Source organism: Epinephelus lanceolatus, chromosome 14, assembly GCF_041903045.1.
Source record: "Epinephelus lanceolatus isolate andai-2023 chromosome 14, ASM4190304v1, whole genome shotgun sequence".
Classification (NCBI taxonomy): Eukaryota; Metazoa; Chordata; class Actinopteri; order Perciformes; family Serranidae; genus Epinephelus; species Epinephelus lanceolatus.
In genome coordinates, this window is record NC_135747.1 from 33885447 (window position 1) to 33993484 (window position 108038).

At 41.5% G+C, this 108038-nt stretch overlaps 3 protein-coding genes and 4 non-coding genes across 8 annotated transcripts; 4 read left to right on the plus strand and 3 right to left on the minus strand.

Moving 5' to 3' along the window:
- Positions 1 to 45046: 45046 nt before the first annotated feature.
- LOC117251661 (uncharacterized) lies at positions 45047 to 52756 on the plus strand. Its single transcript, XM_033618152.2, has 6 exons — positions 45047 to 45327; positions 47961 to 48074; positions 48175 to 48284; positions 50174 to 50354; positions 50759 to 50835; positions 50925 to 52756. Exons 1-6 carry the CDS (start codon positions 45129 to 45131, stop codon positions 52578 to 52580), a joined length of 2337 nt encoding a protein of 778 aa, XP_033474043.2. The 5' UTR covers positions 45047 to 45128; the 3' UTR covers positions 52581 to 52756.
- Positions 52757 to 59051: 6295 nt separating this feature from the next.
- Positions 59052 to 59170, minus strand: LOC117251846 (5S ribosomal RNA). Its single transcript, XR_004501272.2, has one exon. It is a non-coding gene; the product is annotated as a 5S ribosomal RNA (ribosomal RNA).
- A 413-nt stretch (positions 59171 to 59583) lies between these two features.
- On the plus strand, positions 59584 to 59697 carry trnal-caa (transfer RNA leucine (anticodon CAA)). Its single transcript has 2 exons — positions 59584 to 59621; positions 59652 to 59697. It is a non-coding gene; the product is annotated as a tRNA-Leu (tRNA).
- Positions 59698 to 62798: 3101 nt separating this feature from the next.
- Positions 62799 to 62917, plus strand: LOC117251842 (5S ribosomal RNA). Its single transcript, XR_004501269.1, has one exon. It is a non-coding gene; the product is annotated as a 5S ribosomal RNA (ribosomal RNA).
- A 2044-nt stretch (positions 62918 to 64961) lies between these two features.
- Positions 64962 to 65069, minus strand: trnal-caa (transfer RNA leucine (anticodon CAA)). Its single transcript has 2 exons — positions 65032 to 65069; positions 64962 to 65007 (listed from the first exon to the last, which is right to left on the minus strand). It is a non-coding gene; the product is annotated as a tRNA-Leu (tRNA).
- Positions 65070 to 65352: 283 nt separating this feature from the next.
- Positions 65353 to 72615, plus strand: dhrs12 (dehydrogenase/reductase (SDR family) member 12). 2 transcript variants are annotated; one of them, XM_033613972.2, is made up of 10 exons: positions 65353 to 65513; positions 67732 to 67865; positions 69213 to 69295; positions 69601 to 69693; positions 69777 to 69858; positions 69998 to 70059; positions 70221 to 70325; positions 70413 to 70503; positions 71350 to 71487; positions 71859 to 72615. In XM_033613972.2, the coding sequence occupies exons 1-10, from the start codon at positions 65458 to 65460 to the stop codon at positions 71969 to 71971; spliced, it is 957 nt and encodes a 318-aa protein (XP_033469863.1). In that variant the 5' UTR covers positions 65353 to 65457; the 3' UTR covers positions 71972 to 72615. The 2 variants fall into 2 exon arrangements, with proteins under 2 accessions (XP_033469863.1, XP_033469871.1); XM_033613980.2 differs by lacking the exon at positions 67732 to 67865 and having other exon boundaries at positions 65363 to 65513.
- Positions 72616 to 78855: 6240 nt separating this feature from the next.
- Positions 78856 to 102868, minus strand: wdfy2 (WD repeat and FYVE domain containing 2). Its single transcript, XM_033617652.2, has 12 exons — positions 102591 to 102868; positions 99671 to 99738; positions 97433 to 97506; positions 96428 to 96482; positions 92892 to 93042; positions 90263 to 90375; positions 87979 to 88105; positions 86336 to 86441; positions 84521 to 84622; positions 81842 to 81972; positions 81624 to 81732; positions 78856 to 79719 (listed from the first exon to the last, which is right to left on the minus strand). Exons 1-12 carry the CDS (start codon positions 102725 to 102727, stop codon positions 79690 to 79692), a joined length of 1203 nt encoding a protein of 400 aa, XP_033473543.1. The 5' UTR covers positions 102728 to 102868; the 3' UTR covers positions 78856 to 79689.
- Between the last annotated feature and the right edge of the window lie 5170 nt (positions 102869 to 108038).

Genomic DNA, 108038 nt, shown 5'->3' on the forward strand with positions numbered 1-108038 from the left:
TTCTTTTTTGAGCTCCCACAGTTCCATTTTCTGTTTCCCACCAAAAGAGTCAGCATTATGAGAGCAGCTTATCAGGAAGCCTCATATCCAAAAACTGAAAACTCCATTGTCCCACTCATACACAACACCTTCTTACCAGAGCCCCTCAGACTGACATGTTCATAGACACACACATATGCACACACATGCACAAAACTTGTCACTCTCCGTCAAACTAATTTGCCTCTAACATGGAGGATGGACACGCCCTACTCTAATTAGAACAACTCTCTCCCTTTCTCCCTCCGTCTCTCAGTTTTCCTGTCCTGGCTTCATTCTCTCCATCTCCTCAACCCCCCCTCCGTCCCTCCAATCTTTGCTTCCTGCCTTTTGATATTGTAGCCATCTCACTCATGCCACCAATTAGTGACATAATAGACCAGCGGGCTGCTGACTGCTGACTGCTTGGACCTCAATGATCCACTGCTGCTGAAGGCGCGCGGGACAGATGTAAAGGCAAAAGGGAGGTGTTATCAAGTGGCAGGAACACAGGACAAGAAACGGTGTGGTGAAATATTCTTAAAAAATGTCCTTGCTCTGATTTTAACCAACTTTCCTTAAAACATGAAGTCAGGAAAAAAATTGAGGGAAAATTTAGGAGTGAACTTTGTGAAGAGACACATGCTTAATTTAAGGGCAAAGGAAACACTAAATCATACATCAAGGCATCAAAGAAGTTTCACTACTAAGCAGCAAAGCATTTAAAAGTATACTATGCCGGATTTTGCATAATGTATAGACTCATACAATAGTAATCCCTCTTAATTATCTCTTATGAACCACTACAAACCATCTGTCCCACGTCCAATGTAAAGTCCGACCTCACGTTTTCCAGGCGGTTAAAGAAGCAACATGTGTACGCCCCCTAATTTCCAGGGCTGGTACCTGCGGTTATTCCACAGGCTAGTTAATAACATGTCGGGCAGGAAATCCAAAGTTTGGGACCATTTTGAGAAGATGAAGGACGAACCCAAGGTGATATGTAAACTCATCTTCATTGGTCGACTACAAACGTGACGTATCATCTGAAACATGGAAGTAGCTACATGCCCATTAGCCCACAGCGTCATTAACAGGCGGCTCGCTCAGTGTGTGACGTGCACTTGTAGATAAAATATAGGCCTATATTAATGAAGGTTCATTAGTACGGTTTTGTATTTCTCTGTAATGTAGCTCAGTGTTAACAATGTTACTGATACTATTCTTTCTCACACCTTCAAGTCAAACCACCAAAATATATTATTTAATAATTAAATTAATATCATAAACATGCAGGCGACTAGACTGTGGAGTTCCTCAAGGCTCAATTCTGGGACCCGTTTAATTTGTCCTCTATGTGCTCCTTTAGGTCACATTACCTGCTGGTTTAGTTGTGTCTCTTATGATTGTTATGATGATGATATTGTTGTACATATTTGGGACACCCAGTGAGCTCTCTAAACTTATCACTTAATGAAATAGCTCATGAAGTTCTTGTACTTGCCCTTCCCTGGATGCTATTTCAAAGTCAATATTGATAGATTTGATAGAATATAGATTTGTGTTATCTGTCATTAAAAAATATTTAAAATATTGCCAGTGATGAAAAGTTACTACGTACATTTACTTAAATAGTGTACTTAAGTACAAATCTGAGGTAGTTGTACTTTGGTATCTTCTTTTGATGCCTCTTTGTACTTTTACTCTACTATATGTCAGAGGGAAATATTGTACTTCTATGTTGCTACAATCTTTGACAGATTGTGTCACCACTGACTTTAAACATTTTTGAGATTCACAACACACAAGCTAAAACTACCCTACAGAATGTGCAAGTAAGCCGAAAAGATTCGTCAGTGAATCAGTAGAGATTAATTGGAAACTATTTTGATAATCATTTAAGTTGTCGCATGTTTTCATGCTAAAATGCTGTACAATTTTTTGTGTCCAACTTCACTAATTCGAAGATTTGCTTCTTTTTGAATTATTTTAACCAATAATTTTTTTCTCTGCAATGGATACTTTTACTCTTAATACCTTCATCTTCTGCAGTTTGCTTTAACTATTACCTGTGTAACATTTTCAATGCAGGACTTTTATTTTTAACAAGGTATCTTTACATCACGGCATTAGTGCTTTTATTTAAGTAAAGGATCTGAATACTTCCTCCACAAATGACTATTCCTATCACACACCATTTTATCTTTCCAACAGCCACAGGTAATTGTCCTGTCTTTGGTCTCAATAGACTTTTATGATGAACATTATACACAGGTGGCTCGCTCAGTGTGTGACGTGCGCTTGTAGATAAAATACTGGCCTATATTAATGAAGGTTCATTACAGTTTTGTATTTCTCTGTACTGATGAAAAAAGCCGTCCTTTCACGTCAGCAAGACACGCAGCCAGTCGTCATTGTTGCTTAACAGCACCTGGTGGCGTCAGGGGGAAGCACAGCGGGACATTAATGAAAGTTAAGGTGGCGAAAGTCCGACTAGGGCTGGCGGGAGGGGTGGTGGATGAGTCCAACAACCTCCAACTTTCACGCTGGAGGCTGGTGTTCACTTCCTGTTCCAAGTCCATGGCCAAACATCGATATGTGATTAGGTCGGAGTGAGAATGTGTTGCTGGTGCAGCTGATTATGAATGTAAAGGTGCGGACACACCAAACCGACATCAAAGAACTACAGTAGCGGCGACGAAAGCCTGTTGCGTCGTCTACGTCCCCTCACATCGCCCTGTGTCAGTTGCATTTGAACAGAATCCGTTTGGATTCTAACGGAGAGCCGGGGCTAGCTAGGAAGCTAGCGGAGGCTAACTGGCTGTGCTTCCCTCTGGTCATGCTGCGGCTAACGCTCCGCTAGCCGTTCCCAGCTAGCTCCGGTTTGTTATTCAGGTTAAAGTGGGAAGAAGCAGCGGGTCTGTCGGGCAGCTGAGCGAAGATTCACTCGCTACAGGGGCGAGGAAATAAAACCTGAACAGCCAATTAGAGTGATTTCTTTCACCGACTAGCTCCACTGCCGATTCAACATGCTCAATTGGCCGAAAAGCCGCCTACGCCGACGCCAAAGTTCCGATGGTGTGAGACGCACTGGCCCGACTTTGGTCAACCGTCGCCTTGGTGTGTCAGGGCCTTAAGAGTCACTAACACACCGACCTATAATGGAACAAAAAAGTATACCCTCACACACGAAGGTAGAGCCCTCTGTATTATGTTAACGATTTGAGGGTTTGGTCTAGTTTTATGGTTGTGGTCAGAATGGCCTGTATTCAGTTTGGTTCACATGGTCTCTGAGCTGTGTAATGTAGGTTAATACCCAATGCAGAGACACAACACACCTCTGACTGTGTGTCTGGCTGCACGCCTGTCAATCACTGTCTGTTGCCATGGCAGTTGTCATTGCATTTATTAAACTGGTAATCAGAGAAATCTCCTATCTTTTGAAGGAGTTTCCAAAACCTTTTTTTTTTTTTTACTTTTGTTTCTCAAATATTTGATTTTCATACATTATCAGGCCAAATCATTTTGATTTTTAGATTGTCTTTTCATAAAAACCTCACACACCACTGTTTTTATAACCATGAGTATAAATATTTGCCACTAACTAACTGCCAAGAATGTTTGGATGAATATTGTTATTATATTCACACACTCACATAGTCTCCAACAGCAGCTAGTGTGTCATTAAAGGAGGCCATTGTTGCCGATTAATTAATGAGCATTTTTTTTGTTCATGGTTAACTGGGATTAGCATATTCATAAGGGCAGACATCTTTCAGACAGCTTTGAGCGTATCTGGCGGGTCTGTTTTCTCACTGTGTTCTTGTTTGTGCCCATACATAACCCCGTTTGTTGACCGGAGTCCTACCCCATTAACTCCCATGATCCTCCGTGTCACAGACGCAGAGATCGCAACACAAGAGAGAGGGAGAGAAGCAAGACGCATATGGCCACATTTTCACACTTGAGAGAGCACGCCCCCCGGATTACAGACTAAATTGGTCAGGGTTACAAACTGATTACCATGTCGTGTTACATCTTTATTCTCATACATAATAAACAATGAGCGACTATTAAAACATGTTGCACTCACTGCCCCCCGCCTCCATCCAAACCAGACTAATCAAATAGAAAATTAAACTGAATGAAAACTGCAGTGATATACTGTAAATCCTGTAATTTACTCTCAAACAGTAAATGCAGCAACAAGTTAAATATTTTTATTTCCTCTGAAAGGAATGAGTCAGATTCCCTGTGGAAATAACCCCCAGCTCCTTACTGAAACTTGCTTTAAGCTTGTTGAAATTAATGCCCATTTATGATTGTTAAACATTAATAAAGTAGATATTGCATACATACCCATGCAGAGCTGGCTGCCTGGCAACAACTAAAGACATAAAGCATGTTAGCAGCCCTATATTAGCATTATTAATTAATCAAAAAAAAAGGAAGACTGGCTTTTATTTTAGAAGTAAATCTAGTTTTACTTTCAGTGCTGAGAAAAACTTGTGGAAGCTACTTTTCTGTCTGTGATTGATTACGGTGACATATTGTATGCATGCAACCTCCTCCGTTATACGTAGCCTTAACTCAGTATACCATGCATCTCTACGTTTTATTACAAATGCAAAGTCCGTTATTCATCACTGTATTCTTTATGATATGGTGAGTTGGACGTCATTGACCACTCGTCGACAACCTCACTGGTATATTTTTATCTATAAAGCAATATCAGGCAAACTCCCAGCCGACCTCTGCACATTGCTACGTGTCAGCTCTGGTAGTTACCAGCTACGCGCCTACAAGTGGTTGCTTTTAGTGTATGTTGGGTTTTAACAGATCTGGGGAACACTGCTTTCTCCTACTCTGCACCTTCGACATGGAACAAAAAAGATCTTTAACTAGAAACACTTATCCATTGATGAATTTAAGGGCATTATAAAGAATGTGGTGACAGAGTGATGTGCTTGTTTTATTGTGGATTTTTGTATTATATGTGTTTTGATTGGCTGCTCCTTTGGCCAGGTCTCTCTTGTAAAAGACATTTTCACTCTCAGTGGTACTTTCTGGTTAAATAAATGTAAAATCAAATTAATAAAATCAGAACTTTTGTGTACACAGTTGCTTAAGAAGTGATTTGCATTGTGAAACTTTTGCTGTATTTTAGCTCTGCAGTGACGGATTAAAATCTATATGACACGATCCTGCATTTTTTTTTATATTCTGTTATCCTATGGACATTGTTTTGGAGGTTTTTTGTTTGTGCTCCATTCATTCATGTCTAATCTGTTTCCTGTTTTATTTTGTAGATTCGCTCCTCATGTGTCAGGTCAGGTTTTACCTCCTGTTTTTGTGTGTTTTCTGTCACATCTGTCTCGTTAGTCCTTCCCTGTTCCAACAGTCTTCCCTTCACACCTGTTCTGTATTAGTCTTGTTGCTCCACCCTAGTGTTTCCCTCCACACCCTTGTTGTTAGCCAAACCCCATTTCCCTCCTTTTGCCAGTGTCCTCCTACTCCAGCCGTTGTCTCGTTCTTGTGATTAGTTTTCTGTGTATACATACCTGTGTGTTTCCCTTTGTACCTTGTCAGTTCGTCATTGTATTCGTCCCAGTCTTCATGGTGTCTTGTGTTGCGTTTTGGATTTCCTTCCCAAGTTCTTTCTTGTTTTCATCGTGCTTCCTTGATTGGTTGATTTTAGTTCAGTTTGTTTTTGGTTCTTCTTTCATTTGGACTTTTAGATACCTTTCTGTTCTGGATGTTTTTTTATCAGCTGCAATTTTTGGTGAAACTTCGGCTTGCCTGTTACTTTGCATTTGGGTCCTCCCTGAACTGATTTATGACCCTATATCGTCTTTAAATGTTCTGCTTTCAGAGGCTAACAGAGGGCAACCTCATATAGACAGTATACAACATGTGTTGTAATCCCTAATCAATAAAATGTACAAATCAGATTAAATATACGACAATAAAGTGCTCCAGGGATGATGTTTTTCAGTAGGCCGACACACAAGTTAGTGTCGCCCTGGTTCCCTCATCCAAAAGCCTATGACATTTTTCCATTGGATTTTGGATTCTTGCAGAAAAAGAACTCTGTGGCAAACAGATATTTGATACTTACACGTTTTGTTCAGCAAAATAATCTTTCATGATCAGTCGCATGACTTGAAGGTTAAGTGTGTAAGATTTAAGAGGGTTTGGTGGTGTCCAGTGGTGAATTGCAAATTGCAACCAGCTAAAGGTTCTGCCGGTGAGAATTCCTTTGGTGTTCGTCGCTCTGGGGGGTTTCATCCTGGTCTCTTCCTCTCTAAAAAGGACCAGGTGATTAAAACTGCTAAAAACACTGAATAAAGAGTACCATACCGAAAGTGTTTGGTGAAAATGCTATGGAGACAGACAACCATTCACACTCACATTCACACCTATGGACAATTTAGAGTCACCAGTTAACCTGCATGTCTTTGGCCTGTGGGAGGAAGCTGGAGTACCTGGAGGAAACCCACGCTGACACAGGGAGAACATGCAAACTCTGCACAGAAGGGCTCCCCCACCCTGGGTTTGAACTAGGAGTCCTTTTGCCCTGAGGTGACAATGCTAACCACTGCACCACTGTGCCGCCAGATATAGTGACAATTTCAGCAAATATGACAAAAACTTATTTTCATAGTTACCACCTGCAGCTGTAAGTACTAATAGACTTACACACATGTTAGAATGCAACTAACTTTGAGATTTAGTAATGTGTGATATGGAAATCTTTATTTTGAAGCAGCTTTATGGGATTTGTTTTACATTAGTGTGCTGAAGTAGCTATATTCAATTTATCACTTATTAAATCTACTGTAGAAACCAAAAACGGTTTCAGTCTGGTTATTTTAATCTGTAGTTTCACAACAGAATTTGAAGAAAAATCTGTAGATCATGATACATAACCTTATTTTGATAATTACATACATGAAAATCATTGAGGTCGACCTGCAGGGTGAACCTTCAAGTACAGTGAAAGCATGTTGTACTGAATCATCGCAGTAATGACTTGATGATACCTCCAAACAGTCACTTTGGTTCTGTGTACCCATTTAAAATACTGTAAAAATATAGAATATTCCTTTAACACACTCAGCTGTGATATGGAGGAAATTTAAATAATGTGCAGTAAACTTGTGATTTGTTGTGTTTTGGGCTGTTTTTTCTATAATAATTAGAGCATTACTATGTTCCTGTCCAGTTAATGATGCAGAGAACTTGGCTGCTGGCAGCCTGATGGGACGGTAAAAGGCCAAGTTTGAGTGACTTATTTCCTCCTCCGTCCCATCTCCTCCCCCGTCTCTCATCTTATCTGATCACTGAGCCACATGTCTGCCTTATTAGTAACGTCCATCTAACTTTCTCTGACCTGTTATTTCAATCTCTGGCCACACACAGACACACTCACGGCTTATGTCAGGACCCACTCACACACACACACTCATCCATGTGCACGCAAGGACACAGACAGGGAACCACACACACACACACACACACACACACACACTTGCACACACACAGACTGACACACTCCCCTACTCACCAGCAATTTGTTGCCTGTGACATCACATTGTGTGTTAAAGCCGTACTGGCACCGGGCTGCAGCTTCGTTAACTTTCCTCTTTAATGAGCAGTTTAATTGAGCTGTCTAGCAGGCCACCTGTCGGCCCGCAGCCTCATTACCATACTAATGGAGCGGGATTGTTGCTGCTCTGACAGCTCGGGCTGCACGGCCCTAACAGGCGGAGAGGGACAGGAGAGAGGAGAGAGAGAAAGAGGGAGGCCAAGTAGAAAATGGGGACTGGAGGCCACATTAGAAGAGAGAGAACAGGAGAGGAGGAAGAGTAAAAACTGTAAAAAGGAGAATGGACTTTTCACCATTTTACATTGTTTTCTCACGAAGAAGTATGGTCTCTGTATCTTAGGTCTGATAAACCTTATTCCTCTGTGCCACAGGGCTCCATTGCTGTTTAGAAACTACTAAAACTAAAACTGTCATAAACAGTCACTAGACCACCATTTGTGATTGAAAATAGTTCCTAGTAAATGCAATATTTCTTCCTGTTGAAGTGATATACTAAGAATTACATCACCCAGCTTTTCAATTAAATTACTGAGCTTGTATTTATTCATTTATTTAAGTTTAGAGAGGTGTTTTTAAAGATGTATGTCTTCAGTAGAAACCAAAAGACAGTTGGAAAATAATAACAGATGCTGCCTGGTCTCACAGAAATGTGTGAAATGACAATGACCTAAAGTTATGTCCCTGCACCAAGATAACAATGGCAATGGAAATTCAATTAGAATCCTTGTTTTGAGGGGCACCCACTAGTTCACCTAGTAGAGCAGTTGCCCCAACTCCAAAGGCCTTGTCCTTGCCGCAGCGGCCACGGGCTCAGTTCCAACCCATGGCCCTTTGCAGCATGTGGCACCCCCCTTCTCCCCCTTTCACCCTGAATCTGTCCTGTCTAATAAAGGCAAAAACGCAGAAGATAATATCTTCAAAAAAATCATCTTTTTTTTGTAGAGATACACAATATTGTTTTTTTTTGCCGATACGTCCATATATATCAACTTATTTGGCCAATATTGGCCGATACCAATGATGTACTGATATTACTGTGCATCCCTTTTTTGTGGTACACATGAGGACACATGAATCCCCTTGACACCTTCCTTGTAACATCATGTTATTTCTAAATCCAAGCAAATATTAGTCTTGTTTCCTCCATCCTAGTGCTCTCCTATGTTGTTGTAAGCCAGTCCCACTTTCCCTCCTTTTGCCCATGTCCACTGACTCCAGCTGTGTCTCGTTCTCGTGATTAGTCTTCTGTGTATATATATACCTGTGTGTTTCCCTTGGTTCCTTGTCAGTTCATCCCCGTGTTCTTGGCGTCATTCCCTGCTCCATTTCCTGTCTGGTGTTCTGTTTGGATTTTTTACCTGAGTTCGTGTTTCCCTGGTTGGTTTGCAGTTTAGTTTTTGTTCTGTTTTCATTTGGATTTTCAGTTACCTGCTCTATCTGGATGTTTTCATTAAAGTTCGCTTTTTGTTAAAACTTCAACCTGCCTTTGACTCTGCATGTGGGTCCTCCCTGAACTCATACATGACAGCTTTAAATTTCAACAATGCCACGGTTAACATGTGGTCAAGTTTTGGCACAAAAACCATTTGGTTATGGTTTGGAAAAGATCATGCACCACACTTTTGAAGGCACAATCCTGGCAGAAAAAGGAAGTAATCCGCTATAAAAACACCCACAATTTATGGCCAAAAAAAAATAAAAAATTGCTGGAAACACAGCGATAAACACAGTGATGACTCACAAAGAAACAACCATTTCTGAGTGACACATCATCCACCATCCCATTTTTTTCCAACACATATACTATCAATTCAGAGATATTGATATGATATGTGAAACATAGAAATCTAACAAACCTGTGGTCATTCTGAAAGATAATTATTGATTTGATTATCTCAGACTGCTAAAGCCTCATATCAGCATTAGCATAAGATAAACTTTTCCGTTCAGACACAGAACAAGGACCATGGATTTTGTCTTCCAAAACCTCCATTAGAAAGAGATCTTTTAATGACCAGTATGACCAGGGGGAATTATTACAGCAAGCAGAACCTGTCTAGGTGTCCATATGATTAGATGATAAAGACCCGTGAACATATCTTTTAACTATTTAACCAGCAGCCACATGTTGCATGTTTATTAAAACAAAGGCTTTAGAATGATAAGTACCATGCACACCCTGATGTATGTATGTATTTTGTCCAACGACACAGTGACACCATGTTTGGTTTACAGAAAAACAGTAGTAACTGTGTAGCTGAATGAAAGTCAGATCATCCTCCAGAATGTCACACTGAAAAACACCAATCCAGATGTGACCCCATCATCCCCACAGCGATTACACACATGCATATAAGCACACACACTGTACACCAAATGCCTGAGTCAGCATTACCTCATTAATTTACAAATATTACGATGAGAATCCCAATTCTTGTTAATTCAGTTCTCTTAAAACACCTGCTAAATTATCACTCTGCACCAAGAAAACACAAAACCCCCAAACTGAATCTGCACTGAGCTGAAAGAGTGAAACCTAGAGGACTAGCTTCCCTTCTGTGCGGGTTGTGTGTTGCTCAGTGTCTTGATGTGCGCTAATGTGACAGCAGAAAGCTGGCATGAGGTGATCTCAGCACAATGGAGGAAAAGGCACCACACTGGGCCTGCTACTTTGCTCTTTTCCAGGCTCATATAGCAGAGACAACAAGCTGAGTGAAAGTCAGCTCCAACAGAAGCTGTGTCAGGTCTTCAGCAAAATGAAAGACTAATTCAAGTCAAAATGAGTTTTTAATGTGGCCACAGAAGCCCCGCAGGAACTGCTGAGCAACATCCACAGGTTTTCTCAGTCATCTTATAAATACAGCATCAAATTTATATTTGGTTCTAATACAGGAAGACAACCTCATGCTTTTATTGGTGTTGAGTCTACCAACTAGTGTCTGACATCTCGTTTGTTCCTACATCTAATTATCCAGCTTAATTTGTTTTGATTTCGGGATTCCAGGGACTCTATTCCAATCAGCATGACAGCATAGAAAGATGAAGGCGACAGAAGAAGCCGTAGAAAGTGAATGAAAAAGGAGGCTAAATAGGGTGATTACAAGTGAAAGGTGGCCGTGGGGATGATGGACAGACGGAAAAGAAGAGAGGTGGGGGTACGGCCGTGGTAGCAAAGCAATATGCATTCAAGGATCCAGTGAATACGCTCCCCAACTCCACACAGCCACATGCTAATGACGGCCACCATTTAATGTGTCAAATTCACAATTCCCTCCGTTCTTCCCTCTTTCTTTCTCTCTCCTCCGCGGGGCTAATTGCTCCGTCCCCTCCTTTTTGACAGAGAGGCTGTTGGTCTGAATTAAAGCCCATATTGTGGTGTCCGTGCCCAACCTGCGACTCCCAAAGCAGGAGCACATGCACAAGGATCTGCAAACACACGCACACACACACAGCTAAACAATCACTGGACCACCTTCCACATGTCTTTGGCCATGTGCACATTAATGGAGGTAAAGTTGAAAATGATGGTTCTGTCCATGTTTGGCTTGTTCAGATCATTTCCTAAAGGCATACTGGCCACACTGAAGTCCCAAAACTATAAGAAAATGCCTATAGGCTATGTTTGTTTTGTTGCCTCAAATATTCAGTGATCACTTATTTTGTGATTCAGTACAGCCCAACACACAATACAGGTGTTAATCATCAATCAACCTAATCACCAGACAAACTGTTGGCATTGTACATTTCTGCAAATTGCAGACACGTTACATTTGTAGTTTATCATGTAGCAAAAACATTTAACTTAAAGTTTCTTCCTCGCATAACCTGACCATTGCGGAACACTTGCTAGTGATTCAACTGTCCACAAAAGCTTGCTCCCTACCCAGGGCGTCGCTATAAAGTTAGCTTGCTAACTTGCCACTCTCTCGTTTAGCCTGGCTAACGGTTATTTGTTAAGTGGTGCTAACAAATACCAGTTTTGACGTGTGTGTTTAGCTTGCTAACTAGTCGTCCTTCTGCCGTTTAACCTAGCTAATGACTATTCGTTTAGCCATGCTAACAAATTACCATTTCAAAAAAGTTTAGCTCCAGCTAATGACTCGCCTGTTTAGCTTGCTAACTAGTGAAGCGGAATGGCTCCAGTAAAGAAACACTCTCGCTAGCACTCTCCTAGCGGGTCTAGCAAGGCTACCTCAACTCAACGTTTTTCTCTGTCAGAGACGGATACGCACGATGCCTGCCCAATGTGTCTCAGCATGTTGCATGTGAAAGCAATACTTGCTAACCCGGAGTCCTGTATGCACTGTCGCCGGCTCTGGAAACCGACCCTGGAGAGATGCGTAAATTTTCTGTCAAAGGCGCTGGGAAAATCCGCCTCTCGCAGGGACCCCATGCTGTCCAAGGTCACTGAGTCACCAACGGAGTTGGAGTTTGACGGCCTGAGCACTTTATCATGTAGCAAAAGCATTTAACTTAAAGTTTCTTTACTTTTCAACAATGCTGTGGTTAATGTGAGGTTGTGTTTAGGCACAAAAAACACATGGTTATGGTTTGGAAAAGATCATGTTTTGGCTTAAAATACCTGTTTTTTTCTGTTACTATTCCAGCAAGAAATGCAGTACTGTCTCTGTAATACAAAACTACTTTCTGTGGCACCTTCCTCGGTGGAGTAACAGCCACAGGTTGTTAAAAAACACCCACGTTTAGTGTTCAAAAAGCCACAGGCCTACAGCTTGGCAGGGGTCTCACCTAGAACTTAATGTAACATACAGCCAGTGTCACATGTTCTGCTTTTGTGATGCGAAACGTAAGTTCAAGATACTTTGCTGGCAGTGGTTAGTGGTGGAAGAGGTACTCAGATCCTTTACTTACGTAAAAGTGAATACCATTGTCTAAAAATACTCAGTCACAAATAAAAGTCCTGAATTTAAAATATTCCCTAAGTTAAAGAACAGAAGTATTATGAGCAAAATGTACTTAAAAATATCAAAAGTAAAAGTGCTCATTATTTATTTTTATTATTTATTTATTTATTATGCAGAATGGCTCCTGTCACAGTCAGTACGTTTACATGACATCAGAGAAAATGGATTTATTGCGTTAGCCTGACTAAAACTGGACTTTTGAAATACATTTAATCACGTTAGTCCGCCCAGATAGTGCGACTGGGAGTCGATTGACTCCAATCAGACCCAAACTGGCCCAGGTGGTCGGCACATACTCCAGTTTCTGCCTTGGGCTTTGACCCAGAAATCATTAAATGCGTAACAGAAGACAAAACTGCTAACAACATGGTGAAATTTACATCCAGAGTCGTGCATTTTTGGACAGACAAGGAGACACAGTTCATGCTGTGTCAGCTGAAAGAGTTAAATATTTGAAAATACATGGATGGGAGGAGGGCAGCACAGTGGTGTGGTGGTAAGCACTGTCGCCTCACAGCAAGAGGGTTCCAGGTTCGATCCCTGGTAGCCCTTCTGTGCGGAGTTTGCATGTTCTCCCCATGTCAGTTTGGGTTTCCTCCAGGTACTCCAGCTTCCTCCCACAGTCCAAAGACATGCAGGTTAACTGGTGTGAATGTGAGTGTGAATGGTTGTCTGTCTCTATGTGTCAGCCGTGATAGTCTGGCGACCTGTCCAGGGTGTACCCTGCCTCTCACCCAATGTCAGCTGGGATAGGCTCCAGCCCCCCCGCAACCGTCAAGAGGATAAGCAGTTAGAAAATGGATGGGTGGGAGGAAAACACGAAATGGGGACCTGTTCAAAAAAGTGGGAGAAACAGCTGGATGATGCTCAAATATTTGGTCTGTGACGTAACCAGAAAAAGGTTCAAATATCGTAGCAGAGTTGGACATACTTCGGTCAATAAATCGATTACCCTCCTGTCTTTGTATTCTGGGACAAGGACAGTAGTCCAATTAAATGGTAGTTCAATCTAACTGTGCATGTAAACGTACTGACTGTTATATTATCATAGTAAAGTTAAGTGTATAATACATGTACAGTACAGGCCAAAAGTTTGGACACACCTTCTCATTCAATGCATTTTCTTTATTTTCATGACTATTTACATTGTAGATTCTCACTGAAGGCATCAAAACTATGAATGAACACGTGGAGTTATGTACTTAACAAAAAAAGGTGAAATAACTGAAAACATGTTTTATATTCTAGTTTCTTCAAAATAGCCACCCTTTGCTCTGATTACTGCTTTGCACACTCTTGGCATTCTCTCCATGAGCTTCAAGAGGTAGTCACCTGAAATGGTTTTCCAACAGTCTTGAAGGAGTTCCCAGAGGTGTTTAGCACTTGTTGGCCCCTTTGCCTTCACTCTGCGGTCCAGCTCACCCCAAACCATCTCGATTGTGTTCAGGTCCGGTGACTGTGGAGGCCAGGTCATCTGCCGCAGCACTCCATCACTCTCCTTCTTGGTCAAATAGCCCTTACACAGCCTGGAGGTGTGTTTGGGGTCATTGTCCTGTTGAAAAATAAATGATCGTCCAACTAAACGCAAACCGGATGGGATGGCATGTCGCTGCAGGATGCTGTGGTAGCCATGCTGGTTCAGTGTGCCTTCAATTTTGAATAAATCCCCAACAGTGTCACCAGCAAAACACCCCCACACCATCACACCTCCTCCTCCATGCTTCACAGTGGGAACCAGGCATGTGGAATCCATCCGTTCACCTTTTCTGCGTCTCACAAAGACACGGCGGTTGGAACCAAAGATCTCAAATTTGGACTCATCAGACCAAAGCACAGATTTCCACTGGTCTAATGTCCATTCCTTGTGTTTCTTGGCCCAAACAAATCTCTTCTGCTTGTTGCCTCTCCTTAGCAGTGGTTTCCTAGCAGCTATTTGACCATGAAGGCCTGATTCGCGCAGTCTCCTCTTAACAGTTGTTCTAGAGATGGGTCTGCTGCTAGAACTCTGTGTGGCATTCATCTGGTCTCTGATCTGAGCTGCTGTTAACTTGTGATTTCTGAGGCTGGTGACTTGGATGAACTTATCCTCAGATGCAGAGGTGACTCTTGGTCTTCCTTTCCTGGGTCGGTCCTCATGTGTGCCAGTTTCGTTGTAGCACTTGATGGTTTTTGCGACTCCACTTGGGGACACATTTAAAGTTTTTGCAATTTTCCGGACTGACTGACCTTCATTTCTTAAAGTAATGATGGCCACTGGTTTTTCTTTAGTTAGCTGATTGGTTCTTGCCATAATATGAATTTTAACAGTTGTCCAATAGGGCTGTCGGCTGTGTATTAACCTGACTTCTGCACAACACAACTGATGGTCCCAACCCCATTGATAAAGCAAGAAATTCCACTAATTAACCCTGATAAGGCACACCTGTGAAGTGGAAACCATTTCAGGTGACTACCTCTTGAAGCTCATGAAGAGAATGCCAAGAGTGTGCAAAGCAGTAATCAGAGCAAAGGGTGGCTATTTTGAAGAAACTAGAATATAAAACATGTTTTCAGTTATTTCACCTTTTTTTGTTAAATACATAACTCCACATGTGTTCATTCATAGTTTTGATGCCTTCAGTGAGAATCTACAATGTAAATAGTCATGAAAATAAAGAAAACGCATTGAATGAGAAGGTGTGTCCAAACTTTTGGCCTGTACTGTACATATATATTTATATATACACAAAGAAACCATTAAGGTCAAATAAATATAGTGAATCAGGTAAGACAAAAATTATACAGTTGGTCCCACTGTTGCCTTTGTTACGACATAATCTAGATCCAAAATATAAGTTTGTAAGATACAGTGGAAATGTAATGACAGAGCCGAGCACCAAAGGCTCGTGGGGGTTTTAAAATGTGCAGGTTATGGTAAGCACAGGGATAGTCGGATAGTCATATGACACCATAAACACATTGTGATAACATTTGTATTGTGTATTTTTGTATATCTGTCATATGAAATTAGCAAGGAGAGAAGGGATGAGGTCAGGAGCACAGACAAAGGAGCAGTCAGAGAAAGTTAGAGGTGACTGAAAGTGAAATGCGAAGGGAAATGCTGTTTTACTGAAGACTTTTAAAATGTATCTACATAAGTGTGGACGTGGATTTGCCTCCTGTGCTGGGAGTATGCAGATGTCAACAGCACAGACTCAGTTTTATGTGATTATTGTCCTGCTACTTCCCTTTAGTGCTCACACAGTAGGCTCCCTGCGACCAGCACTAGAAGAGCCAGCAGCCCCTTGCTGAGTTTAACAAGATGTTCAGTGTGTGTGTGTGTGTGTGTGTGTGTGTGTGTGTGTGTGTGTGTCAGGGGTGAGGACGATCAGAGAAAGGGTCACGGCTGGGGTACACTCAAGAAGAGGCCAGACTTTCTTGGCTTCACGTTAAGGCAGAACAGTTTGAGCTGTGTTGACCACCTGCCTGCTGATCGGTGGGCAGAACCAAACACACAAAACACAAGAGGCTTGAATGGGCTGCAATTTGTGGGAGGGAGCATTGCTAATGACCCTGTTAAAAATTTGTGGAAATCTGTGCTAACATGTGTGTCTGTGTGTGTGTGTGTTTCCTGTACTTCTATCGTTCTGAGGACCAGTGTGAGAGAACATTTCATAAAGGGAGGAGATTAGTGTGCTCTTTTACTTGTGAAGACTAACTTCAGTTTCAGCCATGAGAGTGAGGACATTCTTGATAAGTCAGAACATTTTCAGAAGGTGAGAACTTTTCTGAAGAGTGAAGACATTGCGAAGAAATGTCACTAAATGAGGACATTTTGAAAAGTTATTTGGTTTATGTGTGCTCTTGTACTAGTCTAGTTTTTGGCCCTGGAGTTAGGACAGTTTTGGAAAGTGAGGACTTACTTAGGGGAAAAAATTCAGCTCTTGTTATTCTAAAATAACAACATAATTATCTTGTTAATTCAGTAAAAAGAGAATTAACTAGATTATTAGGCTATCTCATTATATCATACAATTAAAACTTTCTCAGAATTCTGGGATAAAAACAGGGCAATTATTTTATTTTATTTTATTCCTCAGGTACATCAGTTTTACCTATGAAGACATTTCTGAAAATGATTTGTATGCTGTTGTATCTGTGCAAACTAATCTGATTTTTAGCCCAACAGTTAGGGCAACTTTGGGCAGTTATGACCTTTTTGGAAAATGAGGACATTTTGGTTTTTAATCAGAAATTTTGACAAGTAAGGACATTTTAGAATGCCATTTTGTGAATATGTGCTGTTGGACTTACTAGTCATGAAGGCCAATTTGAGTTTTAGCCCAAAAGTGAGGGCTAGTTTGGAAAGTGATGAGATTGTGGAAAGGTAATTTCATCTGAGAGCACACATATATTCTAAACAAAATACATTTCACAGACTTTCAATAAAGTCCCAAAGAAAATGTGAGGACTGGAAGTTTTAGCCTGAGAGAAAGAGACAGCACAAACATTTTTTGCAATGACTGCATTCTGGAAAATCATTTTCTGAATGTACTTTAGGCTCTTGTCTTTGTGTGCGGTTGTGATTGTGAGGACCAGTTTGTGATGAGGACATATTTTGTAAAGTGAGATCTGAAAATGAGGACATTTTCTGTGAAGTGGAGCTAATTAGGGTAATGAAATCTATGGAAACTGAGGACATTTGAGAAAATAATTTTGTGTGTGTATACTCTTGTCATTGTGAGAACAAACTTGCGTTTTAGCTTGAAAGTGAGGACATTCTGGCGGGTAAGGATGTTTGTAGAAAGTGAGGAGATCTGCAGAAAGTGTTGACATTTCCAGGAAGCGGGGACATGGTAGTGGTCCTCACATTTTCATAGGGCTGTTTAAGGCTTACTTATAAAATTTAGTTAATTCAGTTAGTTAATTGATTAAAGGCCCAGTGTGTAAAATGTGTTGAAAACCGTTGAAAACAGTGACATCAGTGGTCAAATTCTAGATTGCAGGGCTCACTCGCTCACCCCTCCCGTCGGGTAAATGACGGTGGCCTCGTAGGGACAAAAAGCCTTGCGCACGACTTTTTCAGGAGTAGGTCTATCTAGCGACGAGGTGAATGTTTATTTAGAAATCTAAACCATGTTACGATATTGTAATGAATCCCTCACGAGCAGGAGACCAGAGGAGCGTTCGGTAAAAAGGCCCGTTTATTTGAGCACTCCAAAAACTCTGGTAACACTCCACTCCGTCCCAAACTCTGACTCTTCTAGCGTAACAGACACACTTAATAACTTTACACACATACTCGTTTGCCATACTAAGTGGGGACCCCCTCCCCTCTCTGCTCCGCCAATCTCCAGCCCACACATTGACTGACAGCGTAGCCTGTAAACAGAGCTCAGCTGTTTATTTAGCCTAGCAATATCTCCGGACTACAGTAGCTGTAATGGACGACTTTGAACGCGATTTTGAAGAGTTTCTTGTAGCGGACACAGACCCAGAGCCATACCTGTTTGAGCCGGAGCATACAGATGAGGAACTCCATGTGTTTGATGCTGAGCGGGTGAGAAGAGAGGCTGAATGCACAGAATGGGATTCGGTGCTACTGCTGCCGTTGTTGGGGAGATATATCATCAGGAGGAAAAGTGCCGCAGAGAGTGCATCGCGAGAAGTGAAGTTGCATCTTCTTTTCCTCGCAGATGACGGTTCGGGTTCATTCTCTCCTGTTGCGTGGTAAGTGTGGTCCATTCGCAAACTTTATAACTAAAAAAACTTTTCACTACTCTCTATTGACGAACTACTAACACTCTCTGTTGTTTCCTCCTCCTTCTTCCTTCCTCCCGCTGTCTTCGTTGGTTCATTTATACACACGAAACGCGTTCTCTGGCTGGCTGGATTGTCTGCTTGGTCTGCCGTACATACATGGCGGCGCAAGATGGCGACCTCTCTAAAGCAAGGCCCTTGCTATATATATATATATATATATATATATATATATAAGCATAATTATAAGGCTACGAAAACCAAACAAATTTTATTTTATAGCGATCATACACTTGTATAAACATATTAATGGGTAGAATATTCAGATTCAGATTCAGATTGACAATAAACCATGCCAAATATTACACACTGGCCCTTTAAGTAAAAGCTAGGGATAGGGGCTGTACAATGCATCATGCTGGTGAGGTCCATAATACAAGTCGTATGAACATGTTTGCATAGATGTGTATGCATCTACACAGTCAGTAGATGCATTTTATTTGTATTGCACTTAAAAAGAGGCAACAGATAGCATCTTTTCCTAAATATATCATTATGAAAATAATGTGGGTTGCACAGGGTAGTGGCCACAGTAAAATCAGACTATCAGCGTTTATATAGGTTAATTAGTGGCTTTGCAATCTTTGCAATAAGCTTCTGCCACCAAGGGCGAAATTTCGTGGAAAAATTCTGCTTTATGGCAGGAAATGCGTCATGTATTGCAAAACTGGTCGATCAGCCAATCAGGGACTGGAGCTGGTCCTTATGAGGAACTGGGCATGAGATAGTTGAGTCACGAGCACAATGGCAGTTTGGAGACAAGTGAAAAACGGCCTAGCAAAAGAAAACTCCTCTGTCTGAGGAGGCAAAGAAGAGCAAAAAGGAGAGTGATAAAAGAAGAGGAAAAACAAGAGTAAACCTCAGTCAGGATGGAGGGAGCTCCGTGACCAAAGCCGATGTCCAGCTAGCTTTCTTTCTAATGGATCAGTAAGTAACACGGCTAAATGTTAGCTAGACGAGAGAGGACTGTACTGTACTGGCTGCTAGTTAACTCCTAGCTGGCCAGCATCGCAAATCGCCGCAACCAGGGACCGGGTAGCGAGTGTTGGTCGGCTGACATCCTGGTTGCCATTCTACGGCAGCCCTCGGACAGTGATACCCCCCTCCCTTCCTTCTGTTCTCTTCTCACTGAGGCAGCTATTGACGGACATCGCCCAGCTAAGTTACGCCCAGCTAAGTGAACACTGAACTTTGTTTCCCATTCAATTTGAGCTCCAACTGGCCGCATCGTTTCCATACGGTACCATTTATTCTAGGATCGGGACTGTTTACATGTGCATATTGGTATAATTCCACTGTGTCTACTGTTGTTTGTACTGATACTGTTCATATTGGTATAATTATTTGCATTACTATTTGTTTTTTCTTCAGATAAATCTGATAATTGTTGCTCGGTCTCTTTACTCATTTATTTAGTAGAGTGTCCACACACCTTCTCATTCTACATATACATAGAGGTATACCGGTGGCTTTACATTCTACATTTTATTGATTATCTCTGATCCCCACGGTCAAGTTGGTCTTTGCAACAGTGCAAGCAACACCACTGACGCTAGGTGGCGCCAAGCTAAAAAAAAACAATCCTATCTGTTGCCTCTTTAAAGGGAAATTTCGGTTTATTTCAACCCGTCTCCTATCGTCCTAAATTTGCTTCAAGTGACTAGTGACATAGAAATAATAATTAGCATGTTAGCCATTAGCCTAGATACAGCCATAGCGTCAGACCTGTTAAAACGTAATTGAACGGGCATCCTTTCCAGTGCAAAATTAGTCCACTAAACAAGCTTTTTCTCCACAAAGACCGCCTCATATCGTTAGGATAAATGTCAGAGAACATAAAGAAAATGGCATGTAAACGTGTTGTCTTACCTTACCGGTGTGCCGCCATGTTTGTTGTTTACCATTTAGCTAAGGCTGCAACTGGTCCCATTCCTTGCAACAGAGATATTCCTCTTCTGTGGGCACTGGGGCACAGCATTCACAGGTAACATTACACCACCGAGCTCCAGAGCTAAATCCTTCCAGCAGCCATTTCTCCTCTGTCGTCCTCTAACGTTACCTGTTGTGCCTCTCTCTCTCCTCCTCCATTCTTCAGTTTCACGAAGCTCTTCGTCAGTGTATTCTGGGTCAAATAATTAAGGGCGTCCATCGCCTCTCGATGTGGAAAGCCTATATACTAACATTCCACATTTAGGTGGTCCTCAGAGTTGTTGTCTTACCTTACCGTGTGTTTACCGTTTACCTCTGCTTCCCAAAGCGCGGCCGAAATTTCGTGAGAACACGCCGCAGCAGCTGCAAGGCAGAACCGGACAGTAGCCTGAAAAGTTCATTCATTTATTTTATGAAAGATTTATAGAATAATGGCTGACTTTTTGCCAGACTTCGACTTTGTGGAGGAGGAATTTGATTTTGCAGAGTTTTATGGCCGCCCTTATTTATTTGAGCCAGAATACACTGACGAAGAGCTTCGTGAAATTGAAGAACGGAGGAGAGAGAGAGAGAGGCGCAACAGGTAGAGGACGAGGGAGGAGGAATGGCTGCTGCAAGGCTGCGTAGCTCTAGAGATTGGTGGTGTAACGTTACCTGTGAATGCTGTATCCCAGTGCCCACAGAAGAGGAAGGGTCCATGTCATTGGTTCGACAGCCCATTGGTTCGACATCCCATTAGTCCGACTGTCCGCGGTGCTGAATGGCTTGCGGCGGGCGTATGGTGCGCCGCGACCGGCTTGAGGTGGAGCAGGCTAAAGGCTTATGTGTTTGTCACTTTCTTTTTCATTTTAACCCACACCATGATCTTTTCCTAACCCTAACCAAGTGGTTTTGCGCCTAAACCTAACCAGACCTTAACCACAGGGCATCATGATGATTTCAGAACGGACTTCGGAACAATGAGTTTAATATGGTCGGAACAATGGGATGTCGAACCAATGGGCTGTCGAACCAGTGGGCAGTTCCCAAGAGGAATACCTCTGTTGCAAGGAATGGGACCGGTTGCAGCCTTTGCTAAATGGTAAACAACAAACATGGCACCACACCAGTAAGGTAAGACAACACGTTTACATGTCGTTTTCTATATGCTCTCTGACATTTATCCTAACGATATGAGGCGGTCTTTGTGGAGAAAAAGCTTGTTTAGTGGACTAACTTTGCACTTGAAAGGATGCCCGTTCAATTAAGTTTTAACAGGTCTGACGCTACGGCTGTATCTAGGCTAACGGCTAACATGCTAACTATTATTTCTATGTCACTAGTCACTTGAAACAAATTTAGGACGATAGGAGATGGGTTGAAATAAACCGAAATTTCCCTTTAAGTTTCTCAAAAATTGCAATGCAGTATTCTGACCCAACTGGATCCATAAAGGCAAAGACCTCACTGCACAGTCCTGCACTGTTGGTTCAGAGCTTCTTGCTCCAGAGCTCTGGAGCAGATAAACCAGAGCTAATGAGCCTTAATGCTTGTTTCGCTTTCATCCACCACCTGAACCGTGTTTCTGCCACTCTAGCAAATGGTGTTAATGTCATAATGAGGGCTGAATGGTGGGTGGATGTGTGGGGAGGAAATAATTTGGAATGCTGCCACACAGTTTACTGTGCCAACAATGTTTTCGCTTCAAGTAGAAAGGCCAGGGACAAATGGTTGTAGTGTGTGAGTGCAGGCTAAAAATGGCTGCTGAAATTGTGCGAGGAACCAATTACATTCATTCAAACACTGGAGTATTTTATTAACTCAGTAAATTTACTTTAACTTCATTCATATTGAATAATAGATTTTCAAAGAAGACATCTCTAGACCCTGTCTTACGCTACACCCCTCTTACTTTTTTCCATCACATTTGCTTGTTGAAGTTTATCAAGTCAGATTCAGCAAACCTTCTGACGTGTGTAAATGTGTTGTCAATCACTCATTTTAATCTGATGAATGTCACCTCTTCTGTTTATGAGTGGGTATAAGGCAGGTTTTCCTCTCATGTCTTACCTATAAACTCACTAGTTACTGAATTAACTATCAAAGGGCTGTGTCTGAAAAAGAACGTAGGACAACTGAACATCGACAACAATAGTGGCATCTCATTAAATATTTGATTTTGGGGTGAACTGTCTCTTTGAGAACCGGTCTGATTTTATATTTTATTAAACAGACAATTTTTATCTGACAAGGCTCCTTCAGATCTTAAAACTTACACGCAACATGCACAAAAAATTCTGCACTTCACGTTACTTTGGTAATTTACAACTTCTTGTTTGGATTCTACCTTATTACAAAATGTACTTGATGTCTTGTTGTTTTTAATCGCTCCTGAAAATTGAGTTTCCCTTTCAGGGGCAACTGTGACAATAAGAGGAGATAATGCATTTTACACACATTCTTCCCTTATAAACTCAAATTATAAAGTCAAAAAGAAATTGTATTTTATATATATACATATAAATATTTTTCAAATTACTTGTTCCCCGTTCAGACACTGAGTGGCAGCACTTGGGTACCATTTACTGACAAGCTGCCACTGGTGCAGGCAAGTGTGTGGTCCTCATGATGCACGTCTGCTCACCTTCTTGTGTGGGTGTGGGTGCGTGTGAGACCGGCATGTACCTCATATTCCCTGCATGCCTTTCCCTTTCTCCAGCATGCTCTTGACTTGACGCCGTCTCCGGGGGCCTAATCCTCTGATCAGCATGCCAGGGGAGCACGGAGGGGCCTGGCTGAACTGGTGAAGGACAAGGGCCTGACGTGACGCCTGGCTCTAGCCACTTTCTCAGATTGTCTCGGCCACATGTACTGCTGTGGTGTGGCCTCAGCTTATTGTTGACCCTGAGGTGGAGGTATAAGGGGACCGCATCCCCCTCCTTCACCCTCCTAGCTGAGAGCATGAGACAGAAACAATGAGTAAGGGTGACGAAAGCGTACATTGAGAAAAAAATGGCATTATTACATTTTATGCCTGGACAATGGACCAACCCTTCAAAAGACAGAATGTAATTGCAAATGAGGGGTGAAAAAAAATAACTTGAATTCCACTTTCCGTGGTCCGATGTGTCAGGTTCAAGTTACTTACCAGACAAAGACCGGGGTGAATAGAGTGACTCGAGAGACCAGGGGATTGAGGGGAGTTGCTTGGCACACAAACAATTAGCACTCGTCCCTGCATAGCTCGCCGTGGCCCCAAATCCCCACATTTGTCCAGACAAATTGACTGGACCCTGGGTCTTGTTTGTCTAGCTCTGCTGGCCTGCTGGAGAGGGTTTGAGGGCAGCGGGGAATGCCCCCTCCAAAGAGCACAACCCATGGGAACAGAACAAATAATGTGTTCTGGTCAGAAAATGAGACCCTCCAACACTTTTTAAGACACATTGAAAGAATATTATTTCATTCTGTGCTGTGTCAAGCATCTGACCACTGGTCACACTGAGGTTTGGCTGTGCGATAACACCAGAAACTTACTGAGTTACTGTTTCTAAGAGAAGAGACTCTGTTTAACCCTACATCATTTCTTCCCTCCTATGCTGGAATCTTATATGACACCAGGTGGGATGTGTGTGTGTGTAATTTCATTAAACACAAAATAAATTAATTTGAAAAGTATTTTGTAGTATTAGTATTATATATAATTTGTGTATCATCCATCCATTTTCATCAGCTCATCCGGGGCTGGGTCGTAGGAGCAGTAGGCCGAGCAAAGCACCCCAGATGTCCCTCTCCCCAGCGACGCTTTCCAGCTCCTCCTGGAGGACCCCAAGGTGTTCCCAGGCCAGACGAGATATATAATCCCTCCAGCGTGTTCTGGGTCTGCCCCGGGTCCTCCTACCAGTGGGACGTGCTCCGAACACCTCTAACAGGAGGCGCTCAGGACGCATCCTGATCAGATGCCCAAACCACCTCATCTGACCCATTTCAAACGAAGGAGCAGCGGCTCTACTCCGAGCTCCCTCCGGAACTCGTGAACAAGACCCTGAGATAGTTTAACTCCCTCACTTGGGGCTGTAACTCTCTCCTAACCCAGAGGGGGCAATCCATTGGTTTCCAGCAGAGAACCACGGCCTCAGACTTGGAGGTGCTGACTCTCATCCTGACCGCTTAACACACGGCTGCAAACTGCTCCTCCATGCTGGAGGGCACAGTGTGATGAAGCCAATAGAACCACATCACCATCAAAGAGCAGAGATGCAATTATGAGGACCACAAACTGGACCCCTTCCTCCCACCAACTGCGCCTTGAGATCCTGTCCATGAATATCACAAATTTATGTATCAGCAGCTTTTAAATAACCAGATTTTAACTGGCTGTTGGGAGTGATGTCCCCTAAGAGCAGGTTTCACAAAGAGCTTTTAGACTGGTCTGTAGTGTTAGGCCACTCCTAATTTTGCTCTTAGATTAGTCTAATGTAGTAGATCCCAAAGTAGGTTCCATGGCACAGTGGGGTGCCTTGAGGCTGGGCCAAGCATGCTGCAAGATTCATAGTATCATCAGGTTTTAGCTGCTTATGGAACATGGATGTCCATTCACTGTGGTAGTCTATTAAAGCTGTCATCAGTAACTTTAATAAAAAAAAATACCCTTTGTCATATTTGCTGAAACTGTCACCTTATCTGCACAACATGTACATGTTTACAGCATAAAAGGTACCCTGGGTGTGTTGGTTGTTAGTGTTCTGTGGCGCCATATCAAGTTCTGCCTGTTACATGCATTGTCTTCTATCAAAATACACTTCTGTTTTCACAGGAAATTCCCCGTTTACATACTGTTTCTTTCAAAATAAAAGCACTACATCAGTACAACAACGCAAATTGATGTCTTTTTTTCTCTCCAACAACAAATGCACATGGTTGTCTTTAAGCAATAAAAAAAAAGTTAGGTTTATGAAAAAAGAACAGGGTTTGGCTTTATAATCTTACAGGACACAAACACCGCTCTCTCAGGTGAAAGTCTTTTTTTTTTTTTTTGGACCCATCCACCACCCCTCCCACCTGCCCTACTTGGACTTTTGCCACCTTAACTTGTGTTCTTGTCCTGCTGTGTTTCCCCCCTGACGCTGCTGAGCCATGCCGACGTTAAAGGAAGGCTTCAGAGTGATACTAGGTTGATCCAGATCCTGTTACTGTATTGCCTGTCTCTGGCTTCAAATATTTTCAGCATCATATTTCAGTGTACTGTTTAGCTGTAAAATGAGAAAGTTTGAGACCTGGCAGCCATGTTGGAAACAGTCAAGCCAAAACAAAGCACTCCCTATCAGCCAGAGCAAAACTCAGTGAATACAGGTAAAAACCTAGCTGGTAATAACCTAAAAAAAAAAAAAAAAAGAGGGTTTACTAGTTTCCATTCTGAAGGTTCTGTCATGCTGGAGTCTTTTTCTGCTGTTGCCCCTACGTAGGAGAATAGAATAGTAAAGGGACACTTATCTTGCTTTGACCGAGGGATTACACTTGCAAAATGACAGGGGGCAATTAATAAACAAACATTAGTAATTAATAAATATATATTTATAATTAGCCCAGAGCTCTGTCGGGGGGTCTGTGGGATCCTCCACTGGCCCTTGTTTAGATAGACAAGCTCTATTTTGATGCTCTGGTACTTTAATTATATTCAAAGTACCAAAAATCACATGACACTTCAGTGTTTTCACAGTTCCCCAGTTGCTTTATATCCATTAATTAGCCACATGACTTGAGGCAACTGTTGCAATACCACAACAATTCTTTCAAATATTCAATATTAGATATTACCCAATGCAAAGAATGTATTGATGGAATTATTAATTCATAAGGACAAATTAAATTTAACATTTTTGTGTGTAAATATTTGAGAAACTCAGGTACTCCACAATAATCCCAGCATGTGCCTCCAGCTTCTCTTGTTAAACGCCAGGCCTTGAAAAACAGGTGCATTCACTGTCTAATGTCCCTGGATGGCTCCTTTCAAACGTTATCAGTCAGTGCTTATATTAGACTGCCATCTGGTGGGCACTGTGGGGACTGTTTTATTTGTAAAATAGACCTGGTGAGCGCAGTATCCTCTGGCAGGCCTCTAAAGCTTCAAGAGCAACAAAGACACAATCGTCTCGTCCTCATTGTCCACTATGGGACAACAAAGAGATCCCTGCTGGACAGTGTCAGGCTGCCATTTATCTCAAGAAGTGTCTGTAGTTCAGAAATACAGAGGCCATGCCTGGAAACTCCTCATGTCGAATTCACTGAGATACACAGGTGACAGGTGCAGAGATGCTTAAACCTGAAATCCATCCCTATTTGAGGGCCATACAAAATTAACTTGCAACTTTATTAGAAGACTCAGCGGGTTACCAGCAGCATCTACAATATGGCCAAAAGGACGTACAGGTACTATGAGCTCAGGTCAGGTACAGTCCAACAATGTAAACCTCGACTCAATAAGTGATTTATCTCTTGATACTTAAACCAAACGAAGCAGCAGCGCCCTCTGCTGATGAAACATGGGAATAAAAAGCTCACAGCACCAGGTATTCTCGGGAGGTCTCCCATCCAAATACTGACTGGGCCGTCTCCACTATGCTTATAGGAGATCGCTTTGTTTTGTTTTTATATTTTATTATCAAAAATACAACAAAAAAAAAAGTACAATAAATTACAAACCTATCAGAAGATCACAAACAAAGATATAGAAAATACAAAAATGATCAACATATTAGAGGGTCACAAACAAGAATACAGAGAAAACATAAAATAAATATATAATAAGAGAACCCTAGAAAAATTTAAAAAAAAAAAAAATCAAAGTACAGCAAAGATTTTTTTTTTTACAATTAACAAATTGGAAATTGAGAACTAAACCAACACCACTGATGCTGCATAGTCTGGTTTTGTCTACAAATTCTGTCAGACAAAATTCTTTATCCGTGTTAAATAACAGTCTTATAGTACTGAATGGATTTCTAAACAAAGTCTGTACTTTAATTTTTTTACATTCAGAAAAAGCAAAGTTCCTGGATAAGAAAAGTGCATGTCTATGTCTAAGCAGCAATTAAGTTTAAGACAAAACCAACACTGATTACTGTTGAAAGTTTTGCTGCATTAATTGCTCATCAAGTGTTTAACTTTTTAATGAAATAATTGTGCATTAGCTCAAAACAAAAACAAGTGTTCCATGGTTTCATCATTTACAGACAGTGCGGGGTTCTTGAATAAATATTTATTCTAATCTGATACAAGATGACACCAGTAAAAACCCCCCTGTGCCTAATTTTGAAAACAGTTGTGAAGATTGATGGTGGTAATTTTGGAATGTCAGTGTTATGCCTGATTGTGCTTATGTTGTGGCCTGGAAGGAGTTTTTTCCCAGGCCTTCTCAGATGCTGGAGGTTTGAAAACGGTCGATGCAAAGAGCTTGTACCAGGTGACAGTTCTGGTGTCTGAGAATGTAACCGATTTAGTGGGAAGGCAGAGGAGGAAATTCAGGCTCGTCATGCCCAAAGAAGAGATTTTTCTGCAGACAGTAGCATGATTTATAATGGAAGTCTCCCTGAGTTATTCAGGGTGGTATGGCCATAAGTAATCACAGCACACTGTTTCTTTACATGTTGTGACACTGACTGTAGATAAGACCTCCAACTGCTGTGTGATGTCTCTCTCATTTGTCTTCTGAAGTGCCTGGCTGACTCTATTCTATAGTCTGTTTAAACTTATTAGAAAGCCATAGAGTTGCACTGGGTGACACAAGCATGGACCGTCCCACCGCCTGACGTCACTTCCACGTGACAACGCACCTGTGCCGCTTTTAAACTGATTTAAGGGCGCAGGTGTGCCTTGGCTCCAGTTGATCATTCGGCACCTTTGGTGTGGTGAAGTGTGGAGTGGTGAGTTGTGATTGCAGAGAGAGAGAGAGGCATCGGTCCCGTGCGCTACCATGGCGGCTGCACTGATGGCTTGGGTTTGGATCTGTTTGACACTAGCCCAGCTCAACAACGCAGAAAGCCAGCGGTATGCACATGGGCGTTTGGCCGGCCAGGACGCGCAGCAGTTTGAGGCTGCTCCAGAAGACAGGACCGAGCGCAGTTTCCTAGCGCCGGTTTGGCATTTTCTCCAAGGTGAAAACCTGCTACTCACACGTGTTGTCTTTGTCTAACTGGTCCAAAAAAAAGTATTCAAAAAGTTTTAATCAGTGAGCCTATAGCTTACCACAGCTTAAAGGCCCAGGGTGTAGGATTGAGGGGCATTATTGGCACAAGTGGTTTTTAATAATCATGAGTATAAATTACAAACACCTGAAATTAGAATAGTTTTGTTTTTGTTCCCTTACAGTGAGCAGTAGTGGTATGGCAGCTTAATACATTCACTTGACAAATTAAAAAAACCCTGTTTTTCTGAGTAATTTTTTTTCTGTTTTCAGAGTAATTTATTTATTTACTCTGTTTTTTGGTGTCATTTTTTCTGATTTTCTGAGTATTTTTTTTTCATGTTTTTGTGGTAATTTTTTTTTCCTGAACGAGGAGACGAGATACTTCAAAATCTTGCGAGAAGCTCCCACCTGGTACCTGCAAGTGACCCCTGCATCCATGGTGACTCCTGCTCATGGATGTATTTCGCATCCGTGCTCCTGCTCCTAGACAATTTCAACTACGGGATCAATAAGGGTAAGGCACGCTATTAGTTACACACAGGGTATGATAAACTAGCTATGTTTTTGACTGCATCCTTCTAGTGTAGGCCTATCGCAGGTTACAGGTTGTAACAACGTTAGCTGACAACTGAAATCATGCCCATACACGTTTGTCAGCTAATGTTGTTACAACCTGTAACCTGCGATAGGCCTACACTAGAAGGATGCAGTCAAAAACATAGCTAGTTTATCATACCCTGTGTGTAACTAATTACGTGTCTTACCCTTATTGATCCCATAGTTGAAATTGTCTAGGAGCAGGAGCACGGATGCGAAATACATCCATGAGCAGGAGTCACCATGGATGCAGGGGTCACTTGCAGGTACCAGGTGGGAGCTTCTCACAAGATTTTGAAGTATCTCGTCTCCTCGTTCAGGAAAAAAAATTACCACAAAAAACAGGAAAAATGTTACTCAGAAAAACATGGCTTTTTAAAAATTTGTCAAGTGAATGCACTATGCTTCCGTATAATGGGTCCCAGGCCCACAAGAAGTGAACAGGGGTTTGAAGCCAACTGTTGTGGTGGCCAAACAGTGGCAATACAACTGCTGGGTCTATCATGTGATGCTCTGCAGCCCAAATAGACTGTTTCCCATTGACTTACATGGCAACAAAAAGACGTCTGTAAATTAGTGGGTATTTTTTGGAGTGTTGCGACCCCTGTGAAAAGATTTATTTCACTATCAGGATTTAATCCATTCGGTCTGGTAGGTACAACAAGGTGCTGAAAACATTCCTCAGATGTTGGTCCATGTTGCATGATAGCATCACACAGTTGCTGCAGATTTGTCGGCTGCGCATCCATGATGAGAATCTCCTGTTCCGCCACATCCCAAAGGTGCTCTATTGGATTGAGATCTGGTGACTATGGAGGCCACTGGAGTACAGTGAACTCATTGTCATATTCAAGACACCAGTTTGAGATGACTTGAGCTTTGTGACATGGTGCATGGTGTGTTTGTGGTGTTTAAACCATGCTCAGTTGGTACTAAGAAAATCTCCCCCACACCATTACACCACCACCAGCAGCAGCCTGAACCGTTGATACAAGGCAGGATGGATCCATGCTTTCATGTTGTTTACACCAAATTCTGACCCTACCATCTGAATGTGGCAGCAGAAATCCAGACTCATCAGACCAGGCAACGTTTTTCCAATCTTCTATTGTCCAGTTTTGGTGAGCCTGTGTGAACTGTAGCCTCAGTTTCCTGTTGTTAGCTGACAGGAGTGGCACCTGGGGCCTCATTTATCAACCGTGCGTACGCACAGATGTGTGCGTAATGAGTGCGTAAGAACATTCCCACGCAAAGTATGGAATTTATCAACTTGTACTTGTGCTTAGGAACGTGTGTAAATTTAAGCACAGCTCTGACTATGCTTACACACAAAATCTAGTGGTAGAATAGTGAAACTACAAATCTTTGAAAAGTGAGAAATTCAAGATTGAAAATGTGCGTGGGAAAATAATCTCAACATCATTCAACATTTTAAAGTTTATTTATTTAACATTTGCAATGCGCATGCAGCAATCTGTTTCAGTGACTCGTTAATTTGCAGTAACGTATTTGCGATGTTTGTCAGCTGATCCTTTATTTCATTTATGGAATTGGTGGTGTCTTGTTGATTTTGTAGCACTGCACTCCAACTCCCCCAGCTCCTCCACCGCCTCCAGCTCCTGAGGGCAGGCGGGATTGGCTTGAGTTTCTGAGTTATTGAAGAAACATCACATTATTGTCACGTTTATTTTAATTAAAATTCACAAATTGAACTATCTAAATGAATGTTTATGAAACACCTCAGCCCGGCTTTTTATTTTACCTGCAGTGTCTGTATCTCCATCAGGAATAATGCCACATAGTGCTGTGTCTCCGATGATGCTGGCAATACGGGTGTCCATGGGTGACAGCTGAGTTGTTGTTGCTTGTCCTCCTCCAGTTGCAGATATTTCGTGTCTGTGGGCTGTGACGCGTTTTTTGGCTCTGCTTTTAATGTCAAACCATTTCTTTTTTTACTTCTGAGAGTGATCTTTCCTCTGACCCAACGGAATTCACAGCAGTCGTTACTTTCTCCCATGCAGCATTCTTTCTTTGGTTGGTCACACCTGCATTAAGTGTTCCAAATAGTATTTTTTGGTTTGTTTCAACTTCTCCCACAAGTACCTCAATCTCGGTGTCAGTGAAGTTCCTCTTCTTCGCCCTCGTTGCCATGATTTCGGTGAGGGGGAAAAAATCCATTCACGCATTATTAAAGGGATTGTTGCAGCCATATATGGTCAATTGGAGGCGTTTCTGAATGCAAATGACCCTAACCATCCACGAGCATGGTAGTTAAGAACAGGTGGGATTTATCATCACTGATTACTTACTAGTGTGCGTACGACCAGTGTCCGCACGTTTGATAATTACGGATTTTTTTGTACTTACACACATTCTAAGTTTCATTCTTAGGACAGAATTTAGAACCTTTTCTACGCATGGTTGATAAATGAGGCCCCTGGTGTGGTCTGCTGCTTCAAGGTTGGACGTGTTGTTGGTTCAGAGATGGTCTTCTGCAGACCTTGGTTGTAACCAGTGGTTATTTGACTTCCTGTTGCCTTTCTGTCATCTTGAACCAGTCTGACCATTCTCCTCTGACCTCTGGCATCATCAAGGCATTTTGGCTCACTGGATATTTCCTCTTTTTCGGACCATCCTCTGTAAACCCTAGGGATGGTTGTGTGTGAAAATCCCAGTAGATCAGCAGTTTCTGGCACCAACAACCATGCCACGTCAAAGTCACTTAAATCATCTTTCTTCCTCATTTTGATGCTCAGTTTGAATTTCAGCAGGTCATCTTGACCATGTCTACATGCCTAAATGCATTGACTTGCTGCCACATGATTGGCACATTAGCCATTTGTGTTAAGGAGCAGTTGAAGAGGTGTACCTTTTATTTTGTTTAGAAAGTAAATAAATAATTGATTTTTATACACTTGTGGAAAGAGGAGATTCTTATTAATGATGTCAGTATTGTTTTTGTATTCCAAATATTTAGCAAAGTAACTTTTATATGATAACAATGCTTCTTGCAAAATGCATTTTATTTGCATTGAAAATGTTGATGTGTTAAGAGAAAAAAGAAATATTGGTGGAAATAAAAACTGTGCCTGTATCCTGTTTTTAAAGTCTAAGGTGAGATATTTTCAGTGTTTGATTTTGAAGTAATTCAAAGGTATAACAATTAGATTACCAGTCTTTTATAATCCAATGGATTAAGTTACTGCTACTCATTTTTAACAAAAAAAACAACAACAAAAAAATCAGTGTAGTTATTATCCAGTAGCTGACTACATTTCAGAGTAATCAGACCAAACCCTGATCTTATCCAACTCTCGGTAAGAAAGTGAATAAGTGTGTTTCCCAGAAGTCAAACTTTCCCTTATTCTCTGGCATAATTTTCATTTAATCTTATTTTTCTTACTTTATTCCAGGAGGTGAAAAAACTCCAGAGACGACAGATTCCAACCAGCCACTGTATCGCTGCAGTGATGGAACACTTTACCTGCGCTTTTCACTCATCCGATACTCAAATCTGCGTCTGGAAGGTGTTTGATTCTTTCATCTATGTTTTGGCCTTTAATAGAAAAGTGAGTGGCTGCTGTCCTCAGAAGTCTAATGTTCAATCTTTGCCAACAGATGGGGTGCAGTTGATGTCTCTGCCTGACGGGTGTCACATTTCCTTTCATATCTACAAGTGGTGGCTGCTGGTGAAGCTTCCATATACTGGCTGCTACACAGCAACACAGGTAAAATGATCATTCCTTTGTCCAAACTAATGAGACTAATTCTCAGGCTCCTCATTAATGAATTTGTTGCACTGCATCCACTTTTCGTAATGTCTGATGTGATGTGTGTAGCGCTTGCGGCATTATTTTTGTCGTTGAGATAGACTTTTGTATTTATGTCAAACAGTGTACATCCTGGGATACAAGACGAATATCTGAATTTTTTTTTTCTGTTAATTTAGCGAGATCAAATGAAATAGAATCAAATTCAACTACATTTTTCCCAGCACCACAATACCCTGCTTAAATTATGTTTTCAGGTTGTTCATTTCACTGAAGCGGCATCTGTGATAGTTTGCAGGTGTCTTCCCCTTTTAGTTATTCTAAAGGTGACATGATTGTTGATTACCATGACCAGTTTATTTTGACTTGGCCCCACATTCACCATTCTGCTAAGAGTCTCTACAGTAAAAAATGTGTTGTAATCCTCTGCTGAAAATAGTCACAACAAAACCCAGATTTATTGAGTTTAATGTAATGTTTGCCAAACTTAATGAAATTAAAATTTTGTCTTTCCTCAGACAGGAGATGGAAATAACCTCCGTCTGGTGAAACTGCATTACTTCGACCATCTGCTTCAGGAGAACATGACGGGCATGGCTGTCTGCGAGGATCCAGTGATGTCACCACTGGTGACTTGTAGAGCAACACATGTCACTGTGAAGCTGCCTCGTGAAACAAAACTGAAGAAGGTGAAAGGGCTTGGTAAGGACCACATGACTGTGAGCATGCACACTTATTTTAATCCACCTTTAATTTTACTGATTCAATTGATGAATCAGTTTCCAAACAGACTGCCAGACACACAGCCTGGATACGTTGTTGCCTCATTGAAATTATGATGGATAATATAGTAGCAAATAATTGCATCCTTGTACAGCCAGCGGTCATGGACCAACATTTTCCAGTTGGTTTTCATTCAGCACATGAATTAAAGTAAATATCAAACTTGTGAAAGCTCAGAACTATTCAAACCATGCTGACTTCAGTAGACCAGGCAGATGAAATTTTGATTGCAAGAATTCTAAAGTTGATCAGCAGAAGCTTTTAATTGCTTGAATCACAATCACAAACTTCTGTCTGACAGATCTGAGTTTGTTTTTTGGCAGATTTTGAAGGATACCCAGTGAGACAATGGGAGACCCCCAATGCTTTGTTTGTACAGATATCAAAGTTACCGGACAAGGTAAGTCGATGCAAAATATCTTAAAACGTATCATTAAAACACATTGTTAACGTTTATTTCTACACTAAAATATTTAACAATGTTCACAGGATTCTGGCGTTGAACTGGTTTATGTTGACTCTACTGGGAAACTGTGCACGATGTTGGCAGCTTGTTCTCCTACGATGCCAAAAGTTGGAAGGCATCATGTGAGGAGGTCTCTGGAGGAACCAGATCTATTCAACCTGTGGGGCTTCCCTGACATTCCTGATGACATATTTGATCCAGAATCAATACAGACGACAACAACAACACAGACAACGGCCAGTTCACCAGGTGATGAGGTCACAGCAGCAACAGAGGAAACTTTTGAACCAGATCTATTCAACCTGTGGGGCTTCCCTGACATTCCTGATGACATATTTGATCCAGAATCAATACAGATGACAACAACACAGACAACGGCCAGTTCAGCAACTGAGGTCACAGCAGCAACAGAGGAATCTGAATCAGAGTTTGAGCTGTGGGGATTTGAAGAAATTCCTGACGGGCCGTTCAATGGAGTAGATGTCGAGATTCCAGCACCTGTTTCTTCTACAACAACAGCAGCCTCCACTGCTATTCCAACTACAGCCACAAGGATGACTGCAAGCACCGGCTCAACAACCACCACTGAAACTTCCTCCACAACGAGCGCCGGCTCAACAACCACAACCGGAGCCTCAACAACAAGCGCTGGCTCATCAACCACAACTGGAGCCTCCTCGACAACAACTGCTGGCTCAACAACCACAACTGGAGCCTCCTCGACAACAACTGCTGGCTCAACAACCACAACTGGAGCCTCCTCGACAACAACTGCTGGCTTAACAACCACAACTGGAGCCTCCTCGACAACAACTGCTGGCTCAACAACCACAACTGGAGCCTCCTCGACAACAACTGCTGGCTCAACGACCACAACTGGAGCGTCCTCGACAACAACTGCTGGCTCAACGACCACAACTGGAGCGTCCTCTACAACAACTGCTGGCTCAACGACCACAACTGGAGCGTCCTCGACAACAACTGCTGGCTCAACGACCACAACTGGAGCGTCCTCGACAACAACTGCTGGCTCAACGACCACAACTGGAGCCTCCTCTACAACAACTGCTGGCTCAACAACCACCACTGGAGCCTCCTCTACTACAACTGCTGGCTCAACAACCACCACTGGAGTCTCCTCTACAACAACTGCTGGCTCAACAACCACCACTGGAGCCTCCTCTACAACAACTGCTGGCTCAACAACCACCACTGGAGCCTCCTCTACTACAACTGCTGGCTCAACAACCACCACTGGAGCCTCCTCTACAACAACTGCTGGATCAACGACCACAACTGGCTCAACAACCACCACTGGAGCCTCCTCTACTACAACTGCTGGCTCAACAACCACAACTGGAGTCTCCTCTACAACAACTGCTGGATCAACGACCACAACTGGAGCCTCCTCTACTACAACTGCTGGCTCAACAACCACAACTGGAGTCTCCTCTACAACAACTGCTGGCTCAACAACCACCACTGGAGCCTCCTCTACTACAACTGCTGGCTCAACAACCACCACTGGAGCCTCCTCTACAACAACTGCTGGATCAACGACCACAACTGGAGTCTCCTCTACAACAACTGCTGGCTCAACAACCACCACTGGAGCCTCCTCTACTACAACTGCTGGCTCAACAACCACAACTGGAGTCTCCTCTACAACAACTGCTGGATCAACGACCACAACTGGAGTCTCCTCGACAACAACTGCTGGCTCAACGACCACAACTGGAGTCTCCTCGACAACAACTGCTGGCTCAACGACCACAACTGGAGCCTCCTCTACAACAACTGCTGGATCAGCGACCACAACTGGAGCCTCCTCTACAACAACTGCTGGCTCAACGACCATCACTGGAGCCTCCTCTACAACAACTGCTGGCTCAACGACCACAACTGGAGCCTCCTCTACAACAACTGCTGGCTCAGCGACCACAACTGGAGCCTCCTCTACAACAACTGCTGGCTCAACGACCACAACTGGAGCCTCCTCTACAACAACTGCTGGCTCAACGACCACAACTGGAGCCTCCTCTACAACAACTGCTGGCTCAACGACCACAACTGGAGCCTCCTCTACAACAACTGCTGGCTCAACGACCACCACTGGAGCCTCCTCTACAACAACTGCTGGCTCAACAACCACCACTGGAGCCTCCTCTACAACAACTGCTGGCTCAACAACCACCACTGGAGCCTCCTCTACTACAACTACTGGCTCAACAACCACCACTGGAGCCTCCTCTACAAAAACTGCTGGATCAACGACCACAACTGGAGTCTCCTCTACAACAACTGCTGGCTCAACAACCACCACTGGAGCCTCCTCTACTACAACTGCTGGCTCAACAACCACAACTAGAGTCTCCTCTACAACAACTGCTGGATCAACGACCACAACTGGAGCCTCCTCTACTACAACTGCTGGCTCAACAACCACAACTGGAGTCTCCTCTACAACAACTGCTGGCTCAACAACCACCACTGGAGCCTCCTCTACTACAACTGCTGGCTCAACAACCACCACTGGAGCCTCCTCTACAACAACTGCTGGATCAACGACCACAACTGGAGTCTCCTCTACAACAACTGCTGGCTCAACAACCACCACTGGAGCCTCCTCTACTACAACTGCTGGCTCAACAACCACAACTGGAGTCTCCTCTACAACAACTGCTGGATCAACGACCACAACTGGAGTCTCCTCGACAACAACTGCTGGCTCAACGACCACAACTGGAGTCTCCTCGACAACAACTGCTGGCTCAACGACCACAACTGGAGCCTCCTCTACAACAACTGCTGGATCAGCGACCACAACTGGAGCCTCCTCTACAACAACTGCTGGCTCAACGACCATCACTGGAGCCTCCTCTACAACAACTGCTGGCTCAACGACCACAACTGGAGCCTCCTCTACAACAACTGCTGGCTCAGCGACCACAACTGGAGCCTCCTCTACAACAACTGCTGGCTCAACGACCACAACTGGAGCCTCCTCTACAACAACTGCTGGCTCAACGACCACAACTGGAGCCTCCTCTACAACAACTGCTGGCTCAACGACCACAACTGGAGCCTCCTCTACAACAACTGCTGGCTCAACGACCACCACTGGAGCCTCCTCTACAACAACTGCTGGATCAACGACCACAACTGGAGCCTCCTCGACAACAACTGCTGGCTCAACGACCACCACTGGAGCCTCCTCGACAACAACTGCTGGCTCAACGACCACAACTGGAGCCTCCTCTACAACAACTGCTGGCTCAACGACCATCACTGGAGCCTCCTCTACAACAACTGCTGGCTCAACGACCACAACTGGAGCCTCCTCTACAACAACTGCTGGATCAGTGACCACAACTGGAGCCTCCTCGACAACAACTGCTGGCTCAACGACCATCACTGGAGCCTCCTCTACAACAACTGCTGGCTCAACGACCACAACTGGAGCCTCCTCTACAACAACTGCTGGATCAGCGACCACAACTGGAGCCTCCTCTACAACAACTGCTGGCTCAACGACCATCACTGGAGCCTCCTCTACAACAACTGCTGGCTCAACGACCACAACTGGAGCCTCCTCTACAACAACTGCTGGCTCAACGACCACCACTGGAGCCTCTTCGACAACAACTGCTGGCTCAACGACCACCACTGGAGCCTCCTCTACAACAACTGCTGGCTCAACGACCACAACTGGAGCCTCCTCTACAACAACTGCTGGCTCAACGACCACCACTGGAGCCTCCTCTACAACAACTGCTGGATCAGCGACCACAACTGGAGCCTCCTCTACTACAACTGCTGGCTCAACGACCACAACTGGAGCGTCCTCGACAACAACTGCTGGCTCAACGACCACAACTGGAGCCTCCTCTACTACAACTGCTGGCTCAACGACCACAACTGGAGCCTCCTCTACAACAACTGCTGGCTCAACGACCACAACTGGAGCGTCCTCGACAACAACTGCTGGCTCAACGACCACCACTGGAGCGTCCTCTACAACAACTGCTGGCTCAACGACCACAACTGGAGCCTCCTCTACAACAACTGCTGGATCAACGACCACAACTGGAGCCTCCTCGACAACAACTGCTGGATCAACGACCACAACTGGAGCCTCCTCGACGACAACTGCTGGCTCAACGACCACAACTGGAGTCTCCTCTACAACAACTGCTGGCTCAACAACCACAACTGGAGCGTCCTCGACAACAACTGCTGGCTCAACGACCACAACTGGAGCGTCCTCGACAACAACTGCTGGATCAACGACCACAACTGGAGCCTCCTCGACAACAACTGCTGGATCATCGACCACCACTGGAGCCTCCTCTACAACAACTGTTGGATCAACGACTACCACTGGAGCCTCCTCTACAACAACTGCTGGCTCATCGACCACTACAGGAGCCTCCTCTACTACAACTGCTGGCTCATCGACCACTACAGGAGCCTCCTCTACTACAACTGCTGGATCAACGACCACAACTGGAGCCTCCTCTACAACAACTGCTGGCTCAACGACCACCACTGGAGCCTCCTCTACTACAACTGCTGGCTCAACGACCACAACTGGAGCGTTCTCTACAACAACTGCTGGCTCAACGACCACAACTGGAGCCTCCTCTACAACAACTGCTGGCTCAACGACCACCACTGGAGCCTCCTCTACTACAACTGCTGGCTCAACGACCACAACTGGAGCCTCCTCTACAACAACTGCTGGCTCAACGACCACCACTGGAGCCTCCTCTACTACAACTGCTGGCTCAACGACCACAACTGGAGCCTCCTCTACAACAACTGCTGGCTCAACGACCACCACTGGAGCCTCCTCTACTACAACTGCTGGCTCAACGACCACAACTGGAGCGTTCTCTACAACAACTGCTGGCTCAACGACCACCACTGGAGCCTCCTCTACTACAACTGCTGGCTCAACAACCACAACTGGAGCCTCCTCTACTACAACTGCTGGATCAGCGACCACAACTGGAGCCTCCTCTACAACAACTGCTGGATCAACGACCACAACTGGAGCCTCCTCTACTACAACTGCTGGATCAGCGACTACCACTGGAGCCTCCTCTACAACAACTGCTGGCTCAATGACCACCACTGGAGCGTCCTCTACTACAACTGCTGGATCAACGACCACAACTGGAGCGTCCTCTACAACAACTGCTGGCTCAACGACCACAACTGGAGCCTCCTCGACAACAACTGCTGGCTCAACGACCACAACTGGAGTCTCCTCTACAACAACTGCTGGCTCAACGACCACCACTGGAGCCTCCTCGACAACAACTGCTGGATCAACGACCACAACTGGAGCCTCCTCTACAACAACTGCTGGATCAACGACCACAACTGGAGCCTCCTCTACAACAACTGCTGGATCAACGACCACAACTGGAGCCTCCTCTACAACAACTGCTGGATCAACGACCACAACTGGAGCCTCCTCTACAACAACTGCTGGATCAACAACCACAACTGGAGCCTCCTCTACAACAAGCGCAGGCTCCACAACCACCACTGGAGCCTCCTCAACAACAACTGCTGGCTCATCGACCACTACAGGAGTCTCCTCTACAACAACTGCTGGCTCATCGACCACTACAGGAGCCTCCTCTACAACAAGCGCCGGCTCTACAACCACCACTGGAGCCTCCTCGACAACTGCTGGATCATCGACCACTACAGGAGCCTCCTCTACAACGAGCGCCGGCTCAACGACCACCACTGGAGCCTCCTCGACAACAACTGCTGGCTCATCAACCACTACAGGAGCCTCCTCTACAACGAGCGCCGGCTCAACAACCACCACTGGTGCCTCCTCTACAACAACTGCTGGCTCATCGACCACTACAGGAGCCTCCTCTACAACAACTGCTGGATCAACGACCACAACTGGAGCCTCCTCTACAACAACTGCTGGATCAACGACCACAACTGGAGCCTCCTCGACAACAACTGCTGGATCAACGACCACAACTGGAGCCTCCTCGACAACAACTGCTGGATCAACGACCACCACTGGAGCCTCCTCGACAACAACTGCTGGATCAACGATCACCACTGGAGCCTCCTCGACAACAACTGGTGGATCAACGACCACAACTGGAGCCTCCTCGACAACAACTGCTGGATCAACGACCACAACTGGAGCCTCCTCGACAACAACTGCTGGATCAACGACCACCACTGGAGCCTCCTCTACAACAACTGCTGGATCAGCGACCACCACTGGAGCCTCCTCGACAACAACTGCTGGATCAACGACCACAACTGGAGCCTCCTCTACAACAACTGCTGGCTGATTGACCACAACCTGAGTCTCTTCGTCAGCAAGTGCTGGCTCAATCACCACTGGCGCTTCTGCCATTACAAGTGCCGGCTGTAGAACGTTAGACAATGATTTCATAAATGTATAAAAAAATTAAATGATTGAATACATAATTAAAACATGGATTGATAATTTATTTCCTTACATCTTCATTTCAGCTATATAAAACGCACTTCCACAGATTGTCTGTTTAAAAAATACGTAGGCTTAATAAAACCAGTAAGCTGCTTTTGGTAGCCATCATTAAGCTTATGACAGAGTTCTGTTCTGGATTAGCCTGGTTCCAGACTATAGACCCCGCCCACTCAACTGAATAGGCTTGCATCTCTGGTCTGGCATACTTCAGTGAATTTGCGATTTATCTCGTCCAAACGCTGGACGGACCAATGAACACCGGGGGTGGGGGCGGCTCTAGCGATTAGCCAATCAGCGCCACGCTGATGTCTAGCTGTACGCCGGTGGGTAACTGGTGAGGATAGCAACAATGGCGACCGCTACAGATCCTACAGACCACATTGACAATGCTATTGAGGTATTTCGCCACTACTCGCATTAATGGAGGACCAAATTAAGGAAGCTGCTAAACTGGATTTAACGGCGATGCAGCTGGGCGTGCACGATGACGGAGACATTTTAAACGGGCAATGCTTGCTTGTTTTCGGCACCCCCGAGGCATGGATACTAATGACGTCAGATTCTGGGTGAGTTGTTGATCTCTCCTGATTGGTTAGGGAAAAATCAAATTCCCTCCTCCTTGTAAATCGCCTTCAATGGAAGCCATGTCAGACTGAAGGTTCTGGGAGCTTCAGTCTGACACTCAGGCTAGTTCTGGATGGATGCTCATGGCTCTTTCTGCAGTACACCATTTCCAGTGAACAAAAAGCAGCACCATATTCTTTTGGACTAAGGGTTGAATTTCAACTTTTCTTCACACCACCCTGTCATGTTTCCAATTGTTCCATCTTTGTGGTGTTAAACCAGAGTTGAGCTTTGTTTTTGTTTTGTTTTTCTTAATTTTGAAAGGGGCAATTGTGTCAGGAATATTGGTACAAGTGCAACTGAATATTGTGGCAAGTTCTTCTGTGTCTGGACCAGCAGGGGGAGCTTGGGTGAGAGCAGTGGAAATGGCTGACTGGCAGTGAGAGGGGTAATAGCATTTCTTGCCAGGCTGGGCTTAGGAGTGTGGGAGGGAGGTGAGGTGGAAAACAATGATCCAGTGATCAGCTAAACTGACATTCTTTATCTGAGCGGTGGGGACTGAAATTCAAGAAGTTAAAAAAAGATTTAGGATGTGACCATGTACATGAGTAGGCTCCAGGATTAGGATTTAAAAAGTCAATTACTGTGAAACTTCAATTAAAAGCCTAGTTCCAATTTAAAGCCCAGTCCCTTTTACTAGCCCGGTGTGGCTCCACATTTTGACAAATAAACATCTGTCTCAATTACATGCCTGGTCTGATTGCCAAGCGGTTCATATTTTTTCTATGGAGGTTCTTTGGATGTATAAAACTGGGTTTTTGGCTGTCTTAAATTATGTGTCCATTCTTCAATTACCCTGTAAGTTAGTTATATTCCTTTAGTCCATAAGGGTCCTCAGATCAAAACAATCAAAGGGGTTTAACATTTTCCTAGTACTGGGTTGGCCCCCTTTTGCTATCAGAACTGCTTTAATTCTTGGTGTCATAGATTCAACAAGGTGCTGGAAACATTCCTCAGAGATGTTGGTCCATATTGACGTGATAGCATCACACAGTTGCTGCAGATTTGTCGGCGACTGTTGAGGCCATTGGAGTACAGAGAACTCATTGTCATGTTCAAGAAACCAGTTTGAGATGATCTGAGCTTTGTGACATGGTGCGTTATCCTGATGGAAGTAGCCATCAGAAGATGGGTACACTGTGCTCATAAAGGGATGGACACGGTCAGCAACAATACTCAGGTAGGCTGTGGTGTTTAAACCATGCTCAGTTGGTATAAGAAAATCTCCCCCACACCATTACACCACCAGCAGCAGCCTGAACCGTTGATACAAGGCAGGATGGATCCATACTTTCATGTTGTTTACACCAAATTCTGACCCTACCGTCTGAATGTGGCAGCAGAAATCCAGACTCATCAGACCAGGCAACGTTTTTCCAATCTTCTATTGTCCAGTTTTGGTGAGCCTGTGTGAACTGTAGCCTCAGTTTCCTGTTGTTAGCTGACAGGAGTGGCACCTGGTGTGGTCTTCTGCTGCTGTAGCCCATCTGCTTCAAGGTTGGATGTGTTGTAGGTTCAGAGATGGTCTTCTGCAGACCTTGGTTGTAACCAGTGGTTATTTGAGTTACTGTCGCCTTTCTATCATCTTGAACCAGTCTGGCCATTCTCCTCTGACCTCTGGCATCAACAAGGCATTTTGGCTCACTGGATATTTTCTTTTTTTCCGACCATCCTCTGTAAACCCTAGAGACGGCTGTGTGTGAAAATCCCAGTAGATCAGCAGTTTCTGAAATACTCAGACCAGTTTGTCTGGCACCAACATCCATGCCACGTTCAAAGTTACTTAAAGGGATAGTGCACCCAAAAATGAAAATTCAGCCATTATTTACTCACCCATATGGAGGCCCTGGTGAAGTTTCAGAGTCCTCACATCCCTTGCGGAGATCGGCGGGGGGAGCAGCTAGCACACTTAATGGCTGATGGCGCCCCAGACTAACATCCAAGAACACAAAATTGAAACCACAAATTATCTCCAACATGCTCATCTGTAGTGATCCAAGTGTCCTGAAGCCCCGACATAAAAAGTTGTTCTGAAAAACTTCATTTGAACTCTGTTTTTATTCTGGGGCGCCGTCAGCCATTAGGTGTGCTAGCCGCTCCCCCCGCCGATCTCCGCAAGGGATGTGAGGATAATGGCTGAATTTTCATTTTTGGGTGCACTATCCCTTTAAGTTACTTACTCTGATGCTTGGTTTGAACTTCAGCAGGTCGTCTTCACCATGTCTACATGCCTAAATGTGTTGAGTTGCTGCCATGTGATTGGCTGATCAGCTATTTATGTTAACAAGCAGTAGAACAGATGTACCTAATAAAGTGGCCAGTGAGTGTATAGTAGAGATTATCAATCATCAATCAATTTTATGTATAAAGCCCAATATCACAAATCAGAATTTGCCTCAGAGGGCTTTACAGCATACGACATCCCTCTGTCCCTCGCATCGGATAAGAGAAAAAACATTACCAAAAAAAAACCCTATGACACAATGAGACAGAAAGAGAGACAGATGCAGGACAGACGATAATGTTGTTATACAACAACATTATTGAAAGTAATAATATAAGTATAATTCTGGCTACTGTGGTACAATATGTTGGAAGTATATATTAATATTTGATAGTGTACATATGTACATATTTGATAGTGTACATATGTGTGTATAATAACAGTAGAAGTATGACTAATGACTAATGACGGCAGCAGCAGCAGCAGCAGGAGGCATCTGGCAGGACCACGGCAGCAGCACAACCACACACGTCACACTGTCCATATGAGTTAATCTGAGAGACAGCGGAGCACAAAAGCTCCGGAGAAGAAGCCGAGTTAGTGACATGCAGTACAGCCAAGTTAGCAAGATGCAGTAACAGGACATGAGAGAGAGAGAGAGAAGGAGAGAAGGTGCCCGGTGTATTACAGGGGGTCCTCCAGCAGACTAGGCCTAAGTCAGCCTAACTAGGGGCTGGTACAAGGCAAGCCTGAGCCAGCCCTAACTATAAGCTTTATCAAAGAGGGAAGTCTTAAGTCTAGTCTTAAATGTGGAGACGGTGTCTGCCTCCCGGACCGTAACAGGAAGATGATTCCACAGGAGAGGAGCCTGATAGCTGAAGGCTCTGGCTCCTGATCTACTTTTGGAGACTTTAGGGACCACGAGTAACCCTGCGTTCTCAGAGCGCAGTGTTCTGGTGGGATAATAAGGCACTATGAGCTCTCTAAGATATGACGGAGCTTGACCATTTAGAGCTTTATAAGTTAACAGTAGGATTTTAAATTCAATTCTGGATTTTACAGGGAGCCAGTGCAGAGAAGCTAAAACAGGAGAAATATGATCTTGTTTCTTAGTTCCTGTTAGTACACGTGCTGCTGCATTCTGAATTAGCTGCAGAGTTTTTAAAGACTTACTAGAGCTACCTGATAATAGAGACAGTAATCCAGTCTAGAGGTAACAAAAGCGTGGACTGATTTTTCTGCATCTTTTCGGGTCAGGATAGGCCTAATTTTCGCAATATTACGCAGATTAAAAAATTCAGTCCGATTAATAACAAGTTCTTAAGAATTTCAGGTGGTTTTCTTGGGAACGTACCAAAACGTGTCCCAAATTATCCGACTCCTCCCAGACACCAACTATTAAGCCTACATGTTGTGCAAGGTGTCTTTTATTTCTTTCCTTAAAAGGACCGTGCTGACTGTTCCTACATCTAAACGTATCAAGGAGTCATACAGTTACACTGGGTGACACAGCATTCCTTGATTATGAAAAACATGGACTGTCCCCGTCACTTCCACGTGAACACGCACCTGTGTCGATTTTGCATTAATTAAGGCAATTTAACGGCGCAGGTGTGCGGCAGCTTCAAGCTCCCAGTCGGCGTCTCTGGTGTGGTGTGGTGTGGTGTGGTGTGGTGTGGCGTGGCGTGGTAGAAGGTAGTAGATCGGTCCCGGGCGCTACCATGGTGTCTGCGCTGATGGCTTGGGTTTGGATCTTTCTGACACTAGCCCAGCACAACAACGCAGAAAGCCACCGGTGCGCACGCGGGTGCTGGGCCGGCCAGGACGAGGTTTATCACGGCAACCAGCAGCAGTTTGTGGCGGCTCCAGCGGACGGGACCGAGCGCAGTTTCCTGGCACCGGTTTGGCACTTTCTCCAAGGTAAAAACCTGCAGTTAGGCCAAGACTGCAACAAAGACAATACTTTAATTGTATTTTTCAGCACCACATTGCCTACTTCAATTGAAAACTGACAAGTCTGAAGTCATCTAATTATAGTTTGGAAACCTAATTGTTCAAAAATGGGCCATATAGGGTTTTTTAACTGCCATGTCAGTTGCAATTCATAGCCTATTGTCCTAAAACTCTTAACCTCGTCAGTATGGCCTACTACTTTTTAAACTGGCCATTAATGCCCCTTTCTAAAGCTGAATATTTATGTGCCATTTTTAAATTAAGTGTACTCCCATTTGCTTTTTACATCACAAATTAAAATCTAATCTTTTGCATTTAATTCTTAAATTTCAGCATTTATTCTCTGCTGCTGTCCATGTTGCTATTTTTTAATGTTCCCTGAGATTTTTAAAGGACCATTGCACAATGCCAGTGTCACTTCATGTGTTATTCAGGTTTATTTTACTGAACATTTTTGTTTTGGCCTCAACAAAAAGTGCAGGATACTGTGTTTAAAAAAAGTCTCTTAATGTTCTGTTTTTCCTTTTTTAATTGGCCTTTTTTAATTTGGCCTCTAGGTAGATTTAAACTGAACGTACGTACAGTACAGTACAGTACAGTACAGGCCAAAAGTTTGGACACACCTTCTCATTCAATGCGTTATTTTCATGACTATTTACATTGTAGATTCTCACTGAAGGCATCAAAACTATGAATGAACACATGTGGAGTTATGTACTTAACAAAAAAAGGTGAAATAACTGAAAACATGTTTTATATTCTAGTTTCTTCAAAATAGCCACCCTTTGCTCTGATTACTGCTTTGCACACTCTTGGCATTCTCTCGATGAGCTTCAAGAGGTAGTCACCTGAAATGGTTTCCACTTCACAGGTGTGCCTTATCAGGGTTAATTAGTGGAATTTCTTGCTTTATCAATGGGGTTGGGACCATCAGTTGTGTTGTGCAGAAGTCAGGTTAATACACAGCCGACAGCCCTATTGGACAACTGTTAAAATTCATATTATGGCAAGAACCAATCAGCTAACTAAAGAAAAACGAGTGGCCATCATTACTTTAAGAAATGAAGGTCAGTCAGTCCGGAAAATTGCAAAAACTTTAAATGTGTCCCCAAGTGGAGTCGCAAAAACCATCAAGCGCTACAACGAAACTGGCACACATGAGGACCGACCCAGGAAAGGAAGACCAAGAGTCACCTCTGCTTCTGAGGATAAGTTCATCCGAGTCACCAGCCTCAGAAATCGCAAGTTAACAGCAGCTCAGATCAGAAACCAGATGAATGCCACACAGAGTTCTAGCAGCAGACCCATCTCTAGAACAACTGTTAAGAGGAGACTGCGCCAATCAGGCCTTCATGGTCAAATAGCTGCTGGGAAACCACTGCTAAGGAGAGGCAACAAGCAGAAGAGATTTGTTTGGGCCAAGAAACACAAGGAATGGACATTAGACCAGTGGAAATCTGTGCTTTGGTCTGATGAGTCCAAATTTGAGATCTTTGGTTCCAACCGCCGTGTCTTTGTGAGACGCAGAAAAGGTGAACGGATGGATTCCACATGCCTGGTTCCCACTGTGAAGCATGGAGGAGGAGGTGTGATGGTGTGGGGGTGTTTTGCTGGTGACACTGTTGGGGATTTATTCAAAATTGAAGGCACACTGAACCAGCATGGCTACCACAGCATCCTGCAGCGACATGCCATCCCATCCGGTTTGCATTTAGTTGGACGATCATTTATTTTTCAACAGGACAATGACCCCAAACACACCTCCAGGCTGTGTAAGGGCTATTTGACCAAGAAGGAGAGTGATGGAGTGCTGCGGCAGATGACCTGGCCTCCACAGTCACCGGACCTGAACCCAATCCAGATGGTTTGGGGTGAGCTGGACCGCAGAGTGAAGGCAAAGGGGCCAACAAGTGCTAAACACCTCTGGGAACTCCTTCAAGACTGTTGGAAAACCATTTCAGGTGACTACCTCTTGAAGCTCATCGAGAGAATGCCAAGAGTGTGCAAAGCAGTAATCAGAGCAAAGGGTGGCTATTTTGAAGAAACTAGAATATAAAACATGTTTTCAGTTATTTCACCTTTTTTTGTTAAGTACATAACTCCACATGTGTTCATTCATAGTTTTGATGCCTTCAGTGAGAATCTACAATGTAAATAGTCATGAAAATAAAGAAAACGCATTGAATGAGAAGGTGTGTCCAAACTTTTGGCCTGTGTGTATGTGTATCTATCTATATCTATCTATCTCTATCTATCTAAAAACGCACATATATTTTTGTAACATAACATGTCATTTTTTTGATGACTGTGTAAAGCAGATGTGTGGTGCAATGGGCAGCGTGCAGTTTGTTGGCTGATGGCAGTCTGTGCATGTGCTGTAGGTCCAAGACCAATTTTCTTCAGGACAAAAAGTCTATCTTATCTTTTGTCAAAGTAAATGATTTAAAAAGAAACACCAAACATGTAAGAAAAAGAATACAGCACTGACTGTCTACCTGCTGCAAGAAAGCTAATCAGTGCATTTCCAAAAAGGCCAAACTTGTCTTTTGAACCTCTGGCATCATTTCCCATTTAAAATTAATTTTCTTACTTCATTCCAGGAAGTGAAAAAACTCCAGAGACGACAGATTCCAACCAGCTACTGTATCGCTGCAGTGATGGAACACTTTACCTGCGCTTTTCACTCATCCGATACTCAAATCTGCGTCTGGAAAGTGTGTTTGATTCTTACATTTATTCCCATGTTTTTGCCTTTTATAAGAAAAGTCAATGATGGCTGTCCTCAGAAATCTAATGTTTTATCTTTGTCGACAGATGGGGTGCGGTTGATGTCTCTGCCTGACGGCTGTCACAGCGCCGTTCATATTTACAAGTGGTGGCTGCTGGTGAAGCTTCCATATACTGGCTGCTACACAGCAACACAGGTCAAATGACTAACTCTCAGGCTCCATCACTGATGAACTGGTTGCACTGCATCCACTTTAATAATGTCTGTGATTTGTAGCCCTTTTTCTGATAAAGTGAGATCAAATTAGATTGTAGCAAATTTAACCACATTACCCACAGCCTTATCTGAAATTCTCTGCTGAAAATAGTGCTCAATAAAACCAGAATTTATTTTCTTTAATGAAACATTTGCTCAAATTACAGTGCTGGGGTGTTTTTAAGAAATTATCCAGCTTTTTTAAAAGTTGAAACTGCACATTTGTGAATTAAAAAAAAAAAGATTTACAGCCCAAATTCCCCAAAAGTTGGCATGATATGTAAAACGTAAAACAAACAGAATGCAATGATTTGTAAATCTATTTTTTTTTTTTTTTTTTTTTGGACCCATAAGGAATTGAGTACAGTTCAAGGACAAGATTTTATTTTGATGCCTGCAACCTATTTCAGAAACAATGGGACAGGGGCACGTGTAGCACTGTTACATCCATTACCTTTTTAAGATGAGATAAGATACACCTTTATTGATCCCACAATTGAGAAATTCCAGTGTTACAGCAGTCAAGGGGAAAGAGTCAGATTAAAGATTTCAGAATTTTAAAAATGTAAAACAAACTAGGCATGCAAAAAGAGTACAAAAAATACAAGAAACAGCAATAAATACTATAATAATAATAATAATAATAATAATAATAATAATAATAATAATAATAGAAAATATTATAATAAGCAGCAATGGATTAAAGTGAACATATTTAGTGCAAAGTGAATATTGTATGTGCAAATAAACAACATGGGGGGCAGTTATGCTTATTATGGTGTCCATAAAGTGTCCATAGTGTCCCTAAAGACTAACAACACTAAGAGAGCTGAGGTCCCTAATTAAAGTTCTGAAAGTTTAAAGAAAGGTATTTGCATCTCCAGCTGTCTGGTGCACAGGCTGTCAATTATGAGAAACGCACCCACAGCTGATTAATTGCTTCACACCTGTGAAATGGGTGGGGCAGTTTTTATTTAAGCTCAGTGTTGGAAATAATGGTGTTGAACACTCTTGATGAAGATTCAGGAGGACCTAAACGTTGGTGTTACTGATAAATCATGAAGCTGAGCGAGAGCAGTATGCAGGATTTTCTTTTCAAAGACTCAAGTGAAGTTTTGAAAGTGAAATTCGTGACTGTCCTTGCTTGTTATATGACTTAAGTTCCTCAACAGTCCATTGCTGTATTTTGTGCGTCATAATGTGCCACACATTTTCAGTGGGAGAGGATGTGGACTGCAGGCAGGCCGGTGTAGTACACACTCTTTTACTATCAGTTTGAACATTAAATATCTTGTCTTTGTAGTGTGATAAAGGAGGAAATACAGTGAGTGGTGGATGGAGCAGTGAGTGACAACAACCCTGCCCACATTTAAGAGCACTGTTTGCAGTGGAAACACTGGTCTAGGTACCATGTCTGAAGGGTTACTTTTTCAGGTACCATACCAAAAGTTTTTGGTGGAAGCGGGGCTATAGATATTTCCAAGTCTGCCCGAGTGAGAGTGCCCTTGTTACTTTAAGTAAAAGTGACTTTGGCACTCATTCTGGCATGAAACTAATGTAAAATTACAGACAGAATTCTTTAATAAGGTGTGTCTGGAAGGGGGTTATGTGACAGGATAGGTCACCTCATTTGGAACTGAAGGCGCTTCTGCTCCTGACCAGTCATGTTCAAGTAATACTAAAACTAAAATTTGCACCACACATTGTTTTTTTTTTCTGCCCAATACACTGACCACAAAGAAAATCATTGCTCTGAAAGTAAATACTGTATGAATTAAAATGCAGCTTTTGCTGCCTCTTACAATTAATGACTGTTGTGTCTTTCCTCAGACTGGAGATGGAAATGACCTCCGTCCGGTGAAACTGCATTACTTCGACCATCTGCTTCAGGAGAACATGACGGGCATGGCTGTCTGCGAGGATCCAGTGATGTCACCACTGGTGACTTGTAGAGCAACAAATGTCACTGTGAAGCTGCCTCGTGAAACAAAACTGAAGGTGAAAGGGCTTGGTAAGGACCACATGGCTGTGAGCATGCACACTTATTTTAATCCACCTTTAATTTTACTGATTCAATTGATGAATCAGTTTCCAAACAGACTGCCAGACACACAGCCTGGATACGTTGTTGCCTCATTGAAATTATGATGGATAATATAGTAGCAAATAATTGCATCCTTGTACAGCCAGCGGTCATGGACCAACATTTTCCAGTTGGTTTTCATTCAGCACATGAATTAAAGTAAATATCAAACTTGTGAAAGCTCAGAACTATTCAAACCATGCTGACTTCAGTAGACCAGGCAGATGAAATTTTGATTGCAAGAATTCTAAAGTTGATCAGCAAAAGCTTTTAATTGCTTGAATCACAATCACAAACTTCTGTCTGACAGATCTGAGTTTGTTTTTTGGCAGATTTTGAAGGATACCCAGTGAGACAATGGGAGACCCCCAATGCTTTGTTTGTACAGATATCAAAGTTACCGGACAAGGTAAGTCGATGCAAAATATCTTAAAACGTATCATTAAAACACATTGTTAACGTTTATTTCTACACTAAAATATTTAACAATGTTCACAGGATTCTGGCGTTGAACTGGTTTATGTTGACTCTACTGGGAAACTGTGCACGATGTTGGCAGCTTGTTCTCCTACGATGCCAAAAGTTGGAAGGCATCATGTGAGGAGGTCTCTGGAGGAACCAGATCTATTCAACCTGTGGGGCTTCCCTGACATTCCTGATGACATATTTGATCCAGAATCAATACAGACGACAACAACAACACAGACAACGGCCAGTTCACCAGGTGATGAGGTCACAGCAGCAACAGAGGAAACTTTTGAACCAGATCTATTCAACCTGTGGGGCTTCCCTGACATTCCTGATGACATATTTGATCCAGAATCAATACAGATGACAACAACACAGACAACGGCCAGTTCAGCAACTGAGGTCACAGCAGCAACAGAGGAATCTGAATCAGAGTTTGAGCTGTGGGGATTTGAAGAAATTCCTGACGGGCCGTTCAATGGAGTAGATGTCGAGATTCCAGCACCTGTTTCTTCTACAACAACAGCAGCCTCCACTGCTATTCCAACTACAGCCACAAGGATGACTGCAAGCACCGGCTCAACAACCACCACTGAAACTTCCTCCACAACGAGCGCCGGCTCAACAACCACAACCGGAGCCTCAACAACAAGCGCTGGCTCAACGACCACAACTGAAGCCTCCTCGACAACAACTGCTGGCTCAACGACCACAACTGGAGCCTCCTCTACTACAACTGCTGGCTCAACAACCACAACTGGAGCCTCCTCGACAACAACTGCTGGCTCAACGACCACAACTGAAGCCTCCTCTACAACAACTGCTGGCTCAACGACCACCACTGGAGCCTCCTCTACAACAACTGCTGGATCAACGACCACCACTGGAGCCTCCTCTACAACAACTGCTGGATCAACGACCACCACTGGAGTCTCCTCGACAACAACTGCTGGATCAGCGACCACAACTGGAGCCTCCTCTACAACAACTGCTGGATCAACGACCACAACTGGAGCCTCCTCTACAACAACTGCTGGCTCAACGACCACAACTGGAGCCTCCTCTACAACAACTGCTGGCTCAACGACCACAACTGGAGCCTCCTCTACAACAACTGCTGGCTCAACGACCACAACTGGAGCCTCCTCTACAACAACTGCTGGATCAACGACCACCACTGGAGCCTCCTCGACGACAACTGCTGGATCAACGACCACCACTGGAGCCTCCTCGACGACAACTGCTGGCTCAACGACCACCACTGGAGCCTCCTCTACAACAACTGCTGGATCAGCGACCACCACTGGAGCCTCCTCTACAACAACTGCTGGCTCAACGACCACAACTGGAGCCTCCTCTACAACAACTGCTGGCTCAACGACCACAACTGGAGCCTCCTCTACAACAACTGCTGGATCAGCGACCACCACTGGAGCCTCCTCTACAACAACTGCTGGATCAGCGACCACCACTGGAGCCTCCTCTACAACAACTGCTGGATCAGCGACCACCACTGGAGCCTCCTCTACAACAACTGCTGGATCAGCGACCACCACTGGAGCCTCCTCTACAACAACTGCTGGCTCAACGACCACAACTGGAGCCTCCTCTACAACAACTGCTGGCTCAACGACCACCACTGGAGCCTCCTCAACAACGGGCGCCAGCTCAACGACCACCAACTGAGCCTCCTCCACAATGGGTGCCAGCTCAACGACCACCACTGTCCGACCCCCCCCCCTTTAAAAATGACACAGGATTGTTAATGTGCAGCTGCAGAATGGAAGACAAGTAATGCCCTAATGTGTGTATTTAAAAAATAAATCTGTTACATTTCTGCTTTGCAATATACACTTAAACAATGTCTTTTTTTTTTTTTTTTTTGCTCAGTCAGCTGCCTTTGCCAGAAACTTGATTGCTGAGTTCTGTTTTGGATATTTGATCACTCCTCTCCGCACTATCTTGAGTACAATTTCCACTGGTAGAAAAATAGGCACCAAAACAATATTTTTAGTCTTAGGCTTGGATTCCTTACCATTTTTATCTTCCAAACCACCTCGTATTTGTAGCTAAATAACTGTTGCATCATACTGCAAAACCTACCTCCAGAGGGTTTGTTTTTCTTTTGTTTGTCAATTTGTTCTTTAACCATTGAACCTATTAAGGGTCATGAGGGTCCATGGGTTATTTAAAAATGGCGGGTTGAGCCCTTCTCAGGCAAGCTCAGGTGTTTAGTGTTGCTGTAGCTCACAAGAAGTAGTTTAGTTAACACTCATATATTAGATATGATCAATATATCCTTAGTAACAGGCTATGTACCACAGTCTTTTAAGGTAGCTGTAACTAAACCTCTCCTAAAAAAAAAAAAAAAGCCCACCCTGGATCCAGAGGTGTTAGCCAACTATAGACCAATATCTAATCTTCCCTTTATGTCAAAGATCCTTGAGAAAGTAGTCGCAGACCAGCTGTATGATTTTTCTCCATGATAATTTATTTGAGGAATTTCAGTCAGGATTTAGAGTGCATCATAGCACTGAGACAGCACTAGTTAAAATTACAAATGACCTTCTGATTGCTTCAGACAAAGGACTTGTCTCTGTACTTGTTTTATTAGATCTTAGTGCGGCGTTTGACACAATTGACCATCAAATTCTACTGCAGAGACTGGATCACTTAATTGGCCTAAAAGGTTCTGCACTAAGCTGGTTTTAATCTTATTTATCTGATCGTTTTCAGTTTGTTGACGTTCATAATGAATCATCCTTACGTACCAAAGTTTGTTTTGGAGTTCCGCAAGGTTCTGTACTCGGACCAATCCTATTTACTCTATATATGCTTCCTTTAGGTAACATCATTAGAAATCACTCTATAAATTTCCATTGTTATGCGGATGATACACAGTTGTATTTATCGATGAAGCCAGAAGAAAGTAATCAATTAACTAAACTCCATAACTGCCTTAAAGACATAAAAACTTGGATGAGCACCAATTTCCTGATGTTAAATTCAGACAAAACTGAAGTTATTGTTCTTGGCCCCAAACAACTCAGAGACTCTTTATCTGATGACATAGTTTCTCTAGATGGCATTGCTCTGGCCTCTAGCACTACCGTAAGAAACCTCGGAGTAATATTTGATCAAGATTTTTCTTTTAATTCTCATTTAAAACAAACCTCACGGACTGCATTTTTTCATCTGCGTAATATTGCGAAAATTAGGCCTATCCTGACCCGAAAAGATGCAGAAAAATTGGTCCACGCTTTTGTTACCTCTAGGCTGGATTACTGTAACTCTCTATTATCAGGTAGCTCTAGTAAGTCCTTAAAAACTCTCCAGCTAATTCAGAATGCAGCAGCACGTGTACTAACAGGAACTAAGAAACAAGATCATATTTCTCCTGTTTTAGCTTCTCTGCACTGGCTCCCTGTAAAATCCAGAATTGAATTTAAAATCCTACTGTTAACTTATAAAGCTCTAAATGGTCAAGCTCCATCATATCTTAGAGAGCTCATAGTGCCATATTATCCCACCAGAACACTGCGCTCTGAGAACGCAGGGTTACTCGTGGTCCCTAATGTCTCCAAAAGTAGATCAGGAGCCAGAGCCTTCAGCTATCAGGCTCCTCTCCTGTGGAATCATCTTCCTGTTACGGTCCGGGAGGCAGACACCGTCTCCACATTTAAGACTAGACTTAAGACTTTCCTCTTTGATAAAGCTTATAGTTAGGGCTGGCTCAGGCTTGCCCTGTACCAGCCCCTAGTTAGGCTGACTTAGGCCTAGTCTGCCGGAGGACCCCCCTGTAATACACCGGGCACCTTCTTTCTCTCTCTCTCTCGTATCCTATTACTGCATCTTGCTAACTCGGCCATTCTGGATGTCACTAACTCGGCTTCTTCTCCGGAGCCTTTGTGCTCCACTGTCTCTCAGATTAACTCATATCACAGCGGTGCCTGGACAGCGTGACGTGTGTGATTGTGCTGCTACCGTGGTCCTGCCAGATGCCTCCTGCTGCTGCTGCCATCATTAGTCATTAGTCATACTTCTACTGTTATTATACACATATGACTATTGTCACACATGTATACTGCCAGATATTAATACATACTTTCAACATATTGTACCACAGTAGCCAGAACTATAACTCTAATATTATTACTTTCAATAATGTTGTTGTAAGCTACTGTCATTACCTGCATCTCTCTCTGTCTCTCTCTGTCTCTCTCTCTGTCTCATTGTGTCATACAGATTACTGTTAATTTATTATGCTGATCTGTTCTGTACGACATCTATTGCACGTCTGTCCGTCCTGGAAGAGGGATCCCTCCTCAGTTGCTCTTCCTGAGGTTTCTACCGTTTTTTTTCCCCGTTAAAGGGGTTTTTTTTTGGGGAGTTTTTCCTTATCCGCTGCGAGGGTCATAAGGACAGAGGGATGTTGTATGCTGTAAAGCCCTGTGAGGCAAATTGTGATTTGTGATATTGGGCTTTATAAATAAAATTGATTGAATTGATTGAAGAACAGTGCATCACGGCACTTTTTTTCTTCTGAGTGAGGATTAGAATATATACAGTTAACATAAGCAGGTTGAAATTAATATAAATGCTTGAAGATCCACTCATTACTAAAAGTGTCATAAAAACTAAAGTAATGGTCAAAGTTGTTATATGGGAACTTTAAGGTGTGTTGATTGATTCACGTCAGCTCACACATTGAGTAACATTACAAGTTAATGTTCCACCTAAAAGTCACCAGCAGTCAGCCCAGTGAATTATGTTGTTTTTTTCTCAGACTCCAGCTGCTGCGAGAGGCAGCAAAACATCCTTTCATTTTATAGTTACAGTTGACTAATAAAACTCTCCACAGTATGAACAATGGTTACATGAGCCTCAAAACCAGCCACAACTCAGCCCTGAGCAGAGTGACCGTCCTCTATTGACCAATCAGACTGCAGTGTTCACAGCTCCACCTTTTAGTACCAGAGCTGTGTGCTGGGGACCAAAAATGGGGACGGTACGGAACGGTTCCATTGGTACCATCCACAACTTTTCACAGTGTAAATGGGAAAACCACAACCGAACTGAGCCGTACTGCCTGGTTGAAACAGGGCTTTACTGATGTTTGTAAATCTACTGTGCACTCTCTCAAATCTGAGCTCACTGGACTTTTCCCATTGTGATGTTTGTAGCTCAATCTGATATGTGCAATAAAGCAAGCTCTACAGTATTTACACAGACACATAAGTCACCTTGCTGAATCATAACCACTGACAGAAAGATAAGGGACAATCTCACTAAGTTAAATGACATTAGAACATTCCGTGCCACCAATATTTATGATATACAGTACTGTTAGATGTATTTTTGACCTGTCAGATTTTCACATATTTTCAGAGGAGGTTCTTGTGTACATTCCCAATAATCAGGTCACAGCAGTTGCAGAAATAAATGCTTTGTTAATTTTATTTATTGTTTATTTGATGTGGACATCACAATTGCATTGGACAGACCAGATGCATTGTTTGAGTGTTTTAGCACACGTGCTAATTCGCAACACTTGTCCACAGGAGGCTTTTGAAATGATAAAAATAATAAATGTAAAAGGGAAAAAAATGCAGTGTACAATAACATACAAAAGTAAAAGAGAAGCAATTTTTCAGAATAAAATACATACATAAGCTACAAAGCAAAGGCAACATGATCAAGCAATCAACCAGGTAAAACTATTCATGTGAGCACTGTTGTTTTGATTTTAGCCATTGTCTAAGTCCTTTGTTAAAAGCATTACTGTTGGTCTCTAATTTTAGATTAGTGGGTAGAGAGTTCCAAAGTTTTGCCCCCTTTACAGAAAGAGCAGACTGAAGTCTTGTATCTTGGGACAAGACAATCACCACTGGTGGAGGCTCGCGTGGTCGCTCTGTGAGAGCTCTGATGCCTGATGGCCAGTTCAGAAAACAGTACTGACACATGATTATTTAGACATTTAAAAAACAATTTAAGAGTACTAAAATTCATAAAATTTTCAAAGGTGAGAAAGTTGTGTTTTCTTAAAATGCGGCAGTGATGCCATCTCATTGGTTTCCGGTCCATGATTTTTATTGCTTGCTTGTATATTGAGATTATAGGTTTTAATGTGGTTGAAGAAGCTTGTGACCATGATGTGATGCAATATGACAAATGAGAAAAAATCATTGCATGCATGTACAGTTTTGCAGCTTGATGTGACAGGTTCCTTCTAATAAAGCGAAAGCAGTTAAGATTTGGTCTAACCTTATTACAGTGTACTTAACCTGACTATCAAACTTTAAGTTCTTGTCCAAAATGATGCCTAAGTATTTGACTTCATTCACTTCATCGATGATTTCCGTCTTAATCCTGACCTCAAATACATCATATGCGGGCCTAATACGCATGGAGAAGCACATGGATACAGTTTTTTTGACATTAAGAGTTAGATGGGATAACTCGAGCCATTCAGAGATGTTCAATAAAGCCTGTGTCAGATGCTCACCTGCCAGGCTGGGTGTTTTAGTGGACACATGGATGACCGTGTCATCAGCGTACATCTGGCAGTTGACATCTGGACAGCAGCTTGGTAGGTCGTTGATATACATTGTGAACAGCAATGGACCAAGAACAGACCCTTGCGGTACTCCCATGCTGTTTGCATACATATGTGACTTCACCCCATTGACCCTGACACATTGCTGTCTCCCCCCCAGATATGATTTGAGCCACTTCAAAGCTTCAAGTGACATTTTGAATTGACAAAATGTCACCTGAACAACTCAGAACACTTGACTCATATAGATATTTTATTTTTTATTGTATTATTTAATGTCGGTCATTGGTGCTTTTTGTATTTATTTATGTATTAGTTGTGTACATAAGAGTTTTGTCTATTTATGTGACAGTACAGGGGAAATATGCAAAAGGAAAAACAAACTCAAATTCCTTGTTTGTCTGTACATATACGTAGCTCAATAAATTTTGATTCTGCTCCCAGGACTGGCCGATTCTTGATACCCTGTGACTTAATACTGAACATGAGAAAACTTTCAAGTCCACTGCATTAAATTATGAATGAACTTAAAAATGCATTAAAACTTGATGGATGAGACTACCTAAATAAAGTTAAGATAATAATAACAAATATAAAACCACATATTGGGTCACGCTTGAGCAACAGGGTATTTTAAATAATACTTTATTGTACATTGATTTGAATATTTTGCCAATCAATCATGCTTTACAGTAAAGTTAGAACCTTACCCTACATAGATAGATAACAACCATAAATGAATAACTAGTAAAGGCGTATTTATGTGCTAATATATTTATTCATTTATGTATCCATGCATGCGCAACCTGAGATCCTCAGGCGGGAACCTGCCGCCTGTTCCCACCTCTTTAGAGAATAAAGGGCACGAACGTTTGCTGTTCGGGCCTATCGGGTGTGAAATGACCTGCCTGAGGAACTCCTGCTCCTGCTGATCAGTATCTCATTTTAAATCACCTTTGAAGACTTATATTTACTAAAAGGCTTTTCTATAATTTCACTTTCAAGAATAAAATATAATTTTAAAAAAGGTAACATTTTATAATAATAACATTTTTTTAATTTATAGTTTGTACCCTACTCCTGATATTGCACTTAAATCTTGCACTGCTCTTATTTAGTCTTAAATTCACCCATTGCTTTTAAGTTTGGTGTGTTTTGTAATAACAGTGTTTCTAATTATCCATTTTCTGCGTGTGTGTGTTTTGATGTGATTTTATATGTAAAGCACTTTGTAATGTTGGTTTTGATCAGTGCTGTACATATAAATGTTATTATTATTATTATTATCACTACTATGCCTTATTAAATGCATACGTGTATCACATTTTTTTATGTTATTTTATTTTTTTATTCAACATTTATTCAGGCTATTTATGTGTTGATTTGTAGATCTTTAATTCAATTCAATTTAATTTGATTTGATTTGATTTAAATGTATTCTATTCTATTTTATTTTGTTTTATTTTAATTTTATTCTTTTTTTGTTTTGTTTTGTTACTAGGTCATTTTGCAGCCTCCACATTCTACTGTGTCTCGTCAGCTCTTGTCCGCACTAAAAAAGAGAACAGCACCCTCTGGTGGTGAAAGATGAGAATTCAAAAAGCTTACAGCACCGGGTATTCCCAGGCGGTCTCCCATCCAAGTACTGACCCGGCCCGATCCTGCTTAGCTTCCGAGATCGGACGAGATCGGGCGTATTCAGGGTGGTATGGCCGTAAGCGAAAATTTTATATTTATTGAAGCCTTTTATAGTTACTGTGATACAGATGTCAAAACCGTGAGCTCAGTGATTATACACAGTCTTTATTTTCATTTAAATTGTTAACAAATCTCATTATAAGACTAAATCCAACCTGTTACGTCACGACTGTAACCAAGAGCTTTTTAGACGTCTTGTTGGACTCGTAACTCCACGGTGACAGTCTGCTTCAGTTAAAGTGACACATCTGACATCATGTTAAACCACATGATCGCTTTTACTAAACTGACACCTTCAGCAGCAGTCTGACATCATGTGGCGCTAATTCACATGAGCTCAAAAAGCTGAGAGACTTACTACCTCCATATTTATGTGATAGTAAACACGACTGAGCAGCAGTCAAACAGGCTACTTACCACCGATAGAGCACAATTGTCAGGATGGCCGAGCGGTCTAAGGCGCCAGACTCAAGGTGTGAAACCTTCCTATCTGTGAATGGGACTTCTGGTCTCCGAATGGAGGCGTGGGTTCGAATCCCACTTCTGACAATACTTTTTTCTTTGGCTTACAGGTGACACAACAAGAGTCTGAATGACAGCTTTGGATCAAATGAAAAGAGCCAATCACAATCCACTTCGTCCTGAGTTATACTGTTTTAATTTTGTATTTTTCCACATTGAACCACACTGGATTAAACAAGATTTTTCTTAATCCCTAAAGTAAACATAGGGCAAGATGGGTGAAGATACCCCCTTAAGAACAAAGTCAATTTACTGTAAAGCTAAAAAATATCCTCCTGGGACCCAGATGAAAAAAGTTTTGATATCAAGATTTTTTTATGTAATTTAAGTATTAGACTTGAAAGAAACATTTTGCATAAAAAAAATTCAAAAATATTATTTATTTATTTTTTATCACATGTCCTCTGTAGAGGACATCGGGACTTAGTTGGGTCTTAAATTTCCAGAGTTAGTCAATGAGTTTCAATTGAGTTACAATGGGACTATGGGGTATTTTATGCTTTATCTCTAAATAAATGAGCTACAAAGGACTTTTACTCCCCTGGAATGATTATGTGGCTGTCTTCAATGCTTAACACTATGATGGATAGCTGTCGCAAGGTAGAGTGTATTCTTAATAGCTATACCAATGGGCCTGACGTTGCAGTCAGGGTGCAGGATTGGTACCCTGTGCCACTGGGTTTAAGGGCCTAGTGGTCCAACTGCACTCACCCCTCACTATCTATGATGTGATGAGGTGTAACGCTTGCTATGTAGACATTTAACACTCGCCCAGGCAATAAGAAGTAATGGGGAGCCCCATAGTTTGACCCATGACCCCTATGTGACAGACCCCAAAGACCAGGTAAACTTTATTGTGTGTGGTGGCCTAGGAAGGGAAAAGAACAGTGGAGTGAAGCTTTATAAATACTATTTTATGTGTGAATACACTCTCAGCAAGAATTGTCATTGTTTAAAGGAAATAGAGCAAGAAGTTTCTCGAAATCCTCCTTTTAGGTAGTATCCTACCATAGATGCATGGGAATGTACGTTCACCTAAGGTGTTCTTTTTTTCCAATAAACCTCCAGATTCTTGCATACACATTACTTCAGAGTCTCACCCCAAGCCAAATTTCTGCTTTCACACTGACCAACCTTTAAAATGTATTAGAAATTATGAGAAAAAAACGTCATTCCCCTTAATAGCCTTCTGCCTGCTGAATCGTGGAAATTGGTTAAAAGACAGGGGGTACTAAGTCCTGATGTCCTCTACAGAGGACATTGAATAAAAGGTGTATTTTGAAAAGGTTAAAATTACTCTGGATTTCTGAAATCTCTCTAAATTAAAGTTAAGACCCTTATATTCAGGAAACAAATTAAATATTAACAAAATAATCATAACTTTTGCCAGAAAATGGTCAATTACCACTCTGGCAGCAAAAAACGAGAAAAACATAATGGCAGCCATTTTGAAAAGGGTGTGTGTTTGCCCTGTTAACCCCACCCACATAATGTCTACATCATTAGAAAGCCCTGGATGTCCTCTTCAGAACACAATTTGACCCAAATGGATAGCATAAAGAATACTTGAGTTACACTAGTTAGACCAATGTCCTCCACAGAGGACAAAAACGAATGGTCAGGACCCAGGAGGATGGCTCCAGCATGTGCAGGATGATGATGCACAACCCAACACATTGTTGGGAGAGATAAAACGGTAGAGTAGCCAGTTCTGTTGTAATGACACAAAAATAACAATCTTGTAAAGATTCAACTGATTCAACTGAACCATCCAAAGTGTACACTCAGTGGCAAGGTAACAACACAAGAATAGATCCACTGAGGGCTGAAACTGAACAATACTGGAGGAGCATATGGGAGAAGGAGGCATCACATAACACCGATGTGGATCTAAGACAGCAATCTCCCACAGCAAGAGCCAGGTTACCATTACAACGGCAGACATCCAAGAGTATCAGGTATGAAGAGGTGGACAGCACTGGGCCCTGACACGATCCACACCTACTGGCTAAAGAAACTATCTGCACTCCATGAACGCCTGGCAGCACATATGAACCAGCTGCTGATGGATGGGACCCATCCAGAGTGGATGACCAAGGGACGGACAGTCCATATCATGAAGGATCCCCAGACGGGCGCAGCCCCATCCAACTGCCGGCTAATAGCCTGCCTCTGTACAACATGGAAGCTCCTGTCAGGCATCATAGCGGGGAAGGTGAATCGGCACATGGCCCAATATTACAGTCCTTGGAACAGCTAAGATACCACGCAGAACCCTCAACCTCCCAGGCCTGAGGTGAAGGACTTGAGCTTAAGCTTATACATACACAATTCAGATGAAATCTCACAATTCACTAAAGAAAAAACAATCAATACCTGTGTTGAGAGTAGACTTAGTTGGAAGAAAGGTATTCGCACATCCAACTGTCTTGAGTCTTTGAACAGGACATTCGTCAGGAGTGTTCAACACCATTGTTTGCTACACTGAGCTTAAATAGAAAGGGCTTCACCCGTTTCACAGGTGTGCACAGGTATGAGGGACTTAATCAGCTGTGGGTGTTTCACTCAATAACTAGAGCCTGTGCACCATATGTCACATACCCCACTAATGAAAGAACAAGGGAACATGAAAAACACCGGAAAACCCAGGAAACTCAAGTCCCCCTCACACCTGTGCAGAGTTGTCAGAGTTGTCAGAGACATATCAGAGTTAAACCACATCCCTACAACTTGACATAAATTGATTGATAAATTACCAATAAATGTAACTATATAATGTAAATTATTTAATACTGTATCAAATTAAAACAACACCTACATTAAAACTTAATCAACCCAAGGATGACAATATTAATGTAATATCTAATTAATATATCGGTTTATAAAGTTGAGATGACAGGAGACAACAGAATACAGTAAAATATTAAAATGGCTGCCATGAACCAGAGAGGAGTTTATATCCCAGAGGAGGCCTATGATAGTTGCAATCCACTTGCTGTGCCTATAAAAGTATTTCACTACATTTCATGTCTGCCAAAGAAAAATAACAAACTTTTATTTCAGAACGCTTTTCAAATATTAATAGTGTGTTACCGTCTATAAAAGGCTTGCGTGCAACTTGTTCATTCGCTTACGGCCATACCACCCTGAATACGCCCGATCTCGTCCGATCTCGGAAGCTAAGCAGGGTCGGGCCGGGTCAGTACTTGGATGGGAGACCGCCTGGGAATACCCGGTGCTGTAAGCTTTTTGAATTCTCATCTTTCACCACCAGAGGGTGCTGTTCCTTTTTTTTTTTTTAATGGAGACAGAGCTGACAACACAGTAGAATATGAAAAATGACCTATTGACAAAAATAAATACCTTAAATTCAATTAAATATCTACAAATAAACATATAAATAGCCTAAATAATTATTTTCGATAATTTTAAAAATGTTAATGTTAAATGAATAAATAAATGTTTAAGCATAACACATTTTAAAGCATGAAACAAATACATATATACACATTGTACATGTATGTATTTAATACAGGCATAATGATAATAATAACAATTATAATAATTAATACAGATTTATACGTACAACATTTATCAAAACCAACACTGCAAAGTGCTTTACAAATAAAATCACATCAATAAAACACACACACACACACACACACACATGAATAGACTTAGAAGAACAATGGCTAGTTAAAAACTGTAATTACAATACACACAAAAATTAAAAAGCAATGTGTGAATTTAAAACTAAGTGCAATATCAGGAGTGGGGTGATGTAACTCACTGATTAAGAATAAAAATAAAACTCCAAATAAAAATTAAATTATAGGAAAGCCTTTTGATAAAGATAAGTCGTCAAAAGTGATACAAAATAAGAGTCTGATATCGCAAGCAGGAGTTCCTCGGGCAGGTTGTTCCACAACCGAAGGCCCGAACAGCAAACACTCGTGCCCTTTAGTCTCTGTGTGAGAGGTGGGAACAGTCAGCAGGTTCCAGAGCTTTCACCAGTGGAGGGTGCTGCTGCATTTTTGAGTGGAGACAGAGCTGACAGGAAGCAGGAGGGTATGTGGGATGCAAAATGACAAAAAATAATTAATTTAATTTAATTTAATAAAAAAAAACAAAAACAAAATCAACATTGCAAAGTATTCACAAAGCTTCCTCGTACCAAGAGTTGCTCCTAGTGACAAAATTCTAAGAAAATTCTTAAAATTGTGACTTGTTTTAGAATTTAGCTTGTAAAGATAGTAAAGATTTAAGTTTTTTTTTAATTTATTAAACATTAGAAGAACATACACAAGCATAAACGTACAACATCTCGTAGAGGATGTGCTCAAAAAACAAAACAAAACATAAACTAATAATTAAAATATCAAAATGGAGCAAATATCATTGAGATCCAAAACAAGGGCCGTCATTCAAAATAACCAAAATTTTAAGATCTTTTTTTCAGTGACAAGAAAAACAGTTTTAAGTTATTTATAACCCAGTTAAAGGAGGGAAAGATACAAGTTATTCAGAGTATCACTGATCTTAAAAGATCGCCTAAGGTGAAAAACTGTTAGAAGCAGGGAGGAGGACTTTTACGAGGCTTAAGAGTTTCTTAAGCAGAGGAGAAAATGGCAGAAACACAAAGAGGTCGGAGAGATATTCTCCCAACACTGGATGACAGTGAGTAAATGCTACAGATAAGATTGTAGTAATAAATGTCGTAATTTTTGCAATTAAAAAAAATTAATAAAATTGAACAACTGGCAGTAAAATAAATGCAAAATACAAATTATGTATGCACGTAAGTAAGTAAATAAAAAAATTGTGCTTACATGCTTTCGCACTATCCCCTCAGTAATGAACAGTCCCTAAATTAGGTGTTGACCATAAAGTGCAACGGTGCATCTACCTTACTCCTATGATACCAAATCCTACATGTATAAATCGAAATTTATTTACTTACCAGGTAACAACAACTCTTCCCGGGGTCCACACTAGCAAACACTACATCATAGAGTAAAACAAATCTATAATTTAAACATCCAAGGCAAAAAGGAAACAAAATACAATCAAAAAGCAGGAAAACTACAAAAACAAAAACAAAGCAACCACAAAACAGAAAATTCAGAGTGTTGACTGTTTTAAACATGGTTGACTCACCATAAGGTCACCCAGTTCTTTGTGTTGACACAGCCGTTACTGAAACCACGGAAATACGGAGTTCAGTTTATTTCTTGAGGTTATTTATTGCACGCTGGTGACAAATGAAGCATTATAATGGCACGAAAAGTTATTGTCAGAAGTGGGATTCGAACCCACGCCTCCATTCGGAGACCAGAAGTCCCATTCACAGGAAGGTATTACCTTGAGTCTGGCGCCTTAGACCACTCGGCCATCCTGACAACATGTCTAACCTCTCCAGAACAAAGAGTTATATATTTATCATCTGACATGTAACATTCAAACTGTCAGATATTGATCTGTTTGTCATGTCTTCCATTTCCCCCTTTGATATATTTCTATTTGAGCTCATATTCGTCTGTTAAACTCCAGACCGCCACGTGTACTGCTGTGTATCAGTGCTGACGCTCACAGGTCATGGCTGCAGATGTCCACCAGGGGCGCTACAAAGCCGTTTCAAATCTACTTCCGGTGGTCACCCACGTGACTCCCCTCCTCTCAGACTACATAACCAGCGTCAGTCACTCTTACGAAACGTAAACATTGGACTGTGTTCACAAAGAGCAGCCTGTGGACAGATTTAGACACATTTGTGTTAAAGGAAATAAAATGTCGTTTTACAGGAACGTCGTGTGGTTTGCGAAAGGACTGCAGGAGTACACAAAGTAAGTGTTTATTATTATTTCTACTGAGACTTTACTCAGGGTGAAGTTACTCAGGTGTGTTGCAGTTTTTATGTAACATGTAACATGTTTCTAATCCTCCTGAGGTGGTACTAACCTTGAAGTGTCTCCAGATAGCAGTCATGCTTGAAGCACATAGTTATAATATTCAGGTATTTATGGTTGTACAGGGTTACATGTTAACTGCAGTGGTTGCACAGTGCTGCAGTTTATTTAGACTAGTCTGTAAACTGTCCAAAAATAGCCAGTAGTGGAAAAAGTACGTAGGAGTGAAACCACAATGTAAAAATGCTTTGTAATAAGTAAAAGTCCTGCATTCACCATCGTGCTGAGGTGAAAATAGAAGCATAAAATAAATCTGAAACATACTCACGCTGAAAATCAGAATCAGAAATACTTTATTGATCCATGAGGGGAAATTATGTGCGTTACAGGTACTCCTAGCAAGAGTGGAAAGATAAGTGAAAATATAAGAAATTTAACAAGAGTAATTAAAAATATATAGTTCAGATAAACAGGATTATTAACAAAAAATAAAAGTAAATATATATTTATATATATATATATATTTATATTGTAACCTAAACAAGATTATTTACACAATATATATAGTATAAATAGATAATACACAGAATATATACAGTCAAGGTGAAATGGGGTTATTGCACAAGTTAAATTATTGCACATGTTGACAGTGTGTGAAAAAGTCTCAGGGCCACTCAGAGGGAGGAGTTGTACAGTTTGATGGCCACAGGCAGGAATGATTTCCTGTGGCGCTCAGTGGTACATTTAGGTGGTATGAGTCTCCCGCTGAAAGTACTCTTGTGCCTGACCAGCACATGGTGGAGTGGGTGTGAGACATTGTCCAAGATAGTTGGTAGCTTAGACAGCATCCTCCTCTCTGACACCAGTCACACTCCGTTCCCACGACGAATGTTGGGTGAAAGTGATGTATTACCGTGTAGCATCACAGCTGGTAGATGTGGGGATAATTTCAACTACCTTCTATATTGCTGCTGGGGAGCTGAATCCATTTCTTTTCATTTCATATATTTGACTCAAGTCCATATCAGATAGCAGGGATGGGCAGTATTTCTATTACTTGTATTTAAAATACAATTACATTTGAGTATTTTGTCATTTGTATTTGATAAGTCCAATAAAAACCAAATGTAATGTGTAACAAAATTCTTTTGAGTGGAGTAATTTTGTATTTAAAATACTCAAAAAACTTTCTCCTCGAATCAAAAAAACAAAAATAATAGGCTACACATTCTTATAATACTGGATGTAACAATATTTTTTACTTATCTCTATGTTTTTTAAACTTGGGCCATTCTTCAATGACCTAGTGGTCAGTTTTACTGGACTGTGCATAACATAGGAAATTGCATGTTGTTGTGGTTGATGCTTGGGATGAGTATGCTACAAATGAATTACCTTACGTGGGATCAATAAAGTTGTCTGAATCTAAATCTGAATCGATAAATAATATTTTATGGTAGCCTACATGTCCCTAGCTTTTTTTTTCTCTTTTTCATTTGAAAAAAGTTGAAATTCATTCATATGTTATTATCACAGTGTCTGTGAATATTTTATTTGTTGATACAAAAAGTGTATGGGCTGTTAAGTCTGGTTAATAAATATATATACACATATATACACACACACACACATATATATATATATATATATATATATATATATATATATGTGTGTGTGTGTGTGTGTGTGTGTTGTCAGAATGTACTTCTTAAAAGTAAAATAGGGAAAAATCTGAAGGGTTTGTTATTTCTAGGTTATTATGTAATGGTTTCACTGGTCTGGTCCACTGGAGATCAAACTGGGCTGTGTGTGGCCCCTGGTACAAATATGTATTGTGGCTCCAGACACATTTTTAACAATAAATTTGGCCTAAAATGTCTCTTTTGATAGCAAAGGTTGCCGACCCCTGGCTTAAATAATTACTCAGTTAGAAAAAAATATTGTCCATTTTGTTTCTGTGGATGATTAATTGATTATTAGAACTAACTGTTCCAGCACTGTCCATTTGTCCTTCAGTGATGCAGTCTTCAGGAGGAAATAGCAGGCAGCACACTAGAGTGTCTCCACCTCAGTATTACATCAGATGTGTGTGTGTGTGTGGTAATATCGGCGTCAGTGTTTGTGTCAGTGTATTAACATGCTCCTCTTTTAACAGGAGCAGCTACGAAGCTGCAGCGAAGCATTTTGCTCCAGCAGACCTGGATGTGAACCTGAATGGGAGGTCCTTCATGATAACAGGGGCCAACAGTGGCATAGGGAAAGCAACAGCGCAGGAAATAGCCAACAGAGGTGAGCCAGGAAGCCCCACCACCACCTCTGTCACAACCCTTAAAGTCAGGGGTGTCAAAACTCATTTCAGTGCAAGGGCCACACACAGCCCAGTTGGATCTCCAGTGAGCCAGACCAGTAAAACCATTATATAATAACCTTTAAATAACAACCCCTTAAAAGGTTTCCCGTTTTTAGTGTAAAGAAGTCTATTCTGAAAACATTTATCCATTTGCAAAACAAATGACGAACAGCCCGCAATATCCTGAGACAAATGTGTGCAAATTCAACAGTATGTCTCAGTTTTTCTACAACTCACTTTCATTACATTGGCATTTTTTTCAGTCTTTAAAGGGACAGTTCACCCTAAAATCACACATTTTTCCTCTTACCTGTAGTGCTATTTATCAGTCTAGATTGTTTTGGTGTGAGTTGCAGAGTATTAGAGATATCAGCTGTAGAGATGTCTGCCTTCTCTCCAATATAATGGAACTAGATGGCACTCAGCTTGCAATCTGGAAATCCATCGGTAAAAACAAAACAAAAACAAATGATTTTTTTCCCTTCCTTTACCTCTGGAGGCACAGCCCGGAGTTTTTCGACTAACGGAAGTGCAGGGGCCTCAGCGATTGCTCACACCCTTCACTTTCGGTGGTGCCCCCAGGGAATCGCCGTGTTGTTTACAAATACTTAGGGTAGAAAACCAGCAGAGTTTAGCTATATATCCATTTTTCATGTCACTATATCATCGTGTAGACTAATCTGATGTTTGTTAAGTCTATAAACACAATGATTGAACAAACGTTACTATTTCTGTGTGCACGTTTTGTAATTAATTGTAGATTAGCTGGGCTAACCGTTAGGTGTTAACATTAGCCGTTAGCGGTGTCTGTAATAACCATAGACTGTATAAAAATAAGGTAATAACTCTTAGTTACAACATGATTGAGCTAGCAAAGCAGTTTTGTGTTGCTATGTGTGGTATTTATTCAGTTTTGGGAAATCACGATGTCTAGAAAGCATCAGTGGCTGCAGCTGACAGGGACAGTTAGCAAAGCTAACATCAGAACGTCATCTGTTAAAAGCCTCCTGTTGTCGGATACGACATGAAACTACTCCAGTTAACTCAATCATGTTGTAACTAAGACATCCGCTGGAAAAAAAAAAAATTCACTTTGACGAGACGGCGTTTTGGGTGGAGCGGTCGCTATGGACACGGAGCTTGCTGTTTCTGTAGGTACACATTTCCTGGGGACACCTGCATGTCTCGGCCACGCCCCCTCCATTGTGATTGGCTAAAATGCAGCATGTTCAAACTCAAAGTTTGCTGGCTTATTCCCTGACATGTGTTTACTTTTGTTTCTGCAGGAGGAACCGTTCACATGGTGTGTCGAAACAAGGGGCGAGCCGACGCAGCCAAAGATGAAATAGTGGAAAAAAGTAAAAATCAGGTGAGAAATCTGTCCCAGAGGAGGGAAGGAGAGGAAACTTTCTATGTCAAAATCAAAGGTCAAACAACAGAGGGTTTCATATGTTGGCAAATTTGTGATTTTGGGTTAAATGAATAAACTTCATTGAGCTGTAACACATTACGTTACATTCAGGTGCAGCTTTTTTGACGCTTTTGTCAGCAGTGCGACGGTAGCAAAAGTTCTACAAGTGTGTATATTACATATGGAAAAGTCATCTTCTTATATCCCTTCTTTTTAACATAAAGTTAAATTATTAAATGATTACGTTTCCTGTTTGTTCCCAGAATATTCACGTCCACATTGTTGACATGTCCAGTGCAAAACAAGTGTGGGAGTTCGCCCAGACCTTCTCACAAAGCAACATCCTACATGTACTGGTAGGTGCTCTGTAGATCCCTGTTGGTTCACCTGTTACACACACTGGTTTGTGAAGTAGTTTAAACTCTTGTTGTGTTCACAGATTAACAATGCTGGCTGTATGGTGAACCAGAGGGAGCTGACTGAGGAGGGCTTGGAGAAGAACTTTGCCACAAATACGCTCGGTAGGAAAAGTATTTCTAAATTCTAGTTTCAATGTAATATCTGAGTCTAAGCACCGAATCAAAAGCAATACTTTATGAATACTTGTCTATTGCAGACCAGTGTTTCTGAACTCGCCTCCGTGCTTCTCTTTATTTTCAGGTACGTACATCCTCACTACAGCGCTGATACCCGCACTGAAGAAGGCTGAAGACCCCAGAGTGGTGGGTTGAATGTCAATCATCATGTCAAAAATTATGACGCACAAAAACGTTTAAAAAAGTCAAAGATGCTCTTATTGTCAGACCTCATCATAGACAGGCACACTGTGTAAATCTCCTGCTTTATTAAAAGTAGACATTAATATCTGCAACTCTCCTCGCAGGTCACCGTGTCGTCAGGCGGCATGCTCACACAGAAGCTGAACGTGGACGACCTCCAGTTTGAGAAGGGGGCGTTTGACGGCACCATGGCCTATGCCCAGAATAAAGTAAAGCAGACTGATTTACAACAGCACAGTGTGATTGCAGCCTGTGTTGGTGTTTGCTGACGTGTTTTTGTGTTGTCGTTTGAACAGAGACAGCAGGTGATCATGATAGAGAGGTGGGCGACACAGCACAAAGAGATCCATTTCTCCTCCATGCACCCTGGCTGGGCTGACACACCAGGTACACAGAAGAGAAGTCATTATATCATATGTAACTGTCAGAAAAATAGTGAAAAAATGGCCACTGTAAGAGTCCAGAGATTGAGGTGGAATCTTCAGATTGCTTGTTTTGTCTGAGCAGTTGCAGTTTAGCCGTAGTAGGGCCCCTCATCAGTAACACTGTTAACACTGTGCTACATTACAGAGAAATACAAAACTGTACTAATGAACCTTCATTAATATAGGCCTATATTTTATCTACAAGTGCACGTCACACACTGAGCGAGCCGCCTGTTAATGACGCTGTGGGCTAATGGGCATGTAGCTACTTCCATGTTTCAGATGATACGTCATGTTTGCAGTCGACCAATGAAGATGAGTTTACATATCACCTTGGGTTCGTCCTTCACCTTCTCAAAATCATCCCACACTTTGGATTTCCTGCCCGACATGTTATTAACTAGCCTGTGGAGGTCAGGCTCTGAGTGCTACTGTTGTGCCTTTTTTGTGCCACCCATCAAGAGTGCGACAGCAGGTTGCATCTGAGATTGCTAAGCAACCTTAGCCAGCAGTGTATAACCACTACCTTATCTGTAGTGCTCACAGTATTGAAAGGTTATCTTAAGAATAAAACCGCAGCATCTCCCCGCAGAAACAGTGTTGTAGTTAATTCGCGGGCAGTTTTCATTTTAACTCTATAGTTGCTTGGATAAGCCTGTTCTAAACACATCTGCATACACTTTAATATTACTGATAATAACCTGTCAGACTAAGCAGAGCCTCTTTGTTTTCATTTGACACTAAATAATGTAAATAGCACCTAGATGTGACAGAAAACGTCGCCTCTTTGATGTTTTGCTTCCTGCAGCCGTCCAGACGTCCATGCCTTCATTCCACGCTAAGATGCAGTCCAAACTGAGGACAGAGGCCATGGGGGCCGACACCGTGGTGTGGCTCGCTGTGTCTGCAGCCGCCACAAAGCAACCCAGCGGACTCTTCTTCCAGGGTCAGAAATCACACTCACTCTCTCTGGAACTTGAATAATAATAATAGACGAGGGGGAGGTCAAAGCAAATTGTGTTTTAGATAGCATTTTGTTGGAGACTTCAGAAGCAGACTCTAACTAATATTAAACCAAATGAAGGCCTCTTGTAAAGGAAGGAGAGTGACTGTGACATTATTATGATGAGTGATTCACTAATCAAGGCCGTTCCTCATCAGCGTTCATGTTTTTATGACACTGCAACAGTTTTAAATGTAAATTGATCCTGACGTCTGTCTTCAGCTCCTCACATATTAGCATCATGTGCAGCACCTTTGTGTAGTTTAGCATCTCTCCTGCTGCCGTCTCATGTATTTCCATAAAATGTCTTCTAGATCGCAAAGCGGTGGCGACACACCTGCCGCTGGCCTTCTCCCGGCCCACGCCGCAGGAGGAGGAGAAGCTTCTGGCTGCGCTGGAGGAGTTCGCCCTCAAGTTCAAACCTTAATACCTCTGGAAAATGCACTTAAAGCCAAACACTCCTAAATAATTATTATTAATGTTTACATGATTATCAACCATGTACAGAATGCTTTTTTACAAAGAACAAACTCTCACAGTGTGCTGAGGTCGTCTTAAGAAAACAAGAAAACAAGAGTTTTGTGCAGTTCTTTTGGGTTTTATCTGATGAAAAATTACGCTGAAGGAAAATCAAAATTAGCATTTTTTAAATGCACTTAATAGAAAATACTGTGTACCTCATTCATCAAGCCTACTGTGGGAAATATATCGATCAGGGCCTAAATACACTGATCAGCCAAAACATTAAAGCCGGTGACAGGTGAAGTGAATAACGTTGATCATCTCCCACTCCACAGAAACTGCTCAGGAATGACCGGAGGAACGTCACAAAGAGCTATGGGTGTTAATCTGGCCTCCAAATTCTAAATTTGTAAGAAAATGATGTAGTTATTCACTTCACCTGTCACAGGTGTTAATGTTTTGGCCGATCGGTGTAAATGTAACACAGTTATGCATGTTTGTATATTAATTTCTGTAGAATATATTGTTTAATTGCAGGCCATTATGTTTGGTAACACATTGTCTAATTCATGTTCATTATTGTCAAATAAAATGTATTTATACACTTTTCTTTATTGTCTGCGTCCATGTGTGTCCTGACTTCAAAGTTGTAGGCCTGCTGTGAAACTGCACCTACTTAGGGCAACAAAAAAAGTTTATCTTGGGTGCATGAGTACAATGGACAACCAAGAAAGGACGGCTGAGAGGATACAACACACTAATGCAACTGGGCTGGACAGATACATGTCTATGTCAATTTATTTAGAACATCTGTACAAAAAAAGAAAGGTGCTCGAAGTGCAAAAAAATATAAAAATTGGACAAATCAGCAGCAAACATTTCAGTCCTTGATTATCTTCAGTGCTACTGACTTTCTTTAAAGTGCACTAAACAAAAATTTAAATGTAACACTTTTTTTGCTCCTATTTATCTGGTTAAAGTTAAAGAACCGAGACTATTTTAAGCACTTGACTGATTTATTTTGGTCTTAAATTTGTTAAAATCCATGTCAGTGAGCAATTTTCTTTTCTTTTCTAAGAATCCATCCACCTGACAGGTGTGGCATATCAACATGCTGATTAAGCTGCATCATTACTGCACAGGTGAGATGTTCACAATTAAAGGCTGCTCAAAAATGTGCTGTTTTATCTTTAAAAAGACATTTACTAGGATTTCACAAGACTAGCACTACAGATTAGCATTTTTAGCCCCACAGAATCAGTCAGTATCTGGTGTGACATCATTTGCCTCATGCAGAGCGACACATCTTAACACAGAGTTGATCAGGTTGTTGACTGTGGACTGTTGGCCCACTCCTCTTCAGCAGCTGTATGTAGTTGCTGGATATCGGCACTTCAATCCTGAGGGAAAAGAATGTTTATGTACATGCAAACAGAATTTTGAGAAATGTGAAAAAGTGCTCACTAACTTATTTTGACACAAATGCATGACCAAACTTTGCAAAAAATGAATCTATTAAGTGCACAAAAAAGTCTCAGATCTCTAACTCAAACCTGTGAAATGTGGGGGGAAAAATGTGTTTGTATTTTTGTTCAGTGTAGATTTGCAGTAGAGTTCTCCAAGGATGATGTTTTTCCGTACGCCGACACAAAAGTTAGCTTCTCTCTGGTGCCCTCATCAAAAAGCCAATGGGATTTTTCCATTGGGTTTTGGATTACTGCAGAAAATAAGCTCTGTGGCGAACAAGTGTTTATAATACTTAAAAGTTTTGCTCAGCAAGATAATCTTCACAAATAAGATCGACACCACGATCGAATGAAACCGTGTTCGGCGTGACGTTCTGTTGTCTCACTTAGCCTGTTGTTAGCAATCGCCTTTTTAAAGAAACATAAAAGATTAAAAAATCATGAACAGGGTCATGTTTTATGTGGTGGAACAAAATGTGAAAGTCGCCTAAGCAGAATTTATTTCAGGCATCTAACTAAAATCCCATTCTAAAAACCCACTGACTTCGAGACGAGAGAACCAGGAGGAGAATTTGCAAATCCTAGGATAGCAATGAAATGGCTGCCTTATTCTGCCTCTGATTGGCTTACTAGATATTCTTACCCTAACTCATAACTAATCCCACTCCTCTTGCCTAAACCTAATCAACCAACAAAGAAAACAAGTAGTAGTCAGTCAGGGAGTGAACTTATGATTTGCAAAATGCTAATTCATTTCCTTGGCCCTGGGCTGGAGTCATCTGTACCCTGTTTCTGACAGTTCACTGAGAAAACCACAAGTAAAATGATGTAAATGATACATATGTCAAAATAATTATTAGTGACTGTTCTTAATGTATTGTGCCACAGACTGTGACTCAGAAGATTAATTTGTATTTTACATGGTCATTTTTTTGGACATGTAAGTGTTCCTTATTCTTTTTGGTACTTGCTGTATTTTCCCTTTTCCCAGTTAATTTCAGCTGAATGTCACATTTGCCCTGAGTTGACTGCAGTGTTATTCGGATCACCTGTTGAGCAGCAGTGTGTGGAGACGGACTCCTGAGTGAGAATTGAGAGCAGCTTGGTGCATTCTCCCTCTGGGCCAATCAGGGTGTGACGACGCTCTCTCTCAGGGCTTAAGAGAGGTGGAAAAACACACACTCAGTGCATTCTGATCCTTCCTCAACACAAGGCAGACCACATGTCAGCAAATATTGGCAACCAGAAACTCAACTCAAGGCCCCTTTGACACTTTTTTGCTGTGCTGTTTGAGGGTGATTTTGTGCACTCCTAAACCTACATGTAGGGAACATAAAAGAACCTTTCCACCAGGTTACCTGCATCAGGGCAGGTCTTTGTGGTTTTTGGGCAAGAGTTTTGCTCGCCTAACGGTCACCAGATACCTGCAGGCATTTTGTTTTGTTTACTTAATAATTTTCATTGAAACCAAATGTAATCGCCAACTCCCTTAAGGCCCCTCTCATCTCATGGGCCCCAGTGCAACCACACTGCCTGCACTATCTACTGTATATTTACGTCTCTGATTAAATTTAATCCTCAAGGCAGTGTATGTTTTGAAAATTACCTCTCTGGCAGACAGCAGAGTGTAAAAGTGGGTAATGTTAGATCAGAGTTTTTACAAATAATAAACGGTGTCCCACAAGGTTCAATCTTAGGACCAGTCTTGTTCACTATTTATATAAATAACTGAGTCTTTACAACGCTGTAGCGTCCACTTTTATGCAGATGGCATTATTTTACACAGTTGACCTGAACAACCTGCAGCTTTCTTTGTGTTTTGCAAGACGCTCTTATAGATCTCAAACTTGTGTTAGATGCAAATAAAATAAAAATGTAAGCTGTTCTTCAGAGCCAAAAACATTGACTACAGAACTATAGTACAAATATGCATTTTAAATGGTTGTAAGATTTGTTTCTCCAAGTAAATATCATTTATACTGTGGCTGGGAACTGGTTCTCAGGCTTCTTCCCAACCAGCTGAAATCTGGGGAATCAGTACAGCCACAGAATCACGTGTAAGCTCTTTGGATGCCAATTCAAGCAATCTTGAATAAATTCACAGTTACCTACTTTCAGTTGAAGGAGGCTGCAGTCCAAACAATCAGTAACATCACTTAGATTTAATTTTAGAGCGTGAATTCTGATTGTGATTGAACATTTTACTAAATGAGCCTTGGGAAATGAGGGATTTGTGGCACAAAGACGCACAGCGGGAAACTGCAGAGCTGCAGAGGAAGATGAACAGAACAGAAGTAAAACAGGGAAAAATTACCTATACTTCAGTTTTGTTTCTGTAAAAATCTACTGTATGTAGATGTAGATAAGTACAATCTGATTAAACACACACACATACACACACACAAAATAGGTGGAGTAGGTGAACCTGCTCTTTTAATAAGTCATTTATACATACATGGTTACATTAATGGACACACTGAAACACACAACAATGTCTGTTATCTTTCCTGCAACAGAAAAATAGACCACTGGCCTCAGATGAATTGACGTTGACTGCAATTGAAGTTAGGGTACTGTTTATCCAACAACTCTGTGCAGTCTGTGATATATCAAATTTTTGCTCATTTAAAGCTCATATACTTTACAAGATCACAGGTACTTATTTTGCAGAGCTGTGTTTTAGGGGGAGTTTAGGTGTTTTTAGTATTATTCCAAGCAGCCGCCGTTTTACATGAATTTCAGCAGTGACGATCAATGAGCTGGAAACAGACAGCGTATTTGAAAGATTTGCAAAACACATCCTCAAAACCTGAAACTGTACACCATGCAGTTAAAACTGGTCTAAAAAACCATTAAATATACCGCACATGATTTGTACTGTAGCTAAGAAGCTAAAAAACTGAGGAAAACACTGGCAGGGTCCTATAAAGAGACAGTCCAGATCTTTTCAAGTGGGTTGTATGAGGTACTGATGCATAGTTAATGTAATATGTATAGTAGATCAGTTTGTGCGCCCTCAGTTTGGAGAAACAGGCAGACGTACTGTCATGGAAGCTAAGCAATGTACTGCCGTGGACTGGGGCAGCAGCAGAACGTATTTTAGAGAGAGTTAGGTAGTTTGTTATTGTGTGACTTCAGCGTTTAAAGTGGTTGGTTTGGATTCACCGAAGTCACACAATGACACAAACGAACTAAGTAATCGAGGCAGCAGTAGACGAGCAGCTCCCACTTTGAGCGAGCCTAAATTACTGGTTTTGTTAATGGAGTTTGGTGGTTTCGATGAGAGCATACATGGCGAACTGAAAGAGTTGATTGCTCCTCCAGCGGAACGGGTTCTCAGTGTCAAGATAAAGCTGTGAAAATATTCTCAATAAAGCGTACATTTAGACAGATACAGATTTTTTTCTGTGGCTAAAACGTTTTGTTACTCCCCCCGCTTCCACACGCAGTACATTGCTTAGTTTCCATGGCAGCACTCCTGCATACTTCTGCAAAGTGGGAGTGTGCCGACCGCTATCTACTGCAGGTAATACACCAACTACCTCATACAACATCACTTAAAAAATCAGAACTGTCCCTTTAAGATCTACGTACCCACAGGCTCACATTCATGAGTAAACAGCTGCTATAAATGTACCTTTATGGGCAGATGTGAAAGTGCAAACAATTTTTTTTTTCATGAACAGTCAAGCCTACAAGTTTTAACAAAACCTTATTTTCAATCTAAATATCAAACATCTTTGGGAAATATTCAGTGGGCTTTGAACATGAGAAGATCAACCATCTGATCATTAAAGCAAAATCTTGATAATCACAAAAAACAAAATCATATTCTCTCTTCACAGCAGCGATTTGTGACGTATTTCTGCTTTTTGATTCCAGTGCATTGACATAAACGTCCGTATACAGTATTGTGACAGTAACAATGACGACAAAATCAAATGTTCATCAGTTTCCTTTCAGTCCTGATACGCGATGTGTGAACGTGCTGCCACTGATTAGCTCGATGACATGTGCGTTTGCATGTCAGAAACATTAAGACCACACTTAGAATAATAAATAATCTCATAAAACAGCCGACAGTAGAAAACATACGAGGATCAGCAAGCAGTCTGATTGGTTAATTAACAGATTACAAAATCCGACAGGTGTACTTAGCACTTGAGTGGATTTAGGCAAAAACTGTGTGTTCTTACGGTATCATGACAAGAGTTTAAAATAAAACCAGTGTCCTCTGTATTAACCTAACCTCTGGAAACTTCAGCCAAACATCCACACATACTTAAACTGCAAAAAACTATGTGGATATTCAGATACTGTGCAGTTTGGAGGCCTCTCTGAGCACATATCCAGCCCACTGAGTAGAAACAAAAGTCAAAATTGCATGACCTGTACTCCTTTTTGTTTTCACCTCTGATACAAATCCAGATAATCAGATTGGAGTAGATTAACTTGTCTCAACTCTCCCTCTACTGTAATGGTTGATGTGATGAACAGCAGCTTCAACAGAAACTTATGATACTGATACCAGTTTGCTGCGTTCAGAGAGTAGCGCATGATTTCTTTCCTCTCTTGAACATGATACCAAGAACACGCAGTGATGGTGATGTGAAGCACCTGAAACCAGGATCAGCCGGTGTACTACAACAGTTTCAGTCTGACCTGTGCCACCATTGGCAGGGAAAGAAACAGCATTACAGAGCAGCAGATAGACTAGGTATGCTCATGAGCACCATCTGAATCAAAAAATTCTAGTGTTGACACAAGTGCAGGAAATGAGTTACAGCTCCAGTTTTTTAGCTGCTGTTCTTGATAACAGGTTTTATACATATTACATTTTAAAGGAATGCTTCCCATCCTAAAGATCCTTTGTGTATCAGTTACTCACCACATTATGTTTTATGTTGTGAAGGTAACTGATCTCAAATGCCTCCACGGTGAACGAAGAATCCAAAAACGGAAAATTTCTGATGGCGTCCAAGGTGACCACGTTTATTAACAGCAAAACTATATCCTCTGTTTGGTTTGCATTTTTAGTTTCTCCTAGCTATTTAGGATCAGTAAGACTTGATAAGTATAAAGAACTTAATATTGTCAATGATAATTAAGTCCCACTGTCCTCAAACTAGACGATAAAAACTTTCAGTTCAGTTTTAAATAGTAAGATTTTAGTGAAAATGCATGTGTTTAGGAAGTAAACAGATGATTTGATATAGTTTCGCTGTTGTTATTAGATAAATGAGGTCCCTGATGACTTTAATTCATCAAGAACTTCATCCGTTTTTGGATTCTTCGTTTACCGTGGAGGCTTGTGAGAAGAACAAAACACTTTCTCACAAATTCAACATGACACAGGGTAAATAACTGATATACAAATGATCATTTGGGGGGTGAAGTATTCCTTTAAACATGTCCAAAATGTAACACTCCTCTCTTCTAAGTGCCCTCTGGTAGAAAGAGGAGGTCCTGACCAGATTTGTTGAGTCTGAAACTTAATTTTTGACCTTAAACGGCAGCTGACGAGTCCTCTTTGTGAGATGTAGAGTACAAAAAATAAAGACAAGCAAAAACTGCTGCCGCTGTTACTTTGTGCTCCTGCAGGTGGTGCAGGTTGGCAGGTGTAGAACTGATCAAACAGCCTCCTCTTGTGGAGAATCTGCAGCCTGCTAAATAAATGTGAGTGAGCGTGACTCTCTGAATGAGTGTTCCAGTTTCATGTTGTGCTTCACATCTAAAGAAAAGTACCAAGTTTGGGTTTGGTGGTACCCTCTGCCAGCGCAGAAATGTTTCTCTCACTGTTTCCAGTATGAAATCGGCAGGAATGCATGAACGTTAAGTAAATAAGGTGTTTCAATTCCTTATAAAGTCAAAGTCCTAAAACCCTCCCACACACACACACACACACACACACACACACACACACACACACACACACACACAGATCCGCCACCCTTCACACAAACACACAACCACAACTGTCTGTAACCTTGTGTCATCCAGGGCCTGTCCTGTTCCCAGGCTTCACCGGCCTGCAGTGTCCTCACTGTGAACGTGCAACAGCCACCGCTACTTGTTGAATAACTGTTAAATATTATCCAGATGACATCGATAGTGTTGGATATGCTTCTGTCTTTCTCTTCTCTGTGCGACTGCCGCCGTGAAATCACCACAGTTTGGTGAACAGAACCTCCTGCTGACTGCTGGACGCCCACAGATCTCAGGACACCACAGGAGTCATGTCCCATAGCTGCGGACAAAATCAGTTTGTCAGTTTGAAGCAGCTTCTACAGAGACTGTTTCTAAAAGTTCAGACAGAGATTAGAAATTAATCCATCATGATCTATGTCTGGAGTTTCTGGATCTGTGACTCACAATAACATTACATTTAATATAAAGCGCATTTTTACCTATTATTTCCAGTCTTGTATAGCTGTGTGTCAAAATCTATTGTCAATACAATTAATTTTTAGTTCATATTATGCCAGTGTATACTCTTAAATTAATTTTTGTTTGAGCAAAATACCACCAACTACCGGACACACTGTAAACCATGGGCAGGTGGTGATCCAGCTGATTACACAGGAACCTGCTCAATTCAGGTTCACACCTGTGTTTAAGGTTTCTACTTAGACATGTTGACATGCTTTAATGTTCAAAAATCACACTGGAACACCTGCATTTATCCTCCATCTTGGAAGGCTCTGTTTTAGCGCCTGTCTCTTTAGCCCCGCTTCCATCAAGCAGTACGGTTCAGTTCAGTTGAGCGCGCTTTTTTCCGTCTCCACTGTGAAAAGTTGTGGATGGTACCAATGGAACCGTTCTGTACCGTCCCCATGTTGGGTCCCCCCTCTGTTGGGGTACCTAGCACACAGATCTGGTACTAAAAGGTGGAGCTGTGAACACTGCAGTCTGATTGGTCAGTAGAGGACGGTCACTCTGCTCAGGGCTGAGTTGTGTCTGGTTTTGAGGCTCATGTAACCACTGTTCATACTGTGGAGAGTTTTATTAGTAAACTGTAACTATAAAATGAAAGGATGTTTTGCTGCCTCTCACAGCAGCTGGAGTCTGAGAAAAAGTAACTTAATTCACTTAATAACTTGTAATGTTATTTGGTGTATGAGGTGACGACGTGAATCCATCAACAAGCCTTAAATTTCAAAGTGACAACTTTAACCATTAGTTTTTATAGTCTCTCTTGGGTGACATGCACTTTTAGTAATGAGTGGATCTTCAAGCGTTTTAAATTATATATTAATTTCACCCTGATAATGTGAACTGCATATATCCTGATCTTCACTTTGAGAAAAAAAAAGTGTCACAGAGTGTCATTCCTGTGGGCTCCAGCAACACTAAACCCCTGAGCTTGCCTGAGAAGGACTAAATGCACAAACCCGCTATTTTTAAATATCCCATGGAAAGAGACTCTCACTGCAGCCTGTTTTATTTTGTTATGAAAATGTCGGTGTGCAGCCTCGTTCTGTGGACGATAAACGAGGTGCAGACTGATAAAGGAGGAAATACAGTGAGTGCTGGACGGAGCAGTGAGTGACAACAACCCCGCCCACATTTAAGGGTACTGTTTGCAGTGGAAACACTAGGGTCTAGGTACCATGTCTGAACCATGTCTAGCTACCATGTCTTAAAGCTCCCCTCCTGAAATAGTCCAGTCTGCTTTGATTGGTCAGCATTTCTGGGTCCTTTGTATCTGTATTTCCGGTGTCTCTGCACTGTTAGTATGTACATGCAGTAGTGTGTACTGTCAACACTGGCAGTAGCTGATGTCAGCGTGTTTTGAAAGTAGCCTGAGGTTTTTGCTCACAGTTTATCTTATCATTTGAAACTTTGGCCACGTTTAATATCAACATCCAGTGTTGTTATATTAAATTTATGACCGATTAAAAAGGAAAAGCTTAACAAGTCCCCTTTAAACAGAACAGGATACATGCATAATGCACATATGGGGTAGTAGTAGTAGTAGTAGGGGTCCCTTAGCTTAATCTGGCTTTAATCGAGCTGCACAAAACCTAACCTTCTCAGCACAGTTAAAACTCACCCTGCTCAGGACTGACGCTGCTACATGTTACTGTGTGTGCTTACATGTCTTATCTGAGACTCATGAATACAACAGATACTGTTCGTTCCCATGCAGACCTTGATAACCTTGTCGGTGCCAGAGGTGAGCAGATTCCCAGTGGTGGGCTCATAGTGCATGTAAACAATGCTGTGCTTGCTGTCGTGGAAGGTGGCTGTGGGCGCTCGACTGCAAGACACGACAAAGGGAAACCGTTACTTTTTCTGTGGGAGTGCTCAGAACGCCGAGAGCACAAAGGTTCAGTATGTGCCAGCAACAGAGGCTAATTGTTACTCACTCCTCGTCAGTGATGGACTCGTGGCAGCTGTCACACACGCGCACCTCGAACTCGAAGCCCATGAGGGGGATGGTGGAGCGCTTGGACGAACATTTGCCGCACACTGCCTGGCCGCACTTCCTGCAGTGGTGCTGAGGAACACAGGGGGACATGAACATGACAGCTTTATTAGCAACAGTCTCTTTTCTTACTAGGAGTTTTTAAAACAAAAAATAAAAGGTAGTATCCTAACTACCAGAGGTGGGCAAACATTATTGTTATGCACATCAAAAGTAAGTCTTCAGTCTTGGCTGAAGTCCTGAGTCAAGACCAACAAGTATAAATCGATCAAGTCCAAGTCCTGAACTTTGTATTTCGAGTCCTAAGTTGTTATGCACTCTCAAACAAATGTTTTTTAAAAAAAAATTAAAACAGTAATAGCAGAGTAAATCTTTTGAGCAAAGTTTAAAACTTTGATGTACTGAATGTCATTTTTTACATTTGAAATCTGTTTTGAGGTTTTTGAATGAAGCTTCAAATGTCTGTTATGTTTTTTTTTAACTTTTCTTAAGATATAATACAAACCGCTGTTTAAAGATATGTTACATGGATAAATGCCTTAGCTCTAATTATCTAGTTTGTGAGCATTATGCTGTATTTCAAAAATGAATGTCTGTCATCACAAAAAAAAAAAAAAAAAAAAAAAAAAAAAAAATTAAAATCAATATTCTTTAATGAATAAATGTAATTTACGGAGTTGTTAGACTGCTGCTAGTCTGCCCCATTAATACAAGTGCATGCCTCCCTTTGTGTGCTGCAAGTAGGGGAGCAAAATGTTTTTTGACTGCAGTGAAAATTATGTTTTTGAAAGCCTGAACACCAACAAATATGGATTGAATCAGAATATTTTGTGGGATAAAAACATGGTTTGAATTTTGGAAATGATTACATCTGTCCTTTTTTTAAAATAAAGTTTGACTTTTGGACTTTACAATGCTATCGAGTTATTGGAAATGTTTGGATCACAGTCAGAAACAATCCTGTGAAGCCACCACTGGAATTCTACAAATAGTTCATTTGTTCGTTAATTTTTCGTAAATAAAATAATCAATTCATCTAATTCAAATTGATCTTCATTTGAATGACCCAATATCAATTCATAAAATCCGATATTGATCTTTTGATATATGTTTTTCCCCCGGACGTGTGAAGCTTTAATCCTGTTGATATAGTCGGTAATAACAGGCCGCCGGCACTAAATTATTAACGACCATAGTATTGAGAAGCTCTGATGTTAGCGCTCTTTTATCTGTAGCTGTTAGCTTACTGCTTTTCTGTTTTGGTGTCATTTATCATCATGGTGCAGCAGCCTCTCCTCCTGCTGTCTGTGCGTCCTGGCTGCTGCGCCTCTTTTACTCATGCACACAGACACACACACACAAACACCAAGCAGAGATGCTGCGGTGGAGACAGAGAAGTGAAGATAACTTGAGCTGACGACAGCTACGCTTGCTACTGTCAGTGCAATGAAACCTCCACAAGGAGAAAGTCAGTACTTTTTTAATACACCCGTTCAGCAACGGTTCTCTGAGAAACAGTTTCACATGCTTGCAAAAATAAGTATTATAACTGAAATATCCCTGATTAAATCAATATCGAATCGAACTCAACTGAATCAGGACCTTGTGAATCGAAACTGAAGCTCCAAACTATTTGGTACAGACACAGATCAGGGTCACCTTCAGGTGTGTTATTCATGTGATACATGAATGAATGTTTTGCAAGTTGCCATCTGTTTTCTGCTGACCACAGTGTAGTGTTTACATATAAATGTGAACGCCTGAAGTGTCAGCTGTTACCTGTGTCGCTGTGATCCAACAAATAGCTCTGGTTTGTGCAACATGAGTTGGTTGTCAAGAGTTGATTCATTGCACAATCATGTTGCCCCCCTCATGAAGTCACTCTAAGTCAAAAAAACTGAAGTCTGTGTGGAGTCACGACTCATTTTGGATTCTGTCAAGTGTTAAACAGCACTGCAACAAAACACCGGACTGATCTTAACACTTGTATTTTTATGATTATGTTTGTTTCTGTTTCTTTTCATATTTTCAACTGACTCAGCTATAAAAAAGACGTTCTCACCCTCCTCCACCTTCACAGCTTCTCTGTCGACTGTATGCTGTTGTATACTGCTCACAGTGCCGCTTTATTGGTCCCATATTGAGTTGTATTTGGCTTTTTTGTGCCTTTGAGATTGTTTTTTAGAGCAAATGAAACAGAAATGTCATCCCCCCAAAACACCAACACCAACATCACAGTGAGTTGTGTTTGGTTCTTGCTAAAGAATGTCCCTGAAGACTGCTGGGCTGTCGAAAAATGGCTATTACTGTATTCATCATGAACTCACACAAACAAACAAACACACACACACACACACACACACACACACACACACACACACACACACACACACACACACACACACTTGAAATGAGTGAAGCTGTTTGTGAGATTGAGACAATAACACAGTCACAGTGTAGGAAGAGTTGTGTGTGTGTCGTTGGAAAAGTCATGAGGGTGGAATTCAGGGTTTAGTAGAGCTACTGATGACTGTGTTTGTATCTGATGATTTATAATATGGAACTTTTCATACAGAAGTGAAATGAACAAAAGAACATTAAGAATAGCATCGAACAGTACCTGTCGCAGGCCGATCTTCTTACTGTCCCACATTTGTTTGAAGTTCCAGAAGAAAGGCTGCTCACACTTCTGACAGGAGTCGCTGTCCAACCACTCTGGGGTCTGTGCAAACATACAGTTGTTTCATGTGATCAAATCATCATCAAAAATGCAATTAAAGCACAAATAAAAACCCTAAAGTTATTTTTCATTTTTAAAGACCCAGACAAATGTAAAATAATTTTGATTTAAACTACTGTAGAGCAAACTTTCGTAGAACACAGATGTTGATATTTTTATTAGTTTGGGGGCTACAAATAACATTTATCTTCATTATCTATCAATCTGCCTGGTATTTTCTTGATTTATCGATTAATTGTTTTGCAAATAAATTTTAAAACCCTGAACCCAAGGTGACGTCTTCAATTCATATGTTTTATCCAGTCAACCTTGGTTTGGTTGCCAATCACATTCTTGTAGTACCTGGAGTTTGGTACTGGCACCCAACAGTCTCTTTTGTTGATACATTCTTTGTAATGAGAAAAATGTGATATTTGAATAAGCTGCAGCGGTGATGTAGTCGACTAGACTAAAGAGAATAGTGCTTCTCTGCTCACAGACTTAGGTTTTGAGAGAGAGAAGAAAAATGTTTTGAGAGAAACAATTTTATTTTTTAGAGAAAATGTTTTCACACTGATAGCAAAAAAATAATATTTGAGAAATTCGGAAATCATTTTTTAAATCTCAAATAATTTTTTTATATTCTATGACAAAATACTTTCTCTCAAAACTTTCTTTAGTCTCAAATATTATTATTTTTTGCAGTGTGAAAACTTCTTCTCTCAAATATTTTTTTTCCTCTCATATCATTTATTTTCTCGCATGTAATAAAGACACAAATCTAACTCCATACCTGTCCTGTCTTGGCCAGGACACGCTTGAGATTTTTAATCTAGAGGTTTTTCTGGTACCAACATTTGGCACTGATGGATTTAACATGAATTTTTGTACTTGGTAATACCGAAGTATTTCAGTTGGTATCCTTAAAAATATAAAGTTCGGTACACAACCCTGGACCAAAAGTCCAAAAATCCAAAGCTACTCATTTTATTATCATGAATGACAAAGACAAGCATCACATTCTCACATTTAAGAAGCATGAAACCAGCTAATATTTGGCTTTTTTGCTTAAAAAATTACTTTGACAATTATTTGATTATCAACCAACTGTTGCAGCTCGCCTTTGTTTCACAGCTTCTTTGGGGGAAAAACGCAATTTAAGGAATACTTCAACATTTTGGGAAACATGCTTTTTGAGCGGGAGATTAATATTAATCTCATGTCCATGTGTTCAGTTCGCAGGCCTAGCTTTAGCTGTCTTATTTATACAGTGTATCTTATTTGTTTAATTCCTACACAAAGAGAAATGACTAATCCTAGTTAAAGGGGGAGTATGTGCTGAAACTATTTCTTGACAAACAGTTTCTTCATCCTTCCAGTCCCTCTGTGTCTCCTGTAAATTAAGGCCTAACAATGGAGACTGAGGCTCAACAGAGTGACGCTGAGGCAGAATAAAAGTGACTCTGTGTAAATGAAGAAGCAACAAAGTCCTAACTAACTAACAGTGTGGACGCTGGCAGAGCACAGAGCACAGAGGAGAGGACAGACGGCTGGAACCAGACTGTGTGTGTTTTGTAAGAGAGAAAATCAAAGATCATTCTGCTGCTCAGGTGACTTTTCGTGGATCTCTTAAGAGAGTTTATTCTAGAGTAGGAGGGAGAGCAAACATCTGCACTTATTCTGACACACTCCTGTCCCACTCTTTCTCTCTCTCACCTCTTGTCGTGTTACGTCCATGTTCCAGATAACTATGCCTCCATCTGAGCTGCAGGAGATGAGCTGACGAGTGTGTGAGGCGTAGCACAAGCCCTGAACCTTGTCACTGTAGACACACAGACACACAGAAACACACAAATGTTGGATAACAAATGAAGCAAATGGCTGCACTAAAAAATAAGTGGCAAATGTCCCAGTATGAACATTAGTAGTTTATATGACATGCTTCTTAAAACTTTGCACTCACATCTCACACTGCAACCAAACAGACGAAAATACAACTTTATCTTTTTTCTACTGAGACAATCTGAAAGACAGGCCCTTTTCAGTCATAGTTACAAAACCGTACTAATGAACCTTCATTAATATAGGCCTATATTTTATCTACAAGTGCACGTCACACACTGAGCGAGCCGCCTGTTAATGACGCTGTGGGCTAATGGGCATGTAGCTACTTCCATGTTTCAGATGATATGTCATGTTTGTAGTCGACCAATGAAGATGAGTTTACATATCACCTTGGGTTTGTCCTTCACCTTCTCAAAATCATCCCACACTTTGGATTTCCTGCCCGACATGTTATTAACTAGCCTGTGGAATAACCGCAGGTACCAGCCCTGGAAATTAACCTGACTCCTGTCTGACTGCTGAGTGTGGACACTTCCTGTGTCTGTCCTTTCAAATTAAAATCCCACATGGTCCAGTCATATAGGTTTTGATTTATTTTGACATGGTGCAGCTCCTAATAGAGTTTCAGGTTGTTTTTTGCCCCTGTGACTAAGCAACCAATGAAATCTTGCCAACTAATGACCTCTCTGGTCGACTAACGTTTGGTCAACTATATAAAATGTCGTAATCAGAAGTGCAGAAAATAAAATAACATTTAAAAAGTTGGAGCAACTCTTTAGCAATGTTGCTTAAAGAAAATTTAAACAATAAATCAATTATCAGTGTTGTTGCCAAATATTTGTTTGTTGATCGACGACCCATTTCAGCACTTATCAGATAAACATAAAGGTTAAATGTGCAGATGGAGATCTTAAATACATGTCTTGTTTGCTTTCTTCAGATTATTAATTCCCCACACCACCTGCATGAATAAAAATATGACTATCCATATAAATATATCATATTTGTTGGTGCACTGTCTGACTTATTATAGGATTCACTTTGTGCTGCTGTAGCATTTCCATAAATCTGACAGCATTCAGTTCAGAAGTGTGTCCTGTGGCAAATGTCTAAGAAATGCTGCTAGGTAGGTCTGACCTAGTAAGAGTGTCTTAGCAACTTTTACAGAAAATTACTCTGCAGGTTCTTCAAACATAGTTATACGTGATATATTTACATAACATGGTGCAGGTCTAGAAGAGGTTATAGTTTACTGGATAGATACTTTAATATTCCTTTAGAGGCAATTTGGTTTGCAACAAAACAAGCATGACCTCAATACCAAATTTCCGCCTCCAAGTGCAAAAACTGTGGCTGCTAAAGGGCGGGGGAAATTTGTGTGGAAGGACTGACAGAGCGGGCTGTGGAGCCACTGGTTGCAGCTAAAGCACTAATTTAATACAGTATATCCAGTATAAATAGCTCAGTAATAACAGAGAAAAAGAACTCAAAGAGCATCTGTTTGTGATTCTTACTTGTGTCCTTGCAGTTCGATGGCGGTGCCTTTGCGCCCTCCGATGTCCCACATGATGATGGAGTGGTCTGAGCTGCCGGAGAACAACACCCTCTGGACCGGGTCCCAACACAGCGCCGTCACATTACCTGGAGCAAAGTACAGCACATCAGTGAAACACATCAGCAGCACAAAGTCACTCTGCCTCACAAAGGTCAGTCGACAAGGACAAACATCAGGCCAAGTCCGGCGCAGAGAATATAACCACAGCTCTGAGGATGAGGCAGAATTATTCATGATGCACTGATTAACAAACAGATAAACCTAAGAACCAGGTTGGTGTTCAGGGCTGTCATGTCAGTTTAACCACTGTGTTTCCTCTGCGTTTGACTTTATGTGTTGAGCTTGAAGGCTAATTTATTGAGCTGATACTGTTAACATACACAACTCCACGGAAATATCATCTGTTTGCATGTCGTCTCTTTTCTGATATTTCAAATGACAGTGAGTGTGACGAAAATCTTTTCACTAAATTTGTTCCCGGCCTTGAACTCATCTTTAAACTAATTAAAACGTCTCTTCATCCTTTTATCCTTGTTTCTACAGACTTTTAATCCCAGTTAAGACACTTGAAAATACATTTTCACTGTCTCCTTTGTTAAAGCAGAATCCACAGTGACAGTTACAAAAGACTTTCTTGAACAGTCCAGACCATCCTGGCTCTTAAAATCACTTCTCAACTCGCTCAATAAATCTGCAATCTGTCTGAGAACAGAAGAAGCTGACAGGAGTATTGTGTGACTTTAATGCAGCGACTGCATGAACCTGGTGGTTTATGTGAGGTTCATTAAAATGTAAGATATTAAATTTATGCATAAAGATTTAATTTCCCTCTTCCTTTATCCCTTTTCCCTCCTGACAAAAGCTGTTGTCCCCCGCTGATAGACTTCTGCACAAACCTGTAATTGTTTCATTAACATGTTCCAGTGATGAAGAGACAATTATATAGATATAAGCAATTATCAATAGCATTAGAAAAGTCAAGTTTCTGTGATTTGCATTCAGGAGCAGCTTTTCTCACTTACATCAGCAGAGGAAACAAGCAGCCCACGAGGCAAACAAGGAAACGATACTTGTTTGTTCTTGCTGTGAGTGTGTGAAAGCAAAGCAGGCGAAATTATCTGAGATGTAGCTGCGAGGCAGTTTAGGTAACCAATTATTTTTCTTTGTGCCAACAACATCTGGAAAAAAAGCCAAAACTGATGCCAGTTGTATTTACCATGTTGTAGCTCATTTACAGGCTGCAAGAGTTCAAAGCTTCATTAATGCATGTGCTGGGGCTGACACTGAAAATAACCTTCATTGTGGACTGGATAAATCTGGTGGTTATACTATTGATTAACAGGATGATTGGTTAGTCTATGACATGCCAGGACTCAATATAACTCAACATCCATCCATTTTCATCCGCTTATCCGGGGCTGGGTCACAGGGGCAGCAGGCTGAACAAAGCACCCCAGACATCCCTCTCCTCAGCAACACTTTCCAGCTCCTCCTGGGGGACCCCAAGGCCAGATGAAATATATAATCCCTCCAGTGTGTTCTGGGTCTGCCCCGGGGCCTCCTACCAGTGGGACGTTCTCCCAACACCTCTAACTGGAGTTGCCCAGGAGGCATCCTGATCAGATGCCTGAACCACCTCAACTGACCCCTTTGGACACGAAGGAGCAGCCGCTCTACTCCGAGCTCCCTCCAAATGTCTGAGCTCCTCACCCTATCTTAACGGCTGAGCCCAGCCACCCCACGGAGGAAACTAATTTCTCCTCCAAGAATCGCCACCTTAACGTGGTGGTGGGGCTTGCGTGTCCCCGTGAACCTAGGACCTGTGTTGTCCAGGATTAATAGCCCCTGGTACGGTGTACCAAGACAAAGTGGTTCCAGGGGAGGGGCCAAACTAAAAACGATTCAAAAACACCTTGATGAAACAGACTATTTGGACTTCGAGTACCTCGTGGGGTCCCGTGCAGGGACAGAAATCAGGGTTCAGTGTATTGTGTGCCAGGTGGCAAGCAGGGGTGGGGCCCTGGGCATGCTGATTCCTGGCGTCGCAGACTGGCTTGCGCATAATTTAACACGACATCTTGTAATGTTTTGTTTTGTCTAAACAACAATCCAAAATCCAAAGATATTCAATTTTCACTGACAGGGAGAATCAGCAAATTGATTTAATGATTGATTAATCATGTCAGCTCTATTGTGTGCAGTGTGTGTGTGTGTGTGTGTGTGTGTGTGTGTGCGTGGTGTACCAGTGTGTCCCTTGAAGGTGGTGACCAGGCTGCAGCTGTCCTGCTCCAGCTTCAGGATGGTCACCTGACCAGACTGGTCCCCGACGAAGGCGTGTCTGGTCTCCACATCAAACCTGGGATAGAATTAAGGTCAAAGAAGAAGAAACTGTGTCCTGCTTAAAAACTCTTCATGCATTAACTTGGATCTTTATCTGTTACTGGACCAAAAGCGCAGACCAAGCAAGCAAAACCCCACTGCAGCGTCAACACAACAACTGAACTGTATTCTGAACCAAACGGTTTTGTCGGTGTGTAACTTTAACATGAAAGATTTGTGTCACGGCCCTTTGCAGTGGCAGCATAGTGGATGACTCTTCGCTCTTTCACTGGCCATTTAGTCAGAGTCCTCCTCTGACCTGGTTCAGTCACTACAGACCAAAATCATTACAACACTGTCTGTGTGGTGGAGATGAAAAACGACTGCGCAAGATACAGTCTCATTACTCAGTCCTACTCTAAATTCTTCTGTCTTAAAGGTACACTGGTCAGGATTAACAATGTATAGACTCATAAAGACGTAATCCCCCTCAATCATCACGTATGACCCACTAGAGGTGTGTGTGGTGGCATATTTATCTGCTGAGACTTTGCCCTCTGCCTGTGTTTTCTCATTTTCTGCTTATTTGCTGCGCTCAGGACGTTCTTAGGCACAACACACAGATGAGGGCAGGACTTAATTAAAAGGTAGCGACCAGGTCCCAGATTGTAGGCATCATGCATCCAAGAGGAAGCTACAAAAATCACGGACAGATTGCAAATATAGCCAACAAGAGTGAATGGGCTGGGGGGGCTGGCTTTAACTTTCAGCAATGATATTGTTGGCATTTGAACGTTTCATTAAAATAACAAGGACGTGTGGAAAGAGCTGGTTTCCTTTCACCTTTCAATGAACTACTGTTGAGCAAATAAAAAATACGTTCTTCTAGAATGTTGACACAAAAAAACACACACGGCTCTTTAAATACACTTAAAGTGAACCAACAGAGAGATAAGCTTTGTCATAGTTTCTCAACCTGCTTGCTTTTTGAGTGTCATTTGTCTTTATATATCTAAACTTTACAAGTCATTTTGCTTTCTGAATTATTTTTCAGCATCTGTTGAATCCACATAAATGAGATTCATTCAAACTTGCTATAGTTATGCCATTTATCCTCAAGTGTGTCCCACTTGCTATGGCTCAACACTCCACAGGGGGCCTGCCTCACAATTTGAGAACCGCTGGTCTTGGGTGAAATCAGGCTTTGGTTTAAAAGATTTTTATACAAATGGATTACATATGACTGTTGCAGCAGTTCAACTACTGTACAGTCACTAATGTGCTTTTATCAATCAAGATTTTTTTGGTAAGAGCTGGGGGCAGCTGTGGCTCACAGGTAGAGCAGGTCGTCCGCTAATCGGTTCAATCTTCAGTCTGCATGTCGAAGTATCCTTGGGTAAGATACTAAACGCCAAATTGCTCTGATGGCTGTTTTGTTGGTGAGAGTGTGTGAATGGTTACTGAGTAGCAGGTGGCACCATGTATGGCAGCCTCGGCCATCAGTGTGACTGTGTGTGTGTGAATGAGTGAATGTGAGAGATCTGAGTGGTCAGCAGACTAGAAAAGCACTATCCAAGTGCAGCCCATTTACCATTTTCCGAGTGTTGGAAATCTCGGCTGTAGAGATGTCTGCCTTCTCTCTAATATAATGGAACTAGATGGCACTCAGCTTGTGGTGCTCAAGGAGCCAAAAAATACATTTGAAAAAGTCAACAGCAATGTCTCTTTCTAGAAATCGTGACCAGGTTCTCATGATAATCCACAGACATACTATTGTCTATCTACTGAATTGCATCCACACAACATAAGCTGAGTGCCATCTAGTTCCATTATATTGGAGAGAAGACAGACATCTCTACGGCTGATATCTCCAACACTCTGCAACTTAAACCAGAACTATGTTAATTGATAAATGGCACTACAGGAAAGAGGAAGAAAGTGTATTTTTGATTTGGGGATAAACTGTACATTTAAAGTAGATGTATCAAACAAATTCAACTATCAACATGTTGGCTTTTCACATGCTCATTGCAAACACAACACTCCTCACACCACGTCATGATCAAGTCTAAAGGCATTCCAGTCACTGCCCAGCATCTCTCCCAATGGTTTTCATGCCACAGGTTAGCATGTAGCACACGGCGGGCTCATTGGTATGGATCGGTGTCGCTGCTGAGCACTCACAGCCTTTCATCTGGCCATTACTGAAACCTACTCAGACTGTTTCCTTGACAACAGCATGACTGATGCCTATTGTTAGCCCTTCCCATTAGTACAAACTAACTGGGAGCTAATCTCGAATCTCAATTGCCCCATCTTATGTTGCCGTGGCCTTAAAATAGACTTGTGTTGTCATAATAAAAAGCCTGAGATTTTTCACAGTCCACAGCACCAAAGATGGCTCGTCACTTCCCGCTCCGTTACATCCACTGACTCCATTTAGCAGGAAGCCTGGCTGTCAAGTTCATTGAGCGCACTCCAAGGGCCAAGTGGCCGACAAATCAAGACAACAAACGGGGCACGGAGGGGGGGAGGAGGGGCATTAAAGGATACTGTAGTCCTGTAACCCAGGCTGCGGTGCGATACGTCCCCAGCTGCTGGCCGCTCTCTGAGCAGTGCCAGTTGAAGTTTTTGTCCTGGCCGGTGCTCAGGAGCCACTCCATCTCCAGCACAAACAGCACCACTGTCACTCGACCCTGATGGGCTGCAGGCACACGGAAACACAGAAATACAACACATGAAATTTCACAAGCACTTCGATCAGAGTGCAGGAGGCTACCCAGAAATCTCTGGTATGGTGTTGTCAGAAATACACATTTAACACCATATTTTGAAAACAGAAAGATGGTGCTACAGTAGGGTATAACAGTTTAAATGTAGACAAAGCTTCTTTCAAACTGCCACACATGATACAGGAACATGTGATACACATCTTCACATAACATCACACAAACACACACCATGAAAGGTCAACTACATATATATTACACCCCATTCATCCAAGAATCAATTTTCCCAAGACTGGTGTGTGCATTCATACAATAAAGAAAACATTTAATGTAGCCGAGGCTGAGAAGGGGACGTGTGGAGATCGATCAGCGGCGCTCTGGTCCGGTTATTTCTGAGTGAGTTATACTCAAAGGAAAGAAATGAATTATGAAAACCGCCGGAGAACAAACATTTCTCAGGCTGCAGTTTTTAAAGTCTTCGGTTCACAGAGCTGAGCAGACTTTATTAGCAGTGAATTGTCCTGAACTGCCTGAGTAATAATACAAACATGGTGATAAAAAATAAGGTCCACAGATTTTAGAGAACTGAAGAATTTTAGCAGCTCTTAGAAATAAACTTTCAAAGCAAAAAGGAGTCAACATGGGAAGTAAGAACCGTATCTTAATTTTCTGATCCGTCACAATCGTATGCATCCGTTGCAATCATTTAAGAAATGGATGACTTGTAATTTTCTGCAGCTCAACTCAGACAAGACAGAAGTAATTATCTTTGGCTCTGATCACTTAGCAAGGAAATTACAGCCCTTTATTGGTCCTCTGGATACTAATATAAAATCGACAGCGAGAAATTTAAGCATCACTTTTGATTCTCAGTTGAGCTTTGAACCACATGTCAATCATCTCATTAAACCCTGCTGCTTCCACCTAAGAAATATTGTCAAAATCAAATCAGCTGTGTCTTTTTCTGACCTAGAAAAGCTTATTCATGCTTTTGTATTCTCGCGCCTCGACTACTGCAATGCACTGTTTACATGCCTCAGTAAAGCTTCAGTAGCTCGGCTTCAGCTAGCGCAGAATGCTGCAGGTTGTAGTTTAACTGGGACACATCAAAGGTCACATATCAACCCAACTCTCACCTCCCTCCACTGATTGCCAGTTAACTTCAGAATTGATTTTAAGATTCTTTTAATGACTCTTAAAGCTCAACATGGTTTAGTGCCGAGTTATACAGCTGAGCTTCTGACCACCTACACTCCAAGTCGAGACCGGAGATCCTCAAGTCTGCCCTCACTAGCTCTGGAATTCTCTGTCTGAGGAGATTAGGCTACACATTACCCGTTTGTAAATCATTGCCTAAAACGCCTTTGTTTTGTATTGTTGTCCTTTTTCAATGCACTTTGTAACCTTGTTTAGATCAGTGCTATACAAATAAATATTATTAATATTATTATCATATTATATCATTATGCATCCGAGCTCATCAATTCCTTTCATTGCTGCTGGCATGTTTTTCTCACATTTTTGCTTTGCGAAACAATCACATCAAACTCATGCGTCAAGAAGTCATGGCAGAGAGAGAGAAAGTCTCCTAAGCGTGGTGTCAGTGCTGCTTGTAATGTAATGTAATGTAATGTAAGAAAACCGAAATGAAAACAAAAGTTGCAGAAATATTTGCTCATCCATTTTAGATGATGACAGACAGACTGTTGCCTGTGTACACCTGCTTTCCCCCCACACAGAAAGTTAATCAGTAATCAGTAAGGGAATCTATGAATAATCAGACCCATAAGCAGAATCAATAACGGCATTTGAGTCAATTAAATCTAATCCCACCCTCATAGTAATGAGGGCCAAGGACCAGGTCAGTTACATATTTTAAAGATACATTTGATGTAGCACATTTAGATATGACAAAACGGATGCACGTTGATCCATAACTGTCTGCAGGTACCAGAAATTCAGATTTTTGTCTTTTTAAGACCTTTTAAATCCAAATTTAAAAAAACAAAATATACATGATACATGGTCAATTCCAGGTTTTACTTTTCTCTTTAAAAGGGACAAAAGAAATGTTATTTTTTGTTGAAATTGGGCAACTTATAGCTCTTATGTCAAGATTTTTTTCTAGCACCTTGTTAATTTTTCTATGAGATAATCCCAGTTTGTCACAGAACAACGGCAATCAAAAAAACAAAAAACAAAAACAATCCATAGGGAGGTATGGAGTGATATTGTCCTGAGAGGGCGAAGTACACTAAATTTAGAGGTTATAGGCAGTGTTGAAAAGGTATTTTGAGGGTTTTCATGAAGGTGGAGAGTGAGGGGGAATCTCTGATGTCTTTAGGGGTGACCAGCTTTACGTTGTAAAACCAGCCACCATTGATTTGACCACCAGCGGAGTTGCAGGTGACACCACCAGCCGGTTTGAGTCGAGCTCAGATGGCCATTTCACACCACTGCAACTTTTCTCTGTAACGTCCTAAGGCGGTTTTGTCTTGTCGCGAATCATTGGTCTGAACTGGGCTTTAGGTAATGCACCTATCAGGTAACAGGAGCTCACAGTGGTGGCTGTGGTCAGAATGTCAATTCTTGAAATGTGGCTCGATTTTCAAAATAAAAGCCCTCTGATGGGACCAGGAGTTTACTGGGGGGCCCTGGACAAGGTTGGGTTTTCAAGATAAAAGCTCCAGATGGTAACATTATTTTACAGAGGGGGCAGTACAGTACATAAAGGCTTAAAGACCTTACATATGTTCTTTACCTGGTACTTTCAGGTCAACAACTGCCACAATAATAACAACTTGATACTTGAGATGTGTGGTTCGACCACATGGGGAATCCAAAGTGTTTATACATGAGGCGAACACTTTGACACACAGGGTGGAGTGAAAAACTGGCCGTCACTGAGTGGGGGTTGACACGATTACGTTTATATATAGGGATAACGATGCATGTTTCAGTTTAGCGCAACACTCAGCATATTGCAACAGGTTTAAAATCTCATTAATATTGTATCCTGACTTGTGTATCGTGATAGTGTATCGTGACTTGGTGTGGCCAAAGGTGCCTGTGGAAAAGCCCTGTGATTCCCAAACTCAGACCACTTCTGACAGAGTACTGGCTCCTTAAGGTTGGCTTTGGGTTTTACGTGATGTCTAATTCTGCAACTGAAGTCATGTGACAAATTTAAAAACACACGGATTCAGCAAAGCTTTTATTATTTGTCAAACTGGGTGTTTGATATTTAACCACTGTTTCAGAGAAATTTCAAAACAAACCAACACTGGAATCTTTGGGCTTTCTTCCAGACATGTGTAACTGACTCACACACTTAACACACACACACACTTCCTGTCTCACCCTGGTAGGTGCTTGCTGGAGTCATCTTATTGTAGTCTTCTGACAGGATGAACTCCTAAAAGACAGGAAGGGGAGAGAAACGTTCACACTGACTGAAATCAGTGACTAAAGTTTCTAAAGAATCTATAAATGGCAAACGACTTCTGGTAAATGATTAAATAAAAAGATAACAGCACTGTAGTTTCAGTATGTTCGTAGCAACACTTGAAGATTACACAAGCCTTGAAAAAAGTCTAAATTATATTTGAAGTGTAGGCCTTCCTCCTGCAGTAACATACTAAGATACACCTTTCTAAAAATGTGAATGCAAATTACTTTAGTAAAAAAACAGGCCTGTGTATCGGCCAGTGAAAAGAAGAACTGCTCTTTGTATGATGGTGTGATTTCCTCTTCAGCCAACACCCATAGTAAAACGCTTTACTTGAAGTTTTAAGTTTGTTCTGAGATAAAAATCCAAGGAAATGTGCTGTTGTGTTACTGTCTGACTCTGCTGCAGCCAATTTGTTCCAAAACAAACAACTCCCACTGAGAAATCCTGAAACAACCAAACAAAAACTGATACAAAAAAATGCTGCATCTCAGAATAGACTAGCCTGTGCCGTGTTGTAGGGAACAGGCCAGTCTGGTACATGACAGTACAAATCATGTCCGAGTTGTTTGTCATAGAATCAAACAACTTAAAACAAACAACCTCGCCACAGCTCAAAGACAAAACACAAAGTTTCAGAGTTCAGATGTTTTCCTGACAGCTCCCAGTGACCTGACATAGCTCTCATTCCAGTCATGTAAACAGGAGAGCAGCTAACAGCCAAAACACATACAATTAAAGCTGCTTTCTATTTTATGAGAAGGTAGTCGGCAAATATCACAAGATCTGCCTGCAAACATACGGACAAAAATACAACCTACAGGGATGACATGTGTCCTTCAAAGAAGAAAAGCAAACAGTCTTGAGTTGAGTGAGTGAAAAGGAAGAAAGGCCAGAGGGCTGGTGTTTGGACTTACACAGATACTTCCAGTATCCATCCCCACAGACAGCCTCCTGGTCTCTGGGTTAAAGGACATGCAGGAGCACTGCGCTGTGAGGCACAAACATAGACAAGAGTAACAGTGAGCGCTCGGCCAATATGAGTGTGTGTTATTGTTGTTTAGGGTAAAAGCTTCAGTGGAAGTTGCTATTTTTTGCAAATACCTGTTAGACAAAAGGTTCAGTTTGAGATGGTACAAATCTTTAGAGAACGCTGTAGATAATTTAGACATGTCTTTCGACCAGTTAAAGGAACAGTGTGTAACATTTAGGAGGGTTTAGTGGTGTCTAGCGCTGAGGACTGCAGACTGCAACAAGCTGAACTTTTCCTGGTAGGATCAGGAGGGTTTTACCAGGAGCTGAATTATCCACAGAGGCCTCCTCCTCTCCAGAACAAACAGACCATGTGATTAAAACTGAAAAAACAGTGAATACAGCAGTTTAAGGTTGCAAATCAGTGTCTCTCCTACGCAGTCTGGCTCATCAGAGACAGGTCGCTAGCTTAGCTTTGTTAATTTAGGATCCAGACATTCAGGGGGGAGCTGATTTATCTGCAGGAGTCACCTCCTCTCCAAAACAAACCGATCAGGTGATTTAATCCGGTAAAAACACTGAATAAAACAGTTTAAAATCTGTTTATCCGACACTGCTCGTTGTGGAGGGCCTGCTAAAAGCTTTGCATAGTGAGTCCATTTTTTCTGTTAAATTGTTGAACATCTAAAAATAAATACAACTTCACATTTGCACCATGAGCATGAAACTTTCGTCCGTTTTCTGTTTGTCTGACCATGAATCAGTGAAGACAATGTGGCGGCAGGACACAGCTGCAACAAGACAGAGGAACAGGGTGCACAGAATCATTTCATGACTCAGATAGCTCACTTTTAACAGGTCAGATAGTAATATTCGGGTGGATGATGATGACAAGGAGAAGAATGTGGACCGCACACAGAACGTGGAGGACAGCTCCGCCCCTTCATGCAGCTGCGGTGCCAAATAAAAGACAAGGAGGGAGTGATGACAGACAGGTAGGTAACTCCAGTGGAGAGAGGCAAAGTAGGAAATGTGTCTTTTCAATTTTGTCACCTTTCACGACAAACAGAACAAAAAAAAGCATCGGAATTAGTGTGCAAGGTTTCTGTGTGTGACAATTGTTTTTCGGATGACGAATTTAAAAAATGCATCTGAAAAAAAACAGACTCAGCACGCAAAGGCCAAAACGCGAATGGCCCTAACTAAAGCCAGTGTCCAATTTGGCCGTTCTAGGCTACTGTAGGAACATGGCTAGGCAACATGGCTGACTCCGTAGACGAGGACCCGCTCCCTATGTAGATATAAACGGCTCATTTTCAGGTAACGAAAACACGACAATTCTTATTTTCAGGTGTTTATACACTAAAGAAAACGTACTTATTATATAACACTCCATTTCTGCCAATACATCTGCCTGAATCATACACACTGAACCTTTAACCACTTTAGATGACAGTGCGCTGTCACAATTTCCCAAATTCTGGCTAAGGTTTGGGGGACAAAATTACTAAATGTGGCAAATTTGACCTCACCAGAAAGTTTCCAGAGCGTACAACCAACATGAAATACTTGTGATGATATAAACACAGAGAAAAGTGTAACTGCTATATCTGTAAATCCTGAAAGCGGTGATTACTGTGTCATCGTTTGCGGTTTTAGTTTATCTATTAATAAACTACAATGTCTGATATATACAGCCTCTGGCACTGCTCGTGTAAGCTGCAGATCTTGCTGATGGCAGCATGGGATTTCCTTCAGTTGCACAACTGTTGGGAAACAAGGACAAACAGTGTCATGGACGTGCAGCAGTGCAGCACTGTAAAGAGGAGTGCGAACAATCCTACAGGAGATCAGACGCCAACAAATCTCACTTCAGGAGTGTGTAAACTCCACGCTGTCATGTCAGTCTGACAAATAGAGTCTGTGTAATTCATTATGTTGTTTGTGACGAGGAGAGACGCTCACACAGAATGAAACCAAACACAGAGGAAGAGTAAATATGAACAGGTTCATGTTGTCGGGAAAACTTTGCTTACTAAGTTTACATACTCATACATATTCATGACTTATTTGATTACACTGAACAAGCCGATCATTTAGTCTATTCAAACACAGTCACTGTCCTTGTTTGAAGACATTTTAAGGCTATGAATCAAACAGTAGAAATGGACATATATACTTACTTGACATCGTGTGGTAGACACTGGGCCAGTACTGACCGCTGTCTCTCTTCAACCATACCCGAATCGTCCTGTGGGGTGAAACCACATTTTAGCATCTGCATTAAAAGAGCTCTCGTGTAGAGCTTAATTATGTGATGCATTCTCCACACACTCTGGGCTGTGAGTTTTAGGCAGGCTGCAGTTTCTCTTTGGAAGGTTTTTTCAATCAGCACCAACACGGGAAGACAGTAGACACACCTAACTTCACTTTCTCTGAGTTCAAATCAGACCTGTTCAGACATAATATTATTTTTCTGCATTAAAAACAGGCCTAATATTTTTTTAATCCCAGAAATCTTAAAATAATATTGTTCATTCATTACAACAAGATAAGACTGATTTTTTCCATAAATTTTTTTCTCAGAATTCTGAGATAATAATCTCGTTAGCTCAGAAAAACAGAGCCGAATTTCATTTTCTCACGTGAATGCATTTTGCTTCCGTAGCTCCACATACAGGTGATAGGAAACACGATCACCTGAGGTAATAAGGCATTAATTGCCACCTCAACAATTATATTTATGGTCCTGTTAGTGATAACAAAATGACAAACCTTAACCCCTCAACATTTACAGGATGTAATCTATCACTCAGATGTGCACCAGCCTAGTTGTGGGAAAGTTCAGGAGAAGTTCTGTTTTTGACCGTTTTTGGAAAGGTCACTGAACCGAGCAAACCTGAGTGTCTGGCAGACCTGTCACACTCTCTCAGTTCCTCTCACTGGCCATCTGAACAAAATCAACAAAAGCTAGGGAGCAAGAAAAAGACAGACTTGTGTTGAAGTTATGTGACATGAAGCTTTTACTTTTAGGGAGGCAAATCAGTGGTGCAAAGCATTACACTTCCCAACTCCTGCAGGAAATTATCTCCAGGTTCATAAAATGCCAACATTTCTGTGAACATATTTAACCAGTGCTTTCAAGAGTTCTCTTTCAAGATTATTTAAGTGGTAGGCCTATTCCTTTAGCGATACTCTCCACTTAAAACTTAAAATTCTGTAGTAGTGAAATAAAACTAAAAGGCTCATGGGTAAGGACGACATTATCTCTCCATGTGGCCCCTAACATGAAAAGTCTGGACAGTATTATCATGCATCCCTATAATAAACAGTTTAGTTCATATTTTCAACATTTTTCCCTAAACAATTGTTTTCTGAGCGGAAATCTTCCAGGAAATACAATATTTATGATCTATCATTATATTTTTTTAATTGTAAATTTTTACATCATACTTATGATTGTTATCCTGAAGTTCTTGCTTCATTTTTGTCCCTCTTACTAGGGGTGGGCGATATGGTCCTAAAATAATATCACAATATTTCAGGGTATTTTTGCGACAACGATATTCTTGAAGATAAAATAACAATAATAATTAATTTAAGAAAATAGAATTGCAGCAAAATAAGTGATATAGTTTCACAGTTTGCTTCAAATATTCAGTAAAAACTAAACAAAAATGATCTCTCATTTCTTTAGTTTGTGAACAACAGCAACTCAGAGTGAGATTCAGATTCTGTTACAATATTAACAGTTCAACAAAATAAAATCTTCCACAAATTACACATTTAAACAGCTCCCAAATACAACAAATGTCCCCTGGGATCTATATATATAAATCAACAGGTGGACGCTCTGCCATTTCTCCTCTAATCATCACGCTGTAACCTGTGACAGGCTGTTATGATACGATTCACATTTATGTCGTTTTTTAGTCGAGCTACAAGCTCATAATGTTGGTGTTGTTTGCTGATGTAGGCAGTGTGCACATGGTGAGAGAGGAGAGGGAGAGACGCTGTGCTGCTGCCAGAGGAGCCGCTGAATGAGTTCCCTCTGAGCGGTAAGTCACTAAAAGAGTCTGAGAAGTCCGGGGCTGTTCATAAAACATTCAGGACGCCACAGTTTATTCCACACTACTGAAGCTGCTCCTCTTTTTGGAACCACTACGGAGTCAGTTATACTTTTGCATTCAGCTATGCTTGTTGTTGCCGTGGGTAACAGTATGACATCAATGTGTTAACAAGTTGCAATATTGTGAGTATCAAAATATGAGTTTGCATATGACATTAAAAATGATACCAGTATTATTATGAAGGAGATGATATGGCACACCCCTATGTCTGACTGTGTTTATTGATCCTAAGTGATTATAGAAAATGCAAATGTAATGGTCGCAGTAGCTGAGTAACACAGTAACAGGCATGACAAGATCTACAACCTTTGAACATGTGCAGGATCACACCCTCCCTCAAGCACTTGCAGATGTCAATAGACTCGATATACACACTCTGCAACCAACAGACACACACACAGCCTCAGGCAAGTGTAGAACTGGGAGACTGTGGGGAGGAATGAGGGTCCTGATGTTACAGCTAGTGACCCTGTTTGGGGGCCCGAGCCCTGGGTTGAGAAACTCTGGTTTGTGTGGCAAATCCATGTTTTCCTTGCTCTTAACATAACATGACATACATCAATACCTCAAGCTGCTTTTCCATGAATGGGTTCATGTTTGGTAGCTAGCAAGCGAACGTTAGCCGCTATTAAAACTGATAACCAGCCGTTTAATTTGATAAATTATATATTTGTTTAATACGTTAAATTGCTTGGTTAAAGATATTAGAATAACAAGGAGCATACTGTGGTTAACTAGCATGTAATGCGCTCAAATGACGGTGTCAGGTGACACGTTTATTGAAACGTTAGTATATGTTTAAACCGTTGGACCTTTTCAACACACCGCTTTGATATTATTATGCTAGTTAAGCCACGAGCGGCACGAGATTCATTACTGACCGACAGAAGCGGAGACGTTATAACGGTGGACACGAGCCAGGTAACGGTTATAACCCGGGATTTGGAGGTTATTTGGTGCCCTGGCCGCTTACCTGTCCTCCGACACGCTGATAACACCGTCTTCTTTGGGAATGATGACCGCCGAGCTCACAACATCCTGGAAAGCCTCGATCTTGCTCAGCAGACATGGCTTCCGAGCCTGCGGTTGGGGCTGGATTTCGGCCGCCATGAGTCGGTGGTGCACAAGCCTCCGTGTAGGGTGCTGGCTCCGGGAAACATAACCCACCCCTGGTGCAACAGCGGAGCCTCGGCTAGGAGCTGCTAGCTAGTTGTCAGCAGGCAGCACACGGTGTTGTGACGGCTGCCAGGGATGCTGCCTGTCAGCTGACAACACACACACACACACACACACACACACACACGTATATACACACGCGCGCGCCTACAGCCACATACTGAGCGTTTCCTGCCAACAAAATAAGACTTCCTGTCTAACCTTTGCTGTTATATTTTCAAAATAAAAGCGTCATCTCCTGTAAACATTTTTATTTTCAGTCTGTGACAATTAGGAAAAAAAACAGGTTTTTGTGTTAAATAATAAAAAAACAACAAAACTTTATTATAAAATAAAAACGTTATTTTTAATTGGTATGTATTTTTAATTTCTTCTAGCTATTTGGGATCAGTAGGATCTGATAAATACAAAAAACTAAACATTGCCAACTATAACAAAGTCCCAGTGTCCTCAAATGAGACAATAAAAGAAGTCACAATGTCCTTAAACAAGACAATAAAGTCCCAATGTCCTCAAATGAGACATTAAAGTCCCATTGTCTTCGAACAAGGAGATTAAGTCTCAATGTCCTTACACAAGACAATAATAAAGTCTCAGTGTCCTCAAATGAGATGACAATATAGTCCCAATGTCCTCAAACAAGACATAGTCCCAATGTCCTCAAATGTGACAGTAAAGTCCCAGTGTCCTCAAATGAGATGGCATTGAAGTCCCAATGTCTTCAAACGAGACAATATCAAAGTCTCAATGTCCTTAATCGAGACAACAATATAGTCCCAATGTCCTCAAACAAGACAATATAGTCCCAATGTCCTCAAAGGAGACAACAATAAAACCCCAATGTCCTCAAACGAGACGATAATAATAAAGTCCCAATGTCAAACGAGTACTTGCTAATTAACAGTGTCTTAGCTTGTTACTGTTGCTAAAATTGGTCAAATGTGTTGCCGTATCAAACTACAAACATTATTAATCACAAATAAACAAGTTTCAACCATAAAATGTGATCAGGTTTTGGACCTTGTCCACTTTTTTGTCGGGATCGGCTGCAGACTGACTTGGCAGAGATGGCTGCCATCTTGTTTTACATGGATTAGTGTATTGTGCTCTTACTACCACTAGATGGCACAAGAAAGTGTCCACAGACGCGGACAACAGGTGTAAGTTAAGTAGAATGAAGTATAAGGTCAAGAGGTTATAGCACTTTTAAGAAGACGTAATTTTAGATAAGACATAGAATGAAGTGTTTCTGATGAAATATCACTATTTGAAGATCAGATTTGGTTCTGTTTTTTTCTGACAGAGGCGTTCATCGCACATGATGTGTCCAAAGACTAGCAGAAATGAGAAAAACTACAATAATTCCTGACTTTTTACAGCTATGAATAATTGTATAATTTTAAGGCACATTTTCTTTCAAAATCAGTGGAGACATAAATACAAAAGACAATCATTTAAAGTTGTATGTCTCTCCCCTAAGCCAAAATAAAATAGTCCCTCACAAGTGCTTAAAAAAGTATTTGGTATGCCTCCCCCTGTTCGCACCACCCCTCCCTCTCATAAATAACAAACAGTCCCTTTTTAAATTACGAGATTAATGTAACTGTAATCAGTTACAGTTACTGAGAAACAATATGCATTTAAATTACAATTACTAATCAAAATGTTGGTGATACTAAAGAAGTTAATTCTGAAATATTCCTTTTCTGTAAAAAAAAAATTATATGTAGAACTAAACACTCATCATGTTGCTCTGCATCTTTTGACACAGCCTATCTGGAAGTTTTTCAGCTTTATTGTCGGATTTTTAAACATTTGTCAAAAAAACGAATCTTAAATGAACAAGGATTTAATAGCAGCTCATTACTAAAATTATCATAATGGTCTCATTTAGCCTACTATTAAGAAAACCTTTATAAATGATATATACGCAGCAATTAATGTCTTTATTAGAGAGGTAGAGAGGTCCAGACTTAAAAGAGATTCAGGGAACAACCATTGCAGCAAGAAGCCAAGATATCCTGACCCTAGTATGTGTAAAGTCACAAAAACACTGGATCCTACATTTCCCATAATGCAACTTCCCAGCAACTTCCCTCATGTGAATTCCCACGCACTCCAAACTTCACATCCCCTGTCTGTAACAGAGGCTTCCTGCAAGAAATTCCTAACCTCGAAACCAAAGCAGAGAAAACTGATGGCATCTTGCTTTGTTTCTTTTCCCACCACACTTAGAGAGCTCCCTCCAGAGCCGCCAGAGACATCATACAGCTAGGCTACTCTGACACACTGAGCAGAACTAACCTTGACTAGTAGGCTACACCCAACCTGAAGTTTAAAATCGGCAGAGTGCTCTTTCAGTAGTTAATAAATCATTTCCTAATGCTTTATAGATATGTTAAGAGCCATGAAAGAAACATTTGGGCTGCTGGGTTGTGGAAAATCCTCCTCCAGCATAATGCTTTGCATACTTTGGAAAAGGGCTGCATTGTTATCTCGACCAAAATCTATTTTTGGACAACTTACCAACATTTACAACAGCAGACTTATACTGTGCAGGGAATGGTTTATTATATGAACCTGTGGGACCTTTGTTAATAACTTTATGAACAAAAACAACATAAAAATAAGCTCTGATTCTCATTCAATTCAATTCAATACAACTTCATTTATCCCTAAGGAAAATCTTGTGCCAGAGAATGCTTCAAATTACAGTAACACTTAATAGAGTAACCACAGTTTAAAGTTCACAACAGATCTGGGTCACTCACTGGGCCCAGTTTTGGAACAATAGAGTATTAAATATCTGGCAAAATATACAAATATACAAGATAAGAAGTGTTTTTAAGGAGCAAGAGTAAAACACAGTGTCTAAAAGACTAATAATAGGAGTACAATAAGTACAAGAGTTACTAACTAAAATGGTGGCAGAAAACAGATTTGCCTGATAATCAATTATGTTATATTGTCTTTGAGCCTGAGATGCAGCCAGAAACAGCATGATCATAACACTATAATAAAATTTTAATATGAAACAAGCAGCTATATTATTTCCAGTAGGCCTATATGATATCTAAACAGAGCACAAATGCATGAGAGTCTTTATTCAAACAACTTCCTCACTTGAAGTGCTCATTGTTTATTTAAAGCTACAGAATAGCGGCAATAACTGATAAACTTTACACTTCCTTGTTTACTGTGTTCAATACAGTGAATATAACATATGCAGCCTGCTTTTATGTTGAAGGTAACAAAAACGGGAAGTCTTTTTTAGCTTATTTTTTGTGGCTTCACATGTTTTATAAGCGGACCATCGCAGTAGTCAAGTACCCATGGCGACAAAACACTGCACTTCCGGTTATTACTTTCACAGTAAAACCCTTCCTGGTAAATGTATGTTTTGGCGACGTTTTCGATCCAAGTAAAGAGTTATCGTAAAACAAATAGATATTACATATTATCTAGTGAGATGGTGTGTGTCAATATCAGCAAACACAACAATGTGACACGTTATAGCCCTTAAAAACACTTCTAGTATCTCTCGTAGGTTGTTTACTTAAAGTTGTGAAACATGGGTACAATCATTTCCGGTCACATTTTCTCGGGACTTCAAAATAAAGTTCTATAAAGGGAAAGTAAAAGTAGGCTATGCTGTATAAAAAGCTGTATTGGGGGTGGGGGGGGGGGGTATATTATATTATATTATATTATATTATATTATATTATATTATATTATATTATATTATATTATATATATTTTTGGAACCGCAACAGTAGTGAAAAGTAGGCCAATAAACTAAAGATATTTTGACATGTTAGGACTAGATTTTTGCACAATATTATAAACACATTTGTAAATCACAATATATCATGTAAAACAAGTGTAAATTGAAAAGAAAAATCTGTATATTTTTGCAAATTTAGCAAATCAATTAATGGCACAAATATACTTACTTAACTTAAAAACCATACAAAAAAAGATATTTTTGGCAGATATATAGATGAGGAAAGGTTGTGATAGGGGAGTGCATAATTATTTTGTTACATCGGGTGGTACTTGGACTGTAAATGAAGTGGGTTTGTTACTTATTTATTTCATTGGGTGGTAAATAGACTGGGGATAGTTGTAAATAAATTTGTCAGTTTGTTTAAATAATATATGAGTTAAAAGAAGAAATTTAAGAAAGGGGTAGGGACATAAGTTATACGTCTACCTGCTCCTTTTTGGACACTGTTATCTTTGTCTTGTTTGTTTTTTATTATGTCTTTTTTTTGTTTTCAAAATAAAGTTTCGTTCATTAAAGTAGCCTACTCATTATTATGAATGGCCCATTTCAGAGGGATAGCTATGTTGCTGTTTTTATGACTAGATCAATATTACCAAAGCACTACATTATAAGCAAGATTTTAATGTAATGTCAAGGTGCAAGTACAATCAGCTGACAATAAATGTCAATACAACAAGTGTACATTTTTGCCCCCATTACACCATCCCCATCAATCATTTTATTCTGGAAAGTGTGTCAGTATCACACCGGAAACTGAAGTGTTGTGTGTGTGTTGCTGTAGAGAACTCTGTTAAACAAGAGGCGATAGCAATAGACCTTCCTCCTCTCTGCTATCGCCAGCTACCGGATGGTTTCCCCTTATTTTTGCGGAAGTGATGATATTTTCCGAGGAGCTACATTATGTAAATTGTATTGCACAATCGCGCACGTCTGGCTGAGTGTCATGTGGCAATAAGAGTGGATCCTGTTATCATTCAGTATCATGCGTGGCCTTTTGGGGATCAATAGAAATAAGTGTGGTGGATTAGTTGAGACAGTTTTCGTGACATAAGTGAGATTGTGTAAAGAACTCTGACTTTTACTATTATATATCTCTTTTCAGCATAGTTTTAATATGTGATTCTCATGTAGGCCCAGGTCATTGCACATATGGGGGAGAAAAACAAAGTATAGCCATCTTAGAGCTGCAGGGTGTGTGAGTGCGTGCGTGCGTGCGCGCGCATGTCAGACCCTTGCAGCCAAACCTCTTCCTTCACATCGTTTCGCAGAAAAGGGCTGTCTTTATTTGGTCATCACATGAAGTGCCATGGTGTCAGCGAGTACTTTCAGTGTCCCCCGGGTGTATCCTGGCTCTGCTTTCTTAATACACTGTATATTGTCTATCCTCAGTTTTCAGTCTTTTAGGGGTTGTCTTTCTCAGTAGCCCACGCCCGTGCATAAGATGAGGTAAATGTTGT

What these genes read in the sequence shown, in the direction of transcription:
- dhrs12 (XM_033613972.2), top strand. Translation starts at nt 65,458, where the DNA reads ATGTCGTTTTACAGGAACGTCGTGTGGTTTGCGAAAGGACTGCAGGAG. An exon ending in GCAACATCCTACATGTACTG is followed by an intron (nt 69,694 to 69,776) that starts GTAGGTGCTCTG and finishes TTGTGTTCACAG; the next exon opens with ATTAACAATGCTGGCTGTAT. An exon ending in CTTTGCCACAAATACGCTCG is followed by an intron (nt 69,859 to 69,997) that starts GTAGGAAAAGTA and finishes CTTTATTTTCAG; the next exon opens with GTACGTACATCCTCACTACA.
- LOC117251661 (XM_033618152.2), top strand. Translation starts at nt 45,129, where the DNA reads ATGGTGTCTGCGCTGATGGCTTGGGTTTGGATCTTTCTGACACTAGCC. An exon ending in GCTGCTACACAGCAACACAG is followed by an intron (nt 48,285 to 50,173) that starts GTCAAATGACTA and finishes GTCTTTCCTCAG; the next exon opens with ACTGGAGATGGAAATGACCT. An exon ending in ACTGAAGGTGAAAGGGCTTG is followed by an intron (nt 50,355 to 50,758) that starts GTAAGGACCACA and finishes GTTTTTTGGCAG; the next exon opens with ATTTTGAAGGATACCCAGTG.
- wdfy2 (XM_033617652.2), bottom strand. Translation starts at nt 102,727, where the DNA reads ATGGCGGCCGAAATCCAGCCCCAACCGCAGGCTCGGAAGCCATGTCTG. An exon ending in TGTCTACCACACGATGTCAA is followed by an intron (nt 97,507 to 99,670) that starts GTAAGTATATAT and finishes TGTGCCTCACAG; the next exon opens with CGCAGTGCTCCTGCATGTCC. An exon ending in GCACCGACAAGGTTATCAAG is followed by an intron (nt 79,720 to 81,623) that starts GTCTGCATGGGA and finishes TTTTGTCCGCAG; the next exon opens with CTATGGGACATGACTCCTGT.